At 31.7% G+C, this 144179-nt stretch overlaps 3 protein-coding genes across 4 annotated transcripts; 2 read left to right on the plus strand and 1 right to left on the minus strand.

The window, feature by feature from the left end:
• Nucleotides 1–38344: 38344 nt before the first annotated feature.
• LOC132731630 (UV-stimulated scaffold protein A-like) lies at nt 38345–84246 on the minus strand. Of its 2 annotated transcripts, none has more exons than XM_060717842.1 (14): nt 84012–84242; nt 79472–79598; nt 78806–78981; nt 76719–76873; nt 76295–76415; nt 75149–75669; nt 74648–74789; nt 74003–74080; nt 73478–73685; nt 48656–49012; nt 47869–48058; nt 43616–43718; nt 40752–40911; nt 38345–39056 (listed from the first exon to the last, which is right to left on the minus strand). In XM_060717842.1, the coding sequence occupies exons 2-14, from the start codon at nt 79588–79590 to the stop codon at nt 38960–38962; spliced, it is 2427 nt and encodes an 808-aa protein (XP_060573825.1). In that variant the 5' UTR covers nt 79591–79598; nt 84012–84242; the 3' UTR covers nt 38345–38959. The 2 variants fall into 2 exon arrangements, with proteins under 2 accessions (XP_060573825.1, XP_060573823.1); XM_060717840.1 differs by lacking the exons at nt 38345–39056; nt 40752–40911; nt 43616–43718; nt 47869–48058; nt 48656–49012 and adding exons at nt 59094–59237; nt 60925–61084; nt 61821–61923; nt 64110–64299; nt 64902–65276 and having other exon boundaries at nt 84012–84246.
• A 214-nt stretch (nt 84247–84460) lies between these two features.
• Nucleotides 84461–93091, plus strand: LOC132731631 (BLOC-1-related complex subunit 7-like). Its single transcript, XM_060717843.1, has 5 exons — nt 84461–84650; nt 86925–86987; nt 87598–87641; nt 88089–88109; nt 91625–93091. The coding sequence occupies exons 1-5, from the start codon at nt 84531–84533 to the stop codon at nt 91674–91676; spliced, it is 300 nt and encodes a 99-aa protein (XP_060573826.1). The 5' UTR covers nt 84461–84530; the 3' UTR covers nt 91677–93091.
• A 33463-nt stretch (nt 93092–126554) lies between these two features.
• On the plus strand, nt 126555–131690 carry LOC132731626 (uncharacterized). Its single transcript, XM_060717837.1, has one exon. The coding sequence runs from the start codon at nt 126954–126956 to the stop codon at nt 128472–128474; it is 1521 nt and encodes a 506-aa protein (XP_060573820.1). The 5' UTR covers nt 126555–126953; the 3' UTR covers nt 128475–131690.
• Nucleotides 131691–144179: the final 12489 nt, after the last annotated feature.

Consider the following 144179-nt stretch of genomic DNA (forward strand, 5'->3'; position numbering starts at 1 on the left):
CCCTGAGTACATAGAAATTATTTTACTGATGAACACCAGTTCACTCTATTTGGAAAATTATCATCATTCCTTAACATATGATAAACTTTATGAACATATTCGTTTTCTTGTCAATGAGTATTTTTTATCCAAAATATGATAATATCTTGTACTTTTGAAAGTGATCCGCCACATGTTAACACTATGGTGGCTGATTTGGAACGCTTTTGTGTGTCGTTTTGGCGCTAGCGACAACAGGACAAAGCGCCAAACGGTGCGTTATCGGACTTTCGTCTTGTCATCATGTCGCTAACGATGTACGCCAAACGACGTGTTGTCGTGTGGCGTGTTGCCGCGATGTCACATTGTCACTCAGTTCAAATCGAAGGATTGGCTTTTAAGCCAAGCGACAGCGCGACATTGCGACAACGCGGCGCACGGCAACGCGCTGCTAGGCGTGCTTCGCTAGAAACAGGACGACAAGACGACAGCGCGACAATGGGCCGTTTGGCGTTTTGTCGTGTTGTCGCTAGCGACATTACTAAAAGGCGATAACGATATAGGTTGTGTTGTGTTCCTTTCAAATTATCTCTTGAATATGGTTATATGAAATTTATAATTATGCTTGTGTTATAGAATATATATATTTCTATGACAACAGGCATAATTCTAAATTTCATATAACCATATTCAAGAGATAATTTTAAAGGAACACAACACAACCTATATCGTTATCGCCTTTCCGATATGTATAATGTATAATATAACAATGTATATGTATATGTATAATATAATATATATAATATAATATTGTGTAATATAGATAATATATATAATATTGTGTATTATTATATGATCTAAAAATAGCTGCAATCTCATTGGTCCAAACTGTAGTCAACAGAACTTTTTATAAAATCATATTCACTGGGTGTAGTATCATATTAACTGGCTAAATTGGATTTTCCAAGTCTAAAAATAGATTGAGACTCATATTCAATGACCATACATCGTAGACTGTTAATTACGTGTGTTAATTAAAAAAATAATTGTTGCGTTTTGTTCTTTATGGCATATTTCTCGATTGAAATACTATTACTTTACTGTTATACTTAAAGGCTTAACCGCATTGATGAGTATAAACTTGAATTACTTTTGTATGCGCAGCGTTCGCGTAGTCGTTGCACGCCTAACACGTGCGTCTTTTTTCCCGCGCTTCTACGAGGCAAAATTTGTACATGTATATAAGGATGTACTTTTCGTTATTTTTTTTAATTCTAAGGCCTATTTCATATAATAAAGCAATTATTGACTAGTGAGCCATTGAATATGAAATGTGATATTCACCGGCAGAAAGTCATAATTGACCTCGGCTATCGCCTCGGTCAATATGTCATCTGCCGGTGAATATCACATCATATTCAATGGCTCACTAGTCAATAATTGTATAATATATATAATATGATATTGTGTATTTTGTCAAATAGAAAATTGTTTACGCATATTATAAATGTTGCCATTACATTTGTATCTATAATATAAATATAATAACAGGATTGTATGGTTTTCATTACAAATACAAAGTCTGATACTGCCTACCATGTAGAAATGTCCCATAGACTTTCTTCACTTAATATACGTCATACCTTTTATAAATGTATACACATTTAATTATAAAGCTAAACATTTGTTGAAGTAAATAAAAAAAATTAGCATATGTAAAGCCACGTGACTTCATTCTTTACAACGATTGACCTTTGACACAATGCATTTCCGTTGACGCATAAACTTATTGATTCACTAAAAGGTATTGTTTGTAACTCTTGAAACCGTAAATGGCTTTTGTAACAAGCTATTGTATAAGTGTACATTTTCATTTCATCAAATATGATCAGTTGTTTAACTTTTAAATTGTTCTTTCAGCTATATCAACTATTCATTTTCTGTGTTGAAATAACAATATATATTCTTTTTATATCTTAACAAAACCTGATTAATCTGAATATAAATTTGATAATAACAAATCAATACAACACTTTGAACGATTCCCTTAGAGTTATTTCAGGCATTATTATCACAACGTCTGAATTACATCATATAAAATTTACAACAGTTTCAATATCAAGTTATGCCGGAAAGAGAAATGTGCAATAAACATACGACTCGTCTTGAGGTTGTAGATGGTTTAAGTAATGTTGGATTCTATTTTTCAACAAACAAAACCTTTATTTTAATCATACATTTAAACAAAATTTTGTATTCGAACCATATTACTATTCATATAAAATTTATAACAGTTTCTATGAAATGTGCAATAAACATGCAACTCGTCATGATTGCCTTCTTGAGGTTGTAGATGGTTTAAGTAATGTTGGATTCTATTTTTTCCAGATTGTCATTGCATAAAATGGCTGAGAGTACATCTGTTGAAGAGTACTGATATCAATATTCAATCATTTTATACTTTATTTCCTTGCTCTGGATCAATGTCTTTAAATTATCTTATAGTAAAATAGCTCCAATATTATTGTATGTGGCCGAAATTTGGAGACTTGAAAAACAGGACTCAGTTGAGCGAGTACATTTAAAAGAGTAGTTTTGTGAATTCTTCAATCAAGACATATAACGCACCAATTCTTCGTGACTGTAAACGCCATAGCATCAACTGTCTTACTGCTTAAAGGGCTGTAAGATATTGGTTACGAATACTTGTATCACTTTTGCAAAATTATCGTTTTGTCAAAACATCTTACCAGATGCTTGTATTACTTGATTCTAAAGGTTACAAAAAACGGGGCTTAAAAAGATAAGATTATGTTTTGGATGCCAATTAAAGGTGTTGGTAATAATGGTATTTTTTGTATGTTTACTCTCAAAGCTTAACATGTATGGATCACCAAATCTGGTCAAGTTAGTGTCAGGATTCAAGTTACCTTTATTTTTTATCATACATTTAAACAGAATTTTGTATTCAAACCATATTTAGATGACATAAATAAATATAAATTCAGAAACGCCTGAAATAGCTTTTAGAACATCTTCACGTGAACTGATGATTGAAAAGGGGAAGCATCTGATAGAGAACTCAGAATTTGTATGTATTGTCGAAACATGGTAGAAACGGAGTACCATTTCTTCCTTATTTAAATGAAAAGTTCTAAGTATCACCTTCATTGCATAAATTTGTCATGCAATAATATCGCAGTTGTAAGAAATTTAGCTATGTATATATATATATACTATGCTCTTGAAAACGAAAACATTGTATCAGTATATGTATTTATCAGTAACTTAAACATGACATGATATATTGTTAACGCAAATTTTTGTTTGACTTTAATAGCTATTGAACTTGTTTGTCATTTATATTATGTATTATTTGAATGTATATTCTGTATATGTGTATTGGCTGGTGTTCATATTTCGCAAATAAAAGTAAAAGTATAATCGATATGTTTTGCCTGTATTTTAAGAAAGATTCTATATGTAGGTAATTCCTAAATCGGAAGTGTTTTCCCGCAACAGGTTCGTGGTGCCTCGTTCCGCTCTATGTTAGTGCATGCGAAACGGAAGTCGGATAATACTTCCGGTAGGAATTATCTTCTAAAATAACGTCTACATGTAGAATCTTTTTTTTAAATTACAGGCACATAGGACTTAGTGCCACTCGTGGAGAATAAGACCATTAAAAAGTGTGTTAAATCTAGTTGTTTGCATGTGTGTTCGACTCATTTGATCTCTTTGTTTATGTATTTCCAACGAAATATCTACATGAAAAGTACCGGAATAATTATGATATCTTGAAAAATGACGTTGTGTGGAGGGCTGTTGCTAATGTTGTTATAACTTGTAGCCCGACCCATTTGCACTATATATCTTTTTGTAAATATTTGTTTTTGTATCATTCATGTAACCTTACATGTATTAATGTAAATAATAACGATGATAGTTACAATAAAATATTATTAAAATAAATTTCCAACATGAATATCAGGCTACAATATACATGTCATGACGGTTTTATCTTTTGGTCCTGGCTGATTTCTTATTTTCGGGCCTTATTGCGGTAACTTGCGTATAAATGAGGATCTGTTCATAGTCAATTTTGAAAGAAAATTATATATTGTATTGATTCCATGCGAAAATCCGACGATATTACCACCCGGTTGAAATCTTGAAATCGAGAACGGGCATACCCATAATTTAATTCTCATGTATGATATATTATGTGGGCAATTTATTGAAAATAAATATTGTTTTAACCAATTATTACATTTGTCTGTAGAATGAAATTCAATGTCTATACATTGATCCCTGATATTGATTTAATCTGACAGTTTCATTAATTAGCATACCCTATGCAATAAACCCTAATTACAAAAAATATAAACATTCTATATGATAAATGGCCCATTTCAATCAAACCATGTCTGAATCAGTCTTTCGTTGTTTTTTTCTTCCAATTAATCTTTATTTGAATTAAAAGATGAAATATTAAATATTGAACTAGATGTATTTATATAATCGAACAGTATTTTTTATAATGTTTTCAATGATATTAATATCAATTAATTGAACATTAAGATTGTCTCTTCATGCTTAATGCAATACAATAATCATTAGTATAGTTATATCTTGTTGTAGTTATATTTGTTTATTCCCCTCATATGTCAATGGTTATGTTAACTGATGTTTGATATGTCCTTATTAAGATTTGCAGTCGTGAAAAGAACCAATAGACCCCTTTCAAAATTACTAAAAATAGAATGCTGCATTTCATTACTGACCACAGGTTATATCTGGAGGCAGCAAGCTGTCTGCTAATAGCCTAAGTTCATTGAAATGCTCAAAAATGACCTTATCTTTGGGATTTATTCTTTATACTTTTTTGTCTGTATAGAAATCTATTTCTATTTTTTTTTACTTTAATAACCTATCCATTTCTGCAGACAAAACACTGCTGATCCATTATTATTGGAACATAAAAGCATTGGATAAGCTACAGATACTATCATTCAATGCGCCCACTGATAAGTTATTGAATTAAACTGTATTTATAAAATTCTCTGAGAGTAAATTATAAAAAGGTCATTTTAGTATATAAGTCCCTAAACACTCTTCTCCTATCTTTTTTATATATAAACAATATGTATCTTTATATAAATCATTTGTTTGAACTGTATACTATATGTACATTTTTATACAGACTCGAAAGAAGCCTGAACTTGCCAAACAATGTTGCCCCTTTAAATAAAGTCATCATCTTTATAATCATCATCATTATTATTAGTATTATTATTATTATGTACCAATGTTTCGACATGTACAGCCTGTTCTCACTTACAAGTGTTGGACAGCAAGAGGCAGTATACAAATAACATACGTTACAAGGCTTACCTGATAAAGAAAAAAATTTGGTCAAATCCATGCAACCTTAATTGTCATTGATTTATTTTAAATTATCTTTAATTTATTTTTAACCTGAGGCATAAACTCAGTTTCAAAACTACAATTCAAAACTACCAATATTATTAGAAATATCAGATTACAAAAAAAATGAAAACAACTGACTGGCTTAAATACATATATTTGGGGAACATCTATCCAAATTATACAGATATTCTTTGACTTCTGAAATGCATAACCCAGTCATTTAAAATATTAACACTTCTGCAGAAAAGCCTGTCGTAAAGTAAGCCTTGGTGGAATTCAAATCTGAATGACCTATGGCTAAACTTATGTGAGGCAGAGAGAAAATGGTTAAAATGTAAAAATAGAGCATTACAAATTGAGTATAAGCACCAATATAGATATTTAAGAAAAGATTTTGATAGAAAAGTGCAACGTTGTAAACGATTGTATTGGTATGATACGCAAAATAAATTGTTGAATGAAGTAGACAAAAATGACAACTCATTTTGGAAGAGTATTGGTAAAATTTGAATTAATAATGACCGTAAGAAAGGCATACCAATGCAAGTCGTATTAGATGATGGTAGTATCTCATTTGATGTCAAAACTATTTTGTTAAAATGGAAAGATGATTTTTGCAATCTTTTGAACATTTATAATACTGTTGATGATGAAACAATCCATGTACCAACGGAACATGTATATGTCCAGGGTCCAGGAGCTTGATAATTATATAAGCATAAACGAAATTGTTAAAGTTATTGAAAAAGCTAAGTTAAACAAAGCTTCAGGTATTGATCTTATTCCTGTGGAGGTTTTAAAAAATGACACAGCGGCATTGATTCTGCATAGTCTTTTTAATGTATGTTTTGAAACAGGAAAAGTACCCTCAACTTGGTCGAAAAATATTATTAATCCAATTCCAAAATCTGGGAATAAAGACAAGCGCCAACCTTTGTCTTATAGAGGTATTTCCCTTGCTTGTACTATGTATAAGTTATATACCAGCATTCTTAATGAACGAATTGTTAATTGGACCAGTAATGTTGATACTTTAGTAGAAGAGCAAAATGGATTTCGAAGAAATCGAAGTACTATTGACCATGTTTCTAGTTTAACTAATATCATTGACACGCGCAAGAAATGCAAATTATCCACCTTTTGTGCCTTCATTGATTTTCGAAAAGCATTTGATTCAGTTAATAGAAACGTGCTATGGAAAAAGTTAGAAAATATAGGTATTTCAACAAAAATGTTAAGTGCTGTAAAATCTCTTTATTGCAATGTCACATCTTGTATCAGGGTAAATAGTTTAACAACTGACTGGTTCCCAGTAAATTCCGGAGTAAGACAAGGATGTTCGCTGTCATCTGTATTGTTTAATATCTATGTTAATGACTTAGCTTTGTTACTAAAAAATAGTAACAAAGGCATTGCCATTAATGAAGATATTATTGCAATTCTTCTCTATGCCGATGACATTGTATTGATAGCTGAAAATGAAGAAAACCTTCAATGCATGCTGGATTTATTGTCTAATTGGTGTACTGTAAATGGTATGTCTATAAATGTTGAAAAAAGTAATGTTATTCATTTTAGAAACCCTTCTATTCCAATATCAAATTTCAAATTTACATGTGGTGAGTCTGCGTTAGAAACTGTTAACCAATACATGTATCTAGGTCTATTGTTGAACGAATATTTGGATTACAATATCACTGCTTAACATGTAGCTCAAAGTGCAAGTCGCGCTCTTGGTCTCCTTATAGCAAAATTAAAAAATTCAGGGGGTTTGCATTTTAATGTTTATACGAAATTGTATTATACATGTGTTGTACCTGTTATAACATATGGAGCTTCTATTTGGGGTACAAAATCTTATAGTTGTATTAATAGTATTCATAACAGAGCTATGAGGTATTTCCTAGGCACGGGTAAATACACACCAAATGCTGCTGTATTTGGTGAAACAGGTTGGAATCCAATTATTGTTGAGCAATGGAAAGCAGTGGGTAACCACTTGCACAGAACTCTTTGTCTTAGAGAAAGTAGAATGAATAAGAAAATTTTCAACTGGGCTTTTAACAAAAAGGGAAAAAATTGTAAAAACTGGTGCTATATTGTTGAAAACTTTTTATTGTCATTAGGACTTGATGTTTATCAATATGTTCATTTCCCGTTTAATCGCAAAAGTATGGTTGATGATTTAACTAAAGCTTTGGTTGATGTTCATATCGCTCAGTGGAAAGCGGATATTTCCAGGGAAAACAGTAGCAATGGTTCCGGGAGAAATAAACTTCGTACATACAGGCATTTCAAAAAAGAGTATGTTACAGAGAAATATTGTCGTTTATTAATTCCTGTTTCTAACAGGTCAGCTTTGGCTAAATTCCGTTGCGGAGTTGCACCTATCCGTCTTGAAACTGGTCGATATGAACACTTACCCGAACATGAAAGGATATGTCCACTTTGTCTAAATGGTATTGAAAATGAAATGCATGTAATAATGGAATGTTCTATGTATGACAACTTTAGGAAACCATTGTTAGATTATGCCAACTATACTTGTGACTTATTTACTACAATGTCAAAACATGAAAAGTTTATGTACTTATTTGCCCACCAGGACACTCATATGATAAGATTGCTCGCAAAAACCTGCTGTGAGATTCTTAAATATAGAAACAACTTGATATATAGTAAGAATACTAATTAAATTGTAACACACCACTATTGTTTAACTATACAATAGCACAACTCTAACAAGTTTTTAATGGTTTTATTTGTTAATACAAGTACAATTTAAAGATGTTTATAAGCTAACTGGAAATTATTATTTTTAAAGAAGTAATATCTTGTAATTAGGACTAAATACATCATAAGTACAAAATTTTAACTGTTTCATATGGTTTTAAGTAATTAGTATTTTACAAGCTTCATTTTACAATATATATAAATTATTTTTTACAGGCACTCTGAAAAAAACAAACATTTTTATCCTTTTAGCCACTTTGTACTTGATTTTAGTAGCAAGTAGATTTCTTTTATGTGTGAATGATTGTTTTGTCTCTTATAATTCTTATATAGAATGGCTGTGTACATGTATTATGATATTTTATGTTTGTAATATGTTATATGTACATAGATGAGACACAAATAAACAAATATATATATTCGTATTTAGGAATCTAAGTACATATAATGACATGGTGTTTTCTGTGTTTTGCATATTTGAGCATCCATATATTTGTTTATCCATTATAGTTGTTTTGTTAAAAACATATTTAACGTAGTAGCATAATATTTTGTTCCGCATCATTTTATTCTGTTAATGCACAGTTTTCATGTGTTTTCAAGAAAAGAAATATTTTATGTTGAGAGCCGACCGTGAGATGGAAATATCATAATGTTACCATTTTTGATTTATATGAAAAATAGTTCATTAGAATATTTCATTTTTGATATTTCATTAGTTTTTTTAACTATTTTATTCACCATTAAGTAATATCCTTAACTTTTACATAAAACGAACCCAAAAGCAACCTGCAGACAAAAGCATCAAATAATTCACAAATTTCTGAAACATTTAAGATATATTTTGCTAATAACAACTGCTTAATTTAACAATTAAAGTATGATTATTGTGAAATAACTTCTCTGTGGAGGCTTGTCAGTAAACAGCTTTCTGCCTCCACTAAATAAAACATGAGTGACCTGAAATTGACCTTACATTCTGCAAGGCGTCTATTAGACCATGGTACGAGTTATTAAGGATATATTGAATGACACATTATATTATTTTCCAGAATGAGTACGTTATTTCTTATTACTTTAAAAGATATAAAGTAAACTCATGAGCTGTAGTACGTTTGATAACTGATTTTTCATTTAAAGTAAATTGCTTATGTTTATACTATAAAGATTTATAAAACAATGTCAATCAGGAATAAGATACGTATCAAAATCTTCCTCTTGGAAAAGCGCGCGAAAAGATGCGGTCTTGTATTATCAATTCTCGTTTTCTAGATCACAACTTTATGTAAGAAACAATCTTGACTTTAATTACTAAACAAGAAGTATCTTTAAACAGATACCTGGACGAGGTAAAACTGCTTTTACTTGCATGGTGTCTTTCAGTATGCACAAGTTTTACCGGGCCCGTGGACGTTATTGGTAGTCTCATCATTTTAGAATGTCAATTATATATCGGTAAATTCTTATGTTGAATAAGATTTTCACTAGAGAATTAATGAACATTTTTAAAGCAGTGTAAAATATTTATTGGGACGAACTTCACAGAATGATCTCAAATATCCGAGAAATTTAACTGGAATGTGTGTTTCCGATACTTTTTTAGATTATGTTATAATTTTGACGTGTATACGTTTTGGAAAGATCCTTTTGATTATTATACTTATTTCAGAATGGCCAATGAAATTTCCGGGTTTCAGTTTGCAATTTTAAAATGACCAATGAGAATCCTTTAAATATTCAGTCCTTCGCTGTAAATTTTACAGGAAGCCAAACCGATCTCAGACGGACTTAGTCCGAAAAATTAGGATGTAAAATCATCAAGTCACGCACACTGTCATATTGTATTTTATGCTTTGTAAATCTATAAGCTCAGCTTTCGAACCCAATCTTTTTCAACAATTCATGTCTGTATCGTGTACATTATTGATATTATTTGTAATATATAGTATTGTGAAGTTGTTTGAAACAAACAATGCTTAAACTAAATCGCTAAATTCAATAAAAATTGATAGTGATACAGCTATTTATTGAAACATACAAATGACATCAAAGGGAACATTCGTGTTTTGTACAATAGTCTATGTGTAATGGTCTAAGGTTAATGCTTTAATATTATTAATTTCTTTTAAATTGTATCATCTCATATATATGTTCATTGAATCTTTCTGTACAAGTACATCAAAGAAGACCATAGAGATAATTCAAGATGTGTGAAATTTAGACTCTTCTTATCTAGAACAAACGTGTGTTCTTACTACTGTATTACCCGTGGGTCACATCATATACTTCGTGTGCTTTTGTTAGACCCTCGTCCGTCCGGGACATTTGTGTTTCAGTTTGGAAGATAAAAGATATGTCCGCCAATAAAAAGTAGTGTGAAAGATACATTGTATTTAGTCTCGACTTTTTAAGAATTATATTGAGAGACCACTTCATTAAGAGACCACTTTTGGCAGTCCCTTGAGTGGTCTCGTAATACAATGCCGACTGTATTTTGTAGTTCACGTTATCTTGAGTATTTGCACAAATTGTAATTTCCGCTATAATTGTGGTTATCACACTGACATGCCGATGAAACTCTTAAAAGCCATCAAGACAATGAAGGAATCTGGAATTTGTCTAAATGAAATACAGGAGAAAAATGTAAGGTGGTTTTTTACATACCGTCCATAAAGGCGACAATATAGAAAAATCACATTTAATTGACACGCAAAAACACTCTAAACTTGATTATTTTTTATAATCGTATAGATGGGTGTCAATAAATGATTACGACATATGAAGTTTTGAAGTTCAAAAAAGTAATTGCGTCACTCAAGCGGTATCAAATTGTTTACAGATTGAAAGCCTTAATCTCTTCAAGCTTAATGTGGCCGTGGTTGGCAATTATTAGGTGTATGATTTGTTTTTAAATAGAAATTTTGACAGCAAAATTAAACTACAATTTAAATATTACAATTAGATTAAATTTGATTGATTAAGATATAAATATTATTCTAGAAATGCAAGATGTGCATCACTAATAAAGTACACAGTAAAAAATGCGTATCATATTACATCAACAAAAAAAAACCACAACGATTAATTGAACCATTCAATCATTTCAACATAGCTAGATTGAAATAAGGAAGATTTCTATACACATAATACATTTGTCACCTTGATAACCGGCTTCAGTTATATCTTCTTTAATTAATGTCTTTGTAATCAAATTTTCTATTAAAAAGACAGTTTCCGTTGCGATCGGTCCATCAAGTATGCTTCTATATTCAATAACTGTGAGGGAAATTGTCTGTAAAATCGGCGGTGGTTTTGTAACAAACTGTGAGTACTAGTTTTCATATGAATTATTAATTGGTGTCATTTCCGCTGAACAGGTTTTTGTGACTTTACATTAAATATCCAAAAAGAAAGAGTCTACATATAAATAGACCGTGCTTCATAGAATCGACGTTGTCAGGTTAAACAGGTGAATTTAATAGAAAGCAGTCAATAACATTTTAACTGCTTCAAGAAAACAGCGTCTCTGTTCCAAAAGAATAAGCTAATGTACACAGTCGAACTCAATTAATAAATTGCTTTCATCGGTAGTAAAATTTAAATTATAACAAAAAGAGGTTTAAAGTTTATATTCAATATTAAGTTAATTTAAACAATATCTTAATATTTATAATCTTTTCCTTTCTATAATAAATTACATAAATTTTACGGATTGAGTAGGTAGTTTAAAAGGGTTAAAAAAACAACCATAAAATAAACATTTCCAAGTGTATTCATTTTCATTCTTAAAAATTAGCGACACGTTAACGTAAGTTTATCTCAAAAAGTGATTAATTTACGTTATGCTAAATAAAATATAGCGATTTTAATTAACTAAATCGTAAAAAGGAATTTCACATTCATAGTCAGTCAATCAAACAGTAACGGAATTAATTGTAACAATTGTTTCAATGTCTGTATTGATATAATGAAATGCATTATTAATTGCTGATAACATCACTTCAATATCATTGACCCAAATTACAGTTCAAATCGACTTTTCCTGTAAATAGTACTCAACGTATTGCAACATTGTCCTAATGATTTCTTTGATAAGAGATGGTTTAACAGATATCAGTTAGAATGTATGGAAGTTAATTGTAATAACTTGTCGACTCAAAGCAAACAACAAAGCTATTATTACACAAACATTAGAAAAAAGTATTTCAAACAACCATTGACTGAACTTGCATGCTGACCCGTTAATTGATATGACGGTATTTCTTGTGGAAGGGAATACGTTAATAGAAGAAGAAAAAGTTATTTATTATAGTGACCTGCGATACATACATATAGTTCAAACATATATAAAACAAATACGAAAGAAAAAAATCGCCCGATCTCATGGAGCTATAAGTCACTGTTTAAGGAAAAAGTTTCAACATTAAAAATATATATTAAAATATTACACTTAGTAATCAACAGTTTAAACGAAAGACCCCCTCTCATAACGTGTATTGTAAGCATATTCATAAAAAATCATTCACATTCAGAAATAAAATAGCTTTTTAAACCAGATACTTGACAAAAAAAAATATACAATGAATAAATAAATAAATAAATAAATAAATGATACGTATTCAACTCATGATTTCATTTTGTATTTTAGTCTGCCGAGATCAGTCTAATTCGCAACTAACCGCAAAAAGTTTATTTAATTAATCACATCATTTCCTAGCTATTTGATGACCTTAAATCACAAGAACATGGCAAATAGTGAAGAGAAGTTAACGTCTGCAGATAAACAACCGAATTTAATGAAAAAAGGCACACATTTTTAATTGTCAATTTGACACTGCTTTCTAATTAAGTGCATTAGACTTTACTTCTTTTGTTGATACTATAGATTTCATGCTATAACAAATGATTAAAATGAAGGTTAATCATCCAGATGCGAAGTGCTATGTCAGGAAATGGAATGACGAATTACTGTGTCGAATTGAAATGATATTCGGCTTTTTATAATTCTGCAATACCTTTCCATCTTTGCATTTCATGCAGTATTATTTAAAAACATTTTGTTGTCGTGGGTTCAGATGCGTCAAACACCGATCAAGATGATGACAGAAACAGGCAATTAACACCAGACAATCATATATAGTATGTATCTCGTCACGCTTTAATGTAAAATATTTATAAAGCGTGTCTGATTATTTCTTTTGTTGGAAACGTCATAGAAAGAAGGGAGGCTTGATCAGTTCATGATCAGTTCATGACCGTGACGTTTAGATAGAGAATTCAAAAAATGTATGTATTGTCGAAACATGGTAGAAACGGAGTGCCACTTCCTCCTTATTTTAATGAAAAGTTCTAAGTAGCACCTTCATTGCATAAATTTGTCAGGCAATAATATCGCAGTTGTAAGAAATTTAGCTATGTATATATATATATATATATATATATATATACTATGCTCTTGAAAAACGAAAACATTGTATCAGTATATGTATTTATAAGTAACTTTAACATGACATGGTATATTGTTAACGCAAATTGTTGATTGACTTTAATAGCTATTGAACTTGTTTGTCATATATATTATGTATTGTTTGAATGTATATTCTGTATACCGTATGTGTAATGGCTGGTGGCCATATTTGGCAAATAAAAGTAAACGTATAATCGATATGTTTTGCCTGTATTTTAAGAAAGATTCTACATTTAGGTAATTCCTAAATCGGAAGTGTTTTCCCGCAACAGGTTCGTGGTGCTCCGTTCCGCTCTATGTTAGTGCATGCGAAATTGAAGTCGGATAATACTTCCGGTAGGAATTACTTTCTAAAATACCGTTTACATGTAGAATCTTTCTTAAAATACAGACACATAGGACTTAGTGGCACTCGTGGAGAATAAGAACATGTAAAAGTATGTAAAATCTAGTTGTTTGAATGTGTGTTCGAACTATTTTGGTCTCTTTGTTAATGTATTTCCAACGTAATATCTACATGAAAAGTACCGGAATAATTATGATATCTTGAAAAATGACTTTGTCCAGAGGGCTGTTGCTTATGTTGTTACAACTTGTAGCCCGATCCATTTGCACTTCATATCTGTTTGTGAATATTTGTTTTTTGTATTATTCATGTAACCTTACAGTTATTTATGTAGATGATACCGATAATAGTTACATTAAAATATCATTAAACTAAATTTACAACGTAAATATCAGGCTACAATGTACATGTCATGACGGTTTTATATTTCGATCCTGGCAGATTTCTTATTTTCGGGCTTTACTGCGGTAACTAGCGTGTAAATGAGGATCTGTACATATTCAGTTTTGATAGAAAAATATATATTGTCTTGATTCCATCACAAAAAATCCGACGATATTACCACCCCGTGGAAAATCTTGACACCGAGAACGACATACCCATAATCTTATACTTTGTATGATATATTATGTGGGCAATTTATTGCAAATAAATATTGTTTAAACCAATTATTACATTTGTCTGTAGAATGAAATTTGATGTCTATACATTGATCCCTGATATTGATCTGACAGTTTCATTAATTAGCATATCCCTATGCAATAAGCCCTAATTACAAAAAAATATAAACATTTTATATGATAAATGGCCCATTTCAATCTAACCATGTCTGAATCAGTCATTCATTTTTTGTGCCAATTAATATTTATTTAAATTAAAAGATGAAATATTAAATATTGAACTAGATGTATTGACATAATCGAACAGTTTTTTTTATAATGCTTAATAATGATAATGATAATAATATCAGTTAATTGAACATTAAAGGTGTCTCTTCATGCTTAATGCAATACAATAATCATTAGAATAGTTTTATCTAGTTATAGTTATATTTGTTTATTCCCCTCATATGTCAATGTTTATGTTAACTGATGTTTGATATGTCCTTATTATTAATTGTTGCTCAATTTCTTGACCCAAAACAAAGAGAACTAATACGTAACGTGGGCATTAACTTGAATAAACAAAAAACTGGTCATTATATAAATGAACAATTCCCCATAGAAGTCGAGGAACGCCGACGTAAACTCTATCCAGTAATGCGTGAGTACAGGGATAAAAATCGCAGTAACGAGGATAATAAATGCGTCCTTGTTCGTGACAAACTCTACGTAAATGGTAGATTGTATGATCCAAAGACACATTCATTAATCAACCAGAAGCGATCATCTACTGCTGTTCTCGACTCAAACACTACATCACCTGGACACGTAAACCCCAATATTAACAGTGATGCGAAAAATAATAGATATGCTGACTGGGAAAAATGATCCTAAACATAATTTGCGCAAGCCGTTCCCGAATCGCCAACCAAACATACCCCGAGGACGTGAAAAACAAAAAAGCCCCCATTGACTTCAGTACTTCCCAACCGTTTTGACGCGTTCCATAGAGATCGCTCTGTGTCACTCAACCGAAATAAGCAAAAAAGCTCGATCACCACTAGAAGAAACATACGTGAAACGTGTCAACATAGGTAATACACCCGAAACCAATAACTGTTTATTACAAGGAGCAACAAATCCCGAAACGGATCAAACTATCCCAAAACTCTTGTCACCCCAGACAGGGGCCTCAATCCGTATCACCAATTGAAGTGGATAGTAATGTGTATTCAAATACACCTGGTCACTAGGTCAGGCAGGGAGAGAATTATAACAGTAAAACTTGATGACAAAAATTATTATAAGTGCTCGCCCGAACGGAATTATTGCGGTCAATGTGTAAATTCATACTATATAGACCCAAACACAATTTTTCTCTGTTTTGTCATTGAATGTGTGTGGCTTAGTTCTAAACAAAACACTCCCGAATTTTTATTCATTGATACAAAAGTATGATGTTATCGGGTTTTCAAGAAACAAAAACTGATTTTCTTGACTCGGTCCGATTTGAAAACTTTGATTTGTATTTTAAACATAGGAAGCATGTTGCACGAAGAAAATCGGGTGGGATTTGTGTGGCCTATAAACATAATATTAAACGATATATTTCTTTTGTTGACACAGCCAGTTCAATTGTCCAATGGTTCGTAATTTCTCATAAACTTACTAAAATCGGTGATATATTGTATGGCGTAATATATGTGCCACCAGAAAATTCTATATACACGGTTGAAGACCCGTTTGCAGAATTACAAGCAGAATTAGATACATTATCAAATAAATATGAACATATCTGTTTATTCGGAGACTGGAATTCAAGAATCAAGAATTTACAAGAATTCGTTACTCCAGATTTTGACATTTTTCACGAAAAATGATATGGACATTCTTTACAACGAACTAGATACTGAATCGAATGTATTTCTCGGTACAAATGGTGTTCCTTTCAGGAATAATGAAGACAATTCTATGAACAATTATGGATATAAACTCATTGATTTCTTAAAATTTAATAACATGTACATATTGAATGGAAGAACTAAAGGTGACCAAAAAGGTCGTGTTACTTGCAAAAGTGTTAGCGCTATTGATTTTTTTGTCAGTACAACTAGTATGTTTAAAGTAATTACACATTTAAATGTCCTAGAATTTTGTCCTATGTATTCTGATGCTCATAGTCCTGTTGAAATTATTTTTGAATACGGTGATGTAAATATGCCAAAAAGTAATGAGAGTTTTAACTATAAACCAAAATTATGGGATGAAAATAGAATGCAAACATTTATTTCAAATATCGATGTAGATATTGTAAACAAAATACATGATGACTTAGACACAATTGAAAATAATAATATTTGTACGCAAGAAAATGTAAGCAAAATAGTATCTGATATATGTTCTGTATTCAGTAAAAGTGCTGAAAAAAGTTTTGATACACAAACTGTTAAATTAAATGATACATGTAATAACCCTAAAAAGAACGCAAATTTTAGGCCAAAATGGTTCAACGGTGAATGTAAAACAGCACGGCGTTCTTTTCATCGTGCAAAATATTTGTATAAGTTACGTAAAACGGATATGAATAAGCAAAACTTAAACTCTTCCAGTAAACTGTATAAAAAGTGTTTAAATAGGAATTATAATAAATACAAAAGGTCAAATGTAGAAAAGATAAAAAAGCTCAAAAAGTCTAGTCCAAGAGAGTATTGGAAAATTCTGAACGGTAGTAAAAGTAATGTTGTTTCGGCACAATTAAACGATTTGTATGAATTTTTCAAAAATGTAAGCAGCATTGATGACGCTAATTCTCCTAGTAACGATTTACAATTTGAAGACAATTCCAATAATGAAACCTTAAATAAAGACATCTCAATGCAAGAAATCGAATATGCTGTAAAGGCCCTCAAAAACAATAAAGCTAGTGGTAATGATGACATTTTAAACGAATATTTAAAGTACTCTTTGCCTATTATGAAAAATGTATATCATAAACTATTCAATATAATTTTTAATTATGGTATTATCCCCGAATGTTGGACAGTTGGTGTTATTAACCCAATATTCAAAAATAAAGGTGATGCTACTGAGCCAAGCAATTATCGACCGATAACTATTTTGAGTTGTTTTGGCAAATTATTTACGTCTATTTTAAATATACGTCTTCAGAAATTTTCTGAAGAAAAAGAATTGATAAATAAGTTTCAATGTGGATTTAGAAAGGGATATTCAACTGTAGACAATATGTATGCACTTAAAATGATAATTGATATATTGCAAAATTCTAGAAAAAAATTGTTTTGTGCATTTATAGATTTAAAAAGTGCATTTGATACTATATGTAGAACACATTTGTGGACAAAACTCTGTAGTTATGATATAACTGGAAAATTTCTCAATGTTGTTAAAAGTATTTATAATAATGCTAAAACATGTGTATGTGTAAATGGTAAGAAATCAGATTATTTTTCATGTTCAATTGGTGTAAGACAGGGAGAAAACCTGTCTCCTCTATTGTTTTCATTTTTTCTGAATGATCTACATGAATATTTCGAAACAAACAACCATGTAAATGGGGTAACTTTGAACAATGAAATGATTGGTTTACTCAAATTATTTGTTATTCTCTATGCTGACGATACTGTCATATTATCCGAATCACCTGTTGATTTACAAAATGCCATAAATTTATATCAAACGTATTGTGATAGTTGGAAATTAACAGTTAACACATCAAAAACTAAAGTCATTGTATTTTCGAAAGGAAGACCTGCACAATATATTTTTACTTATAAGAATGAGAATTTAGAAATAGTTGATGAATTTAAATATTTAGGCATAACGTTTAGCAGAAGTGGTTGTTTTGTTAAAGCAAAATCTGAAATAGCTAATCAGGCTACTAAAGCGATGTACTGTCTAATTAAGAAGTCGAAAAATCTGCAGTTACCAATAGATATGCAAATTGATTTATTCGATAAATTAGTAAAGCCAATCTTATTATATGGGTGTGAGTGCTGGGGTTTTGGTAACAATTCCATACTAGAAAAAGTTCAACTGAAATATCTAAAACACATATTGGGTCTGAAATCAAGCACACCCAACTGTATTGTATATGGTGAAACAGGTGTCAAGCCATTACACATTGAGATTAATACAAGAATGATAAGCTTTTGGTCAAAACTTGTTGTACCAATAGATTTTAAACTGACATGTTCTTTGTATAATGTAATGCTTTACAATTTTAGTAACAGTGTCAATGTCAACAGACAATCATTTAAATGGATCTTACATATACGACAAATACTTATAAATTGTGGTTTATTGAACATATGGGATACCCATGAATTTCCAAATCATAAATGGTTAGTTGCTTGTGTTAAACAGAAATTGTCTGATTTATATTTGAATGAGTGGTATTCTATTGTTAGTAATTCTAGTAAATGTAAAAATTACCGATTATTCAAGGAAACGTTCAAATTCGAACCATACTTAGTAAATACACCTCATAACCTGCTTAGATATGTTATTAAATTTCGAACTCGTAATAATAGACTTCCGGTAGAAACAGGAAGCTGGAATAGGACAGAACTTCACCAGCGAAAGTGCACACTTTGTAACTGTCTTGGTAGCATAGGTGATGAATTTCATTATCTATTAGAATGTAAAGAATTTTCTGCACTTAGAAAAAGGCATTTAGATCACCAATATATAAGAAAACCTAATGTTATGTTATTCAAATCTGTTATGAATATAGATACAAAACATTACGATAAGTACAAGCATTTTTGTTTATTTGTTAAGGAAATAATTATTAAATTTGATATTAGTTAAAGTTGCAATCTGATGTACGTCTTAGAATTACTACAAAGATGTGTGCTTTGCTATTAAGATCTGTCGCATATTAAACATTTTTTCAACTAATATTTAAGTAACGGAAGTTTAAGATCATGTTATTTGAGTATATGACTGATCTCTTTGGCAAAGCATATATATTTGTAACATTATTGGTATTTAATTTAAACATATGGAATACTAAATGTCTCTCCCTCGTATGAAAATACGAGATATGTCTATGCATGTCATATATGCCTCTATAGTTTATTATGTAAATATGTTATAGCTCATATTGTCATGTTATTTATGAACTGAGTATGAAATAAACTTGTAAACTTGTATTAAGATCTGCAGTCGTGAAAGGAACCAATTAGACCATGGTACGAGTTATTAAGCATATATTGAATGACACATTATATTATTTAAAAAAAATCAATCATCAGCTGTATCAAGTTTGATAACTGATATTTCATTTATGTTTATACTATAAGATTTTATTAAAACAATGTCAATCAGGAAGGAATAAGATACGTATCAAAAATATTCCTCTTGGCAAAGCGCTAAATGATGCAGTCTTGTATCATCAATTCTTCTTTTCTTTGTTTATTTTTTGTTCTAGATTGCAACTCAATGTAAGAATCAATCTTGGCTTTAAAATAAGGATAAAAATCTACTTTTACTTTACTACTTTTAGTATTAGTACTTTTTTTTAATTTCATTGGTGTTTTAGTATGGAGGATAAAGCATATGTACGCCAAAAATAAGCTGACAATAGTTCATGTTATCTCGAGTATTTGCACAAATTGTAATTTCCTCCATAATTGTGGTAATCACATTTGCAGATAAAACACTAAAGAGACCAACAAGACAATGGAGGAATCTGGAATTTGTCTAAATGAAATACAGGACTTGAATTTTACAATCCATTCATTAAGGCAACAGTATATAAAATCGCATTTAACTGATCCGCAAGGACACTCTTATTTTGATCATTTTGTGTTATCTTGTAAGTGGGTGTCAATAAATGATTATGACATATTATCTTAATACAGTTCAAAAAGCAATTGCGACGGGAATCTGTATCCAATCAACAAATTGGTATGAACGTGTACCTACAGATTAAAAACAAATGGTTTTCCCCACTTTCACACACTATCTTAAAGCTTAATGTTGCTTAATGTGGTCGTGGTTGGCAATTATTAGGTCTAAGACATATTTATTATAGAAATGTTTACATCATAATTAAACTAGAATTTAAAAATTACAATTAGATTAAATTTAATAAATTAAAATATAGATATTGAATAAGAAATGCAGCATGTGCATCGCTAATAAAGTACACAGTAAAAAATTCCTCTTAGTACATTGTGGGCACCAACAAAAATACAACGATTAATTGAACCATTCAATCATTTCAACATAGCTAGATTAAAATAAGGAAGATTTCTATACACATAATACATTTGTCACCTTGATTACCAGCGTCAGTTATATCTTCTTTAATTAATGTCTTTGTAATCAAATTTTCTATACAACAAAAAGACAGTTTCCGTTGCGATCGGTCCATCAAGTATGCTTTCATATTCGATATTCAATAACTGTGAGAGAAATTGTCTGTAAAATCGTGGAGCTTACATGGCGGTGGTTTATGTAACAAACTGTGAGCACTAGGTTTCATATGAATTATTAATTGGTGTCATTTTCGCTTAACAGGTTTATGTGACTTTTCATTAAATATCCAACAGAAAGAGTCTACAAATAAATAGACCGTGGTTTATAGAATCGACGTTGTCAGGTTAAACAGGCGAAATTAATAGACAGCAGTCAATAACATTTTAACAACTTCAAGAAAACAGCGTCGCTTTTATTTTTCATGACAAAACATTCTTACAGCTCCAACAGAATAATTTTATCTTATTAAATGTAATTAATTAATTTCACCGGTAGCAAAATTTAAATTATTGCAAAAAGAGAATCAATGTTTATGTTCAATATTTAGTAAATTTAAACAATATATTAATAACTTTTCCTTTCTGTAATAAATTAAATCAACATAAATTTTACGGATTGAGTAGGTAGTTTAAAAGGGTTAAAAAAAACAACAACTCTAAAATAAACATTTCCAAGAGTATTCATTTTTTACGCCAACATGATTTTATAGGCAACAAGTTTACGTAAGTTTATTAAAGAGTGATTAATTTACGTTCTGCTTAATGATAGATAGCGAAATTAAATTAACTAAATCGTAAAAAGGGAATTTCACATTCATAGTCAATCAATCAAACAGTAACGGAATTAATTGTAACAATTGTTTCAATGTCTATATTGAAATAATGAATTGAATTATTAATTGCTGAATAGTGCTGCTAGATAATATCATTTCAATATCATTAACACAAATTACAGATCAAATCGACTTTTCCTGTAAATACTATTCAACATATTGCAACATTGTTCTAACGATTTCTTTGATAAGAGATGGTTTAACAGATATCAGTTAGAATGTTGGAAGTTAATTGTAATAACTTGTCGACTCAAAGCAAACAAGAAGGCCATTATTACAGAAACATTAGAAAAAAATGGAATACAACCATTGACTGAACTTGCATGCTGACCCCTTAATTGATATGAAGTTTATTCAACATAATATTAGGCTAAAAGCCCATGAGGATAAACATAGCACAAATATAATTATACAAACAACGAACAGTGCAAGCTACCATATATGCCCCAAAGCATAGGCTTGAACAAAATTGGCGTATAGTCCCTAAGTTAAATACTGTGTGCGCCTTTAATAAAAAATGGGTAAAACTAAATCATTGGAATTTTGAATGGGGATAAAAGTTATAAAGCCTGCATTACACAGACAAGCAGCACCAATACTGTAATAGTCACATGTCGAATTTTCTATCACGTGTCTCTCATGGTATTATTTTAGGCACGAGCGATACGATTCCTTATGGTATAGGAACATCTTTACAAAGACACCAACGTTGTATTGCAAGCGGCACCAAATCTGTAAAAACAATTTTTTACTTGACGTTGACACGCTAGTGATGCTGCAATAATATGCAGACATTGTAGAGTATGCGGATATATTATGATATGCTGGTCTTTTGAGTAAAATTCACAGAACCTGGTTTTTTTAAATATATTTTATTGCATTGCATGTATTAAATATCACATTGCTCTGTATTATATTGATTTTAGTTTTTTATTTGATTTTTTTTTCTATATTGTAAAATATGTGACCTAAAATAATATCTCAACATGTTTTTTATAACGATGTACCTACGATGTATGTACAAGTTATCAAATTCTGTTATGTTCTAAAAAATGATCTTTCATGTGTATAACACGGAAACCCTCTGTTTATTTCAAACTTGAGTTATTTAAAAATACAACAACAAAAAACATCTTCGCTGTTTTTTACGAAGCTTTTAAACCGCTCAAACATTTATTCTATAAAATGGGGAAATTAGTCCAAATTTACCTGATGCTATCTCCAGTCAAAGAACAGTAAGTATAAAGCAATGAAATTTTCATTATTTGCATACTATAAATATACCAACAATATACCAACAAAGTTTATAACCTACTTGGTATTAAATACAATCAGTAATTTTTAAGTTTCTGTCATCACTGCAGCAAGCTGTCATCACCCTATCATGCGGATAATACGGTGTGTAGAAAGAAATTAGAAAAATCGAGATATCATGAAAACTATGTCGTTCAAGTCTAGATATCTAAAACCTGAACCTTAGGTATCATCGTCCTTTATCCCCAAATTATTTAGCATATCTGTTATTACTATATAATTATTTACATACATTTGTTATGGAACCGTAATATAAGTTATATTTTCAAAGAAACAAGAGTCGTCAGTAAGACAGAGCGCTCGACTGTTCTCTGTGCTTGATAGTAAAACAAGAGCCCGGACCACCAAGATGAAGATCCCATTTTAAATAAATCACATACATGTATATGAGTCCAGGCAAATCATTTTATACTATGATCCCAAAGACCTGTATAAAGTAAATACCTTCTGTGGTTTTGAATTGAAATTCACCATTTTTAAGTTCACTCATATGATCTCAAACACACATGTAAAGTTTATTTCAAGTTATGATCTCAAACACACATGTAAAGTTTATTTCAAGTTAACATTTAAAGATTGATCTGGGACACAAAACTTGAGCTTTTGGCCTTGGATAGTTATCTTCGATTATGATCACGAAATTTCAATGTACATGTAGTTGGTTTGGTATGAAGTTGTTCCAGAAGTTGCACACAAACCTTTATATAGGGAATTCCCCCAAAGGAATGCAGTTCACCCGTGTTCAGGCTATTGAATAATGACATTCAATTAAAATATGAAAGACGTTTGTTTCAAGTAAATAACATCAGTAGTCAAAAATCATGCTAAAGTTAAAAGCATTTGGCAGTGACATCTGAATATAGATCCTATCATAATTTACAGAATGTGTGTGAAGTTTAAAAAAAAAATATGATGTTGTACAAGACGACACTGATGAGCGGGTTAGTAGGAAAGACCCACTATTCTTTGAAAAGTCGAGCTAAAAAGTAAAGTTACGAATTAAAAAATATGTATATGACAAAGAACTTTAAATAGGCAGAGGTAATTAATCACATTACTTTACTTTTTTCTGCGGGGACCTCATTGGGTGACGAGTGAATAAGGTCATCGACTTTAAATCACTTACCTCTCATCGATGTGGGTTCGAACCCCGTCACGTTAGGGACTTCAGATTATTTCATGCGAAGAGTCTGTTCTGCTAGCATACAGAAGCTCGGTGGTTTTTCTTAGATGCCCACTCGTTGATGTCTTCCACCACCAGTAAAGCTGGTAAGTCATCGTATATAATGTTTACAGTGTCGTATAATCTTTACAGCGTCGGTATTATCTTAAAATCTTTCTGACTATTTTGAAACCAATACAGATACGAAATACTCCATGTCTCACACATTAATTAACATCATATATTGACTGATGGCCACTTGACCTAGTTACAATGATGAAGTACATTTATATATAGTATTTAAACACAATTAATTTAAAACGGAACGGTACAGAAACGATTGGACGTTCTATCAATAAAAATACAATAATAGTGCCAATAAATGTATTGACAATAGCTAGATATATTTCAATGTATACGTGAGGTTTTGTTTGTTTTGTAGAAACCACAAACTAGAAACAAGTGACAGACGGAAATGCCCTAGTAAACCGGTAATAAAACTAAAATGGGCGATCAATATTTCATTAAATTTTTTATGAAGTAAAAATAAAATTAAGATATATTAGAACAAATGACTAGGTATAAAACTAGAACTGACAAGGTAGGCTATAAAAATATCAAAACTATTCATGCTATTTTCATAGAATCGTCTCACACTCATAATTTATCAACATAGCAACAAGAATAATTTAAGATCAAAATGTATATTTTATTGAAGGAAGATAACAAAATGCTATTCCAGTTCAAACCTATATATCATGTGAACATAAACTGAGAAAAAAATATTCCAACATTTTATTAACATGTTTTTGATTTAGCTCGTGGAAATAAAAAAGAGACATTTAAATCTAAGTTAAACAGCAAATTGTTTCTATCCTCTGATAGCCGTCCGGTCAATAGGTAGAACTCGATTCCCGGATAGCGCAGGTCACTTTCGTTGTGATTGATTATGAAATCCTTTCTACGGTCATTCGCACTGTACCTCTCCTCTGGAATGTACAGAAGTTTCAGTTCCTTACGAAAGTGAAGGTAACTAGTAGGTTAACTGCTTGACAGCCTGTCCAAGGAAATTTAATTTGGCTTACAGCCGTGATCTGGAGTGAAAACTACCAACACCACCACTACTCCTTTGATACAATTAATTCGTGTATTTCCATGGAATGAAGCTACTGTTTGACAAATTGTGAACAACGCACAGACGGATAACACACACACTTAAAGCTCACACATACAGTGCTTTATGTAAGCAGGTGTGCTAATTAAATCATCAGAACAACAATTACCTTTGGTTTCATATTTTATTGCAAAATACAATTTTTTCATATGACAACCATGTTAATCAAAATACATTTTCTGTTCCAATAGATCAAATAAAATAACAAATTATACATAATTAAAATGCACATATTTCCTGGAATAAACACATTCTAGACAATAATTTCTAGTCACAATTAAATAAATATTGACACACAAAATATAATGTTGGCAAATCAATATTAAAATATTGAATATTTTCCGTTTTTGAAAATTTAAAATCAAAATGTCAGGACAATTTCTGTCATGATTATATTAAATGCAGTAATAATTATTTTGATGCAAGGTGTGTTGTTAACTATAGGAAATACAATGCATATAATAAAGACCAACACAGAAGACAACAAGATGTGATAAAGGATCATCGTTATAATAAGAGTTAAGACAATGACTTGTGTTTTTGGCAAAAATCAAAAAACTACATAAATGATAATAATAACACCCAGGTCCTACAGGCCTATAAATCACATTGCTCGCAGTGTGTATTGTTTTATACATATGCAGGCAACATATTGAATTTGTATAATTGAAATACTTTATTTTCAAATTGTAATGATAATACATTCTTTCATATTTTAACCATGTAACCCTTTAATAACACTGCTGCAACCAAAATTGGAGCCTTTGCCACCAGTATAGAGCCAGGCCAGGCTGCACATCCTTTTTGAAATTCCTTCAACTTTGAATGGATTGTTTCAAATTAAAATCTTGACAGATCAATTATAGCCATATAACAGGTTAAGGTAAAGTATGATTATGTTATTGTAATAGTAAAAGTACACATTGAACAAAAAAATATTCTGAATATATAAAATTATATGTTGCATAAAGATGTTTTATTCATGGCAAGTTCATTGTGTAAATTGTATTAATAAAAAGACAGGATAATAATAAGAGGTATAAATGTTCAGCAAAGTACCTGAGAATACATGTACAATCTAAGATTATAAAACCCTACAACAGAACAGTTCAGACATATATGTCATATCATTTAAAATGTATAAAGCTATATATCTGTTATCTCATCGTCCATTACCCTACGGTATGTATTCTGTACATGCCGGTATATATTCCGTACATGCCGGTATATATTTCGTACATGCCGTGGGTAACCGACGTTGCTGCTATCTATCAATGTACACAATTATTGTTTGAATTTTGAAAAAGAATAATTGCCAAATAATTGTATAAAAGAAATATGATTGTATATTTGCTTCAGAGAGAATTGTTGCATACTGGAAATAATTGATAAATGGCTGAAACCTTTTTTTGAAATTGCAGAATAATACATTCTTCTTGAACACTTTTTTGTGTTTACAGACAATATTCATGTGTGTCAAACAACAATGAGATTCTATGTTACAACTCTTAAGCACCGACCATAAGATTATATGAAAAAACAACATGATTTTACTGTTTGTAGATTTTATAAATATGTTTCAGTAGATATAGCTTTATACTTTTAATGACAATAAAATTATGTTTTGTTGTTTTCACAAAAATTGAAGAAAATACAATAGCACCTGCCATCTTGCAACTTCATTACACATTAACAAACCAACTAAATAGTTGATTTAAAGACAGACTAGGCATTACATGCTACATATACATATCTCAATTAATGAATATATTAAACATAGATATCTACAAACACAATAAAATCATCATGAAGTATAATAAACAAATATGTATCTAAATAAATAATGCAAAAGCAATAAATTACTAAAAAAAGATACATTTTATCTGGTTATAAGTTGACAACTGACAAGAGATAAATATGGCAGAAATAGAAAACAATATCTGCATAATAACTTAAATTACGGAGCACCCAACATTTTAAACTGCCTTAAATATTTTAATATTTTCATTAAAGTGATTCAATTAAAATCATTAAATTAAGTATAATCAAATATAACTGATAATATCATATCTAATAATTGTATTCAGTTATCTAATTAGCTTATGGCAGGTCAATGCTGTAACTGTAACAGTAACTGAAATAATGAACAGGAAGACTGAGATCTCTTCTTAAAGGTGCATAATGCCTCATACATGATATTCTGTAGAAAAGGAAATGTGTTTATAATGTTGTGGATAATAGATTTAGAACATGTGAAATGTTTCTCACCTGAAGAATATAGCACTGAATGTGAAATAATTTGTGATATAGGTAGCAAAATGTAAACAAGAGGGTCATGATGGCCCTAGATCGCTCACCTGACTTATCAAACTCATCCAAACAATTACCTAGACAAGCATTCTGACCAAGTCTCATGACAGGTGAGTCAAAAATGTGACCACTACAGTGTTAACAAGGATTATCCATATTTGAGCAGTGCGACCTAGTTTTTTACCCAGGTGACACATATTCAAACTTGCCCTAGGAATCATCAAAACAACTTTCAGACCAATTTCCAGGATACGTGGATCAAAACAGTAACAGCTAGAGTGTTAACAAGATTTTTCTATTTTTAGCTCCGGTGACCTAGTTCCACATGCGATTTCGAACTCATCCAAGCAATTACCTAGACAAGCATCCTGACCAAGTTTGATGATAATTGAGTCGAAAATGTGACCACTAGAATGTTAACAAGGTTTTTCCATATTTGGGCGTGTGACCTAGTTTTTCATCCAAGATGACCCATGTTGGAACTTGACTTAGAAATCATCAAAACAAACTTTCAGACAAATTAACAGAATATTTGGATCACAACAGTAGCCACTAGAGTGTTAACAAGATTTTTCGATTTTTAGCTACGGTGACCTACTTTTTCATCCGAGATGACCCATGTTCAATTTATTCCCAGCAATGACCTAGACAAGTTTCCTGACCAAGTTTGATGACAATTGAGTCAAAATTGTTACCACTAGAGTGTTAACAAGGTTTTTCTATTTTTAGCTCCTGTGACCTAGTTTTTCATCCGAGATGACCCATGTTCGAACTCATCCAAGCTATCACCAAGACAAGCATCTTGATCAAGTTTGATGATGATTGATGCAAAAATGTGACCGCTAGAGTGTCAACAAGGTTTTTCTATTTTTAGCTCCGGTGACCTACTTTTTCATCCGAGATGACCCATGTTCGAACTCATCCGAGCTATCACCTAGTCAAGCATCCTGACCAAGTTTGATGATGATTGAGGCAAAATCGTGACCTCTAGAGTGTTAACATGGTTTTTCTATTTTTAGCTCCTGTGACCTCCTTTTTTCATCCGAGATGGCCTATGTTCGAACTCATCCGAGCTATCAACTAGAGAAGCATCCTGACCAAGATTGATGATGATTGATGCAAAAATGTGACCGCTAGAGTGTTAACAAGGTTTTTCTATTTTTAGTTCCGGTGACCTACTTTTTCATCTGAGATGACCCATGTTCGAACTCATCCGAGCTATCACCTAGACAAGCATCTTGACCAAGTTTGATGACGATCGGTCTCACTAAAAAGCGTCCCGAAGGATTTTAGCGTCCCGAAGCGTCCTGAAGCGTCCCGAAGCATTATTGTTAATTTAAACAGCCAGAAGGGTTATATTTATTGTAAATGAGCTGTATTATTATGTACTGAGGTATTTATGGTAGAAAAAAATATTCTTACTTATCATTTTTTCTATTTATATAAAAAAAACCTAACATACCTTCGACTCCAGTTCACTTGCTCAAAAACCACCGTATACCGACAAAGCGTCCGGAAGGTTTAATGTTTATCGAAACCAAAATTATTTTGAAATACTTCGTAATTTTAGTTAATGAAATAGTTATGTAAGTAAAAATAATAAGAAAAATGTTTTCCATACATAAAATTATCTTTATAGCGCCCGAAATCGTACGTCTATCCACGCATAGTTCAAGTTGCTAACTGACTAACATAGCGTCCCGAAACGTATTCATGGTTTTTATTTTTATCTTAGCAAAGATAAATCGTAATTAAGTTCTTTTATGATATGTGTAAGTGACATTAAAAAGGAAATAAACATTTCATCCACAAAATATTATTTTACAGCGCGAAAACTGACGTTTCCCATGTTGCGCTAACAAAGCGTCCCGAAGAATTTAGCGTCCCGAAATGTCATGAAGCGTCCCGAAGCATTATTGTTAATTTAAACAGTCAGAAGGGTTATATTTATTGTAAATAATATATATTATTATGTATTGAGGTATTTATGGTAGAAAAAAAAATCTTACTTATCTTTTTTTTCTATTTATATAAAAAACAAACATACCTTCGACTCCAGTTCACTTGCTCAAAAACCACCGTATACCGACAAAGCGTCCGGAAGGTTTAATGTTTATCGAAACCAAAATTATTTTGAAATACTTCGTAATTTTAGTTAATGAAATAGTTATGTAAGTAAAAATAATAAGAAAAATGTTTTCCATACATAAAATTATCTTTATAGCGCCCGAAATCGTACGTCTATCCACGCATAGTTCAAGTTGCTAACTGACTAACATAGCGTCCCGAAACGTATTCATGGTTTTTATTTTATCTTAGCAAAGATAAATCGTAATTAAGTTCTTTTATGATATGTGTAAGTGACATTAAAAAGGAAATAAACATTTCATCCACAAAATATTATTTTACAGCGCGAAAACTGACGTTTCCCATGTTGCGCTAACAAAGCGTCCCGAAGAATTTAGCGTCCCGAAATGTCATGAAGCGTCCCGAAGCATTATTGTTAATTTAAAAAGTCAGAAGGGTTATATTTATTGTAAATAATATATATTATTATGTATTGAGGTATTTATGGCAGAAAAAAATAATCTTACTTATCTTTTTTTTCTATTTATATAAAAAAACCTAATATACCTTCGACTCCAGTTCACTTGCTCAAAAAACCACCGTATACCGACAAAGCGTCCGGAAGGTTTAATGTTTATCGAAACCAAAATTGTTTTGAAATACTTCGTAATTTTAGTTAATGAAATAGTTATGTAAGTAAAAATAATAAGAAAAATGTTTTCCATACATAAAATTATCTTTATGGCGCCCGAAATCGTACGTCTATCCACGCATGTTTCAAGTTGCAAAACTGACTAACATAGCGTCCCGAAACGTATTCATGGTTTTTTTTTTTATCTAGGCAAAGATAAATCGTTATTAAGTTCTTTACGTTATGTGTAAGTGACATAAAGAAGGAAATAAACATTTCATCCACAAAATATTATTATACAGCGCGAAAACTGACGTTTCCAAATGTTGCGGTTAACAAAGCGTCCCGAAGAAATTTAGCGTCCCGAAATGTCATGAAGCGTCCCGAAGCATTAATTTTAATTTAAACAGTCAGAAGGGTTATATTTATTGTAAATAATGTATATTATTATGTATTGAGGTATTTGTGGTAGAAAAAAAAAATCTTTATTATCATTTTTTTTCTATTTATATAAAAAACTAACATACCTTCGACTCCAGTTCACTTGCTCAAAAACCACCGTATACCGACAAAGCGTCCGGAAGGTTTAATGTTTATCTAAACCAAAATTATTTTGAAATACTTCGTATTTTAGTTAATGAAATAGTAATATAAGTAACAATAGCGAGAAAAAAATGTTTTTCCATACATAAAATTATCTTTATAGCGCCCGAAATCGTACATCTATCCACGCATAGTTCAAGTGAAGTCCCTTTAAATAAGGAAATTCTGACTATCTTCATTATCTTCGGTGTCATGCATTGTATATCACCTTGCTTATCTTCTCCTTGGAAGTAGATGCTAATCTGTTCATCGGGGTGATATCTGATTCTTTAACACATTTTTTTGAATTGCGCAATAGTGCCTTTTTTCCACATTCAGCTTTTTATCGTCGTGTATTTTAATGATTTTTTTATTTAACGATTAGCGTCTGCTTCTTAGCTTTAACGATATAAGCATGCATATAGTATATATAGCAGTAATTACGTAAGTCTCTTTATTCGTTGAATTGTTACTAAAGTCTTTTATAACTCAACATATGAGTGGCAATGTACTTTTTAAATCATGTTATATGTGTTCTATGTATATTGTTGTATATTGTTGGGAAAGTCCATTAAAAGGGTAATTCTGCATATTATCCGAAAACGAAAGTGTCAACAACTAGATAAGAGCCGCGCCATGACAAAACCAACACAAGCAATTATCATAGTATTGCAAGCAATCCATAAGTCCCCTACCGGTAAGAGCCCAAGCAACATTCTGAAGGGCCATTGGCCATTCACTTAGGTTCCTATTTTAAGTAAATTTGTTGAAAAAGTTCTTTAAAAGTGATCACAGTAAACAGTTTTTATGCACAGACAAACGGACTGAAGGACACTCTAAAGTTATTTTTTAAACATCCCTGTTATCAAAATATAACATTTTTAAAATCCTATCATGATTGAAGAAGTTGGAGTAAAAATTACCAATTTCTCAAAAAAAAGTCTAAGTTCAAAAGGGGCATAATTCTGGAAATAGTCTTGCTAGAGTATTGAACACTCACAAATGTTGAGTGACAATAAGAAACATTTATATGAAGTTTGAAGTAGATACATTCAGAAAAAGAAGTTATTAAAAAAACTAGAAATGTGTCATCATGCCACGGATGCCCCCGCATGCAGCCAAAATTTCAAATGTTATAATATTTAGTTCCAAATTTGTTTGCACAAAAAAAAAAAAATATTTTTTTCATTCTAAGTTCAAAACTTTTCAATGTTAACACAAACCATTTTTATACAATGTTCAAGGCACTGAAATTTAATTCAGTCTTAACCTTTTAAAAATAGCATATTGCATATTTGTAGCCAACATAATGGCTATATACATTTCCACAAAAAGTATGAGTGCTGAAACTGAAAGTTCAAAATTTTTTCCAACATTCAGGAAAGATAAGTTTGTCCAAAATCATTGAACCACGACCAAATTCAAACTTAAACTGCTTATTCCTAAGATGTATCTATATTATTTTCAAAGTGAAAGGGACATAACTCTGCCAAAAAATCATCGAACCATGACCAAATTCCAACTTGAACCTGCGCATTCCTTTGACATATCCATATGTCAATTTTTGAGTTGAATATGTAACACTGTTGGGTTGATAATGAACAGAAAACTGTAAAATTTCATATCATTTTCAAAGTGAAAGGGGCATTACTCTGCCAAAAATCATTGAACCATGACCAGATTCAAACTTGGTCTGCGCATTCCAAAAACAGATCCATATGTCAAATTTGAGTTGAATGTGTAATATTGTTGGGGAGATAATAAACGGAAACTGAAAATTTCATATTATTTTTAAAGTGAAAGGGGCATAACTCTGCCAAAAATCATCAAACCATGACCAAACTTGAACTTGACCTGCGCATTCGTTTGACGTATCGATATGTCAAGTTTGAGCTGAATGTGTTGTACGATTGGGGAGTTAATGAACGGAAACTGAAAATTTCATATTATTTTCAAAGTGAAAGGGGCATAACTCTGCCAAAAATCATCCAACCATGACCAAATTTGAACTTGACCTGTATTTTCTCATGACATATCAATATGTCAAGTTTGAGTTGAATATGTTGTACCGTTGGGGAGATAATGAACGGAAACTGAAAATTCCATATTATTTTCAAAGTAAAAGGGGCATAACTCTGCCAAAAATCATCGAACCATGACCAATTTCGAACTTGACCTGTATTTTCTAATGACATATCCATATGTCAAGTTTGAATTGAATGTTTTGTACCGTTTGGGAGATAATGAACGGAAACTGAAAATTTCATATTATTTTCAATGTAAAAGGGGCATAACTCTGCCAAAAATCATCGAACCATGACCAATTTCGAACTTGACCTGTATTTTCTCATGACATATCCATATGTCAAATTTGAGTTCAATATGTGCAACGGTTATTAAGATAATGAACGGAAACTGATGAGGACGGAAGGACGGAATGACGGAATGACGGAATTACGGAATGACGGAACAGGGTAACACTATATGCCCCTGCCATTATATGGCGGGGGCATAACAATGTTTTTTTTCATGAAAATTTTAAGTTCAAGGGAGGTAATTCTGATAAATTTTGTACTAGAGTTGTAAACCTTGTCACATATGATGTGGTTGATGACAAGCAACTTATATTTAAAGTTTGAAGAAAATATCTTAAGAAATAAAGAACTTATAGTGAAAAAACTTAAAAACTAGAATCAGAAATCTTGAAATTCAGTCTATTTGTTGCCATAGCAACCAGAATTTTCAACATAGGAAGATAAAAAAGGATGTGCATAATTTCCATACTGCCATCTACCCATATGTCAAGTTTCATAAACATATTTTCAGTACTCTTTGTGTTATCACTGGATCCAGGTTATGTGTAAAATTTGCCATATTTTCAGTCTATTTGTTGCCATAGCAACCAGAATTTTCAACATAGGAAGAAAAGAAAAAGATGTGCATAATCTACATACTGCCATCTATCCATATATCAAGTTTCATAAAAATATTTTCAGTACTTTTTGCGTTATCGCGGGATCCAGGTTATGTGTAAAATTTGCCATATTTTCAGTCTATTTGTTGCCATAGCAACCAGAATTTTCAACATAGGAAGAAAAGAAAAAGACGTGCATAATCTCCATACTGCCATCTATCCATATATCAAGTTTCATTAAAATATTTTCAGTACTTTTTGCGTTATCGCGGGATCCAGTTTTGTGGACGGACGGACTGACGGACGGACAGACGGACGGACGGACAGACGGACAGACGGACGGAGGGTAAACCTAAAGTCCCCTCCGGTAAACCGGTAGGGGACTAATAATGGGTTTGCGACCAGCATGGATCCAGACCAGCCTGCGCATCCACACACATGCTGTGCGCTATCAGATTCTCTACTTGTTATAGGGTTTGTAAGCGAACAGCATGGATCCTGATCTGACTGCGCGGATGCCCAGGCTGGTCTGGACCCATGCTGGTCGCAAACGCATTACGTTGGTTTTGTCGTGACGCGACTCATATAGTTTAATTCTAACATCGTGATAGCCCAGGTGGTAAATCAACGTCACTGTTACTTTAAATGATTTGAACAAATAGGTTCGAAACCTACGCACGGCTTGTTATTATGATGTTGTTGTTAATGTGTTTCTCCCTTTTTATTTACTGTGTCTTTTGTTTGAATACATTGTCAAATCTATGAATGACATTCCAATAATACATTTCACATCATTCTAGGAATGACATTCTTTATAGTTGTAGATAACTGTTATACACGACTTTCACGTGCAAATTTAAATGTCGAACTATACATACATACGCATGCATGCATACATACGCATGCATGCATCACATCATTCTAGGAATGACATTCTTTATAGTTGTAGATGTTGTTGTCATGTAATGCTTGCATATATATGTATATATGTTAATGTTGTTTATATGCTATAAACATTGTATAATGTTTCAGGCAATAAAATTTGAAATTGGAAAAAAAAATATTTTATATTCTAATGTATATAATTGAACGAATTAACAAGAGACTATCTAAGGAGTAGGTATGCTATTTTTCACACTTACGGCTGTATACAAATCGTGATTGATATATAATTACTTCAGGCACTATTTATGCAGGTAGGTGTTACATTGTGTTAACAGTTTACTTCATTCAAACATTAAAATATGACATTTTCAGCTCAGTTTAGATGTATATAAACTACTAGTTATTGCGTACTGATTACAGTCTGACTTACAATGGCTAAAGTCGTACTATTTGGTGACAGTTATATCAAACGTCTTCACTATCACTGTGCCGAAGATCCACGTGCATTGGTGTTTTAAAGGCGGTCTAAGAACCGACCATATGGACCATGCCCTATATTCTCGTCTGCTGCGCCAAAACGCAGATGTTGTAGTTCTGAATGTAGGCGGTAATGACATAACAGCTACATCATTCCCGAACGAAATCGTCAGTAGAATCCAAATTCTTGTGGATAATTTAAAGGCCTCTGGGGTTAAAAAAGTTTATATTTGTGAAATTTTGACCAGAGGCGAATTTTCTAAAGCACCGGGTTTGACAAAAGAGCGCTTCGGAAATCAAATAAAATACATTAATAAAAGGCTGGCGAAAAAAATCAAAGAATATTTAATTCGATTCAATGATATTAAATACTGTAAGGACTACCACACAGACAAGGTCTATCTTAACACAAACGGGCACAAAAAATTCAGGGCCAGATTACAACGCGTGCTGTGTAAAACAGATACGTGAATGGCTGAAAACTGTCCTTTTAAGGACAACAAAAGGCCCTTTTAAGGGCCACACACATGTCTCGAAAGAAATTACCTCAGTTGTCAATATAAATCAATCGGAATATAACCTTACCAATGAATTTCCGTTTTTCTATCAGTGCATCATACATTAAGTAATGAATATATACAGAAACAGAAGAAATGTATATTTCCTTGTATTAATTCAAAATATCGGTAATTACCTGTTTATAATACTTATTGTAATACTTACCAATACTTACATACTATTTCAGGTATTCACAATTTCACGATTTTGCCCGTGTAATATACACTATTTTTACATATCTACTGTGATATAGAGTCTGAAAAAGTAAAGTTTTAAAAATTATCATACGATTTTGAAATTTTACATTTTCTAGTGTTAAGATATCACAGAAAACAACAAATATGTACTGCTATTATACACAAAAATGTTTAAAAACTAATATATAACTTATTCACAGTTAACGAACGAATGTCCGGATATACAATGCAATAAACTAGGAAAGGCAGTTATCTGGACTCTTCAGTAATGCGTACACAACGGGGGGTGGATGGGGTGCGGTATCCATAGCGATTGCGGTTAATTCCTCTATCGATAGATTACAATCTTTTACTCCGTTTACGGCTTAAAAAAAAATAGAAATACAATAATTAAAATTTAGACAATTAAAACAAATCATAATGATAATAGTCTTGTTAGGTGGGATGTCATGTATATTATTTATTAACTTGACAAAATGATATTAGGATTGCAATGAAATGAACACACTAATCAACACAAGGAACGAGACAATGAATCACAAATCAATAATTATAGATTATAAGAACAGTGCTCGTGCACCTAAATGTATAATTACCTACAGTACATACAAACCGGAAAAATGACACTGCCAGTCCGTGCATTCCATAAAATATTTATAAATACAAACATTAAAATTTTGCTTTTACATACATGTACATAAGTGTTATAGAAATATATTACCTTCTTATGGATAATACATAATATCATGATCGGTACAATTTAGAAAAAACAATGATCTCAATAAGTTACCATTTATTTCAAATACTATCAGGGTTTTTTCAGGACGTTTTGTTAGCACGACATGGCTAACGTGAACCGATTAATATTATCCATAATAACAAATGTTACTTGATAATGATTGTATTCGGCTATATACAATTTATTACAATATCAACTTTTTTTTGGATTACAATAACATCTTCCGGACGCTTCCTAATTTTAGGAATATGAGAGTGTGTCATCAACTGCGCACGTCCATGTCTACTTTAATCTTCTGGATATCAAATAATATTTGATAGAGAAGAACTGTCTTCCTGAATAATATCATCTAGAAAAAAAACAATATTTAAATGGATAGTGATTTCTTTTAATTATATCGATGTTTAAAGTGAAACTGCTTTGGGACGCTAAATTTGTTCGGGACGCTTTGTTAGCGCAACATGGGAAACGTCAGTTTTTGTGCTGTATAATGATATTTTGTGGATGAAAAGTTTATTTCCTTCTTTATGTCACTTACACATAACATAAAAGAACTTAATTACGATTTATCTTTGCTTAGATAAAAAAATACCATGAAGACGTTTGGGACGCTATGTTAGTCAGTTAGCAACTTGAACTATGCGTGGATAGATGTACGGTTTCGGGCGTTATAAAGATAATATAATTTTATGTATGGAAAACATTTTTCTCGCTATTGTTACTTACATTACTATTTCGTTAACTAAAATTACGAAGTAATTCAAAATAATTTTGGTTTCGATAAACATTAAACCTTCCGGACGCTTTGTCGGTATACGGTGGTTTTTGAGCAAGTGAACTGGAGTCGAAGGTATGTTTGTTTTTTATATAAATAGAAAAAAATGATAAGTAAGATTATTTTTTTTCTACCATAAATACCTCAATACATAATAATATACATTATTTAAAATAAATATAACCATTCTGACTGTTTAAATTAACAATAATGCTTCGGGACGCTTCATGACATTTCGGGACGCTAAATTCTTCGGGACGCTTTGTTAGCGCAACATGGGAAACGTCAGTTTTCGCGCTGTAAAATAATATTTTGTGGATGAAATGTTTATTTCCTTTTTAATGTCACTTACACATATCATAAAAGAACTTAATTACGATTTATCTTTGCTTAGATAAAAATAAAAACCATGAATACGTTTCGGGACGCTATGTTAGTCAGTTAGCAACTTGAACTATGCGTGGATAGACGTACGATTTCGGGCGCTATAAAGATAATTTTATGTATGGAAAACATTTTTCTTATTATTTTTACTTACATAACTATTTCATTAACTAAAATTACGAAGTATTTCAAAATAATTTTGGTTTCGATAAACATTAAACCTTCCGGACGCTTTGTCGGTATACGGTGGTTTTTGAGCAAGTGAACTGGAGTCGAAGGTATGTTAGTTTTTTTTTATATAAATAGAAAAAATGATAAGTAAGATTATTTTTTTCTACCACAAATACCTCAATACATAATAATACAGCCCATTTACAATAAATATAACCCTTCTGGCTGTTTAAATTAACAATAATGCTTCGGGACGCTTCAGGACGCTTCGGGACGCTAAAATCCTTCGGGACGCTTTTTAGTGAGTCGATTGATGCAAAAATGTGACCGCTAGAGTGTTAACAAGGTTTTTCTATTTTTAGCTCCGGTGGCCTACTTTTTCATCCGAGATGACCCATGTTTGAACTCATCCGAGCTATCACCTAGACAAACATCCTGACCAAGTTTGATGATGATTGAGGCAAAAATGTGACCTCTAGAGTGTTAACAATGTTTTTCTATTTTTAGCTCTTGTGACCTAGTTTCTCATCCAAGATGACCCATGTTCGAACTCATCCGAGCTATCAACTAGATAAGCATCCTGACCAAGTTTGATGATGATTGAGGCAAAAATGCGACCGCTAGAGTGTTAACAACTAAATGTGAACGGACGACGGACAATCATCGATCCTAAAAGCTCACCCTGAGCATGCTCAGGTGAGCTAACAAAGTTATATTTTGACTTCAATACCAATTACTAAATCACTAATTGCCAAAAAAGCAAAATATACCCATAAGAAATTTTAGAAAGTGTAACAGGTCACTAAATATAAAAAGCTCATGAAAAATATAAATGACAGCATTTCTTATGTTTAATGGGCTTTTAAATGGTAAGGTTTGAAAGTTGCTAAATAAACTTCCAAGTGTTTGTCTTGACGCAGCCAAAGACAGAATTATAGATAAACATTACTTTAAGCTATAGTTGAACTGATGTGAGAATTTATTTGACAGTTTCTTCAATGTTTCAGCATCCAGAGCCTTGTTAACTTTCCTTAATGTCGATCTGAAATGTAAACAAAACATTAAAATATAATATCTATCTTTAAATAACAACATTACAAAACTTATTACAAATATTGTGGTAAATATCCTTTTTGTACCTTTGTTTATAATATTATAGAGAATATTCAAGTTTTTTCTATAAATACAGCTTTATTTTCATTGAATGGTATGAATATAAATATTTCACTAGTGGCAGTAGTCACATGTAAAATATGATAATTTTTATAACACAAAATGAAAATAAATCCTGTATTTATAGAAAAAAACTGAATTGTCTATTTATTATATACATTTTTCTCTTTTTTGACATTACAATTTAAAAGACTCCCCATTATTGGCTGAATATAGAAGAAAGTAGTCTGGCAAGACACCAGTGAAAATACCATACTATGTGGAAAATATGTTTCACTGAAGTGAAAAATAAATTTTTACAGTGAAAATATGGAAAATGAATATATGCATTCTATTTCATGAATATTTCTCAATGTTTCATATATAAGTATCTAATATATTGCATATTTTCTCACTTCAATGTGTGATATATAGTCTATTTAAGAAAAACGATTTTTCTTTTCATTTTATGCCTTACAAGTATAATAACAGCAAATTATGACTGTTTTCAATAAAGCATTTGGACAAGACAAAGGTAAAGAAGATTATGTCAGACATTCAACAGTTAGATGAATACTGTGTAAACAAAAATAATTCAAGTTTGTAATCATTATTGCCCTGTAATTTTAAAGATATAATGATATTTGAATTGAGAAATTTGCCATTCAGAATGAATGAAATGCAACAATTAACTTTTATGTAAATTTACAAATTTATGGAATCATACATATTAAAATGTATGCCAAAAATAGTCCGACATTGTGGGTGAACTAGATTTTATCATAGCTGCAGATAAAACCCACTATTTCATTTGTTAGCATAAAATAAAAATCAATACCTCTTTGTTATTGTGACACAAAAATATTAAAAATTCATATTAATATTTCTCTTGCAAGTAAAAAATATGAAATTCATTTGAAAAATTAATATTCTTCTTTACTTTCAAACTCAAGTAACTTTAAAGCTGCATGCCTCCAGATGAGCCAAAATACTTCAAGAAAATTAAACCTGAGAAAAATGTTCTACAATTTTAAGAAAAGTAAGAAGATTTAAGTTCCAAATAAGTATTTACATGTTATGTGTGATTAAAGACAAATTATGCAGTATCTATGACCATATTTCTACTGCGTTACTAGTAAGGACTATTTTTGCTTATTTTGACCTTCTTTTTGGTAATTTACAATGCATGACTTGGAAGTGCTGTTTGCAATATATAAATTAAGTTTTTTGGTTATTTCACATTCAATATTTTACTTTTAAATACATTTTTAAAACTTACAGGAAAATCAGCATAAAATCTGAAGGCATGCTGCTTTAAGATAACAATCAGGGTGTAATATGCCATAAAACGTTAATAAATACACATAGCCTGGCGGTGGCTGTAGAATCTACCCATGTGACCAATGCACACCAAGATCAACAGGTACATCAATACTTGTCTGATCATTGTATGTACTGTTTGAATTACAGTCAGTACTTATTTTTTTTAAAAACTTCCCTAAAAACTGATAAAATGTTTTGTTCATCCATTATGAAAGAAGAACAAGTTCATTTAAGATATTTAGTGTGGTTAAACTTAACAAACCTGTTAAAAATCTTTGCTTCTAATCTACTTCTGCAGTTGTTTTTAGACTCATTTATTTCTGTCAAGTTTGGATATTTTTTCTTCTTAGCCTTTCCTTTACCTTTGCCCTTTGACCTTGATAACGTACTTTCACCTTCAGACGAGTTCCCAGTAGTTTCATCTTTTAAATACATGTATAATGTATGAATCATACAATAGTTTACAAATAGAAATTAGCTCTTAAATGTTTTTCTCATATCCACAAACGTGAAAGCGTCTAACATCTTTTTGTGATTTCAATTATCAAACGTGATTATTTTGTGCAGGCTTTGTAATCAGATCAAAAAAATATTATAATAAAGCAGAAACTTGATTTGTATACCTACAAGTATATAACACAATTGTAAAATACAGACATATTGTATACTCTAATACATTAAAGAAATAATGTCATGTGATAACAAAACAAGAGCCACCGCCGGGCGGGGGCAACGCTCGACTTTTTACTTTTTCTAAACGCAAACATAGAAAGGTTTGAACATATATTGATGTTTCCTTTTTATAAATTTAGTTGGTCTGTCTTGTCACATTAGTTTTGTTTATATATTTTGTATATATATGAATAGAAACATTAAGCATATTTCTAAAAATAGCAACAGTACGCAATTTCTAAAAATAGCAACAATGACGCAATTTCTAAAAATAGCAACAATGACGCAATTTCTAAAAATAGAAAAAATGACGCAATTTCTAAATATAGAAAAAAATGACGCAATTTCTAAAAATAGAAACAATGACGCAATTTCTAAAAATAGAAAAAAAATGACGCAATTTCAAAAAATAGAAACAATGACGCAATTTGTAAAAAAAGAAAAAAATGACGCAATTTCTAAAAATAGAAAAAAAATGACACAATTTCTAAAAATAGAAAAAAATGACGCAATTTCTAAAAAAAAATGACGGAATTTCTAAAAATAGCACAAAAATGACGGAATTTCTAAAAATAGAAAAATATGACGCAATTTCTAAAAATAGAAAAACATGACGCAATTTCTAAAAATAGAAAAAAATGACGCAATTTCTAAAAATAGAAAAACATGACGCAATTTCTAAAAATAGAAAAAAATGACGCAATTTCTAAAAATAGAAAAAAAATGACGCAATTTCTAAAAATAGAAACAATGACGCAATTTCTAAAAATAGAAACAATGACGCAATTTCTAAAAATAGCACAAAAATGACGAAATTTCTAAAAATAGAAAAAAATGACGCAATTTCTAAAAATAGAAACAATGACGCAATTTCTAAAAATAGAAAAAAAAATGACGCAAATTCTAAAAATAGCAACAATGACGCAATTTCTAAAAATAGAAAAAATGACGCAATTTCTAAAAATAGAAAAACATGACGCAATTATATACATGTATATATATGTATATATATATATATATATATATATATATATATATATTTCATATATATATATATATTTGATATATATATATATATTTTGATATATATATATATATATATGTATATATATATACATGCATATATATATATATATATATATAGATATACCTGCATATATGTATATATATACACACACACATTTATATATATATTTATATGTAATACATATACTATACATACACACACACCGATAAATGCACAATCTGAGAAAATTCAGTAATATAACCTTCAAGGTCAAGGTCATTAAAGAGCCCAAGCAAATTTGGGTTTGATAAACAACAAGGTCTGGTCCTTAAGAATGTTCTGTTATAATATGAAGTTTATCCCTTCAAAAATAGCAAAGTTACTGTCAGTTACTGCCAAAACAATGAAAATTTCAATAATTTGACCTTCAAAGGCAATGTCATTAATGAGTGAAGGTCAAGGTCTTTCGGTATATTTTTAACAGTTATCTTTGAAGATTATTATGTTCAAGTTTGAAGACAATCCATTCAAAAATAACAAAGTTACAGCCAATAATAGCCAAAAAAATGAAAATTTCAATAATTTGACCTTCAAAGTCAAGGTCATTGATGAGTGAATGTCAAGGTCTGACTGGTTATTTTTAAGGGATATCCTTGAAGATTATTATGTTCAAGTTTGAAAAAAATCCATTCAAAAATAACAAAGTAACAGCCAATAACAGCATGAACAAGCAAAAATTGGACTTTTAACCTTGAAGGTCAAGGTCATTTATGGATGAAGGTCAAGGTTAGTGTGGTCTACTGAAAGGTCTTGTCCCAAGGGTTGTTGTGGCCAAGTATGAAGACAATACACCAAGAAATAAAAAAGTTATTATCCAGGTACAAGTTTTCGGACGGCAACGGCAACGGCAACGGAGACGGCAACGGCAACGGCAACGCCGACCTGACTATAACAATACCTCTACTTTTTTTTTCAAAAAAAAAAAAAGTCGAGCTAAAAATGGTCATGAATTTGTGACTTTATACCAACATTTAGCTGTCATATAATTTTTTTATGGGAAAAATTGGAAGAAAAATTCAGCATTTCATGTTGGTGCCATAAATATAGCATTAGTTTTTACAGTGTATTAGAAGCTGCAAGGTTAGTAACTTACTGAAACACTCTAGAGTTCATTCTTGAAACTAAGCAGTACTTAGCATAGAGTGTAAATTTTCTTGCTCAAGGAAACAATGACATGCCCTGCTTGGGTTTGAACCTACACTGCCAGTAATCCTCAGGAAACAGTCTGATGTGCTAACCAGTCGGCCACACCACCATGTCATTGCATTGATAATCTCACTAGTTAACATTAAACTTAGAGCAGATAAATTCCTTTTATACATGTAGCAGACTAATGATTAATGAAAATAATTATTAACTTTTATTTTTATATAATAATAATAATATACCTAGATCTGTTTTCATTTTACCACTCAACATGTGTTCAACATCGTCTGGGTTAGAAGGAACACCTTCCTTATCTCTGCCAATTATCTTACCATGAAAAGGGCACTGGAATATAATAAATCTATTATAAAACATAAAATGGGCAAATATAAAATATTGTATTATAAAACCATTTGACATTTCATACCAATATTAACATGACCGCAAAACTGCAGTAACTAGAGGATGCTTTTGTAAAAAAGCGCATGTCTCCCCCACTGCTGAGAATAACTGTGAATGGAAACAGGAATGGAAATGGAGATAAGATAATGTAAATACCCGGTAGTCACTTCAATGAAGGCTGTCTATGGATGGTTTCTATTGTTAAGGTTGTATGAGAAGATGCTTCCTAAACTGTTTGTTTTTAACCAGGTATTCAATTTTGAAAATCCTGGTTATTCAATCAGCGTATGGCAGGCGGGGTAGGTCAAAAGGAACTCTAGTTATCATCCGGAAATGAGAAATTGACCAACGGTCACTGTGACCTTGACCTTTGACCTACTGACCCCAAAAACAATAGGGATCATCTGCTCTATAAGACCAATCATCCTATGAAGTTTGAGGGCTGTAGGTCAAAAGGAACTCTAGTTATCATCCGGAAACGAGAAATTGACCAACGGTCACTGTGACCTTGACCTTTGAACTACTGACCCCAAAAACAATAGGGATCATCTGCTCAATAAGACCAATCATCCTATGAAGTTTGAGGTCTGTAGGTCTAAAGGAACTCTAGTTATCATCCGGAAACGAGAAATTGACCAACGGTCAGTGTGACCTTGACCTTTGACCTACTGACCCCAAAAACAATAGGGATCATCAGCTCTATAAGACCAATCATCCTATGAAGTTTGAGGGCTGTAGGTCAAAAGGAACTCTAGTTATCGTCCGGAAACGAGAAATTGACCAACGGTCACTGTGACCTTGACCTTTGAACTACTGACCCCAAAAACAATAGGGATCATCTGCTCAATAAGACCAATCATCCTATGAAGTTTGAGGTCTGTAGGTCTAAAGGAACTCTAGTTATCATCCGGAAACGAGAAATTGACCAACGGTCAGTGTGACCTTGACCTTTGACCTACTGACCCCAAAAACAATAGGGATCATCAGCTCTATAAGACCAATCATCCTATGAAGTTTGAGGGCTGTAGGTCAAAAGGAACTCTAGTTATCGTCCGGAAACGAAGAATGGACGGACGGACTGACGGACGGACGGACTGACGGACGGACAGGGCAAAAACAATATGTCTCCCCCCGAGGTGGGGGAGACATAATAAAGAAGTGCTTACAGCAGTTTTGAAATCAACCCCTTGATTTATTGATATTAACAATTTATAATTACCATGAGATTAGTTTTTGTTGGACACTGTGAATAATGTATTATGATTGATTATGACAAGCTTACTTTAAATCTTCATCTTGATTTCCCCAATATTTATAATGGACATTATGACAAGCTTACTTTAAATCTTCATCTTGTTTCCCCCAATATTTATAATGGACATTATGACAAGCTTACTTTAAATCTTCATCTTGATTCCCCCAATATTTATAATGGACATTATGACAAGCTTACTTTAAATCTTCATCTTGATTCCCCCAATATTTATAATGGACATTATGACAAGCTTACTTTAAATCTTCATCTTGATTCCCCCAATATTTATAATGGACATTATGACAAGCTTACTTTAAAACCTTCATCTTGATTTCCCCAATATTTATAATGGACATTATGACAAGCTTACTTTAAATCTTCATCTTGTTTCCCCCAATATTTATAATGGACATTATGACAAGCTTACTTTTAAATCTTCATCTTGTTTCCCCCAATATTTATAATGGACATTATGACAAGCTTACTTTAAATCTTCATCTTGATTCCCCCAATATTTATAATGGACATTATGACAAGCTTACTTTAAAACCTTCATCTTGATTTCCCCAATATTTATAATGGACATTATGACAAGCTTACTTTAAAACCTTCATCTTGATTTCCCCAATATTTATAATGGACATTATGACAAGCTTACTTTAAATCTTCATCTTGATTTCCCCAATATTTATAATGGACATTATGACAAGCTTACTTTAAATCTTCATCTTGATTTCCCCAATATTTATAATGGACATTATGACAAGCTTACTTTAAATCTTCATCTTGATTTCCCCAATATTTATAATGGACATTATGACAAGCTTACTTTAAATCTTCATCTTGATTCCCCAATATTTATAATGGACATTATGACAAGCTTACTTTAAATCTTCATCTTGATTTCCCCAATATTTATAATGGACAGCTCCATATACTGAAGCTGGGTAAGTCCTTTGAAGAAATAAAGCAGGGTCAGGGTTAAAGCGATGGTACATGTTAATTTGTTTCTGTAAAACTGACAACTGCACACAGGATAACTAATACCTCATGACAACAGCTTCAGAAGTTAAAGTAGCCTTCTGTTTTTTTCTAAAGATTAAATATGTTATTTTTAGATAAATCATTTCTTCAAAAGAATTAAGGTGGAAAATGAAATTTGCCGACCATAAAATACATAAACAATATTAAAGGAAACCCCGCTCTTCCTGTAATCTACCAGTCTCCTCTCTATATTTGAATTAGTAAAGTAGGTGATTTGTTTCCGGAATAGCTCTAGGGGCCCTGATTTGAAGAAGGCTTAACAGTGACATTTTGCACTTTTTCAAAAAAAAAAAATTACTGAAATACTAAGTTTGAAACAACACAGAATTGTTTTTTTCCCTATAGAAAACAAAAGCTGAAGGCTTTAAACTCATTAAAGATACATACATTTTTGTATATTTAATTTCATGCCGACTAGAATGTTTTGAATTTTAATCCCAAGGCCCTCTCTATGGCATGCATTTTTTATTTTTTTTATTTTCCACTGATATCACATTATATTGTACTGTAATTATACCTGATACAAATTCTGTTGATTTATTTCTTTTTCTCATTTGTTGAAATATCTGTTGTTTTTTAAATTGATATGACATCCTATTATCTAACAATTGTATCTGCTTTGATAAATTTCATAACCTTAATAAAACTGATCTTTAAAACATGAATAAATCAAGAGACTATAAATACTTTATAAAGGCTATTTACAAAACCCATCTATCTCAATGTAACAGAATTTTTGCTTTGTTCTCACCAGTGACAGAAACCATTGGTTTTATATAACATATCTAAATATGGATGCTTCTATTGTCCTGTTAAACTGGTTAAACAGTGTAATCATGAAAACTATGCAAAATTTTGTATAAATATGCAGCAGATTATAAATAAACATAACTGAGACCTTGACAACTTGTGTGAAGTGTTTATTTCACATATACAGTACAAAAATTACAAAGTTATAATAATGTCTGACAATTATTGTTTATGTCGCTGTTTCCTACAGGCTTTTTTGTGACAATTTTTGGGAAAAAGGCCTTGTCCATTTTTTGCCCAGTTTGGGAAATTTTGCTTTGTAATACTGCTTAATTGGGAAAAATATTTGGTACTTTTTGAAACTTCCTTCATACTTTTTTGGCATAGTATATTGAATTGTACAAAATTGTTTATTCCAACCAATGCAAATATCAATACAAAACATTAAAATTTGACAATTGAAATGTGTTGAAACATCTGTCTGATACCATACAATGTAACTGGAATGAACTCAAACAAATTCATTAGTTTTGATATCAAATATTTCAGTTCAATTAGGATTTTTTTGAAGAGATTGTGGAAATAATAAGCATATTTGCCATTATGAATCAGTCTGGTAATCTAACCCGTGGTGACAGTCATAAATTACCTTTTAACTTACATGATTTTTTTATGTTTAAACTTACACAGATTTTACAGTTATACTTTCGCAGGTTTTTACCATTAAACTTTCACAGGTTAGTATATTACCATTAAAGTAACAAAGGCTTTACCATTAAATTTACACAGTGTCTACAATTAAACTTTCACAGTATTTTACCATTAAACTTACACAGAACAACCAACGTTCTGTAAGCTAGCTGGATAACTTCCTTACATGAAATAATCCAAAGTCCCTGGTGGGACTCATGCCTACAGCAATGAGGTGCAAGTGGTCTAAAGTCAACAACCTTAACCACTTGGCCACAGACACCCCAATAGTCAAACAAAAGTCTGTATATTCTACAGAAGGAATATGTATTGTATATGACATAATAAACCTACTTTTACTCTATCCATTCTTTCACATAATTTTCCATCTGACATTGGTGCACGGCATTTCCACTTCACAGGCTCAAACTGTCCAACATACGTGAAAGACCGTCGTGTTAATGATGCCACTTCCTCCGAGCCGCCAGCTTCCTGATCATCTACATCTCGCTCTGCCACCCAAAATCTGCTAGCTCCTTCATACCTGACACAAACAATATAAATTTAATATTCTAATTCAAATATTGTAATCCTTTAACACTTACAATTACATGTAGCTGTAATAAAAGGTTGTCTTTTCCTAAACAAGTCTGAATGATAATTTGTGGTTGAAATTATATTTCGTCCAATAATATTGATTCATTTATTTAATTCTGTGGTACATTTAGTTAACTCGTCATTTAACACTATCCCCTTTATTTCAGTGTATCATTCTGTCACTACATAAATAGTCAAAACATAATTTCAACCACTAAAGTAGGTTAGTGTTTGTTAAGTTAGCATAATTTCCATTTAATATGTTACCAGGATGTGCCATACCAGACAGATTTAATTTCATTAATGCTATCAAACACTAACCTGTAATAAATGTACAGACAAAACACATTTTACTCCCCATTTAATTTCTTGTGACTTGTGCATTGATATTATTGTTATAATGATGATGTTGCTATATTAAGTTTCATTTCAGGAATATTGCACATACCACAAGATAGACCTATATAAACTGCTGAACAAATGCCACTTTAAAATGGGTATGCATCACCTATGTTGTAAGTATTTATCAAATTATGCTGCATACCTATTTTTGGCTGGTGCTTTGATTTCATCAGGATTTTCCCAGTGTTCCAAGTCCACCCCAAAATTTATAAATGGAGCTTTCTCAAGCAGACTGCTCTTTCTGTCCTTGCCATCATCTGTAGAATTGTCTCCATTGTCTGAATCCAATTTGTTGTTAGACTGTGTCTCTATTTGTGAACAAGTTGCACTTGACTGTGTCTCTGATTTTTCTGTTTTCTGTGAACTTCCTTTAGCAGACTGTGTCTCAATTCTTGGTTTATGTACTGAGGTATGACTGGTTGATGACTGCTTGATGTTGTGTTTGACCTGCCTGTCAGATTGATGAAGAAATGGTAGAGAAGCATCGTCCATCAAGCACCTGTTCATAATAGAAATGCAAACTGTTTAGATAACCGTCTCAACACCTTCCTAATAGTAGCTATAAAAAGAGAAAAGCAGGCATCAATTTTATCAGATGAGGCTGATATGGACTGGAAAGTTAAAACTTGCTGGATAAAAATGCAAGATGTTTCTAACTGACATTTGTCATTAACTCATTGACAAGTTTCTAGTTAAAATAATGAAGACAGTCATCTAGATAATCTTGTTAGTAATGTTTATCATTATATGACATAACACTGATGATGTCATACACAAGACAAATTGTATCATTTCAGTACTGTATAGTAAATATTTGTTATCTAATTTATTTGTAATTGAATACAATATAAATAATATCAATGAACAATTTGTTTTATTTTAAAATTAAGAAGATTGCCAGATTATGAGGTAAACTTTAAAACATAAAATGGCTAATGTCTGATGAACTTAACTTAGATCTACATGATAATGGCAACAAGCATAAAACACAACTGCATGTTCTTTCATTGTTAATAACAAATCTCATAAGGTTAGAATTTGCTACGTCTACACAGATCTAAGTTGATTTTGTTATAGTTGTGGCCACTTTTGATTAATGGCCTTGTTTCTACCTCAGTATAATTGTGTAAATATTTCAATTTTTAACTGTTCGCAAAATGACAACATCATGTCAAAAAGCAAAGAAAATCAATTATTGTAATATCACTTTTATAAAGACAATGATTATATAAATTTGATAAATACATAGATAGAGGATATTGAATGTGTGTAGATTTAATACTAAATTTATTGAACAAGTTGAATAAAATCATATTATGTGAGCGTCTAGCAAGCAATATATTGTTTATTCAACGAGAGTTACAAAACATAAAGCAACATTAGGGGTCAAAACCACCTCACATGCTGGAGCTAAGAGATATGTAGGCTCCAGTAATTCAAACCCATTTAGTCGCCTCTTACGATCATTTAGGGATAAACAGTGGCTGCAATTCTGATACCTAAACCCTTAATTAAAAGCATTACCCTTCAGACACAAGGGGGACATCATTCCAGATATTGTTTTATTCTTTATTCAATTATAAACAAATGTACATGTATACATAGACATGTATATATATTTAACCATTTTAAAATCTATCTTTTTTATTCATTTTAATGTAAGCCTTTCACCATATCAAAATATTTACCACCTGCAATCTTAATGATTTGTTATTACAAATAAATTAAACAATAAAACTTCATTAGTCATCCCGGACGCCTATACCCAGCAGGTCCTGTTAACATATGAATTCAATTTTCTACATTTTTACCTTTAAACATGTTCTAATCATTAAACTCTGTAGATAATTAATATCTCCAATAATATAATACAGAATAGAGTTTCTGCTCCATTATAAATTCAAAAGATCAATTCTGGCTTAATTTTTTTTTTCAGTGAGGACATAAAGTATAATTAATCATGAATTATAGATTCTATAATAATTATTACTAAAATGATTTAAGCATTATTATATCCTAGTCATATATAAAATAATCATAACTACTCTAGCAACACCATACATTTATTTACTTTTATATCACACCAACACTGTAAAGGTCAATACAGCGCCTTTTAATTTATACAGGTGAAGAAAGACCTCAAGTGTCCCTCCGTGCATTATTTCAGACATATCAATATTGGTATGTACCAGGGATTTTTCATTTCAATTTTAAAAAAAACCTGTGGCTTTCTGAAGGGGAAAATATAGCATGATAAATCAGAAAAGGGGAAAAACCTGAAACTGAGACCGGAATTACCCACACATTGTATAAAGTTTTCAATTTCCATTCAATTTGACATGTATGGTACATAGCAGAGGCTGTCAATAGCGACAACTTTCTTTCTTTTAGTCAAATAAATTCAACAACTGCTGTTAAGTCCTGGTCCTGGTAAAGAATGTGCACAGGGCATTTCAGGGGAAAATATAGTATTTTTAAGGGAAAATATTTACATATTTTGGGCATAAGGAAACTTTTTTTATTCGACTGTAAATATATAGGTACATAAGTTAAAGCACTCAAACATTCCTTCACCTTGCCATATAGCTTCAACACACACAAAATTTAAAATCTTTCTAGGGATCTGAAGCAACAGCAATTAGTGACATATGATTTTAGGTCAGCAACTTTGATGACATAACCACACAACACTATACAAAATGTTGTAATGGTAATATTGAGCTGACATGAAGTACGTTCTATAATTCTCTGAATAACAACAAGAAAGCCATATTTGAGAGATAATATGTTTAGCAATGTTGGAGAAAATGCTGATTAAATTGGACAAATATTGTGGAATATTTTACTAACAAAAGTCATTAAAATTAATTATTTTACTATTACAAGATAAATCATTCTCTAGATTGTTTTATTATCACAAGAGTGAAACTACATATGAGCATGACAAAACCAACATTATGCGTTTGCGACCAGCCTGGATCCAGACCAGCCTGCGCATGAGCGGGTTAGTAGGAAAGACCCACTATTCTTTGAAAAGTCGAGCTAAAAAGTAAAGTTACGAATTAAAAAATATGTGTATGATAAAGAACTTTAAATAGGCAGAGGTAATTAATTCTAATTTCTACGGGGGCCTCATTGGCCGACGAGTGAATAAGGTCATCGACTTTAAATCACTTACCTCTCATCGATGTGGGTTCAAACCCCGTCACGTTAGGGACTTCAGATTATTTCATGCAAAGAGTCTGTTCTGCTAGCATACAGAAGCTCGGTGGTTTAACTTAGATGCCCACTCGTTGATGTCTTCCACTACCAGTAAAGCTGGAAAGTCATCGTATAATATTTACAGCGTCGTATAATATTTACAGCGTCGTATAATCTTTACAGTGTCGTATAATCTTTACAGTGTCGTATAATCTTTACAGCGTCGTATAATATTTACAGTGTCGTATAATCTTTACAGTGTCGTATAATCTTTACAGCTTCGTATAATATTAACAGCGTCGTATAATCTTTACAGCGTCGTATAATTTTTACAGAGTCGTATAATCTTTACAGCGTCGTATAATCTTTACAGCATCGTATAATATTTACAGTGTCGTATAATCTTTACAGCGTCGTATAATCTTTACAGCGTCGTATAATCTTTACAGCCTCGTATAACATTTACAGCGTCGTATAACATTTACAGCGTCGTATAATATTTACAGTGTCGTATAACATTTACAGCATCGTATAACATTTACAGCGTCGTATAATATTTACAGTGTCGTATAATCTTTACAGTGTCATATTATCTTTACAGTGTCGTATTATCTTTACAGCGTCGTATAATCTTTACAGTGTCGTATTATCTTTACAGCGTCGTATAATCTTTACAGCGTCGTATAATATTTACAGCGTCGTATAATCTTTACAGCGTCGTATAATCTTTACAGCGTCGTATAATCTTTACAGCGTCGTATAATCTTTACAGTGTCGTATAATCTTTACGTCGTATAATCTTTACAGCGTCGTATAATCTTTACAGCGTCGTATAATCTTTACAGCGTCGTATAATCTTTACAGTGTCGTATAATATTTACAGTGTCATATAATATTTACAGAGTCGTATAATATTTACTCGTATACTATTTACAGCGTCGTATAATATTTACAGCGTCGTATAATATTTACAGCGTCATATAATATTTAGTGTCGGTATTATCTTAAAATCTTTCTGAAATTCTGACTATTTTGAAACCAATACAGATACGAAATACTCCATGTCTCACACATTAATTAACATCATATATTGACTGATGGCCACTTGACCTAGTTACAGTGATGAAGTACATTTATATATAGCATTTAAACACAATTAATTTAAAACGGAATGGTACAGAAACGATTGGACATTCTATCAGTAAAAATACAATAATAGTGCCAATAAATGTATTGACAATAGCTAGATATATTTCAATGTATACGTGAGGTTTTGTTTGTTTTGTAGACACCACAAACTAGAAACAAGTGAACAGACGGAAATGCCCTAGTAAACCGGTAATAAAACTAAAATGGGCGATCAATATTTCATTACATTTTTTATGAAGTAAAAATAAAATTAAGATATATTAGAACAAATGATAGGCTATAAAAATATCAAAACTTGTCGTGCTATTTTCATAGAATCCTGTCACATTCATAATTTATCAACATAGCAACAAGAATAATTTAAGATCAAAATGTATATTTTATTGAAGGAAGATAACAAAATGCTATTCCAGTTCAAACCTATATATCATGTGAACATAAACTGAGAAAAAAATATTCCAACATTTTATTAACATGTTTTTGATTTAGCTCGTGGAAATAAAAAAGAGACATTTAAATTTAAGTTAAAACAGCAAATTGTTTCTATCCTCTGATAGCTGTCCGGTCAATAGGTAGAACTCGATTCCCGGATAGCGCAGGTCACTTTCGTTGTGATTGATTATGAAATCCTTTCTACGGTCATTCGCACTGTACCTCTGCTCTGGAATGTACAGAAGTTTCAGTTCCTTACGAAAGTGAAGGTAACTAATAGGTTAACTGCTTGACAGCCTGTCCAAGGAAATTCAATTTGGCTTACAGCCGTGATCTGGAGTGAAAACTGCCAACACCACCACTACTCTTCTGATACAATTAATTCGTGTATTTCCATGGAATGAAGCTACTGTTTGACAAATTGTGAACAACGCACAGACAGATAACACACTTAAAGCTCACACATACAGTGCTTTATGTAAGCAGGAGTGCTAATTAAATCATCAGAACAACAATTACCTTTGGTTTCATATTTTATTGCAAAATACAATTTTTTCATATGACAACCATGTTAATCAAAATACATTTTCTGTTCCAATAGATCAAATAAAATAACAAATTATACATAATTAAAATGCACATATTTCCTGGAATAAACACATTCTAGACAATAATTTCTAGTCACAATTAAATAAATATTGACACACAAAATATAATGTTGGCAAATCAATATTAAAAATATTGAATATTTTCCGTTTTTTGAAAAATTTAAAATCAAAATGTCAGGACAATTTCTGTCATGATTATATTAAATGCAGTAATAATTATTTTGATGCAAGGTGTGTTGTTAACTATAGGAAATACAATACACATAATAAAGACCAACACAGAAGACAACAAGATGTGATAAAGGATCATCGTTATGATAAGAGTTAAGATAATCATTTATAGCAGTGGCTTGTGTTTTTGGCAAAAATCACAAATCTTTATACATAATAATAACAAGCAATTATCATAGTATTGCAAGCAATCCATAAGTCCCCTACCGGAAAGAGCCCAAGCAACATTCTGAAGGGCCATTGGCCATTCACTTATGTTCCTATTTTAAGTAAATTTGTTGAAAAAGTTCTTTAAAAGTGATCACAGGAAAAAGTTTTTATGTACAGAGAGACAGACTGAAAGACACTCTAAAGTTATTTTTTAAACATCCCTGTTATCAAAATATAACATTTTTAAAATCCTATCATGATTGAAAAGAAGTTGGAGTAAAAATTACCAATTTCTCAAAAAAAAAATCTAAGTTCAAAAGGGGCATAATTCTGGAAATAGTCTTGCTAGAGTATTGAACACTCACAAATGTTGAGTGATAATAAGAAACATTTATATGAAGTTTGAAGTAGATACATTCAGAAAAAGAAGTTATTTAAAAAAAAACAATGTTTTTTCATGAAAATTTTAAGTTCAAGGGAGGTAATTCTGATAAATTTTGTGCTAGAGTTGTAAACCTTGTCACATATGATGTGGTTGATTACAAGCAACTTATATTTAAAGTTTGAAGAAAATACCTTAAGAAAAAAAGAACTTATAGTGAAAAAACATAAAAACTAGAATCAGAAATCTTGAAATTCAGTCTATTTGTTGCCATAGCAACCAGAATTTTCAACATAGGAAGATAAGAAAAGGATGTGCATAATTTCCATACTGCCATATACCCATATGTCAAGTTTCATAAACATATTTTCAGTACTTTTTGTGTTATCACTGGATCCAGGTTATGTGTAAAATTTGCCATATTTTCAGTCTATTTGTTGCCATAGCAACCAGAATTTTCCACATAGGAAGAAAAGAAAAAGACGTGCATAATCTCCATACTGCCATCTATCCATATATCAAGTTTCATAAAAATATTTTCAGTACTTTTTGCGTTATTGCGGGATCCAGGTTATGTGTAAAATTTGCCCTATTTTTCAGTCTATTTGTTGCCATAGCAACCAGAATTTTCAACATAGGAAGAAAAGAAAAAGACGTGCATAATCTCCATACTGCCATCTATCCATATATCAAAGTTTCATTAAAATATTTTCAGTACTTTTTGTGTTATCGCGGGATCCAGTTTTGTGGACGGACGGACTGACGGACGGACAGACGGACGGACTGACGGACGGACGGACGGACAGACGGACAGACGGACGGAGGGTAAACCTAAAGTCCCCTCCGGTAAACCGGTAGGGGACTAATTACACACAGGTCCTACAGGCCTATAAATCACATTGCTCGCAGTGTGTATTGTTTTATACATATGCAGGCAACATATTGAATTTGTATAATTGAAATACTTTATTTTCAAATTGTAATGATAATACATTCTTTCATATTTTAACCATGTAACCCTTTAATAACACTGCTGCAACCAAAATTGGAGCCTTTGCCACCAGTATAGAGCCAGGCCAGGCTGCACATCCTTTTTGAAATTCCTTCAACTTTGAATGGATTGTTTCAAATTAAAATCTTGACAGGTCAATTATAGCCATATAACAGGTTAAGGTAAAGTATGATTATGTTATTGTAATAGTAAAAGTACACATTGAACAAAAAATTGTTCTGAATATATAAAATTATATGTTGCATAAAAGATGTTTTATTCATGGCAAGTTCATTGTGTAAATTGTATTAATAAAATGACAGGATAATAAATAAGAGGTATAAATGTTCAGCAAAGTACCTGAGAATACATGTACAATCTAAGATTATATAAACCCTACAACAGAACAGTTCAGACATATATGTCATATCATTTAAAATGTATAAAGCTATATATCTGTTATCTCATCGTCCCTACGGTATGTATTCTGTACATGCCGGTATATATTCCGTACATGCCGGTTATTTCGTACATGCCGTGGGTAACCGAAGATGCTGCTATCTACACAATGTACACAATTATTGTTTGAATTTGAAAAAGAATAATTGCAAATAAATGTATAAAAGAAATATGATTGTATATTTGCTTCAGAGAGAATTGTTGCATACTGGAAATAATTGATAAATGGCTGAAACCTTTTTTTTTGAAATTGCAGAATAATACATTCTTCTTGAACACTTTTTTTGTGTTTACAGACAATATTCATGTGTGTCAAACAACAATGAGATTCTATGTTACAACTCTTAAGCACCGACCATAAGATTATATGAAAAAACAACATGATTTTACTGTTTGTAGATTTTTATAAATATGTTTCAGTAGATATAGCTTTATACTTTTAATGACAATAAAATTATGTTTTGTTGTTTTCACAAAAATTGAAGAAAATACAATAGCACCTGCCATCTTGCAACTTCATTACACATTAACAAACCAACTAAATAGTTGATTTAAAGACAGACTAGGCATTACATGCTACATATACATATCTCAATTAATGAATCTATATAAACATAAATATCTACAAACACAATAAAATCATCATGAAGTATAATAAACAAATATGTATCTAAATAAATAATGCAAAAGCAATAAATTACTAAAAAAAGATACATTTTATCTGGTTATAAGTTGACAACTGACAAGAGATAAATATGGCAGAAATAGAAAACAATATCTGCATAATAACTTAAATTACGGAGCACCCAACATTTTAAACTGCCTTAAATATTTTAATATTTTCATTAAAGTGATTCAATTAAAATCATTAAATTAAGTATAATCAAATATAACTGATAATATCATATCTAATAATTGTATTCAGTTATCTAAATTAGCTTATGCAGGTCAATGCTGTAACTGTGACAGTAACTGAAATAATGAACAGGAAGACTGAGATCTCTTCTTAAAGGTGCATAATGCCTCATACATGATATTCTGTAGAAAAGGAAATGTGTTTATAATGTTGTGGATAATAGATTTAGAACATGTGAAATGTTTTCTCACCTGAAGAATATAGCACTGAATGTGAAATAATTTGTGATATAGGTAGGGTCATGATGGCCCTAGATCGCTCACCTGACTTATCAAACTCATCCAAACAATTACCTAGACAAGCATTCTGACCAAAGTCTCATGACAAGGTGAGTCAAAAATGTGACCACTACAGTGTTAACAAGGATTATCCATATTTGAGCAGTGCGACCTAGTTTTTACCCCAGGTGACACATATTCAAACTTGCCCTAGGAATCATTCAAAACAATTTCAGACCAATTTCCAGGATACGTGGATCAAAACAGTAACAGCTAGAGTGTAACAAGATTTTTCTATTTTTAGCTCCGGTGACCTAGTTCCACATGCGATTTCGAACTCATCCAAGCAATTACCTAGACAAGCATCCTGACCAAGTTTGATGATAATTGAGTCGAAAATGTGACCACTAGAATGTTAACAAGGTTTTTCCATATTTGGGCGTGTGACCTAGTTTTTCATCCAAGATGACCCATGTTGGAACTTGACTTAGAAATCATCAAAACAAACTTTCAGACAAATTAACAGAATATTTGGATCACAACAGTAGCCACTAGAGTGTTAACAAGATTTTTCTATTTTTAGCTACGGTGACCTACTTTTTCATCCGAGATGACCCATGTTCAATTTATTCCAGCAATGACCTAGACAAGTTTCCTGACCAAGTTTGATGACAATTGAGTCAAAATTGTTACCACTAGAGTGTTAACAAGGTTTTTCTATTTTTAGCTCCTGTGACCTAGTTTTTCATCCGAGATGACCCATGTTCGAACTCATCCAAGCTATCACCAAGACAAGCATCTTGATCAAGTTTGATGACGATTGATGCAAAAATGTGACCGCTAGAGTGTCAACAAGGTTTTTCTATTTTTAGCTCCGGTGACCTACTTTTTCATCCGAGATGACCCATGTTCGAACTCATCCGAGCTATCACCTAGTCAAGCATCCTGACCAAGTTTGATGATGATTGAGGCAAAATCGTGACCTCTAGAGTGTTAACATGGTTTTTCTATTTTTAGCTCCTGTGACCTACTTTTTCATCCGAGATGGCCTATGTTCGAACTCATCCGAGCTATCAACTAGAGAAGCATCCTGACCAAGATTGATGATGATTGATGCAAAAATGTGACCGCTAGAGTGTTAACAAGGTTTTTCTATTTTTAGCTCCGGTGACCTACTTTTTCATCTGAGATGACCCATGTTCGAACTCATCCGAGCTATCACCTAGACAAGCATCTTGACCAAGTTTGATGACGATTGATGCAAAAATGTGACCGCTAGAGTGTTAACAAGGTTTTTCTATTTTTAGCTCCGGTGGCCTACTTTTTCATCCGAGATGACCCATGTTTGAACTCATCCGAGCTATCACCTAGACAAACATCCTGACCAAGTTTGATGATGATTGAGGCAAAAATGTGACCTCTAGAGTGTTAACAATGTTTTTCTATTTTTAGCTCCGGTGACCTAGTTTCTCATCCAAGATGACCCATGTTCGAACTCATCCGAGCTATCAACTAGATAAGCATCCTGACCAAGTTTGATGATGATTGAGGCAAAAATGCGACCGCTAGAGTGTTAACAACTAAATGTGAACGGACGACGGACAATCATCGATCCAAAAAGCTCACCCTGAGCATGCTCAGGTGAGCTAACAAAGTTACATTTTGACTTCAATACCAATTACTAAATCACTAATTGCCAAAAAAGCAAAATATACCCATAAGAAATTTTAGAAAGTGTAACAGGTCACTAAATATAAAAAGCTCATGAAAAATATAAATGACAGCATTTTTTATGTTTTATGGGCTTTTAAATGGTAAGGTTTGAAAGTTGCTAAATAAACTTCCAAGTGTTTGTCTTGACGCAGCCAAAGACAAAATTATAGATAAACATTACTTTAAGCTATAGTTGAACTGATGTGAGAATTTATTTGACAGTTTCTTCAATGTTTCAGCATCCAGAGCCTTGTTAACTTTCCTTAATGTCGATCTGAAATGTAAACAAAACATTAAAATATAATATCTATCTTTAAATAACAACATTACAAAACTTATTACAAATATTGTGGTAAATATCCTTTTTGTACCTTTGTTTATAATATTATAGAGAAATATTCAAGTTTTTTCTATAAATACAGCTTTATTTTCATTGAATGGTATGAATATAAATATTTCACTAGTGGCAGTAGTCACATGTAAAATATGATAATTTTTATAACACAAAATGAAAATAAATCCTGTATTTATAGAAAAAAACTGAATTGTCTATTTATTATATACATTTTTCTCTTTTTTGACATTACAATTTAAAAGACTCCCCATTATTGGCTGAATATAGAAGAAAGTAGTCTGGCAAGACACCAGTGAAAATACCATACTATGTGGAAAATATGTTTCACTGAAGTGAAAAATAAATTTTTACAGTGAAAATATGGAAAATGAATATATGCATTCTATTTCATGAATATTTCTCAATGTTTCATATATAAGTATCTAATATATTGCATATTTTCTCACTTCAATGTGTGATATATAGTCTATTTAAGAAAAACGATTTTTCTTTTCATTTTATGCCTTACAAGTATAATAACAGCAAATTATGACTGTTTTCAATAAAGCATTTGGACAAGACAAAGGTAAAGAAGATTATGTCAGACATTCAACAGTTAGATGAATACTGTGTAAACAAAAATAATTCAAGTTTGTAATCATTATTGCCCTGTAATTTTAAAGATATAATGATATTTGAATTGAGAAATTTGCCATTCAGAATGAATGAAATGCAACAATTAACTTTTATGTAAATTTACAAATTTATGGAATCATACATATTAAAATGTATGCCAAAAATAGTCCGACATTGTGGGTGAACTAGATTTTATCATAGCTGCAGATAAAACCCACTATTTCATTTGTTAGCATAAAATAAAAATCAATACCTCTTTGTTATTGTGACACAAAAATATTAAAAATTCATATAAATATTTCACTTGCAAGTAAAAAATATGAAATTCATTTGAAAAATTAATATTCTTCTTTACTTTCAAACTCAAGTAACTTTAAAGCTGCATGCCTCCAGATGAGCCAAAATACTTCAAGAAAATAAAACCTGAGAAAAATGTTCTACGATTTTAAGAAAAGTAAGAAGATTTAAGTTCCAAATAAGTATTTACATGTTATGTGTGATTAAAGACAAATTATGCAGTATCTATGACCATATTTCTACTGCGTTACTAGTAAGGACTATTTTTGCTTATTTTGACCTTCTTTTGGTAATTTACAATGCATGACTTGGAAGTGCTGTTTGCAATATATAAATTAAGTTTTTTGGTTATTTCACATTCAATATTTTTACTTTTAAATACATTTTTAAAACTTACAGGAAAATCAGCATAAAATCTGAAGGCATGCTGCTTTAAGATAACAATCAGGGTGTAATATGCCATAAAACGTTAATAAATACACATAGCCTGGCGGTGGCTGTAGAATCTACCCATGTGACCAATGCACACCAAGATCAACAGGTACATCAATACTTGTCTGATCATTGTATGAATGACAGTCAGTACTTACTTTTTTTAAAAACTTCCCTAAAAACTGATAAAATGTTTTGTTCATCCATTATGAAAGAAGAACAAGTTCATTTAAGATATTTAGTGTGGTTAAACTTAACAAACCTGTTAAAAATCTTTGCTTCTAATCTACTTCTGCAGTTGTTTTTAGACTCATTTATTTCTGTCAAGTTTGGATATTTTTTCTTCTTAGCCTTTCCTTTACCTTTGCCCTTTGACCTTGATAACGTACTTTCACCTTCAGACGAGTTCCCAGTAGTTTCATCTTTTAAATACATGTATAATGTATGAATCATACAATAGTTTACAAATAGAAATTAGCTCTTAAATGTTTTTCTCATATTCACAAACTTGAAAGCGTCTTACATCTTTTTGTGATTTCAATTATCAAACGTGATTATTTTGTGCAGGCTTTGTAATCAGATCAAAAAAATATTATAATAAAGCAGACTCTTGATTTGTATACCTACAAGTATATAACACAATTGTAAAATACAGACATATTGTATACTATAATACATTAAAGAAATAATGTCATGTGATAACAAAAAAATGGCCATGAATTTGTGACTTTATACCAACATTTAGCTGTCATATAATTTTTTTATGGGAAAAATTGGAAGAAAAATTCAGCATTTCATGTTGGTGCCATAAAAATAGCATTAGTTTTTACGGTGTATTAGAAGCTGCAAGGTTAGTAACTTACTGAAATACTCTAGAGTTCATTCTTGAAACTAAGCAGTACTTAGCATAGAGTGTCAATTTTCTTGCTCAAGGAAACAATGACATGCCCTGCTTGGGTTTGAACCTACACTGCCAGTAATCCTCAGGAAACAGTCTGATGTGCTAACCAGTCGGCCACACCACCACGTCATTGCATTGATAATCTCACTAGTTAACATTAAACTTAGAGCAGATAAATTCCTTTTATACATGTAGCAGACTAATGATTAATGAAAAGAATTATTAACTTTTATTTTTATATAATAATAATAATATACCTAGATCTGTTTTCATTTTACCACTCAACATGTGTTCAACATCGTCTGGGTTAGAAGGAACACCTCCCTTATCTCTGCCAATTATCTTACCATGAAAAGGGCACTGGAATATAATAAATCTATTATAAAACATAAAATGGGCAAATATAAAATATTGTTTTATAAAACCATTTGACATTTCATACCAATATTAACATATCGAGGGTTGACCGCAAAACTACAGTAACTTATATGAAATAAAGAAGGGCTTACAACAGTTTTGAAATCAACCCTTGATTTATTGATATAAACAATTTATAATTAACATGATATTAGTTTTTGTTTGACACTGTGAATAATGTATTATGAATATGATCAGCCTATGCTTACCAACTTTAAATCTTCATGATGATTTCCCCAATATTTATAATGGACAGCTCCATATACTGAAGCTGGGAAAGTATATTTAAGATTGTAGCAGGTTAAGGGTTAAAGTGATGGTACATGTTATGGTTTTTTCAAAATTGACTATTGCATAAAGGATAACTAATACGTCATGACAAAAAATCCAGAAGTTAAAGTGACCTTCAGCTTTTCTATAGATTAGATATGTTATTTTTAGATACATCATTTCATCAAAAGAATTAAGGTGGAAAATGAAATTTGCCAACAATAAAATACATAAACAATATTAAAGGAAACCCCTTGCTACCTGTAATCTACTAGTCTCCTCTCTATATTTGAATTAGTAAAGTAGGTGATTTGTTTCCTGATGTTTTGTTTTTAGTAACAAACTTCACTGATGCATCACAAAATTTTAATAGCTCTCGGGGCCTGATTTGAAGAAGGCTTAACAGTGACATTTTGCACTTTTTCAAAAAAAAATTACTGAAATACTAAGTTTGAAACAACACAGAATTGTTTTTTTTCCCTATAGAAAACAAAAGCTGAAGGCTTTAAACTCATTAAAGATACATACATTTTTGTATATTTAATTTCATGCCGACTAGAATGTTTTGAATTTTAATCCCAAGGCCCTCTCTATGGCATGCATTTTTTATTTTTTTTATTTTCCACTGATATCACATTATATTGTACTGTAATTATACCTGATACAAATTCTGTTGATTAATTTCTCATTTGTTGAAATATATCTGTTGTTTTTTAAATTGATATCACATCCTATTATCTAACAATTGTATCTGCTTTGATAAATTTCATAACCTTAATAAAACTGATCTTTAAAACATGAATAAATCAAGAGACTATAAATACTTCATAAGGCTATTTACAAAACCCATCTATCTCAATGTAACAGAATTTTTGCTTTGTTCTCACCAGTGACAGAAACCATTGGTTTTATATAACATATCTAAATATGGATGCCTCTATTGTCCTGTTAAACTGGTTAAACAGTGTAATCATGAAAACTATGCAAAATTTTGTATAAATATGCAAGAAGATTATAAATAAACATAACTGAGACCTTGACAACTTGTGTAAAGTGTTTATTTCACATATACAGTACAAAATTACAAAGTTAAAATAATCTCTAACAATTATTGTTTATGTCGCTGTTTCCTACAGGCTTTTTTCTAACAATTTTGGGGAAAAATGCCTTGTCCATTTTTTTGCCCAGTTTGGGAAATTTTGCTTTGTAATACTGCTTAATTGGGAAAAATATTGTTTATTCCAACCAATGCAAAAATCATTCAAAGCATAGAAAATTAAAATTTGACAAATGAAATGTGTGGAAACATCTGTCTGATACCATACAATGTAACTGGAATGAACTCAAGCAAATTCGTTAGTTTTGATATCAAACATTTCAGTTCAATTGGGATTTTTTAAAGAGATTGTGGAAATAATAAGCATCAGTCTGGTAATCTAACTCATGGTGACAGTCATAAATTACCTTTTAACTTACATGATTTTTTTATGTTTAAACTTACACAGATTTTACAGTTATACTTTGGCAGGTTTTTACCATTAAACTTTCACAGGTTAGTATATTACCATTAAAGTAACAAAGGCTTTACCATTAAATTTACACAGTGTCTACAATTAAACTTTCACAGTATTTTACCATTAAACTTACACTAAACAACCAACGTTCTGTAAGCTAGCTGGATAACTTCCTCACATGAAATAATCCAAAGTCCCTGGTGGGACTCATGCCTACAGCAATGAGGTGCAAGTGGTCTAAAGTCAACAACCTTAACCACTTGGCCACAGACACCCCAATAGTCAAACAAAAGACTGTATATTCTACGGAAGGAATATGTATTGTATATGACATAATAAACCTACTTTTACTCTATCCATTCTTTCACATAATTTTCCATCTGACATTGGTGCACGACATTTCCACTTCACAGGTTCAAACTGTCCAACATAAGTGAAAGACCGTCGTGTTAATGACGCCACTTCCTCCGAGCCGCCAGCTTCTTGATCATCTACATCTCGCTCTGCCACCCAAAATCTGCTAGCTCCTTCAAACCTGACACAAACAATACAAATTTAATATTCTAATTCAAATATTGTAATCCTTTAACACTTACAATTACATGTAGCTGTAATAAAAGGTTGTCTTTTCCTAAACAAGTCTGAATGATAATTTGTGGTTGAAATTATATTTCGTTCAATAATATTGATTTATTTATTTAATTCTGTGGTACATTTAGTTAACTTGTCATTTAACACTATCCCCTTTATTTCAGTGTATCATTCTGTCACTACATAAATAGTCAAAACATAATTTCAACCACTAAAGTAGGTTGGTGTTTGTTAAGTTAGCATAATTTCCATTTAATCTGTTACCAGGATGTGCCATACCAGACAAATTTAATTTCATTAATGCAGACTATCAAACAGTAACCTGTAATAAATGTATAGACAAAACACATTTTACTCCCCATTTAATTTCTTGTGACTTGTGCATTGATATTATTGTTATAATGATGATGTTGCTATATTAAGTTTCATTTCAGGAATATTGCACATACCACAAGATAGACCTATATAAACTGCTGTAACAAATGCCACTTTAAAATGGGTATGCATCACCTATGTTATAAGTCTTTATCAAATTATGCTGCATACCTATTTTTGGCTGGTGCTTTGATTTCATCAGGATTTTCCCAGTGTTCCAAGTCCACCCCAAAATTTATAAATGGAGCTTTCTCAAGCAGACTGCTCTTTCTGTCCTTGCCATCATCTGTAGAATTGTCTCCATTGTCTGAATCCAATTTGTTGTTAGACTGTGTCTCTATTTGTGACAAAGTTGAAGATTGTGAACAAGCAGCATTTGACTGTGTCTCTGATTTTTCTGTTTTCTGTGAACTGCCTTTAGCAGACTGTGTCTCAATTCTTGGTTTATGTACTGAGGTATGACTGGTTGATGACTGCTTGATGTTGTGTTTCTTTTGTGTGTCTGACTGATGAAGAAATGGTAGTGAAGCATCGTCCATCAAGCACCTGTTCATAATAGAAATGCAAACTGTTTAGATAACCGTCTCAACACCTTCCTAACTGACTATATGTGCTAGAAGCTATAAAAAGAGAATAGCAGGCATCAATTTTATCAGATGAAGCTGATATGGACTGGAAAGTTAAAACTTGCTGGATAAAAATGCAAGATGTTTCTAACTGACATTTGTCATTAACTCATTGACAAGTTTGTAGTTAAAATAATGAAGACAGTCATCTAGATAATCTTGTTAGTAATGTTTATCATTATATGACATAACACACTGATGATGTCATACACAAGACAAATTGTATCATTTCAGTACTGTATAGTAAATATTTGTTATCTAATTTATTTGTAATTGAATACAATATAAATAATATCAATGAACAATTTGTTTTATTTTAAAATTAAGAAGATTGCCAGATTATGAGGTAAACTTTAAAACATAAAATGGTTAATGTCTGATGAACTTAACTTAGATCTACATGATAATGGCAACAAGCATAAAACACAACTGCATGTTCTTTCATTGTTAATAACAAATCTCATAAGGTTAGAAATTGCTACATCTACATTTTGAGGTTGATTTTGTTATAGTTGTGGCCACTGTTGATTAATGGCCTTGTTTCTACCTCAGTATAATTGTGTAAATCAATATTTTAATTTGTAACTGTTCGCAAAATGACAACATCGTGTCAAAAAGCAAAGACAATCAATTATTGTAATATCACTTTTATAAAGACAATGATTATATAAATTTGATAAATACATAGATAGAGGATATTGAATGTGTGTAGATTTAATACTAAATTTATTGAACAAGTTGAATAAAATCATATTATGTGAGCGTCTAGCAAGCAATATATTGTTTATTCAACGAGAGTTACAAAACATAAAGCAACATTAGGGGTCAAAACCACCTGACATGCTGGAGCTAAGAGATATGTAGGCTCCAGTAATTCAAACCCATTTAGTCGCCTCTTACGATCATTTAGGGATAAACAGTGGCTGCAATTCTGATACATCAACCCTTAAAGGCATTACCCTTCAGCCACAAGGGGGACATCATTCCAGATATTGTTTTATTCTTTATTCATTTTTAAACAAATGTACATGTATACATAGACATGTATATATATTTGACTATTTTAAAATCTATCTTTTTTTATTCATTTTAATGTATTAGCCTTACACCATATCAATATATTTACCACCTGCAATCTTAATGATTTGTTATTACAAATAAATTAAACAATAAAACTTCATTAATCATCCCGGACACCTACACCCAGCAGGTCCTGTTAACATATGAATTCAATTTTCTACATTTTTACCTTTAAACATGTTCTAATCATTAAACTCTGTAGATAATTAATATCTCCAATAATATAATACAGAACAGAGTTTCTGCTCCATTATAAATTCAAAAGATCAATTCTGGCTTAATTTTTTTTTTCAGTGAGGACATAAAGTATAATTAATCATGAATTATAGATTCTATAATAATTATTACTAAAATGATTTAAGCATTATTATATCCTAGTCATATATAAAATAATCATAACTACACTAGCAACATCATACATTTATTTACTTTTATATCACACCAACACTGTAAAGGTCAATACAGCGTTTTTTAATTTATACAGGTGAAGAAACACCTCAAGTGACCCTCCGTGCATTATTTCAGACATATCAATATTGGTATGTATCAGGGATTTTTCTCTTCAATTTTAAAAACAACCTGTGGCTTTCTGAAGGGGAAAATATAGCATGATAAATCAGAAAAACCTGAAACTGAGACCGGAATTACCCACACATTGTATAAAGTTTTCAATTTCCATTCAATTGTATGGTACATAGCAGAGGCTGTCAATAGCGACAACTTTCTTTCTTTCAGTCAAATAAATTCAACAGCAGCTGCTGTTAAGTCCTGGTCCTGGTGAAGAATGTGCACAGGGCATTTCAATTTTTAAGGGAAAATATTTACATATTTTGGGCATAAGGAAACAGCCTTTATTCGACTGTAAATATAAAGGTACATAAGTTAAAGCACTCAAACATTCCTTCACCTCGCCATATAGCTTCAACACACACAAAATTTAAAATCTTTCTAGGGATCTGAAGCAACAGCAATTAGTGACATATGATTTTAGGTCAGCAACTTTGATGACATAACCACACAACACCATACAAAATGTTGTAATGGTAACATTAAGCTGACATGAAGTATGTTCTATAATTCTCTGAATAACAACAAGAAAGCCATATTTGAGAGATAATATGTTTAGCAATGTTGGGGAAAATGCTGATTAAATAGGACAAATATTGTGGAATATTTTACTAACAAAAGGCATTTAAATTTATTATTTTATAATTACAAGATAAATGATTCCCTAGATTGTTTTATTATCACAAGAGTAAAACTACATATATCTTACTTTATTTTATATTCTATATTCTATCTGTTATGCTGTTACATCCTTTGATCATTGACATAATTGGTAATGTAATTTATCAGGCAAGAATTTAAATTGGCTCATCATGCATTTTGTACAGAAAAATTTATTACATGGTAATAACAAATAACCTCTATTACAAGTTGGCTGGGTAATTGATCTCAACATTAGAGAGATCATCCTATATGGGACTTTATTTCTATAAAGAACATCAGTAAAGGTAAATATGCTGTGAATAAATAAAATTAAACAACACTCAAGAGTACTCATTAATGTTGTACTCCTTTAAAGGCTCATAATGCCAAGGCTCATTATGTCATAGAAATGCTTTTATTTTCATTTCTAAAAAGCTTTTGTATTTTTTATAGATTTTTTATGGTTTTTAAAAACTTACTCATTGAACAATTACCTGAAACGTCTTTTTGACTTTTTCTTCTGTAAGACTATCTTTTTAACAATTACATTGTAGGACATATTTAGCGATTTTGTATGGAAGTTAAAATGAGCCGTGTCATGACAAAACCAACATAATGGGTTTGCGACCAGCATGGATCCAGAACAGCCTGCGCATCCGCGCAGTCTGATCAGGATCCATGCTGTTCGCTGTCAGTTTCTCCACTTGTAATAGATTTGATAAGCGAACAGCATGGATCCTGATCAGACTGCGCGGATGCGCAGGCTGGTCTGGATCCATGCTGGTCGCAAACCCATTATTTTGGTTTTGTCATGACACGACTCAAATACTACTTTGTTTACATTTTGCTACTTTGATGACAAATAATTTTACTTTTAGCACTACTATCTTCAAACAAGCAACTAACATGTTCCTTTACACAGTTAAAAAACTATAACAGTTATTATCTTTTTTCAATTTTAAACTTTTACAGTGCTTCTTTATTTCTATATGAATTCAATCCTAGAGAAATCCTGTTGTTTTTTATGGGATTTATAGGTCAAAGTTCATGGTAACTGTGACACAGAGATTGAAAACTATTTCCCCTACAAAAACTAGTTTTATTTTATGCTTAATAATCTCTTATTAACTAGGCTACAGTTGTTTTTGTATTTGGAATAAGAGAATGAAGGTAAATGTGCCACTGTTGTCACACAGGTGTCAGCTGTCAGACGGACAGCTCCTTCCAGCACTATAGTGTATTGTAATAACTGTAGTTAATGGTTTACAAAAATTTGTTATATCATCCAACTATACAGGCAGACTTCTATTTTATCAACAAACTTGTGTCTGCTTGTTCAGGTAAGAATTTTTATATATTTTCATTTTTTAATGTTGTAGTATTAAAAACTGTGTACTTATTTTATCTATCAGTCTTCTGTTAAATTTATGTACTAACTGAAAATAACAGAAAATAACTTTCTAAAATTATTGACTTATATAAATGTAAATTATGTTGTATTTACATTCAGTTTCATTTGTTAATATACAGTAGTTGTTACTAGGCTTGTTAAATTCATTTTCAATATGTATTCATAGTTTAATACTTTAATAGCTTGAAATCATACAATATATTCCCCGGTATTTATATTGTCTTGAATAACTTATGCTACTCTTGTTTAATGATTTTATCATAAAATGATCAAAATAAAAGACTTCTATTTTATCAACAAACTAGAGGTGAAACCCAGCCAAATACAAAGCTAATACAACACAAAGATCCTCTGTGAAACAGACAACACAAATAGAAATAAAATAAGTTGTAACAATAATAAAATTAAAGGTTCCCCCCTTTAAGAAGTTTTATCTTGCCGCAAAAGAAAATCATTCATCATAAATATACAACATTTGAGGGGAAAAAAATTTCTTTTATAAATAAAACTCAGTTCTGTTGACAATGTTAACAATTTACCTGTTGCAAAGAAAATTGATTGTCCTTTGTCATCAGTATAGATTCAGGTCTGTCACTGTATTTATCTGAGAAGTCTGACCTAAGGCTGTATACTGTGGTAATAGTTCAACTATAATATTTTCATTATAAAATCACTTAAATTTTTATTTGACTGTTTCAGATGAAATACATGTAGTTGTAATCTGGAATATGACATTCATCAACCTTATCACCTAATCATTAGGGATGTTATAAATGTCAGATTTTATAAATGAGGAATTTTATAAATGAGGGACTTTATTAATGATTTATTCAGTAATATTGTGTGTTGATCCGTGGAATTTTATAACTGTTATAAACTGTAACATGAGACTCTCATTATATCTTTTCTCCTATAATATCATACAACATCATGACGGTTACACGCATGATGTAAAAAATATTAAAATTTTCCATAAATAAGTAATTTTAATACAGTTATGAAATTTTCATTCCTCTGGGTATATAATTTTAATTTCATCATATTAAGCGGACACAAACAAACATACTTTCAAAGTCAATTAGTTTAATAAATGTTATTCCACTGAGAGTTAAACTTAACTCATAAAGGTAACATAATTATATTTACCAATTGTCCCCACTAGTCAGTCACGGTGCTAGCAATCTAATGGGAACTTGCAGTATCTTGTAAAATACTTTGTAATGGTACACAATTTCAATTTGGACACTTACCCCATAGACACTAACATATTTAATATTCACATACTCACAAGTAAAATGTTCTTTATTAAATTGTCATTTTGTGTAAAAAAAAACCCACAGAAAATGGGCTTAAAAACAGTGGACATGTATTTCTAGTTAATTATTAAATCATTTTTAAATGTGAACATCTATTGCTTGGGAACAAAGAATGTTTGTGCATCATTGAACCTGTCACTGATTATTGACTAAGTCAAAACGCATGTAGTACATTATATAATGTATTACTGGAATTGTTTTATGAAAACATTCAGCAGTTAAAATGCTTTATATCTTCAGATCTATATATGTCACAAGTGTATGATAAATTAATCTGAATGTCAGTTTGTATTCTAGTTACAGTTTCAGCATCTGAGTTTATTTTAAAACTAACTGCCAGAAAAAATATCAATACAGCCACTTGATTGGTTTACTAGCACTAAGGTGACTTGCACTAAAAAATGTCTCTCCTGAGAATTGCTTGGTTCACTTCTCACATACTCGCATAAGATATTGATCTCATTAAAACACTTTTGTGTCAGTTTCAATCATTTATGACTTGTTTCATGTCTAAACAGACATACCCTGCTTTGAATTTGAAACTGTCAATAATTAATGAAAGGTATTTTAACATAAAAATTCTACAAAGAAGCACTATAGTCTATGATTGGTCCAGACATGCACTGAGATCATTATAGCTGCAGGCAATTAGAGGGTTCACAGTTCAGGTTAAACACCTCCTCTTACATTTTCCAGCAATCTTTAAAGGGACTCCACTGAGGTTTTTTGAACTGACAGAACTGGAAATATTTTTTTCAGGATTTGTTTTATCATTTAATAACTTTTGTGCAAATTTTCAGATCATTCCCTCTCCCAATTTTTCTAGAATCATCATTTTTATTGCTCAAAATAACACAATAAAACAAAAATCATTGTCACTCAAATAGAGCTAAGAATCACACAAAAATCGATTTTCAATTCAATTCTGATCATATTTCTTTATTATCTTTTGCAGATTTTGCTTCACTTGATCCATGTAATAATTTCAAAAGTCTTTAGGCTTTTTGACCTCAATGGAGCTCCTTTAAGTAGACAAAAGTTACCTGCCCATCTTGTTTGTTCAAGAAGGCATATCACTAGCCCAGATATTTATCTGTGGTGTTTGTATGTTGTAAAATAAATAATGTATAAACTACAATGACTCATCATAATTGAATGTGATAGGATGTGAACAATACATTCTTAAAGACAGATATATTTCCTGGATATGATATTGAATTTATTAACCTCTGAAAGGCCTTGACCTTGGAGGTAAAACTTGCCTCTTGCATTATGCACATTTTAAAAATTTAATGCATTATGTCATGGTGGTGATTTTTTGATCTTAGTTAATCTTAAATCTTCAAAAAAAATTAAAAAAAATAAATTAATGAACTAGATATTGTATCTCTGTGTGACATTTGGAATGCCGGTACTAACCTGGATGTTGTGCCCTGTTATGTCATAAAAGTCATCATTCAAGCAAAGTACTTTCAAACCTTATCAATATACAGTACCTTATGGAATGGACGTGAAATGTGAACTCTTTTTTTATATATATTTTTATATATTACCTCAAGTGGAACCTTGAACATAGGGCAGTTACCAAGCACATTTATTCATGATGGTGATCATTTGTACCAAGTTACTTTTAAATTTTTTGCAGCAGTTTATGGAGAGTAAATATAATATAGTTTCAAAATGTAAAGTTTAAGATGACTTTTGAAATGTAAATTATATATCTTATATCTGAATCAGTGACTTTTGTAAATAACATTATGCCTTATTGAACATTTATATCATTATCTCCTAAATGAATGACCATAATATAGAACCTCTAATTATCTTACGTCGGTATTAAAATAATTTTCAAACAAAGAAACTTCCTGGCTGCAGTATTTCACATAATATTTTCAATGAAAACTGAAAATTATTAATTGAATAACCAAAAATACAATGGTTACTAATTAACTTTGTTAAAAAGGAAACAATACAATTCTCATTAAAAAATATATATACATGTATATTTTAAAGAACTGAACAAAGATTTCAGTACCAAATTAACTACTTTTTATAAGGAGTGGTCTTTACAAAATACATGTACAGTGTGGTACAGGACTCTCTTTTCTTTGGCTGCAAGCACTAACAGAAATATGATTTTCAGAACAGAAAGGTCATTAATCCCTAATCACTGTTAAAAATTGTAAATATCCTAGATATCAATGAGGCAACATCGTACACAGTCATGAAAACCTTATTCTAATAGAATTCCCAGGATATATTCAGATTAAAGGGAGATAAACAAATCATTAGATATTAACAAGTTCATAATTAACTATCTGACTTGAGCATACTTCTTGATTTAAAATGTAATAGTGTTTATTTAACCTAAAGCATGAAATTAAAAAATTTTAAATCAGAATTTCTTTTTTCATGTTTTTAAAGCATATAAAAAGCTGTATTAAATGAAAAATTTGTATAAAATATATAAACATTAAAAATATGGTGTTTCCTTCATCTTACGGTCTATTTTCATAAAAGTTATAACAAAGTTTATTATACCTCAATATATCCTTCAATGTAAAATCCCATAGGCCTATTATGTGTTCTGATTGAATATCACCCTCCTAGGATATATTCACCGGGAAATATTTCTTATATCACCCTGGGGCACATAACTCATGCATAACACTTTCTCATACTTTTTCGGTATAATAAGATAAATAACATGTGGCTGTCAAGGTGATAGAGGATATTGCCAACCCTTGAACTGGCATGTTTTCCCTCGGCTGTGCCTCACGGTGATATACCAGTTCTTGGGTTGACAATATCCTCTATTACCTCGACAGCAACATGTTATTTATATAATATCTCTGTAATCTAATATGCATATTTTATGAAAGCAGAATAAAAGCTTAATGGTACAAAATATTATGCATTTTAAAGGTGGATTTTAACCAATTAGCAATGATTTTGTGAGAGCACAATTAACTGTATAAGAAACATACAAAGATATTTCTTTCATACTGGTATTTTGTCATTATTCTTTCCCAAATTCAAACAATTACTTTGTAAACTACAGGCGGCAGATATATAGCTTTATACACTGTTATTTCAATAGATTACCTGGATTTTGAAGAAACATCTCGGCTTTTCAGTACTGCAGAATCTAAATCATCATCTTCTAATAATTTCTGTGATTCTAATATATCCCTTGCCATCTGTTGAACATTCTTTATTCCAAGTTTCTTCTTGCCTGATTTAGATTCTATTTTAGGTTTTTTAGGTGCTCTCTTCTTCTTAGGTTTTGAAGCTTTACTACTTGATGCCATGGCTTAAATTAAACACGGATATAATGTAACTAATTTGTATTATTAGAACAACAATAAAAAACATTTTCTAATTAGGGCTACATGTAATTAATCCAAATCTAGCATTCATAGAAATAATATTTTTAGGGATTAAATACAATTATATAAAAAAATTATAATAATATATATAATATATATATTATAATTTATAAGGATAAAACACAATTAATAAAATTACATGAAATTTTACAATATACAATGTACTAATATTAACAATCACAAAAGAAACTGTGACCATGTTACTTAAAATATTTGCTAGAATTGTTAAAAAGTAACTAACCTGCTTCCATTTGTACATGTTCTGGAATATCTTCCTCATATCCTTCTTTCTCCGGAACATCTTCAAAATCATCCTCATCTTCAAACAATCACAAAACATTCATAATAGTACACCCTTATGCCATAGATCACCCAGTTTACTTGCCTATTTAGAGACTGGTCTATTTCAATACACCATGCTTTATATACCAAAATGTGCATATCCAACTGCGGAATAAATTTTTTTTCCAAACAAAAATGTGGTCCAAGATGACATTCCATATTGATGACAAAGTTTTAACTACATTTGCTTCTTATAAAATATTCAGACATATTTTATGTTAGTATATCTATCACAAGTTCATGCAAATTCTTTCTGCTGTCTGATCATAGTCTACACTGTTCTTAGCCCAACAAATTGTGCGCTTTAGGGCTTTTTTATATAGACCATGTGGCCCTTCGTAAAGACAGACATCTATGAAATATCAGATTATAAAATCGGTCGGTCTTGTCGTCGAAATATTGAGACTACACTGTTCTGTATTCACTTAGTTGTGTTTAATAATTTTCCCTAAAAATGATGAATGGTTCAGTCAAGACTGAAAGACAGACAAATCCATTTAAGACAATTAGTGAAGTAAGGGTTAACGAGTTATGATTATATTACCTGAGTCACTATCAGCATCCCTGTTTCGTTTAGATCTTGCTATTTCAAGTTCTACACATTTCTTCACAGAATCTTCCAGTTTTGATTTCACTTCCATTAACTGTTTCACCTTCTCCTCTTTTCCAGAATTCTCTGTCATAACCTAAATTTTTAAAAGGTATGAATAGCAAGAAAACATGCAAATTATGTATTAATTAAAAGAAATGGTAGTCTAAAATTATGGTTAAGAAAAAGTAGACTTAAATTCTAAGATTAAATACTGAGCTTTACAATTTACAAGAAAACACAGAAGATCCTGTTTTGTAACTTGAAAAAAAATTAAACCTATCTTCATGTAGTTAATGGGAATATTTCACTCCATGGCCATTTTTTACAACAAAATACTGATGTGTATTGGTTTCAAGAAAATCCTATAAACTTGTATCAAAACACTACAAACTATTGAAAAATATGCATTTTCTTTCAAACATTCCATTTAAATTTTCATGTTAATCAGATTACCTGAATCCATCTTTTTACAGCAGGTAAGTATTTAGTTTTGATGAGTGTATATTGATCCCTCACACCTTGAATCAGGTCCCTGTTATCTTCTGTCTCCTTTAGACTCCGCCCACTCTCACCCAACTCTACAGTCAGGGCAAATTTTCTGTCAAAAAGACCATGCTCCTGTGTAAATGCACTATTTACATCAGTATCAACCTCTTCAAAATCATCATTATCATCTTCACTATCATTGTTTTCCTGAGAGATATCAGTCCCTGAAATATTGTGCGTGTTATTTTTCACATTTTCAATGCCCATGTCTTTATCTGTGAGGTGTATGCTGACAGAAATATCATCATTGTTTGTGATCGTTTCCTCTGATGATGTTACAGTTGATGTCACTGATGAGGTAGAATGGGATAACATACTGGTTCCCCCTGTGTCTTTCAGAGGTATGAAGAAATCATCTGGACCTGGCATAAGGAGCTGGAGACCATTTTCCACTTCAGTCAGACACAGCTGTATCTCAAGCTCTGATTCTGAAAAAGTGACATCATGGAATGACATCATGGTGTGACATTATGGTGTGACACTATGGTGTGACATCATGGTATGTCATTATGGTGTGACAAAACCTGTCTTACTGAGTACAATATAGTTCTTGTGTAAAGAAAATAACATTTAGAATTGTTACCGTCAATTAGTAGGGAAAGAGCAAAGATAAGAAATCCCCATTTTCTGATATTAGTGACATTGAATTACCAGTGTTTTTCCAAATTTTTTTCCAAGGTATTTGCGGGGATATTAGCTTTCAAGGATGTCAGATTTATGTAAATTATTCAACTCTTGAATGAACCACATTTTTTATTATTTTCATGGTAAATCCTTGCATTTCTATTACTTGTCAATTTTGCGTATCAAAACAGAAAACACAAGTGGATCATTGAAGGTATTGTTCTTATAAATAAATTACCATCTTTATTTTCCTAACAGTTTTACAGAAATGGAAGACAGAAGGAAAATGGTAATACATTTTAAAACTCCTTACAAATCTTCTGAGTAACTGAGTGCTTGGTAGGAGGAATGAACAAGTATTAAAGAGTAGTCCAGTATTGATATTGGTTCTTATTGCAATCACTTATAAAAAAAGAAAAGTAAACACACCTGCATACTCTGTACTAACTTTGTCCACCTTTTCTTTTCTACATTCTTCTAGTTTTCTCTCTGTTTCTTCTTTCTGTCTTCTCTCTAAGTCAAGTGTTGCCTGGATACCATCAAAGTCAATCTGTTTATCAAACAATACACAATGTATCATCAGTCATTTACATATACACACAATATACATCACAACTGCAGTATAATTTTCTCCCAAAGTCACACAGCAATAAACTATGCCTTAGAAAAGCAACACCTCATAGCAGTTACCATAATTATTGTCTCCAGTGAGTGCTCCTTACAGAGGATGTAAATCATTTCAAATCCAGATAAAAGGTGTACCCATCTGGTTGGCCATTACCTGTCTTGTAGTGAACGTGTAAAATTATGATTCACTTGGACTTCAAACAAACAAGTCAACTTTAGAACATACCTTTTTAATGGACTTGAGAAATTCAAAACCAAGCATGAGCTTTCTGTAAGCATGTCCAAATTTTTCTACCCACAGTAGTATACTTCTGTTAACACTGTTCTTCATATTCTCAGCTACAGCTTTTGGTGCAGGCAGAGGTTTCTTCTTCTCTGTACCTTCAATAAAACATGCAACACTTTACTACAGGTGAGACTTAGTTCTCTGTGTATTGTCTCTGGCATGGGCAGGTTACTGAATGTAGTTTTAAGAATTGAACATGAAATGTTTATAAATATTTACAAACAATTTCATTGCAGAGTCAAGAAATGACAACTGTTGGATATATTAAAACATTTCACTGAACTTCTATTCCCTTGAACTTCCTTAAAGCCATATATCAGTAACCCATTACTTACATACAAATTTATCAAAACATGAAATCAAGATAAGAAATGGAGTGGAAAACAACACATCCAAACATTGATAATGTTACTTATCATTGTTATTTTATCTAAACTACCTTGTTTTTTGGTATTTAAAATACCTTTATCAGGTTTCTCACACAAAATCAACAAGAGCTGTCTGTAAGACATCAGGCTCGACTATTCTCAGTGCTTGACAGTAATAAAAGGGGCATAACTACGTCAAAAGGCAAATCAGAGTAATCAGACCTGTGCCCATCATATTGATAATCACAAAGGATAAGTGTTTAAAATTTCAACCCATTCTCTTGAAACCTTTCAGTTGTTTTGGAGATACCAACTTGCACATAAAAACATAACCAAAGTATGATGGTGATGCCAATGCTGAAACCAATGCTACAAAAATCTCCCTAGTCTTTGATTAGTCATGTTAAAAACATGTATTATGTTAAAAAACACTTTTCATTGTGTCAATTATGGTTAAAAGCCTTCTTAAGTCATAATGAAATAGTCATAAAGATATTGTAAAGAAGGCAATTAACCAATCAATTATAATGATAACAAGCAATTATCATAGTATTGCAAGCAATCCATAAGTCCCCTACCGGTAAGAACCCCATCAACATTCTGAAGGGCCATTGGCCATTCACTTATGTTTCAATTTTTCTCTATTTTAAGTAAACTTGTTGGAAAAGTTCTTTAAAAGTGATCACAGGAAACAGTTTTTATGAACAGACAGACAGACGGACTGAAGGACACTCTAAAGTTAATATTTGAAACATCCCTGTTACCAAAATATAACATTTTAAAAGCAGGAGGAGATAACTCTTGAATTAAAGATGCAATTTCATAAAAATTTTCAGCTCTTTTTGACTAATCACAAATATTGTTATATTTGCCATGTTTTAAGCCTATTTGTTGCCAAGGCAACTGATATTTTTTCAAAATAGGAAGAACAGATAAGACATGCATAATCTCAACACTGCTATCTACCCATATGTCAAGTTTCATAAAAATATTTCCAGTACTTTTTGAGATATCACTGGATTCAGTTTATGTGTAAAATTTGCCATATTTTCAGTCTATGTGTTGCCATAGCAACCAGAATTTTCAACATAGGAAGAAAAGAAAAAGACGTGCATAATCTCAACACTGCCATCTACCCATATGTCAAGTTTCATAAAAATATTTCCAGGACTTTTTGCTTTATCACTGGATCCAGTTTATGTGTAAAATTTGCCATATTTTCAGCCTATTTGTTGCCATAGCAACCAGAATTTTCAACATAGGAAGAAAAGAAAAAGACGTGCATAATTCCAAGACTGCCATCTACCCATATGTCAAGTTTCATAAAAAAATTTCCAGTACTTTTTGCGTTATCACTGGATCCAGTTAATGTGTAAAATTTGCCATATTTTTAGCCTATTTGTTGCCATAGCAACCAGAATTTTCAACATAGGAAGAAAAGAAAAAGATGTGCATAATCTCCATACTGCCATCTATCCATATACCAAGTTTCATAAAAATATTTTCAGTACTTTTCAAGTTATCGCGGGATCCAGTTTTGTGGACGGACGGACTGACGGACTGACAGACAGACCGACGGACGGACGGACAGACGGACGGACAGACGGACGGAGGGTAAACCTAAAGTCCCCTCCGGTAAACCGGTAGGGGACTAATTACCAGCTGCAAGTTCCAAGAATGTATCAAAATCAGCGAGAAGTAACTCCCGGAACATGTGTGATCTAGTAAATAGCTCATCTATCATCTGGTATGCTGAGAACCGAACTTCTGCATGCTTTACTGATAACTGTTTCATCAGAAGTTCAAACGCATGGTGAACATAGCTGTCTGAAATTCTTAATTTAGAATACTATATATTAAATATTGATCATTAAGCAGATAATAGCAAGAAGTAAATCATAGGACATTACTTAGACCCCAATCACCAACATGTCCTTGGCAGAAAAATCTGAATGTAGTAGTATCAGATACTAGTAAATTGTTATTATTAAAGCTACTGATCTGTATTAACTCTTATCCTGATGCAATCAGAAGTGACCTGTCTTTGTCACCAGTATACACAATGTAGAGCCTAGCTATCCCGCAAATCTGTTCCCACTCTATACTGCTAGTAATTCAATCTTTGTATCTTCTAATCTTTGTATTTTAACATTGAAATCTGTTAACTCAGGCACTGGCAGATCCTAATGGGCTAGTATATTTTGACAGGTCTCGCATAAAAGACTGTAATCATTATAATTATGATAAAATTGTCAGTGTAAGTGTCAAACTACCTGTGTTTATAAATTACTTTACATCTGTATTTAAAATTTGTATGTCATTTACCTGCAAAATTTTTTGAATTTCTTCATAATTTCTGGATTTAATGTAGGTTTTCCTGACGTTGTCAACAGCTCTACAAGACTTTCCATCTGCTTACAAATCTTCTCATCAAGTTCTGACATTATGAAGCCTTAAAGATATACAATGTATACAAATAAACATCATAATATATATTAGTCATTGCGTAAATGAAAATGCAGACATTGTTATCATGTTCTTAAAAATTTAAAAGGTTGGATATATACAGTATATGAATAATGTATTTGTGTAACATATAAAACATAAACATCCTGAAGATAATTATTTTTAAGCTGCACCTATGTTGATGTCTTCAACTTGTAAAATGATTTTCCTGCTTATATAACAGACTCCGATAAAAGGCCTCTTCCCAATTGAAATTTTCTTTAAAATCATGCAGTTTTCCCAAAAATCTTAACTTAAAGTCTGCTTTTTTACTTCCCAAATTAGCAATTTTAGCGATATTTTCCCCCCAAAATCAAGTGGCTAAGGCCTCTTCCCAATGAAAGGAGAAAAATCACTGTCAAATGTATCTCTTCATTTATGTCAGATTCTGACAACCTAACAACATGTATTTTGAATAATCTTTTTAGATTTTGAAATTATATGCCATAGTTTCCCAGACATCTGGGATTGTCAAGAAAACATGTCAACCAGGCATATACATACATAAGTACTACTTTGAATTTGTACTTGTAGTCAAGCTGTACCTATGAGTTCTGAGTAATGAATTTGATGCAGTACTTGAGTAGTAGTACTGAAGTACTTGTGAGATTTAATTTATAATGGTCACAACAGTACAAGTAACAATTCTGAACTAGAAAACTGTGTGCACATCATGTACTATGATACATGTATTAATATTATGCTATAACATAAGTAATAAAATTATATATAATTATGGCATCACTATATACATTCAGAAAGAGTCTTTCAAATAGAATGGTCTTGATTGTGTTAGCAGAAAATGATAAAAATACTTGAAATTACCCAAAATTGACTTTTTTCATGTTAACCTTTTACCTCATACCGACATGTTTTGACGTTTTTTTGACACCCACCACCCCCCCACCTTTTGAATTTTTTTTGTGAAAAATGGCTGTTTTCATTAAACAGGCTCCTGTTACATGTTCAAATTGCTATGAAACTATAAAAAATGTTTCAATACTGATCAAACTTGGCACACATGTTGACTGGACCATTGCCTTTGTAACAGCAAGCTCAGTCTTAAATTTCCTGTTGCCATGGCAATGAGGGGGCATCTCAAAATTGCCAAGTCACTATTTAATGCCAGTGTTCAATCTAGAGCGCGACATTAACCCCCTGAAAAGTCTGCCCGCGCAAAACAAATTCAACTGTGGACCCGACGGGCGCTCTCACATAGAAAATGCCCTTGATGGCATTTAAATGCTTTCTTAAACCTGATAAAGTACATAATAGGTTTCTTGTGAATTATATTAAAAAATAATGAATTAAAAACTGAAGTTTGGATAGGAAAAACAAAAGAGCATGCGCAATCGGTAACCCTGTTAAAAACCTCAATCGCTAGGCTCTCTCTGTCTTCAAATTGCCACCAGGGTCTGTAAATATATGCAGAATTATTCCTCGTACAGTTACTATTACTTACTTCGGTCAGGGTTTTTATAAACATAACAAATCGCTTCAGTTAAATCAACATGTGCGTGTAAATTACTGTAATTATAGTTTTATAACGGTCAAAACAAATAAATATCCAGAAAAATCTATATAAGACACAGTGTGCGTTAATTATAGGGAAGTGTGCAATTTAAAATTACGAACACGCATTTGAAACCAATTAAAAAAAAAATGGAGCTAAAACAACAGAATTTGGGTTTCGGGTTTTTCTGCCAAATTTAGTAAAATTAATTTTTTTTTTTGGGCTTTTGGGGTGGTCAGCCCTAAAAAAGTGCATCTGAAAATTTAACAAAAAAGTAAAATTTTTAAGCGTGACATTTAGAACTGTGGGCCTTTAAAAGACCAAAAATTTCCGGGGAAAGGCAATTTTTAATTGTTCCCTTTGCACCTGTTGAACCAACCCTTTTTTCTGTGGGTATTTGAGAAGGGGAAAATTTTATTTTTTTTATAGTGACTAGTAAGTTTATTTCTTAATTTTTACTGCCCTTTTGTAAATTTAAATTTTTGGTTTTTATTAAAAAGACTAAATATTGTTTTAAATAAAAAAGGGAAAAATTTCTGGCCCAATTTGCAAAATACAATTTTCCTTTATATCAACCCACTGAATCAGATTAAAAAACTGAACATTATTATCAAATATCCCTCGCAACATTTAAATTAAGATTCATTTAGATAGTTATTTTCTTTGAACATTGTGTCTTTGTTTCTTTACCAATCAGTTCCTGAAAATGAGCTCTCATCATCGCTAACAGAACTCTCAAAAAAGACCTAGATAATATCCATATTTTCTAGTAGAGTTGATTTTTATTGACAATTTTTGTTGATATACAGTCTGTGTATCAGCTGTGGAACAAAAAGTTGAAAGGTATAATACCTTTTTTGAATTTTAAATTATGTTCATTTTAAGTGTGGTCCACCTTTTTCTCAAATGGCCCCCTTTTGAAAAGTTTATGGGTCCAAAGGGCCCTCTGGGAAGTCATTCTAGATTGAACACTGTTTTGCGTTGATTTTTTTCATCAAACTGATTTCAGTGTTTCCCCAAGATCGAGGTAGAATAAATTAAAACATATGTATTTCTCTGTAAACCTTACTGTATGTTTGTGTAACGCTTACCACCACTTTCTGTATGCTTGGTATTTTTGTATATTTGTAAAACGTATATCTAAATAGTTATATTAAGAGATCAATAGATAATGAATTATCATGTGGAAAGTCTGAGCGGGCCGCAGTCCCCACAAGGGCAGTAACGCTCTTAGACAACATGTATGACCATATAAATCAAATTTGAATCACATTAAAATCAAGAAAAAATATATATATAACGAGTAGGAGAAAAATCCTTAGTTAGATAGGATCCACTATTTTGAAATCCTTTAGAGCAAATTATAGATATCAAGGCGCTTTTGAGCATCTACATAATTCAGACTATTTCTTGAAGACTCATCTGACTCATGCCAAATAAACTTCCGGTGAAAGAATGATGTTCAAAATCAGAAAATAAACATACATTTCATTGATAAGAACTATTGTAACCATGATAAACATAAAAAGTACTTTTTCATATTCTTTTTTGATAAATCAACACATTAAAAAATGTAAAAACAACTGTGATTAGAGATTAACCAAAATGGCAGACAGTACACCAAAAGCCGACGCAGTGGTCCCCTTTAATTTGATACACAGAGCGTAGCCTATCAAATCACTGTGAGGCATTCCAAGATTTTCAGAAATATTCGGAGCACTCCAATGATAGGTTGAACACCACCAATTTATTTTTTTCTGTTTACGGTACACAATACATGCATTTACTTTATATCTACGAAGCGCAAAAAAGATCTGGTTTACATGTACTGCTTGAATCATAAATCATAAGACCTTTTAGCGCCATAGGTAGGACATAATTTCATATTAATAAAGGTTAAAATAGATAATAATTTGGTTTGGGGCTGAAAAAACCTGTTTGCTCAATAATAACTTTCAGCTAAATGGCTTAGTAGTGAGCTCGACGAGCTGGCCCGAAGGGCCTGCTCGTAAAGCGAGCTTTACGGTAACGCGAGTACCTGCTAAGTGATGGTTTTGAAAACTTTCGTCCAAAGTACCAAATTGGACACATCGCAACCTTTCGAATTTAAAGATAACGATAAAAACTGAGGAATTCTGACTGAAAACGGATGTGTAGACTGGTCACCCCGCGCACGTCTATGGGAACCATAATTGGACAGGGAACCAGAATAACGGAAGCTGTGTAAAAAATGAAAATCGAAGGCGCCATTTTGTTTGAAATCTGATAAAAAAAACAATTTTTTGTCGAATTTTGTTGTGAAAACTATCTAGAATGAAAGAAAATGGTCTAACTAAGAAAATGAATCCGAACACCAATATCTTTTATTCAGTCGTTAACGCTGTACAGACGTTTAAAGTATTGTTTACGTGACGTCACAATGTAGCGCCAAACAGCACGTGCAAAACAAACAAATCAAGTACGCTATTTTAATGTCGCAAACGTTTTAAGTTTACATTTATTTCACTTTAAATAATCTTTATTTCGCTTGAAAAATTATAGAGTGAAATAAAATAAACAAAGTTTTATCAACGTTTTCAAAACTCGTTATTCATTTCACGACAGGGGCGGAGCCATATTTAACACAGTATGTGTGACGTCACACGCACTTGTTACTGCATTTGAAATAAAAATGAGCGATTATTTCATACTATTTCACATCAAAAGTACATCGAGCTCGCTTTGAGGCTTTGCCTTTTTCATATTAAATTGTAAAAAACTGACTTAAACAGGTACAGAATAAATCTTGCAATTAATCATGCAAAGTTCAATCAATTTGAAGGCAAAACGTCTTGTGCATTAAATTACCTCAGGTGTGAAAATCTGCTGACTACAACAAGAGTTTGTGCTGTATCCGACAACTATGACACTTCAATAAAATCAAATATCAAAGGACCTATAAATTTATGGATCATTATAAATATCCTGGAAAGGACAAAATCTACTTCTCTTGTAACATTGTATGAATTTTAAGATAATTCATTCAGCATAATCATTAAAATTGCAAAAATCTGATTGCACAACAAAATTAAAAACAAAATCCGGTGCTGCGTAAAATTTTATTATTGTGAAAATATTTTCAAAACTTGATTCCATCTTGAATCAAATTTATTAAACTAGACTGAAGAATCGGCAAAATCTTTTTCCTCATTGCTCGAATTGTCTAACAAAAGAAAACGATTCTCGCTTCTACAGTATTGAATGATAATCAAATTTAGATTGAAAAAAAAGAAAAAGAAAAGTAGTTGAAAAGAACGACGAACTTTACAACTGCAAGGAATTTACAACAATCAAGCATACCATAAACTGATTAAGAAACCCTCAAAAATGAGTGCAGCAACTTGGAATCAAGAGACTAAAACAAAGTTAAACGAAAAAGTTACAGCAAATATAAACGATCTAGGATCACTAATAAGACATGTCATAAGAGCTTCAAAAAGTACTGAGGTAAGTTAAAAAAAAAAGAAGACAACGATTCGCCCCCTAGTCAAGTCAACACGTCCTTGTCCGCTCGTACCGTTTTCAGCTCTTTCCCTTTTTTGGCTGAGTCTTCACTAATGTTCTTTTATTTAAAAAAATGTAATAATAATTTGAAAATCGACAAAGCCTATGAACGGGGAAGTCGGTTAAACAAAAAATGTTTTATTTTCCCGTTAAGTTTCATGCACCCTTTCGTTTTCACTCGGAACAATTGGTGATTATTTTTAATTCGAAAAGTTGAGATTGTCTGTTATCAGAATACCTTGCCTATTATCATTGAGTTACTTTGAAAATGGAGTTGCTCAACTAGAACTGACACTGAAAATTTCATTGATAGATATTGAATTTTTTAAATGTTTTTTTTATTTGCTTTCCTTTTAGATATACATGTGTAGTCTATAGCCGGGCAAGCAAAAGCCTGGGACTTCCCCGTTTAAAAAAAGGCAAAGCCTCGGAGCTAGCTCTATTGAGGTTTACCGTAAAATAATATAAAATAATCGTTCATTTACATTTTCAGTTTTAAAACTGTCATTCGGTATTTTTTACACTGCTTCCGTTTATTCTGGTTCCCTGTCCCATTATGGTTCCTAAAAAAGTATTCGCATCTGTTTTCAATCAGAATTCCTCGACCTTTATTGTTATCTTGAAATTTAAAAAGTTGCTATGTGTCAATTTCAGTACTTCCGGTCAATATTTCAAAACCATCATTATCTAGCAGGTACTTGCTTTACCATAAAGCTCGCCAGTTCTTTGAGCTCGCTTTAAACTATCAGAAAGTTTATCTTGTATCAATTAATATGCCTAGTGAGTGGTTAACTAGAAATTTCCTAAAATTGACGCATGTACCTCAACAGTGTACATGACTATGACTGAGATCAAAGGTGCTAGTTGCATTGATTTGACCTAAAATATGTTTTAATCTTTTAATTCATGTAATATAATATCAATATATTAAAACAATTTAAAATATAATTTTTTTTTTGATCTTTGTAAAATTGTTATATTGTTATAGACAAGGTATGCAACAATCGGGTACGAAAATTATGGGAATGTCCAGTCTCGGTGTCAAAATTTTCCAACATGTATTGTTAGATTTTTGCATTGAATCAATGCAACATATATTTTTCTATCAAAATTTACTATGAACAGATCCTTATTTACATACAAATTACCGCAGTAAAGCCCAAGAGTAAGAAATTACCCTGCTCCGAAAGATGAGACCGTCATGACATGTCATTTGTAGCCTGGTATTTACGCTTGAAATACATCAACAAAGAGATCAAATGAGTCAAACACATATGCAAACAATGGGATTTTACATACTTTTTAATGGTTTTATGCTCCATAACTCGCACTTAGTCCTATGGGCCTGTGTTTAAAGAAATATTCTACATGTAGATGATATTTTTAGAAGGTTATTCCTACTGGAAGTATTCTCCAGCTACTGTTTCACATATATTGACATAGAGCAGAACGGGGAATCACGCACATGTTGCGGGAGAATACGTCCGATTTAGGAATTACCTTCTACATGTAGAATCTTTCTTAAAATGCGACTAGCACCTTTGACTGAGATAAATAATTTGACTTCCATGCTTTATACATCTTGGTAACTGTAAAGTTTCATAGTTTTGACTTTCAAAATTGCATCGTTATTTGCCCCACAGTATTAAAACCCACACAACAGAGATATTCTGTCTGTTTTTGTTCTGTTAGACATAAATGTACAGTGAGAAACACAAGTTTTTTGATTAATCATAATTGGATTATCACACCTTTTTGTGTTTATCCATACAACAATTCTGTCTCATTGGATTATCACACATTTCCTACACTTTATCCATAATCATTTTAAAGTAAGTTCTTTAAGATATTTAGGAGCTCACATGTATACATTTTTCTAAAATACAAATAGGAAAATGACATATGAGGGAGATGAACATACTGATGAATGCAAAGAGGAACACACATTTACACAATTAAAGCTATGCATAAATTATTTACAATTTTTGATGGTTGATTATGAATTTGCTATTAGTGGAAGGGCTTGTTCATTGTTACTGTACTAAATCATTACTTGGAAGTTTGGGAAGATTTTTTTTGCACTTCATTTATTATGTTTATTTTTTAATATATCTAAAATCCTGATGTCAATGTTTAACTGAAAGTGGTCAATGCATGTAACATTATTCCTGTTTCTTGAGTGTTACACTTCTTGTATTGTTTATTTTTTGGTTTCAGTTGTTGTCACAGGCTGCCAAGAATTTTGCATCACAGGAGTCGGCAATACAGAGTTCTACAGAGGTATATATAATATACATATATACATGTACATACATTATTAATTAACAATTTTTAAGTTCATTCTAAGTTTCACTTTAAGTTTCGAACCACTTGCCCAAGTTGCCCCTCACCGCTGTGTGTTTGATTTCTGATAGGGACTTTCGATTCTTTTATATGAGGAAGCTATCTTGTTATCTGACAGAAGGTTTGTTGCTCTGTGCAAGTGCCTGCTTGTGTGTGAGATAAATGGACAACACCTGATTTGTTTTCCGCCAGTTAACCTGGAAAGTTACCATGCGACCTTAATAGCCCAACAAAAAAAAAACAACAGATTCTTAACATCTTAGTAAAGTTTATTCAGCTTTGATTTTCTTGAAATATTTTGGCTCAACTGGAGACATGCAGTCAGGTCAGACTGTATAAAAGTGCAGGCTGATCTGGCTCTATAATGTTGGCAAATACAAGTGATTTCAGCAGGTTATGAGTTAAGGGATTTTTTTGTTAGTATTTTAACATGACTGATCATTGTTTCCTGATTTTCGCTTGTTGATATACATCGTATGGTTATTATAGATAAAATGCTTATATTTAAGTAACAATAATTAATTAAAGAATTATTTTCTTGTTTCAGTCTTTAAGAAAAATGAATCTTATCCGATCTCAGTTTGAATATCAGTAAGTATTTTTTTTTTATTTAATGAATATTATAAATGTTCTTATAATACAGCATTTAAACATATAGTCGTTAGTGCCTAAACATGGGTTAGGTTGTCTTATCATGATTTCCTAGAGCAAAAAGTGCATTAATCTGTTGTCAATTTCCCATTCAAACAACTCTGGTACTACTGGACAAAATTGAATGAAACTTGCTTGTAATTATTTTGTACAGAGAGTTTTAATAAAGTTGTTCCAATTTGTGTGTTTTATAATATATCATGATGACCAGAGCTAACAATTTACTTTAAGAATTAACTCTTGAAAATTTCTTCCCACAAACTACAAGGCCCAGAAATTAGATATTTTGAATGCAGCATTGCCTGTATTTGACATCCGCCAAGTTTTGTTTTGTTATAAACACTTGTGAAATAGATACATTATAGCTATATTTTTCTTTCTTTTCAGACAATCAGCTATAGAAAGAAGGTAAGATTGCAGGTTTTTTTTCCAGGATTTTGGGAACATGACCCATACACATGGAATTGGAAATTTCAGCCATGTTTTGTTAAAATTTGGGAAAAAATGCATGACTTTGATTTTGCAGTGATTAAATGAATGCAAAGAATCACTGTCCAGGATGGCATCTTTAAACATTTAAACACCATAACAGTGAAGAAGCCCTTATTTTCAAAGATTTTAGAATTTGTTATTCATTATTCGCTCGACTATTCGATAAGAATAAGTAGAGCTATTGCAGTCACCCGAGCGTCGGCGTCCGCGTCGGCGTCGGCGTAACCACTTATGTTAAAGTTTTTGTAATAGTTCAAATATTTTCAAAGTCCATAGACATATGGCTTTGAAACTTTGCACACTTGTTCACCATCATGACCCCAACCTGTAGACAGGAGGAGGTAACTCTATCAAGCATTTTGACAGAATTATGCCCCTTTTTCGACTTAGAATTTACGTTAAAGTTTTTGTAATAGTTCAAATATTTTTCAAAGTCCATTGACATATATGGCTTTGAAACTTTGCACACTTGTTCACCATCATGACCCCAACCTGTAGACAGGAGGAGGTAACTCTATCAAGCATTTTGACAGAATTATGCCCCTTTTTCGACTTAGAATTTACGTTAAAGTTTTTGTAATAGTTCAAATATTTTCAAAGTCCATTGACATATGGCTTTGAAACTTTGCACACTTGTTCACCATCATGACCCCAACCTGTAAACAGGAGGAGGTAACTGTATCAAGCATTTTTTTTACTATCAAGCACTAAGAATAGTCGAGCGTTGCTGTCCTACTGACAGCTCTTGTTTTTAAATTGTAACTTGCCATTGGGAATTTTTTCCTGTGAATTGGGAAAATAATATTCTATTTTCATTTGGGAATATGACCGAATATCGGCTATAAAATAAGCCAAAAAGAATCCCTGTGATTGGGATATATTTTCCAAATTGATAAGAAAACCATCAATAAATTTGAGATTGTATTGATTTTGAATGCACCCAAAATATTTTCACACATATGTTTTGACCTGGTCATCTGCCCAACTACCAAATATACATACATACAATGTTAGGGGCTATCTAACTGTTAATTTAACAAAAGTGAACAACAGAGTTCATTCTTTAACAATTGAATAAGTGGCCAATATGCCTTTATTAAACAAAAGAAAGAAATTTCCCCTCATTCCATTTAGATTATCTGTCTGTCTGCTTGCAATTTTTAGCTCGACTATTCGATAAGAATAAGTAGAGCTATTGCAGTCACCCGAGCGTCGGCGTCGGCGTAACCACTTATGTTAAAGTTTTTGTAATAGTTCAAATATTTTCAAAGTCCATAGACATATGGCTTTGAAACTTTGCACACTTGTTCACCATCATGACCCCAACCTGTAGACAGGAGGAGGTAACTCTATCAAGCATTTTGACAGAATTATGCCCCTTTTTCGACTTAGAATTTACGTTAAAGTTTTTGTAATAGTTTAAATATTTTCAAAGTCCATTGACATATGGCTTTGAAACTTTGCACACTTGTTCACCATCATGACCCCAACCTGTAGACAAGAGGAGGAAACTCTATCAAGCATTTTGACAGAATTATGCCCCTTTTTCGACTTAGAATTTACGTTAAAGTTTTTGTAATAGTTCAAATATTAAAGTCCATTGACATATGGCTTTGAAACTTTGCACACTTGTTCAACATCATGACCCCAACCTGTAAACAGGAGGAGGTAACTCTATCAAGCATTTTGACAGAATTATGCCCCTTTTTCGACTTAGAATTTACGTTAAAGTTTTTGTAATAGTTCAAATATTTTCAAAGTCCATTGACATATGGCTTTGAAACTTTGCACACTTGTTCACCATCATGACCCCAACCTGTAAACAGGAGGAGGTAGCTGTATCAAGCATTTTTTTTACTATCAAGCACTAAGAATAGTCGAGCGTTGCTGTCCTACCGACAGCTCTTGTTGTGTTTGCTCTGTATCTCTTATATATTCAGAATAAAAGGTGGTTCTAGCTCATACGCATACTTAGGCAAATTTAAAACAACAAGAAATATATGTAACAATTTTAATATATTGTGTGCATTAAAAACACAGGTATTCAACATACTTATTTATTTTTGTTACGGGAGGGCTTTTGTCCGCCTTGTTAATTTCACGGGAGGGCTTTTGTCCGCCCAGTCATTTTCATGGGAGGGCTTTTGTCCGCCCTGTTATTTTCAAGGGAGGGCTTTTGTCCGCCTTGTCATTTTTTGACGGGAGGGCTTTTGTCCGAGAGGGCTTTTGTCCGTTTCCAAATTGAAACTACTTGGCAGAAACATTAAGTTACCATAATGAGATGATATTCAGAGTGCAGGTTTGGGCTTTCACACATTCATTATATATGAATTTCAAAATATTGTGATCAGAATTCATGTTTTGGACAGATGGAGGGAAAAAGAGAATATTTGAAATAAATATCAATAGTGTGGGACAAAGATTTAAGGTTGCTGAGATCAAATTTGGCCTCCATCCTATCTTTTTTGTTGTTGTACAAATCATTGTAGTATTTTGGATTTTTCATATAGACATATAGGCAGAATTAAACTGTTGAACAGAATTTCTTTAAACTTGGCATGTTGTTAGAATATGATGACAGAAATATTAGAAGCGGAACAAATTTGGGTGTCATCCATCACACTTTTGAGTTATTTGCCCTTGAATCAGAATTATTAACTTATTTAATTTCATTTCAAGGGCGGATAACTAATACATATGGCTGCAAAGTATTTTTTATACTTCTTGATTCTGTTTTTCTCTTTGTTGTTGATAACAAAACATAATAACATACAATTCCATGAAATTTTGCACACTGACTCATACTGAAGTAAGCTACATGACAATAAAAATTATCTGCCCTCGAATTAAGCAAAAAAAATCAGGGTCAGATAACTAAAAAATGAGTAAGGTGATACCTATTTTGTTCTGCTCTTAATGTTTCTGTTACTATATTCTAACAACATGCTATGTTTAAAGAAATTCTGTTCAACAGTTTTAATTTTGTCCTAATGTCCATATGAAAACCCTTGAAAACGTCTTTGTGCTGAATTTCAATCCAAAGGGAAGTAACAAAAAAAAAAAATATTTGTAAACATAGCAATTTGATAAATTTTTTTGTCTGCTTTTGAAGTACCTACATATTATTTAATTTTACCAATGAAATATGGTGCAATATCAGTCAAATAAAAAACTAATGCAAAAAATTTTTATTTGCCTGAGTGTCACTTTTGCCTTTACCAATCTGTCCAGTTCAAACCAAGATAAGCTGCCACATCTGTGCTGTCTGATCATTGTTTGCTCCGTTTCCAGTTCAAATAGAAATTATTTTTTTTACAAATCCCTAAAAATGATGAATGGTTATGTCTAGATTGAAAGATGGGCAAGTCCATTTTAGACAATTAGTGTAGTAAGGGTTAACACAGCCAAACATATTATTTCTTCATTTTCAGTATGTCAAGCATAGATGAAATTCAAGACCAGTTGAAAACCATTCAGCGGTGACTTAAGCTGCCTGTGACCATATAATAGGGTATTGTGCAATAGACAAATAACTCCTTACCATATATGTAACACATTCTTCTCAACAACTAGATAACGTGTATACGATATATGACATATAATATGTTGAAAAATCAAGACTACAAAATTGCAGATAGTACAATCAATGTTATCAATTAGTTCACACAAGTCAGAAAAATATGTTGTGCATCATTGATACCTGACAGATAGTGACTAATATATATATAATTATGCCTTGTAGCTCTTTGTACTTCTACTATGTTCAATAATTTAAACAAAATTATATATATATGGTACTCATATAGTGTTTATATACATGTTAGCATATGAAGTAGTTTGTACACCATTGTCTTTTAAAAATGATGACCAGGATGTATTGGCATATCCATTTTAGCTCAGCTGAGTCTAAAGTACTCAGAAATGAGCCTTTTGTGATCGCATGATTTCTGTTGTGTACCTTAGTGTTGTGTAGCATGCATAAGTTTGTCTGTGAACAAATCAGTTTATGTAATGCCAGCTAATAATTTCAACTTGTCAAGGTCTCTACCATTTTTGTCTCACAGTCTGTGGTAAGACCTTGTTTAATTGTCAAAAAACTTGTACCGGTATGTAGATCGTCAATCTTGTCTAACAAATTTAGTATTACACGTTCTAACAGTTGCTGTATTTAAAATTACCTCTCTTCAAATCTGCCCCTCTAAATATGCTACTCATGTTGGTAGTCTTTCAGTTTTTTAAGACTTCACCTTAATGTCTTCAAATACTTTAAATTCTGCCCATGATTTTAATACCAAAGAATAACAGAAAGAATTACCAGTCAGAAGCATAATTTATTCTTAAAAAGCAAAAAAATGAAATTGTAAAATTTACAATAAAATATTACAAAAAGTTACAGTACATGTACCAAAGAACACATTCCTAAATAAAGTAATACTCTTGCCTGGTCCTTGTGTTGATAAATAATAAAATATTAAATGCTTTTATATTTCCCAACAAATGTCCAAAATACTCATAGTTATTATAAATGTAATTATTATAATGATCCCACAAATTGTTAATAGTCAATTGATTATTTATAACGCTTCCATGACATTTCGTCGAAAGACATTTTGTCAGGTGTGACAAATGGTCGAATCCTACATTTGATAAAATTGGACAACTTGTATAATTTGACCATTGGTCAAATTTATTTTATGTCGAAAAGTGACAGAAATTTGTAAATTTTGTCGAAAAATAAATGAAAGAAAAAAAGTAGACAGGTAAAATTAATGACATTGTTTATGTTAATAGCTGTTCTTGATTATGAAAAAGAACTATTTTGTGAGTTAATCAGGTTATCAATGATGTGTATGTCATAACATGAGTAAGTTCACGAGTAAATGCACTGCTTTCTTGAATTTTCAGTTTTGTTGTTTGGTTTATGTTTTCCTCTGTAATCAACACTAGTAAAACAATCATTTTGTTTTTGTTTATTGCTTAATGCATATTTAATGAGAGCTGGTTTCCTACACACTAGTTTCTCATTAATTGTTTTTTACAAACACAAACAGGCTCTTTTCCATTCCTGTTGTGCTTTTATAGTGCTGACTTATAGACTCTTTGCCTGTTTCACTTCCTGATACATTGCAAATTTTCTTTGTACATTTAAAGCTGCATGCCTCAAGATGAGCCAAAATGTTTTAAGAAAACTAACTTAAGAAAAATATACTGAGATTTTTAGGAAAGAAAAAACATTCAAGTACATATTATATTGGTTTAATGACAGATTTTTCAGTATTTGATAAAAAGATTTGTACTGCTTGACTTACACAGTAAGGGCTATATTTACATATTCTGACCTACTTTTGGTAATTTTCATAGATTTTTAGTGCCGTGGCAATGTTAAAATTACTTCCTTTGTTTGCTTTAAGGTATTTTACTTTTAATACATTTTCAAAATTTTCAGGATAATTAGCATAAACCTGGAGGCATGCTGCTTTGAACCTCAACTTTCTTCAATTTGTTTAGCTTCCGGAACAATTTTTAATGAATTTCAACTTAAGGAAGTATGTATTTTTTTCTAACATGATGAATAAAAATCTTGACCTTTGGAGGTTTCCCTGAGGGAACTAAGCTATAATCAGGCATCATTCCTTCTTTATTCAGGTTGTTTGATAAAATATTCTCTTAGATAAGTTGAGTTATTGATACAGATGTAGTTTTGACATCCACTTCCTTTGCGGGGATGATAGCTTCACTGTCATGGGGCTATTCACTAAATGTCTGCAAGGACTGGCATCAGTACCAGAATGTTTGAACCTGTTGCAGTTCATACCATCAATAGCATGGCAGTACTGGCCAGTTGGATGAAATGCTTCAATTAAAGCAGCACGTAAATAAGTGACTTGTTCATATGAAGGAGGCTGTTGTTTCATAACTTTCTGACCATAATCATCCACAGTTCTTCTTATCGATCCTTTCATACCTATTTTTAAGTCCTGGAAAACTGTAGCCTTAACTTTACTCCCCTTTGGGTCTGACCATTGACAAAGTGTGTCGGTACATGAAGGACCTTCTAATGCACCTGTGGCTTGTAATTCACAAATTTTAAACAGTACTGCCCCAATATGGTCTGATCTCTCACTCTTCCCAACAGTACAAGTACAAAATCCGCCATATGGTTCCCCCAAACACTTGTCAATAACAACATACACCAGTTTAATTTCATCTTGATTTGTTGATTTGGATGGATTACACTGAGCTTTAATGATTGTTAAGTTGTCATACATCAGCATTTATCAAGTACTTTTTCACTATAGACTCTTTAATGACTGGTAAGTATGAAATGTCTTTCTTCCAGCTGTTTAGCTGACACATGTATGCTGGAGTAATGTTATGTAACTCCTCTCTTTGAGTAGAACTTTTTACACCATTTACTGACTGCAAATGTCCTGTTGTTGAAATTCCCAAAACATGATACAGGAGTATAATGCACGCCTTCTTAGGGAGCTTAACATCCACATTGTTTTCTGTACATAGTTTCTTAAGTTGTTCAATTTTCAAGTTTGCAACACTGTTTAGTCTCTGAGGTTTTCTTTACCAACTAAGGATTTTATACCCTGAAAAATAAAGAATAAATAAATTGTAACCTTTATTTGATAAGATAGTATGTGATTTTAACATTAATCCTTTAAATATGTAAAATGCTCATCTTTAAGTAAAATATTTCTATTGCAGAAATCTGTTAAAATTTAGAATAATCTTACTTTGTATGTCTTGTTTGGAATAAGAAAATGCACAGAGTGTTTGGGAAACTCCATTCCCTACTACAGGTCCAGTAAAGTGTGTCATCTCTTTTTAATGGCTCCTTGTATTAACACTGTATTTACGCTAACAAGGGGGTCATTACAACAGAAAAAAATGGATATGTAATGTTCATGTACTTCTTTCATTTATATATAACATATTTTCAGTTGTCATGTCCTGGAATGCTGTAGAAATATACTTACAGGTTTGTTTATAATCCCATGCTTTGTCATGACTCCAGGGCCGCTATGACCAGCAAATTCATCTAAACGAAAAAATGCAACATATTGTTAAGTAATTAATCAGTGTTTGCACTGTTTTTAATGTTACACCATGAAACACTTTACAGCATGTTCGAGTACAAAATTAGATAGCTTACTAAAGACTTTAATAGGTCTACATGAAAATGTAGATGAATTTTTCCAAAGGGCCCTAATACAAACAATTATTAAAGAGAATTGCTAAATGTTGTCTGTGCCAAAAAATTTAAGGTGTAAATCTTTTTCATATATAACCTTTACGCGAACATCTGCCCCAGATTGTGGCAAATATTGACTTTGGAGCTTAGTTTTAGCAACATCTGTAGACGTCTACTGGTCAATGTTCCATGATGGATTTCTACGTCTTTTATGTCTTTTCCGGTAATTTCTTTTTCATAAAGATCCAAAAACTGATCCATTCTTTCCATTTTTAGCTCGACTATACGAAGTATATGGAGAGCTGTTCTACTCGCCCCGGCGGTGGCGTCCGCGTCCAGATTTCAGATTAAAGTTTTGGTGCAGTAAAGTATTTTTCACTATAACTTTCTCATTTCTTAAGGTATCAACTTCAAACTTCAAATATATGTTCCTTATCCTCAACCACATCTGACAAGGTTCATAACTCTAGCGCCAATATTTTCAGATGTATCTCCCCTTGAACTTAGAATTTTCGTTAAAAAATACTATTGTTTACGGTTACTTCTTTATTTCTTAAGGGATCAACTTCATACTTCAAATATATGTATCTTATCATCATCCACATCTTATGTGACAAGGTTCATAACTCTAGCACCAATATTTTCAGATTAATCTCCCCATAAACTTTAACTAGAAACATGTCATTTTTTACTACGACTTTTTTAGTTTTAAAGGTATCTACCTCACACTTCAAATACTTATTCCTTATCATCAATTACATTTTATGTGACAATGTTCATAACTCTTGAAGCAATATTAACAGATTTATCTCTCTTTGAACTTAGGATTTTCTTTACGAAATATTATAACTTCTTTTCTTTTTAAGGTATCTACTTCAAACTTCAAATATATATTTCTTATCATTACACACATGTTGTGTGACAAGGTTCATAACTCTAGCGAGACTCTTTCTAGAATTATTCCCCTTGATCTTGGAATTTATGTTAACAATGTTATTTTTTACTAAAAATTAAAACATAATTATACATAATTGATTTTTCTTTCATAGTTTTGTCTTCCTTACTGCGTCCAGTATTTTATTAGTCGAGCTTCGCTGTCTCCTGTGACAGCTCTTGTTGGCTTTGTGTTGATCCTGGATTTCCGTTTTAAAAATTATTGTACTGTTCATTAAACATATCTTTGACTTCACTGCCACCATTTTTTTACCGTTTTTATTTCATTTTTTACCTTTTGCCATTTTTTTAATGTCATTGCTATTCTCATTATTTACCTCTTTCTGTTCTGCAAAGCTATCTACTGTAGCGAAGCCTTATTACCAAAGGTGTTGTCAAAAGACAATTAGAAAGGTTACCTATGGACTTGGATGCAATCTATTGTAAAGCATTAGCGCATCATGAAACTGCCTATTCGATCAATATTATCAATCAAGTTGATGAGAAAATTGCTTTTTTACAGATTATTTATGTCCTACAGATATTTTTATGAAGTTCATCCGACAGCAAAAGGTAGTCAATGTTTCTAAATTGAATTAAATGGGATTAAATGAATGTTCATGTAATCCATCAATACCAAACCCAAGACGAACTCCACTTCAAACAGAAGCTATAAAGTTGTGGAAATGAGAACAAAGACAAAACTCTGTATTCAATATAGCAGAACCCCAATAGAAGTATTCAGCATCATTATTATAAGGGATTTCAGTTCTCTCTTTTATTATTGGTGAAAATAAGAACAATGAATAATTGTGTAATAGTTTAATTATGTGTCATTGCTGGTATATATGTTCAAGTGCTCTCACTAAGATCTCATTAACATTATAATTAGATCCGATTAACATTGTCATCTTCAGACATTTTTATACAAGAGCAGCACATTTTTTGTTAGCTCTTCCTCGTCAGCGTCATCATTTTGGAATTAAATTAAAGTTATTGAAAGAGCTCCTTGCAAATTGTTAATCTGTGTTTAATTACTCTGATGACTCTTTCCACGTGTATTTGCACATTTCTGATTTTTCTCTACATGTTGGGCAGGCAACTGATTTTCCCCTCTGTAAATGTGTATATGATCAACTATACGCTACAAGCTGTATTTGTTTTCATATAAGCTAAAGAATAATTTTGTTGTACTAACCAATAATTGCTTCAACAATTTGTTGGTTGAGTGGATTGTACATGGACACCTCAGATTCAGTAAGACTGATCTGCTGGAGCTGTTCTTTTGTGAAAAGACGGTCAGCAAATATCTTGCTTATCTTTTTCTGTCTTTTGGAGGCTGTGGACTGGCCGTAGCCTTATTTAACTATGGTACATGTACCAAAAATTCAAATAAGTTTAATCATTGTTTTACAATGAAATACATGCCAATCACAAATATATCCAAGTTTGTCTGTTGCATACAAATGCTACAATTTTTGCTTGCCAACAAATTTTTGCACGGAATGTACTTCTTCTGTTATGTCCTCATTTTTGACACCAAACTTATCCTTCAGTATCCCCAACATGGCATTGTCCAATCGCACATCAAACTGACATTTATTTGGTGTCTTTGAATTCAAGGCTTTGCCCGACACACTATGGCTAAGAATGTACTTCTTACTGTAAACATTTTATCATACAGTTTGTCAACGTGCGAAATAGAGTGCTGGTAAATATGTTGAAGTGCTCTCACAAAGATGCAATTATCATTATAATTAGATCTGCTTAACATTGTCAACTTCAGTCATTTGCATCGTAGCCTATCCGTACATCTATGTCCACTAGAGCAGCACAGTTCTTACAAGCTCTTCCTCGTTAGCCTCATCATTTTGTGATTTAATTAAAGTTACTGAAAGAGTTCCTTGCAAATTGTTAACCTGTTGACTCTTTCCACATGTATTCGCATATGACTGATTTCCTCTACATGTTGGGCAGACATCTGCTTCCTTCCCTCTGTAAATGTGGATATGAGCAACTCTTTGCTACAAGCTGAAACACAGTCATCTCGCAGAGTAAATCCCCTATCTGCCAAAATTTAGGCGTTCGGTAGTGATATCTGTAACTAATAAAATCAGACCTTCGTGTTATTTCCATGTCAGAAACTACCACCCCAGCACAAGAAATAATTGAGTCAGCACCATTTTGGTGCACAAAATAAAAATATCACAGTTCTTTGGGTTTTTTTTATAATTAGAATAACACTTAAGTGCCCGTGACTGTAGGTTTCTTGGTCTAACAATGAATATTGTTCAAAACAATCGATTTTCGAAGTAAGCCTAGGGAACTTTACTTTAAATGATGCACATAAAGTCAACAAAATAATTTCTCTGTCTTGCTAAAAAACATTCATAATTGTTCGACTTTTTCGCACAACAAAACATGCATGTGACTATGTCAAGTTTCCTTTTCAATAGCAAAGATCAAAAAGTGTATAACGTTATACTTTTGAATTCAAAGAGAAGATGACTTTTGAATAACGATGCCAATTATAAACCTTGTCATACATGATGTGATTGATGACAAGTGGCAAATTATTTAATTTTATTGTTAACACCATTATCTTTGGAAAAAAAAAACCCACACCTTTCAATAAATTCTTAATCAAAAGTAAAGATTAAAATAAGACATCATAAAACTGAAACTCAGTATGGAGATGTATACACTTTTCCTGTGAGGAAGCACTTTAAAGGTTGACCTTGCATTTGTTTTTCATATTAGCTTAAGAATAATTCTATTGTACTTACCAATAATTGCTTCAACAATTTGTTGGTTGAGTGGATTGTACATGGACACCTCAGATTCAGTAAGACTGCTCTGCTGGAGCTGTTCTTTGTGAAAAAGACAGTCAGCAAATATCTTGCTTATCTTTTTCTGTCTTTTCCTCCCTGTGGACTGGCCGTTGCCTTATTCAGTGATGTGTACTGTTGGTCTTTGTGTACATACAAACCAGTTGCAGAAAATGATTCCTCCATTTGTGAAATTATAGATAACATTATTTTAATTGCAGTTTATTTTAAAAAAATAAATCTAGAAGATTAAATGTTTTTGAAATGCTAGTTGCGTAAATATGCAACACACTTTGGTAGTCTTTCTAGTTTTTAAGTTTTCATTCACCAGGATATTGTTCTCATCTTTAACTGACCCAATGAAGATATGATTATGAACAACCAACCTAATAAAGATGTATGAACAATCTTGATAAAAGTTATCATAAACATTGACACAATATATCTAATATAATTTCCTATCTTAAAGTTACATTTAATAAATTTTATAAAAAAAAAAACAGAAATAGCGTCATTTCATTAATTAATTGGGTTTCACATCAGCTCCAGATCTTATTTGGTGTCCAGACAACCAAAATGAGTTTTATAAGCATAGAATCTGCAACCTCATTGTAGCGAAATCGGAAGTACAATTTCTGTTTGCATGAAAACTCCGCCTTTGGATCATCCGTACATCAATATTAAATAAACAAACATGACTATAAGCAGCAGTCCAAATTTAACGGTATATTTCCGCATTGTAACGGATGTTTGCATACAAATTTAATCTTTTTTATGGTATGATTTTTAGCTCGACTATACGAAGTATATGGAGAGCTGTCCTACTCGCCCCGGCGTCGGCGTCCGCGTCCGCGTCCATATTTCAGATTAAAGTTTTGGTGCAGTAAAATATTTTTCACTATAACTTTGTCATTTCTTAAGGTATCAACTTCAAACTTCAAATATATGTTCCTTATCATCATCCCCATCTTATGTGACAAGGTTCATAACTCTAGCACCAATATTATCAGATTTATCTCCCCTTGAACTTAGAATTTTCCTTAAAAAACAATATTTTTTACTGTAACTTATTTATTTCTAAAGGTATCAACTTCATTCTTCAAATATATGTACCTTATCATCATCCATATCTTATGTGACAAGGTTCATAACTCTAGCACCAATATTGCAAGAATTATCTCCCCATCAACTTAGATTTTTTTTACTAGAAAAATGTTATTTTTTACTATAACTATTTTAGTTTTAAAGGTATCTACCTCAAACTTCAAATACTTATTTCTTATCATCAATTACATTTTATGTGACAATGTTCATAACTCTTGAATCAATATTTACAGATTAATCTCTCTTTGAACTTAGGATTTTCTTTAAGAAATATTATAACTTATTTACTTTTTAAGGTATCTACTTCAAACTTCAAATATATATTTCTTATCATAACACACATGTTGTGTGACAAGGTTCATAACTCTAGCGTGACTATTTCTAGAATTATTTCCCCTTGATCTTGGAATTTATGTTAACAAATGTTATTTTTTTACTATAACTTAATACATTATTATACATAATTGATTTTTCTTTCATAGTTTTGTCCTCCTTACTGCGTCCAGTATTTTATTAGTCGAGCTTGGCTGTCTCCTGTGACAGCTTTTGTTTTCTGAATGCCAGGCCTAGTGCACCGTGAAGCTTAAATCGTTAAAGTGTGTTTGCACAAGAAAATCTCATATTTGCGTTGTCTGTATAGCAACTTTAACACTGTGACATAGAGCATACACGAGCTGATTTTAGTCTTCATTTGCATGTTAAGCTCAATGGCATGTTTTACTTGTGTCTTTGCAGCCTTTTTTTACATTCGTTGCTTAAACTTTGACTGAATTACACTGGTTACACAAAGTTAACTTTCACGATAAAATGGAATAGAAAAAATTGAATCAAGCTGCTATATAAATGATTAATATACATGTATATCATTTGAGAATTATTTTAGTATATACATGTAGTCCTGAAATCTTGCTGTTATCTTTAATATATTTAGTAACTGTATCAGACTCCAGTGATCACAAGTTTAAGTAAAACTTTCAAAGACTAATCACTGTAGTTTACTTTTTCACATTGTCATGTTGAATAGAAGAGTTAAACAGCATTTTGTAATTTGTAAATGAGGTACTAGTAATAATGTCAGTGTCAATTGTGGATTTTCTGGATATATGAACTTCTTCATCTGTTTGGTTTTCTAGACGTTCTTTTTTCCCACCATGTCCTGATCACTTACCACATGACGCTTTTTCCTGCCTTTGATTTTCACCTCGGTGACTGTTGCTCTCTTTTTTCATCACTACATTCTAGAGTAAATTTGAAAACTTGTTTTAAAGAAGTTTATTCTATATTAAAAAATATGTAGTATATCGTCAACTTCGTGCGAAAATGTCGTAATTCAAAAATCGTTTTCAGGAAGAGTAAAAACTTAATAACCTTTTTAAAAACTGCTGTAACAAGGTACAATTCGGCAAAAAAGCTTGTTAAAGCAATGTCATGATTATGAAATATTATAAATTACTTTGATGTGCGTGTTTTTACAACAAATCGATATACGACATTTGTTTAGAAACGTTTTGCACAATTCATCAGTGATTCTGAGATACGCCAAATACGACATTTTCGAAAAGGTTATAATTGATGCATTCCATCGAGTTACGTCATTTTTTCATATTGAAAGTTCTTAATTCTTGTTATTAAATCGACCATTTCCATGTTTTTGTATCATTTATTGTTTCAGAATAATGATATTAAAATAAAAAGGTGACAAGACAATGAAAATTTTATTTTGACATTTCTTATGTCGTCACTCAGTTAAGAAAAATCTTGAACCTGAACATATAACCTCTGTGCAATGATACTTCTTAACTAAGCCATAAAAAGGAGACATTATAACACATCTTTTTATGTTTTTAGTTCCAAAACAGAACAAGTAATCAAGAGATAATTACCTTTTGCGAGGTAACTATAACATAAAATGAAGAATGTTAATAAAAACAGTAACTTTTAAGTAGCCAACACATATAAACTTTAAACTTTTGAATGTCAGTATAACAAGCGCACTTAACACTATATTAATACATGCATTGAAGGCTATCATGGTTTTGTATCCATGATACGGAATCATGTTCCTTCTTCACGCTTTAAAACTTAAAACATTTCAAGACAAAAGAAATTTTAAACGAAAAGCTATAAAGTATGACTGTTAACACTGTAAATATTAAAGCCTCTCTTCCCTGGCATAATAAAGTCAAAATGTAACTTAAAGCTTTTATTAATCGCCACATGGAGTCATTTCACTTAAACGTATCAATAAATTGTACAGGTAAAATGTTATAATATAATTATTGTTATAGTAACAACATTAATGCAATTTGTAATATTATCACGCTAATGCAGTACTTAAATGATAATTGTATAAAACGTTTTTAAAGTGTACGCAATATACAGTAATAAACACCAAAAATTGTAATTTGCAACATAATTACGCATATGTAATACGTTTTACCTCTTAGAAAAAGTGCGCATGCGTGAGCAAATGGTGGAAATTTTAAATCAGTGTAATAGAAAATGGAAAATTAATATATTTACAAGTTATTTAGTGATCAAAATAAGTTTTTGATATATTTTTTGGTGAAGGGAATGTTTAATATTGGGACCATATGACCAGAAAGCGAAAAAAGTCTAAAACTTCGCCTGGAGAAGAAAAACATCAAACACCAGTGAAAAGGCGGGAACGTAAACAAAGGCAAAACATGGACAAGGAAAATGGACAAAATATACAAAAGCTAAGTACTGACTCATCGTTTAAACAAACACAACCTTATCCCCCCCCCCCCCAATCACAGTTATTATCATCGAACTTTGGATACACGTACCCCCCTCCAATGAATATTGGTGCAAGCCCTACCCAATTATGGGACAAATGGATGCATGTAACTCATCTAATGTTCATTTAACCGCCTCGCCAGGCACAAACGTTATGGCAATGATAATGAAACGGTTGGATAGTATGGACAATAAACTTTCCAGGTTAGATACAATTCAATGTAGTGTTGACAGTATAAACATGCGTATCAAAACAATGGAATTAAATGTCAATAAAGTACAGGCTTTAGAGCGTAGCCGCGACTTCGATAGTCAAACTTTGTTGGAAATGAATAAGCATCACAAAGATAGTTTGCCAATAAAAGGTCGAAAATTGAACTAGAACATAAAAGCATAGAAATCGCATTATTTAAAGTCAGAAATACAAGATTTAAAATGTCGTAGTATGTGGGACATTTTATTGTTACACAAAATCAAAGAAGAAAAAGATGAAAAGTTAAAATCCTACAATTTATTGAAGAAAAACTTAAAATATAAAATGCATCTAGTGATATCCGACTTCAGAGAGTACATCGCATTGGGCAATATAGTGCCGGAAAAACACGACGGATTGTCGCTAAATTCACGGACTTCCCTGATCGTGAGCGGGTGCGACGAGCTGCTAAGGAGCTGAAGGGATCTATCTATGGCATATCAGAACAGTATCCTAAAGAAATAGTAGATCAGCTCCGTAAGTTAATCCCTATCATGTTACAGGCCCGCCTGGACGGAAAGGAAGCATACCTTAAGATGGACAAACTTTACATTAACAATCAGCTTTATAGAGAATCATTCTAGGAACCAAGTGGGAATGTTTTAAAATGTATATCGTGGAACGTAGAAGGACTTACTGTGGGAAAAAAACAATGCAAGGATTTTTTAGACATATTATGTAAAATGATATTATCTGTCTAAGTAATTTCGTATCTCAAATTAAACATTCTCACATCACATAAACCATTATTTTGTAATTATATATATTCATGTCATGTGTCATTTATGTATTATATGTTGTATTTGTATATTTAATATGGTGATGAGCTTTTTATGCTTAAACCAAGTAATAAAGTTTCTGTTCTGTTCTGTTCTTAATGTCAATTTCTTGAAATGTTATTTTCATCATGGTTATTTTTATGTAACATGTGAAAGATTGTCATAAAAGCCATGATAATCTTTTGGTATTACGGACTTCAGCTGCATCAAGCGAAGGTATTTTGTATTCTTGGTTGGAAGGCTACTATTATAAAGATTTCCTACAAGTTCCGTGACAGAAACATCAAGCGTACGTGATCTAATACTTCTAGGGTGAAGTACGTGCCATCATATTTTAACTTGAACTGAATTTTGCCTTCAGGCAAGTACTTCAGTATGCGTATGTCAGTCACCGTTGCTGATCCAACTCCAGAGCCTGGTCGAATTGATGGATAATAATTTTGTTCATCGAAAAAGAATGATTCACATAATCTTGTAAGGCGTATTGTGCATGCAGCTTCCATGTTTTCTACATACATTTGTGGTACGTAAATGGATTGTTTTTTTGTTGTTTTTTAGCTCACCTGTCACAAAGTGACACGGTGAGCTTTTGTGATCGCTTTTCGTCCGGCGTCCGTCCGTCGTCTGTCCGTCCGTAAACTTTAACTTTAAATGACATCTCATAAACCTCTTAGCCAATTTCATCCAAACTTCACAGGAATGTTTCTTTGGTGGTCACCTTTAAAAATTGTTCAAAGAATTTAATTCCATGCAGAACTCTGGTTGCCATGGCAACCGAAAGAAAAAACTTTAAATATCTTCTTTTAAAAAATCTAAAGAGCTAGAGCTTAGATATTTGGCATGAAACATCTTCTAGTAAGTTTCTACCAAGTTTGTTCAAATAAAAGCCCTGGGGTCAAAATTGGCCCCGCCCCAGGGGGTCATTGATTTTCCCTATATACATATAGTAAAAACTTAAAAAATCTTCTTTTAAAGAACCCATAGAGCTACAGCTAAGATATTTAGCATGAAACATCATCTAGTAAGTATCTACCAAGTTTGTTCAAATAAAAGCCCTGGTGTCAAAATTGGCCCCGCCCCGGGGGTCATTGATTTTCCCTATATGCATATAGTAAAAACTTAAAAAATCTTCTTTTAAAGAACCCATAGAGCTAGAGCTAAGATATTTAGCAGGAAACATCTTCTAATAAGTGTCTACCAAGTTTGTTCAAATAAAAGCCCTGGGGTCAAAATTGGCCCCGCCCCAGGGGGTCATTGATTTTCCCTATATGCATATAGTAAAAACTTAAAAAATCTTCTTTTAAAGAACCCAAAGAGCTAGAGCTAAGATATTTAGCATGAAACATGTGCTAATGGGTGTCTACAAAGTTTGTTCAAATAAAAGCCCTGGGTTCAAAATTGGCCCCGCCCCGGGGGTCATTGATTTTCCTTATATGTGTATAGCAGCAAAAAAATTAAAAAATCTTCTTTGAAAAAACCCAAATAGCTAGAGTTTAGATATTAAGCATGAAACATCTTCTAGTGAGTGTCTACCAAGTTTGTTCAAATAAAAGCCCTGGGGTCAAAATTGGCCCCGCCCTGGGGGTCATTGATTTTCCTTATATGTGTATGGCAAAAACTTAAAAATCTTCTTTGAAAAAAACCAAAAAGCTTGAGTTTAGTTATTAAGCATGAAACACCTTCTAGTATGTGTCTACAAAGTTGGTTCAAATAACAGCCCTGGGGCTTAAACTGCCCCCGCCCCAGAGGTGTCATTGTTTTTAACTATATGTGTATAGTATAAACTTAAAAAAATCTTCTTTTAAAAAACCCAATGAGCTAGAGGTTAGATTGCAGGAAACATTTTTTTGTGGGTGTCTACCAAGTTTGTTAAAATAAAAGCCCTTGGGTTAAAATTGGCCCTGCCAAAGGGGGGGGGGTGAGGTCATTGTTTTTCATTATATGTGTGTAGTAAAAACTTAACATCGTGAAACATCTTCTAATGAAGGTCTTCCAAGTTTGTTCAAATAAAAGCCCTGGGGTTTAAACTAGCCCCGCTCCGGGGGCCTAAATGCAGGTGAGCGACCTCAGGGCCATCATGGCCCTCTTGTTTCATTTTACGATTAATACAGGAGTGAACTTTGTCACATTCCATTTGAGTATGTCCTCTTTCAATGTACATTTGATATACCGTAATATTTTTCCAAAGCAACAATGCGTTTGCTATTGCGGTATTGCGGTTTTGATAGGTTCACCCATCGCTGTATATTCCAGTAGTTATTCTTTAACATTTGCTATGTCGATATTATCAAGATAATCAATAACACATGTAGCAAAGATGTTTGCATTTAATTCTCCCTCGCCTTCATACCAAAAATAATTCTTAGCGTCATGGTTATCTAAATTATAAAAAGTAAAGTTGTGACACGAAAGCTTCATTTTTGTGTCGCCTCTACTGAGTAGTGGCGACATACAGGGATCGCTTCTCCGTCGTCTGTCTGTCCGTCTGTCACAAAACTTGTCCGGACTACTCCTCATAAACTACTGGTGCAATTTCATCCAAACTTTACAGGAATGATCAGTACCAAGTCCAGTTATGCACTGTCTGTCGTCTGTCACAAAACTTGTCCCAACATGAAATTGGCCATCATGAGGCGACACATGTGATTACTGATCACTGATCGCTCTTGTGTAATATAAACAACTAGCTTATAATCTAGGGCAAAGCAACAAACTCCATGTAAATCCATGCACAACACTTTAACACTTGGATCATTTGTAGCCCTTTCCTTATCTGAAGATTTGCTCTTTCTAGCTTCATCTTTCAGCTAAATATGATGTTGATAGTCTCCCTTGTAAATGTTTCCTGCTTTGTGCTCGCAACACTTATCACATTGAACATTAAAAAAAGACCTGTTTTATGATATGGTGGTTTTTCTTTGCTTGTCATTACACTTTTTTATTCACGATATACATGATTTTTACTATCAAACAACGGTTCTAAGTATTTTTTTTGACGATGCTCTTCAGTAATGTAATTCAACCTTTGGTATTTGTTGCGGGAAATCTCTGGTCGATTCTTCACGATTTTTGAACTCTCCATTAACATTTTGAATTTTGTTTCTCCTACTGTATGGTAGTCGTTCAACCAGTTGTATATCATTTTTCATCTATACCCCATGTGGTTGTAAACATACTTTTATAAACAGGAACCTTTTCATTTGAATTAGTCAAATAGTATCTATAAGAAAAGTTTACTACTACGTCAGTTTTTTCAACATTGTTTACATAAAGCTTTTTTTCTCCAAGTCATTTTTACGGATAAAGGGGGAGTTTAGAAAATTTCTAAAATCAACACAACTAGCGCTCAATTTAACACACAAGAAGAAATTTTTTTATTTGTGTGTTTTAGCCATACTTATCAATCATAATGCATCCGCAAACAGATTGTTTATTGTAAATAAAATACAACTTAAATGTACTTACATTAATGATAATTCCAAATAAGATTAAAAAACACCTCGAAAATTATGCACGGTTGTTTATATCGAGATACGATTTTTTTTGACGGAAAGATGCGTCAATCAATAAAAAATTGCTTAATCTTCACATGGTTATAACTTTAATACTAGTATCTCATTGGGTAGGTGGTTAGAAGTTTTGGCACAGAAAGCGGGCGTTCATCATCACTGTAAGAATTTGAATTTGCATTTCCGCGCCAAAACCAAGTTACGACTATTTCGCACTGAGCCGACGATATATTATTTGGTAAGATATGTGATAACTTGGTCATTAAATTGCTGCACACACCCCTTTACGGTGGCAATGACCTAGTGACTAGTAATGAGTAGTAGATAACCCCTATTGATTTTTGGTCACTAGGTCAAAAATCCGTCACAGCAACCTGACCACATGATTATGTGGCTGCCGATAGGGGGCATGCATGTTTGACAAACAGATATTGTTCCATTTGGCTTATCTTTCCAGTCAAGCACAATTTCTGTGTTACCACTTTTGACAAGAATCACAAAATATCCATGTCTTTCCTTCTGGTTTATCACACACTTTACACATTCCTTTGATTCCTTATCCATTTCTCCAACCTCCACAGACTGTGCTGTTACTTGAATGTCTTCAGTTTCAGATGTTGCAAGAGCAAGGTCAAAACGAGAAGTACTAGGTGCTGGTTCTGCAATTGTCACAGGTCTACTTTGATCGGCAGCCCCAGTATGTGTGCTTGGTGTGGAATGCATATCGTGAACTATTTCTTCTTTGACAGACTGTAAAGCATTAGGGTTTGGCTGAGAGATATGCTCTGAAATTGTTTTTTTTTACCTTAAGGTATCACATTCATGAGCTGACTTTTAAGCTTAAGTGACAGAAATTCACTATTACTCAGAAGCAAACCTCTTATCAGTGAATGGGACATTTCTTTCCTATAAAAAACTGATTTCATAACTGTTTCCTTTTTCTTGTTTCCTATGCTTCATTGTCTTTCCAACTTTTTAGGACTGTAACATGTCCTTTCTTAACTGTGAAAACATAACATGCAGAAATATTTTGCAAATTTCCTAGGATATTCCTGTTTCAGTAATTGTTCACCAATTAACACGTCAGTAGAACAACAATTACTGAATGAAGTCTCCAGTTTGTTATCACTCTGAATCTTAGTGATAATATTGAAACACATTTTCCCCGAATTTGTTAAGAGTTTCCTTAATAAGGAGCTTCAACGTCTTCTCACACAAGTTGCAAAAGAATGAGTACAAACTGTCAGTCATGTGTGTTAGTCCTCTTCCAACATTTTGCTTTCGTATTACATCTTGCAATGATTGAATATCATGTGTGCTATATTTCAAGAAATCCTCTTCCTCACGAACACTTTGCAGAAGTTCAACAGCAACTAGGCACTTCTCATACTCTTCTTTTTTTCAAATTATACATTGTAGATCCCTTAACCTTAATCTGGATGTATCTGATAAAGAACTCTGTTGCTGTTCTACACTTGATAAGTACTTAGATGTTTTCTGCTTTAACACATGTTCTTTTACATTATATAAGTTGCTGATATTGAAAGTTTTATGTGTGCTCTCTTTGCTTTAACCGGTAGTGTCAACCAAGATCACCGCCCTCAGTTTAAAGTCATCATCTATTTGGTGTTTGTAAGTCTTCTATGTAAATTGTGTGGGTTACAGGTACATACTGTTAATCAATTTCCAAAATAGTCTCACCAAAAACAAAATTATCTCAACTGCACAGAACTCTCTCAGCTTCAAAGGGTTTATAGTGTCACAATTTATTCACTTAAACTATCACTGGTGTAATGGGGTCATCATGCTTTAGACTCTGTATCATTAGGTCCAAAGTAAATTAAAGTTAATTCCAAGTTAAAATCATCTGGAAGTATGGTCAGTGTTCCTTGTTATCCAGACCCCTTGTTACATAACTGTTTGTTCTTATTTAAAACTAAATAGAACACTAACTCAAAATTTAAACTTTCTACATAATTTATTTTCACATCTTATAGATAAAATGGCAGCTAGTTGTTGTTAGCTTGTAAGTTATAACTTAATTCTCGAACTGCCGCTCTCGGCTTTTTACCTGACCATATATTTAACCATCACGTGACTTAACATTATATCATGTGGTACTCAGCATGCAAGAATAATGAAAGTTACACATGATCAGCAGTGCAACAACGTAGATGAATGTATATTGGTCTTGGTAATGTTACATTCACGCCTTACAAAAAGAAATTTACTACGGTTAAATTTCTCGAGCAATTCGCTCTGAACAATAACAAAGTGATATCCCAATAGCGCTAAAGCAAGGGGCAGGTCGTGAAGTGGTTGAACACTTGGTGCAAGCGAGAAAATTGGTTGCAAACTTGACAAAATGGCTATCGACTTAAGTGTATCTGAACAAAAGAAAAAAAACAGTTTTTAAACCTGTCAAGGAAATTTATTTTGACATGTCATATAATTCTTAGTAGAGTGTCCAAGTTCTGATCGTTACCAGAATTCTGCCATAAACAGTTGTATGATGGCCGCACCACCCAACATTTAAAAAAAATTGGAGACAAGGAAAATTGCTACAAATTACATTTGTGGGAGGTGGTGGTGGTAGTTTTCACTCCAGATGACGGCAGTAAGCCATGTTGAATTTACCAGATCACAGTTCAGCCACCGCATTTGTGGGATAGTTGATTTAAAATATTTATTTTAAGTTTAAGATTAACCCTACATTAGATTGAAATAAAACAGTGCATTAATGTAATATTTTATTAAGTGTCTCAACATATAGTTGTAAAATTACAAATGTGAAATGAACAAAATGCTTGCAGGTAGTCTCATTCTTCTTCTCTATCGTCTTTATTATAGGTTATGTAGCTTGTGATCCAGGTGACAATGATTTCTGATGCCAAATTGACTTTGATATCAGCTGACCTACTTTTGATATTATTGATATCATTTGATCTACTTTCTTGCTATTTGACATGACAATTTGACCAAGTATGTATTTGTTTCACCTATGTCCATAACTTTCAAGCAATTTTAAACATTTTCTTGTTGACGCCATCTGGATCCAAGGGATGGAACCCATAAATTTCAAGGAAATTTCTGTTGGAACTTCAGTTACAACTTGTCTATCTCTTCAACTGGCTCAAATCTAGTGTCTTTTGTTGAAGAATCCTGTATTTGGCCATTGAACACTTTGGTGCACAAGTTGTGTATCTTTTTTCCCCATTTATTTCATATTTCAAAAACATATAAATACAATCATTCACATTTACAAACAATATTTGTAACTAAATATAAAACATAATTATCCATCTCATTTAAAAACACATTCATTAACCAAACATTTAATTATTACAATCAAGAAGCAGACATCACAGACTCAAAAGCAAATAACCTAACGAACAAAAAAAAATTATAATACAAGTTGTGTATCTTTTAACACTTGTCTAGTTTGACCTTTGGCACTTTTGTCCCCCAAAGAAGAAGTATAATACTTCCGGTGCAGTATGTAACTTCTTTTCACCGTACCATGTCTGCACAAAGTGTTTTTCGTCAGTAAAGGAGATAACTTTGCATCATCGACTTGAATTTTCCCATACCTTTTCACTTTCAAGGAAGCAAGTTTTTGTTTAGCATTGCAGTGTGTGCATTTTACTATAGAAGCACCTGTTTCACCCATGTCAATTATTTTATAGCAGTGCAAACATTTCCTTGTGGACACCATCTGGACCATTGGGATGGAATCCACAAATTTTGAGGAATTTTCTGTTGAAACTTCTGTTACAATATTTTCTATTTCTTCAACAGGCTCAATCCTTGTGTCTTTTGTTGTAGTGGCCTGTATTTGTCCATTGAAAACTGTGGTGTACAAGTTGTGTGTTTTGTAACACTTGTTCAGTTGTGTAACATGCACTGAGCGAATGTCTCATCAGATTTTTCCAAATATCTTATTGTCTACAAACGTTTTATTAATATATATATAATTTTCTTCGAGCTACCTTGCCACTATGGTTTTTTAGAAATGATCCGTAAATGATTTCACAAATATATTAATTATATTTGAAATTAAGAGTATAAATGAATATTTTTTATAAAATAACTACTAAAAATTTTCTGTCAGACTTCTTCAATTAACTATAAAATATTCTTAAGCTATACATTATCTATCAGTTCCTTTTGTCTATATCACATTATTAGATATCACAATAACAGTAAACAATATATATCTTTAAGCAATCCAATCCAGTTTCCACTTAACTAACTGCTTAACTATTCCCTCTCTAATGAAATAATTTCATTCGAAAACATGGGAAGGAAGTTCATAGCAAGTTATATCAACAAAGTTACAAAAATAAAATATTAATTTACTTTTAAAGTCTCCATCAACCATGGATCTGTCTCCTCTACTGCTTCCTTTCCTTATTCTGTCAAATTTTCAAACACCTCTTCATATACTGTGGCGCAGAATTGTCTCACTATAACAGGTACATCTGGTAATATCTTTCTCAGTTTTTCCCCACTTTCATAGGTAGCAACTTGGTATGAACTGGATATATGCTTCCAAAACCTATGTGGCACATGCTGGGAAATAGGACCAATAAATAAATCTGAAACTAAAAGCAGGTTTGCATTCTTTTAGTAACACACAAGGTTGTAAGTCTATCTGACAATAAACTTATAATACATCATTACATGTAGTTTTAATGGGTTTAGGGGGACTGGCCTTTCCTCTACAAGTATTCGCAAATAGTCGGATATTACTCGCTGTTGGATGCTAGGGCAATATCCGTAAGCAAATATACTTGTTCTTACTTTATTTGTAGCAAACAATTAAATTGTTATCGTAAACAATCAGGCAAAAATTATTAATATAATTTTAACAACATTCGCTTTCAAAACACCAAACTGACATGTTTGCAGTGAAGCTGCCGCAATCTTGGGTATAGTTTAAACCACGACCGATTCCGTTCACACCGACTATGGTATGGGTAGAATGCTGCCAGAACACAGTTCCTACGCTCTTGATTTGAGTTCTCCCAGTTCTAACAGGCGGAATTTCCAATCAAGCACACTCAAATAGTTGGCATTATCCTAATAACAGTATGCAAAAGTTATGCCCCTTTTTTGCTTAGAATTTTTATCAAATTGCCTTTAAGTAGAATGATTGTAAAAAGTGTGTAAGATTTCTACATGAATCTTGTATTACTTATTTGTTATAGCAAGACATGTTGCATTATTGCGAAAGCTATATTTTTGGAATTTGCCTTTTTTTCATGGTCATGAATGACTATTTGTTGTTTAGCTGGACGCGTTGAAATATCGTTCTCCACCATAAATGTTGAGAATGTCAACAGACAAGTCGTTGACAACTAGTGTATCTAACTGGTAATTATAGCTGCCTCTTCAGAGCAAAACATGTAATTCACCATCAATTGTCTAACTGGGTAACTCCATCTGCCTGCATAGCATGTTGAGATGTTTTCTGAATTGGAGTGCCAATGTAATTTTCAAATGAAGCTTTGACCATATTTGTTTCTGCTCCTGTTTACAGAGAGGACACTCCTTTTGTTTTTTTAAAAGACTTTGTTCTTGACTAAGCACCCTTAGAAATCGAATGGGATCTAAAACTAGATCTGATGACCTTAGCCTCATTGTTGAAATGAATCTACTCTAGAAGACTGGCTTCAGGTATAACTTCACCATCATCAGTAAATTCACGAAGAGGATTTGCACTTGATTTAACTCCCCAGGTTACTTCTTCCACTAAAAATGGAGCAAATTTTGATCAAGTGAGAGAGTATACTGAAGATTCTGCCGCCATGCCTCAAACGAAGTAATAGTCTCATTTGGAGTAAGTTGCCACTGTTTAGGTGCACAGGTGACCATTTTTATTGAAGAAAGATCATGTTATTGACGTTCAACTGTTCTAGAATATCGAAGGTTATTCGACAACCATTTATGCCGATTTGTTGTTCTCCAGGACTGATAAAAGTTTCTTTCCGGACAAATTTTGGTGCACATCTACGCCGTTTAATTTTATTCTTTTCCAATCTGACATAAATCCAAATAACACCACACTTATGCCAACTGTATGTTATCCCCCGTACTTCACTCTAATTAAAACCTTTTATAAAACTGTGAATCGGACTGTGGGCAATATTTACTATGCCATGAAATTGTTATTCCCATATCTGCACCACGAAAGCTTTCGCCACAAGACCAGATACAAAATGTAGTGAGATCTTGGATGCGGCTAGATACACAGTAATGTTTAACGGCTAAGATATTGTAATACTATATGAAATTATTGAAAATCATGTATTCAAAAAGTATAGTTAAGTATATAATGAAAACAAACTAAATGATTAAAAATGTTCCAGATATGTTTTAACAGATAAAAAACTGTTCATGAAGAAATTAATTTTACTTTTTACATATATGTCTTTCTACATGATCTGTAGTAGTGATCAGAATCGTGATTATTATCCGAGCAATAAGCCTATAATTTTAAAATTAGGCTTCGTCAGAATTGAGATTTGAATGGATTCTGAAAAATTACCTTGACAGGGATAACCCTTAGAGAAAAGAGTAAGAAAAAAGATATGCTGTATATATACAAATGTATTCAAATATATATATGGAGAGAGTTTCATAAACGCATCAATGTGTCATTGTTAAAGAGAGTCGAGGTTTATTACAGTGAACATCCAATCTTTATTTCACTATATTATATTACAGTAATAAAATCGGAAATAAATTAAATAGTTTAAATCAGAAAACGAATTTGGAACTGAAGCAGAACATATAAAAACATCCAGTTACTCTAGTGGTTCATATAGCTTTCTCACAGTTCTATTTGAAGAAAACAGAATGTTTCAAAACCGGCAATACCTTCCGAATCATGAAAAAAGGATTAAGTACTACAGTTCTGTCGGTACATCAGAACATCCATATTATTTTCATTATGGGAGGAAAAATTCCAGCCACAAAAGTTGAACTATTGGAAAAAGATTAGTTTTATCCAACGTGGATAAAGTGTTCGGAAACAGAAGAATTCCCTTACACTAAAATGTTAAACTTCTGTATAAAATAAATGAATATTTATAAGGGTTACAGAGTAACTCAAGATTTGCTTAAAAATTAATGATTATTATAATAATACTATTTACTTTTATCAGTTTAAACATGTCTGAATCAGTTTAAAGGAACCTTTTCTTACCTCCATCATCTCTATCAAGACTTCCTCAAACTTACAATACTGTGAAGCGGGTATAGTAACACCAACCTTCGTTGGTACTCGGTTAGCTTGTATTGTTGCATATTTCCTAATGTCTACGTGCTTAGAACTTCCACATGTGTGGACTTTCACATACACATCATTAGCCAATTCATAGGTCTTTTCAAAGTCTATACTCGCATCACTATATCTGAAATATAACCAAACTGAAGGATAACATTTACATATCTGTATATGATAATTAATTTAAAAAAATATGCAAAAAAAATAAAATCTGAAGTTGAAAATTTGCATTACCACAAAATATTATCTATGATTATTACACTATATAAATAATAGTGTAAACAAAACAACAGTCATCTTACTGTGCTTATAAGTGCTAATAAAATTAACAATGAAATTTTACTTACTTGTTAATTATTTCTCCTACAACCCCACTTATGTCCAGCAACTTCTGGATTGTCTGTTTTCTCTAGCCAATTTTATTAGTCTTAGTTGCTCGCTGCCTCGTTATTACTATGAAATCAATCCCCAAAAAGTTACCCCTTTCTATTTTAATCCATATATCTTCAATTTGCACGCTGCTCATTATAAAGTTTCTTTCCATCCTATTTTTAAGAAAACGTGTCATTTTGTGTGTGTTTTATTACATTATTAGTAAGTACTAGCTTTTCTGTTAATATACCTTATAATTTTAAAATTAGGCTTCATCAGAATTGAGATTTGAATGGGTTCTGGAAAATTGCCTTGACAGGGATAACCCTTAGAGAAGAGATTAAGAAAAAAGATATGTTGTATATATATATTCAAATATATATATGGAGAGAGTTTCATAAACGCATCAATGTGTCATTGTTAAAGAGAGTCGATGTTAATTACAGTGAACATCCAATCTTTAATTCACTATATTATATTCCAGTAATAAAATCGGAAATAAATGAAAAAGAGTTTAAATCAGAAAACGAATTTGGAATGAAGCAGAACATATAAAAACATCCAGTTACTCTAGTGGTTCATATAGCTTCCTCACAGTTCTATTTGAAGAAAACATAATGTTTCAAAACCGGCAATACCTTTTGAATCATGAAAAATGGATTAAGTACTACAGCTCTGTCGGTGCATCAGAACATCCATATTATTTTCATTATGGGAGGAAAAATTCCAGCCACAAAAGTTGAACTATTGGAAAAAGGTTAGTTTTATCCAACGTAGATAAAGTGTTCGGAAACAGAAGAATTCCCTAACACTAAAATGTTAAACTTCTGTATAAAATAAATGAATATTTATAAGGGTTAAGGGTTACAGAGTAACTCAAGATTTGCTTAAAAATTAATGATTATTATAATAATACTATTTACTTTTATCAGTTTAAACATGTCTGAATCAGTTTAAAGGAACCTTTTCTTACCTCCATCATCCCTATCAAGACTTTCTCAAACTTACAATACTGTGAAGCGGGTATAGTAACACCAACCTTCGTTGGTACTCGGTTAGCTTGTATTGTTGCATATTTCCTAATGTCTACGTGCTTAGAACTTCCACATGTGTGGACTTTCACATACACATCATTAGCCAATTCATAGGTCTTTTCAAAGTCTATACTCGCATCACTATATCTGAAATATAACCAAACTGAAGGATAACATTTACATATCTGTATATGATAATTAATTTAAAAAAAATATGCAAAAAAAATAAAATCTGAAGTTGATAATTTGCATTACCACAAAATATTATCTATGATTATAACACTATATAAATAATAGTGTAAACAAAACAACAGTCATCTTACTGTGCTTATAAGTGCTTATAAAATTAACAATGAAATTTTACTTACTTGTTAATTATTTCTCCTACAACCCCACTTATGTCCAGCAACTTCTGGATTGTCTGTTTTCTCTAGCCAATTTTATTAGTCTTAGTTGATCGCTGCCTCGTTATTACTATGAAATCAATCCCCAAAAAGTTACCCCTTTCTATTTGAATCCATATATCTTCAATTTGCACGCTGCTCATTATAAAGTTTCTTTCCATCCTATTTTTAAGAAAACATGTCATTTTGTGTGTTGTATTACATTGTTAGTAAGTACTAGCTATTCTGTTAATATACCTTATAACATTTGTTTATTAATATTATTATTCCTTTTCATGACCCGGTACATTACAACATTTACAAACACAAATAAGTTTATGGGAATTTAGCATCTCTCTGCTTGTTCCATTTGAATGCTTTGACGGTACGAGAATATCTTCAAAATCAAAAACAGCAAACCACGGATATAATGTCTTAAATCGCGTTCAACAAATATTCCCCATTCTTCTTATTTATCATTTTTATGCCACCGCAGCATCTGCGATGCGGTGGCATATAGCGATTCACCTGTGTGTGTGTGCGTGTGTGTGTGTGTGTGTTTGTTTGTTTGTGTGTGTTATATAGATTATATAGTGAACTTAAAAAATCTTCTTGTGAAAAACCACTAGTCCAATTTCAACCAAACTTGGCAGGATTGATCCTTGGGTGAAGGGGTTCCAAAGTTGTTCAAAGAATTTCATTCCATGCAGAAATCTGGTTGCCATGGCAACCAAAAGGAATTAAAAGAATAAATTTAAAAAATCTTCTTGTAAAGACCCAAAAGGCCTAGAGCTTAGATATTTTGCATAAGGCATTGTCTGGTAGACCTCTACCAAGATTGTTCAAATTACAGCCCTGGGGTCAAAATCGGCCCCGCCCCGGGGGTCATTGATTTTCACTATATGTACATATAGTAAAAACTTAAAATACCTTCTTGTAAAGACTGAAAAGGTCTAGAGCTTAGATATTTTGCATAAGGCATTGTCTGGTAGACCTCTACCAAGATTGTTCAAATTATAGCCCATTGGGTCAAAATTGGCCCGGCCCGGGGGTCATTGATTTTCACTATATGTACATATAGTAAAAACTTAAAATACCTTCTTGTAAAGACCCAAAAGGCCTAGAGCTTAGATATTTTGCATAAGGCATTGTATGGTAGACCTCTACCAAGATTGTTCAAATTATAGCCCTAGGGTCAAAATTGCCCCTGCCCCGGGGGTCATTGACTTTCACTATATGTACATATAGTAAAAACTTAAAATACCTTCTTGTAAAGACCCAAAAGGCCTAGAGCTTAGATATTTTGCATAAGGCATTGTCTGGTAGACCCTTACCAAGATTGTTCAAATTATAGCCCTGGGGTCAAAATCGGCCCCGCCCCGAGTGTCATTGATTTTCACTATATGTAAATATAGTAAAAACTTAAAATACCTTCTTAATTGTAAAGACCCAAAAGGCCTAGAGCTTAGATATTTTGCATAAGGCATTGTCTGGTAGACCCTTACCAAGATTGTTCAAATTATAGCCCTGGGGTCAAATTCGGCCCGCCCGGGGGGTCATTGGTTTTCCTTTTATGTATATAGTAAAAACTTATAGTAAAAACTTTTAAAAATTTCTTCTAGCAATTGGCAAATGCTAGAGGTTAGATATTTTGCATGAAACATTGTGAAGTGAACTTCTAGCAAGATTGTTGTTGAATTATAGCCCTGCCAGTATCAAAATTGCCCCCGCCCCAGGGGTCATTGATTTTAAATATATATATAGTAAAAAATCTTATTGTCTGAAGGTACAAGGCTTAGAGCTTTAATATTTGTTAAATGATATCATCTATAGGAACTCTACCAAAGTTGTTCAAATTTTGCCTCTATAGTGTCAAAATCTAGTGTCAAAATTAGGTTTTCCTTATATGTATAAAGTAAAAACTTAAAAAATCATCTTCTTTAAATTTACAAAGACTAGAGTTAAGATATTTTGCATGAAACATCATATGTAGTGAACCTCTAGCAAGATTGTACAAATTATAGCCCTGGGGTCAAAATTGGCCCCACCCCCTGGGGTCATTGATTTTCACTATGTACACATAGTGAAAAAAATAAAAATATTTTTGTCTGAAGGAACAAGGGATAGAGCTTTGATGTTTGCTATATAATATCATCTATAGGTCCTCTACTAAAGTTGTTCTAATTTTTTCCCTGGTGTCAAAATTGACCCTGCCGGGGGCAGTGATTCTCATTATGTACACATAGTAAAAACAGAAAATAAACAAATGTTTTCTGAATGGGAGAAAGCTACAGCTTAGATATTTGACTTGAAATGTTGTTTGGTGGACCTGTATCAAGATTGTTTTGAATTAAGCCCTTGGGTCCAAAATTTTGCCTCGCCCAAGTTGACAGTGACCTACTTTCTTGTCCTTTGATGTACAGCAATGAAATTTTGACCATGTGCACAGTTTTAGTTGTAAAATTGAACTTTGATATCAGGTGACCTAGATTTTGTTGATGTGACCTACTTTCTTGTCCTTTGATGTACAGCTATGAAATTTGAACCCTGTGCACAGATTAAGATGTAAAGTGAACTTTGATTTCAGCTGACCTAGATTTTGACAAAGTGTCTTACTGTGTTGTCCTTTTGATGTAGTCATGAAATTTAGGCTGTGTGAAATATGACCTTCACCACCAAATTCACTAGACTCGAGTGCATTGATATATTCCTACTCTGATCTTTTATTGAGTTAACATTTAATTTAACCACTTATCTGATAATAAGAGTAAGATAGGTCAGGGATCTATGCTTTATGACAATCTTCAAAATTGTAAAGAAACAAAAAAAATCTGTTCCTACACTACTATTTAGTGTTGTATTATTGCGGTGGCATAGCATTTTTCTCAAATGCAATCTTGTTTTATTTTTATTTTTGAACGTTTTTAATTCTCGCCTGGAAATTTTAATTTTGTAGAATTTTCACAAGATTTCATATGTCTGTTTAGTCGAAACACATTAGGAAACATTGCGTCACACAGATTATATCGAATTTTGGAGGAGTATCTTTTAAAATTAAGGATATAAATTCAAATATATAGTTTTATCTCATAGTCTGTTTAAAGATTTATAAATGATATCAACGCTTCTGTCTTTATGCAGAGAGTAGATGTTTATGTTCACCTGAAAACATTTTTCAATGTGAAATATATTTGTTAAGGTTACTTAACTGGAATGCATTTTTGTTCATTTCTTGCACACAGAATCCATTGCGTATAGAAGTCTTTTGCAAGCTTTCCGAATTTTCGTTCATTTCTTATTTCATGGAAAGCTAAGCATCTCGAGTTCATCTTCGAACGGTTTTTCACTTCAAGGACAACAATAAAGCGACTTTATGCAATCACTCTTCCTTATAAAATTAGGAAGTTTTTTACTGTGACCTAATGGAAACGAAGTAAACAATATTACACAACATAAATGGTTTCCAAGAACTGTCTGGTCTTTGAAGCTTCATATAATTTACAATGTCCATTTCTGATAACTTCTCCATATATCTGTCTACATCATTTAAACTTGATATCAAAAAAGGGTCTTTTAAAATGTGATCATTTGAATAGGGAGTATAATAACGAAAGTTTCCACTGCCACTATGACGTAATATTATTCCGAAACTTAAATTTATTTTAAAAGAAAATTGAGAGTTTCTATATATCTCTTCAATATGCTCTTGTAAGTATGTCATAGATGGAGAATTTGAAATTGGACAGTTATATTTTGTCATTGTTGTCAAGTCAGTTTCTTGTTTTTTTAATAAGATGTTGATGTTGGAGATAAGCTTTTCGTAGTTCAGTATTTACACTAACATTTTCATTTTGCCAGGGTGCAAATTCTTCATCCCCCATGGAGGAGATTGAATAGAACTAGACTGTCTCTCTACATGTCTGTCCATCCGATGATACAGCAGGAGTCCGACATGTAAACTGACATTTTCTACAGCAAAGTTTTTTTTCTTTTATCTTCAGTACAATTATTCCCAAGTCTATCATGAGTGAATGATATATCTCTCTTCGAAGTTGAAGGGGTGCTATCGTAATTCGATGCTTCTCTCGTGTTGTCCATGTGTTGAGGGTGAACTTTATCTTCCCCACCCATATGATTCCCCTTTTCTTTGCACACATATTTTTCATGCCTGTATCTATTGCGATAGTCTGAAAATATTTCCCACAAGTACTACATCTCGTTCTTTTACTTTCTAGTTGGTTGTTTTTACATTTTACCTCACGTCGTTTGAACCATCTTCAATTTAAGCAGATACTCAAATTCGTCTAATACGATTACAAAATCAATGTTTCTTTCTTCATCTTTCATGTAACTGTTGATGTATTCCACATTTTAACCTAAAAAGATCATTATACAACGTCTTAATATCGACTCTGCAATCTTTGCAACACATATATTGACTAAAAGTTAATAGTTTGCCATCGTTTAAACATCAAGACGAAGTTTGATTTATCCGGGTCGTCAAATATTTATGTAGTATAATCCAGCTCTAGTCCGATATTATTGAACAATATGTATCATGTAGGATCAATATATGTTTTGAACAGTGTTTCTCGGGTGAGCGCTATCTGGCCTTTTTGGGCTTTTTTATTTATTTAGAATATTTACCTTTTTTTAATAAGTGTTAAAAGTATTCACTTTATATTTGTTGAGCATCGAGGACAGGCAAGTCTGCCTAGCACTTTTGCAGAATTGTGCCCCTTTTGTGTTGTTTTTATTTGACTATCAGTACTTAGCTGTCCACGACATGGTCTTCTTTATAATTGTGAATATTTTTTATGGAAATAAGTCGTGTCGATATCCTAAATTTTATGTTTTTTATAATAGTGTTTTAAAATGTATAATTCAATATATCTGCTGCATGCATTGTACATAAAAAGCATTGTTGTTGTTTTTTTCTATTTGACATTCTATGATAATTTTTGTCAGGAATCTACCTTTATAGATATAATAGAAATATGTCAAAAGTTATAGCTTTGTACTCTGTTTATTTTTTTTTCCATTGTCACTCAATTACCGTATATTAAAGTTTATCAGTTATATGTTGTTCTTTTTCACCATACCTAGCCCTTTCAGTGACATGAACATATGTGAACCAACATACTTGAATGTACGGATAAAATACTTATAATATTAAAGAGTAAAAATCTTGATTCATCCGGCCAATGTCGTTTCCCTATTATTATTTTTTTTAACTTTATGAACTATGAAAAGACATTTATTTTGTTGCTAAAGTATAACATGTCGTGCTTGTTCTATGACTGACTTTGATGGGACAGACGGGACAAACTTAGTATCACTGCCATACAGCAGAAAATAACAACTCGGAACAATATTTACAAAGATAAACAAATTATTATTATTTGAAATAATAAATAATGTCATTATTGACGTATCAATATCGTTCATAGTTAAAAGTTAAAAAGTTTCGTTTTCCTATCCTTTACATACATTCACAATGACGTGGATACTAATTATGTTAATACTTTTTCCAAGAGCAAATAATGAAAGTTTTAACTAGCATAGGATTTTCCTAAACTAGTTACTGACAAAAAAATTATCTGGCAAGTGTTATCGGGCAGTTCTAATAGTTGTATGATAAATATTTGATTTTGCTTGCGGTATAGGAGTAAGCTTATTAAGTAATTAAGGTCAGGCCAAGATAGTTCATAAATCTGTGTAAACAGGCTGTCTACACTTTATACTGTATATACTTTTAATACAAAAAAAGGATGTTTTCTAACGTCTTTGATGAGAAAATTATACGCGACATATATGACGATCTTATCCTTTGTTTCATTTATTTAATTATTTATTTTTATTTTTGAAATTCCCGTGGGGAAACCCAAGTATAATATAGGTTATCTTCTAGATTTGTTTAGCATGACACTTGTTTGTTTGATTGTATTATTAGTGTTTAATAAAATATCAAAGTTCTACATTTGTGAACATGTTACATGAATTTTCTCTGAAAATATTATGATTATTAAAGACAAATATTTACTTTTGTGTGAGTAGTTATTTTCCCCATACAAAATTTCTAATCATATTAAAATCACATCACGATTTATTTTAAATGTGAACTTGACACGGAACAGATCTAACAGGATATGTTGTATCTTGATTATTATCAAGTTTTATGACGAATAATTTCAGATTAACAGTTACTTTCTTGAAGTGATAAGCGTGTTAAATACTCTAAAACCTTTATTTAAATGTTATAAAGCTCATATTTGTCCTTTTTAAAGAATGAAAAAAAAATTTATGAAGCATAATGTGCTTTTAATTATATTTAATCTTCAACTGACTAAATGTCTTAAATGGGCTTGTCCAGTTTCCATTTTTGAAACTGTCTATTATCCAGCTAAGGTTGGCCAGGATGAAAATTAAAAGTTAGTCGTCCAACAGGATAGAACCTGGTTATACTTGGTGACCTTGCTCTATACAGGTGGTAAAGAATGATCAAGGGTAAGGCTTATTGAAGATATTTTAACAACAGCTTTAAAAAAATGATGCATATGAAATTTGTTTATGACTGACTGGAAATCACAATATATTAAAAAGTACTTTGAACATTGTATGTGTATGACCTTCTTGTCTTTTTATGATATACCGCTATAAAGAATGAGTTTTGTAATTGATTCTGTAAGATTTTCGCTTGGTCTGATTGCTTACCAGTCATAATGTTTTTGTGCCCTTGCGAGTATGCATCATAGTGTATTGCTATAATACCTCACGCAAACCATTTTAGCGATTTAAATGTTAACTTATGAGAAGGGGTACACATTACCATTAATATTGGAAAGTCGTTTCTGTGGTAACAAATTAATATGCTTTTAGCATGTTTTACTATTAAGTGAAATCAATGTTGTTTACATCAAAATCTTTATGTAGGCCTGTATGGAACGCCTTTACTGTCTTGTCTCATTATGCCTTATAATATAATTTTCCAATACTTAATAGATAATATAATGTTAAACAACTCTTGTGTTTGTATCTTATATTTATTAAACATTGTACAGACTTTGAAATTCAAATTCTTACATCCATCACCTGACAAGTTACAAACACATACACATGTTTGTTTATCTAACGTGTAAGCATTCATATTACTAAATCTCGTCCAGTTTGCTAGCACAGCCTTCCAGCAAAAATGTATTATAGGCTTCCATCCAATATCGCAGCTTTTTAAGTATATCTTCCAACATTCATGAAAGTACCGCTCCCGCTCTATTCTGAACAGCATCAGTACAAGACACTGTATCACAGCCCTAAACAGAGTACAATGTATGTGTATATGATTACTAGCATGAAAATAGTTTCGTACATTGTTTTATATGCTTCATAAAGGACGCCTCCGAAAGCTTTAGGTTTAACAGTTAACATTCCTAATACTCTATGAGCAACCTGAGCAACAGTTTTAGCTGTAATAGAATAATCAAGATGTTCCGCCAATACAAGACCAAGATATTTGTTCTGTGTAACATAATTTTAAATTGTACCTTCTTACAGGATTGATATATTTTGACCAACAATATCAACCCGTTTTGCCCGTTGCTTTCAGTTTCAAGTCTTGGTCATAAATATAATATAATATATAAATACACAGGTTAAAATGTACCGATGACAAGGAGCAACCCTGTTTTAGTCCGATTGTCACATGAAACCAATCAATGTTGAAGTTATTTAATTTGAGAAAATATAGTACATTTTGATAAATTGTCTGAACAGCATTTATCGTTTGACCAATAAACTAAATCTTGATAGTTTAGTGTATAATTGAGTCAAAGACCTTTTTCAAATATATAAAGGAGCAGAAAGAGGACAAAATATGTTTCTTTCTAGTATCAATAATACTGGTTAAAGATGGAGTATCATCTACAGTATTTCGACCTGGTCTAAACCCATTTTGACCCTCAAAAATTATATCTTACGGTAGCTGAAATGATATTATAGGGAAAGCACATATATAATGTAACTTAAACCTGATACAATATAATAGAGTACATGTATAGGTAAATAATAGAGAAATAAAAGCTGACAATAATATAAAGAATGTAATGATGTAATTTATAGCTGGCATTTCTTTCGAGAATCGAACATAACATTATGGAGCAATTATAATTTGTATAAAAAAAACTTTAAAAGATAGAGATTTATACCCTTTAAATAATTTAAATGTCTATGACAAAATAGTATACTTGTATAGAAGAACAGATACATATTGTTTTTTACAGAAGCAGAAACAATCGACTATTAAACGATGGTAGTCAGTTGTCACTTTTAAAGGAACTCCACTACAGTCCAAAAGCCTAAAAACATAAAATTTGAATTTCGTACACAGATCAACTTGGGCACTCTAAATAGGAAGATATACAAAAGAAAATTAAGAATTATGCTCAGATTGAAAATGAAAATCGTATTTTTGTCCTTTTTTTAGTCCATTTTGGGTCATTGTTTACAATAAGAATAATTATTCTTGAAAACATATGATCTGAAATTTTGCACACAATTTACTAACCTTGACCTACATCAAATGGAGCATCCATCTCAAAAACAATTCCAGTCCCGTCATGTCTAAAAATCTGAACGGAGTCCCTTTAAGAAGCTATCTTGAGAAAAGGTGACACCCAGTTACTTTGCATTACTTAAAAATAATATAAATCTCATAGTAAGCATTTATTAAAATACCGTTAATTATACACGATGACAACATTACTTTTTCTCAGTTTTTCCTTAAGACGATTATGATTATATCACTTTTAGTACGCATAATGTCCTAAAACGATGTACATTATATAGACAGTTAAATTGTTCTGTAGCAGAAATACCGATTGTTTCCATATTTCATTTTATATAAATTGCATTTTAGAACCTCTAAAAATTGCATCGAAATACTTGATCACCTATATAAATCGTCGGAAATAATATCTTTAGTATTAAATAAGAATTTCATCAAGTACGCTTGCTAAATCCATATGCAATATAAAAACAAAGGACGGGATATTATATTTAGAGTAATTGTAGCCAAATACCCAATCGTCGTGAACAACAGATAACAATAAGAGACAGTGTTGTCTCATAAGCTCAGACTAAAGTGGGTAAACGCTTCTTCCTGTGCCGACACAAAATGAAACGGTACAAGTTGAAAGAATAAATGTTCTGTACTATTACTAGTATATCCATCATGCAGTGATCAGAAGTAACACGAGTTTATCATACACTGTATTATTAGAGTCGCAATAAATGATACAGTGCTTCCGTTTGTCCACTGTGGTAGATATTGACCAGTTTTATAATTATTTCGTTCTTTGTTTTAACTCAATAATAACATTAGTTTATACAAATAGTTCGATTGTGTTGGAAGCTATAAGTTATTGAAACACTTTCGAATCCGTTACTGGAACCAACCAGTACTAGGCAATAGATGTAAAGTTTCTTGCTAAAGGAAACAACGTCTAGCCCCTAATAGGGTTTGAATCTATGCGGTCAGCAATCCTTAGATTATTAGTCATTCGGCCACACCGCCACAAATAATTACATTGAACAATGATTATAGGTAAACATTATTATCACGATTCTAATTTTGACAAGTTAAGCTGGAAATTAATGTACACGTTTTATTTTCCAGTTTAATAAAATATGTTTAAAAATAATGTTAACAAAATATTTGCAAACAGTGACAGACCGGATATTGAATAGAACCAATATCCTTGTAAATGTCGCATGAAACAAACATGTTGTTTAACCAGAAATACCCAATCGTGGCTTATCTTTAAGAGATAGCAAAACAATATTATATAGCGATTTTTCTCAACAGATTTTTCATTGAATAGGAAGCTATTGCTATAACCATTTGTCATAAATTGAATAGTTACGGCACGGAACGGAATGTCTGCGTATTGACAAGTTTAACACAGCAAACTATCCTTCAACGTGGACGCTTTTAACAGATTCTCAAGGGAAAGTCATAGTGTTATTTTAAACGAAAGCTACTTTTTAAAACGCAAAATAGTTGTTAGATTAAATCAAATTAAATTATTGAACAAATATCTTGAAGATGGAATTTATAATAGTTAAAACTAATATTGATTTCACGTTTATTTGAATCTAAATACTAATATAAGATTTAAACTAAAATAAAATTTGACAACTTTATTGAAACGCCATGCACCGACAGCGGTAAAGATTCGTTATCGGTTATTGAAATTTTCTCAGAACAATAAGTGAATGATTTGTAAATAGCATACGGTATTCCACAATCAAATACCATGGAAAACAATACCATATATATCGTAGAGGAACTAAACAGGAATCTTACCATGGTGGTGTTACCTGTAACTATTTTTATCGGCATTGAAGCATTCATTGGACTTTTCGGGAATATTTTGATATTATTGATTTATACTAAGAGATATGAGCGGAGTAACTTCCGGTACTTTGTTTTATCAATGGCGGTTATTGACCTTACGAGCTGTTTGACCACACTTCCGGGTGAAATATTTTCACAAATGAATTGGTACACGTATAAATATGATTGGATTTGCAGAGTAAAGTCGTACATCAATGTGCAAACAGCATGGGGCTCGGCGTCTATACTACTCCTGCTAGCTTTTGACAGATACCGGAAGATATGCAAACCTCTAGCATGGCAAATACAACCATCCTTTGCTTTGAAGTTGTGTATATGTTCAATTATATTAGCTTCTATGGTGGCTATACCTATATCGATACTTTGGGGAAAACAGACATATATTTATCAACATAATGGGTTGAATTTAACTGTTTCAATATGCGAGAAATCAGGGGAATATGCAAATGATATTTACCCGTTTGTGTACATTTGTTGTGTCTACATTTTACCGGTTGGTCTTATCTTGTTTGTCGTCTGCTCTTTGAACATAATAACTGCCCGGAAGTTGTTTGGTAAGAAAAGTTTAAGTCTCGCTTTACCCGTGACGAATGGTATATCTTCTGTGTATACGTCAGATGCTTCTCTCACCACTGTAGCAACAGATACAGACATCGAATCTGTCAATACGGAACCGTTGACGATAACGCGTCATCTAGAGAATGGTGAAGAAAACGGAACGCATAATTTAACCAATCTTGAAGAAAATAATTCATCTCCTGATTGTGAAGCTGGAAAGGAAGACGCTAATGATTATGAAGACCGCCGGTCTGAATCAAAGACAAATGTACACACCAGGGTTTCGTTCATATCAAATCGCAACAAACGTGGTGGCTCTTGCAGTGGACAGTCTTCTAACCGAGATATAGATTTTCATTTCGACATTGATATCAGAAGTCATTTTGTAAAAGATGATGTTAAAAAGGACAGAAATACAGCAGAAGTAAGTACCCGACCGATTAAGGTTCATGACAATTCATTCTCTAACATTAACAAACATGTTGATCATCGGCGGCAAAAATCAGGTCACCATAGAGTATCTGACTTCCGGCGGAAACAGAAAACAGTAATAATGCTAGTTCTGACAATTGTGTTCGTCATCACGATGCTGCTGTACGTCATTCTCATCAGCTTTGTGGCGGGAACAGAGGGTATTCTTAAAACGCTGTCTAATCCACAGAAGGTAGTCTTCTTCTTTTTCTGGAGGCTATACTTTATTAATACGGTTATAAACCCCATCCTATATGGAATTCTAGATCCGAGGTTTCGTACAGGTATGAGAGCTATCTTTAAAGGAAAACAAATACCAAATAGAAACGATTCAAAGAACCACTCTCAATCGTCGAGTAAACGGAAGAAATTAGTTTTTACACTCGGATAAAAACTTTTATAACAGTAATTAGAATAATAGTTAACAAGACAGGAACTGTTTTGAACTTTATGACATCATAACTTTATTAAATTTGTAAAAGTAAAGTGTCAGAGGAGTTTTAAACAATAAAATATCCATGATGACGTCAGCGGTCCAACAAAAAAAAAACAGACGTACCATCTTACAACATTACAAAACATACATTATACAATTTGACTGCTAAAAAATTACAGAAATTTGCTTGTTTAAGCAATATGATTTCATTCTCAATAGAAGTGAAGTCTTATAATGTATAAAGTTTGACTTAACGCGTGAAATAGCGCATAGTATTCGGGCCTCATAGCATTGCAATAATCTCCCAGTTGAATGGAGGGGGTTACCTAGCACCACCATAGTTCTTTAAGAGGTCATTACGTAACTTTCCAGCTTACTGTCAGATGCCCTTCCGAGTAGAATCGCTGACAAAAGCTAACTGGATCTGAGGACATTTGAGTTGGGGAGGAAGTTTGTGAGATGAACAACCACATCAAGTTCAAAAAGCTTTGTCATGTGAATGAAACTTATATAGATATATATATTTTTTTTTTTTTCTAAATCATTCATAATGAAATTATTTGCTTTATGTTATTCATAAACTAGTTAGCTGACCAACTAGTTTATATTGAGTACAAGTTTATCGGTTATAACAACCGTGCAATACAAGACATGTTAGGTTATTTACACAAACCCCATTAAAGGTCTCAAAACACCTCAAATGTGGTAATATCTCACAATTTTATTAAGAATGTGTACAAATATAGATAAACGTCAGAAAAGCAAATATTTATATTTGAGCAAATAAGAAAACAAAAGATTTTTTTTAAATAGATTCATTACTATAAATAGCAAATGTTTGTTTTTTTTAGACATGGATTAAACCGTGTGTTTTGTTTAATTATGATTTTCTTGATAATCAGGGTGAAATAGATCAAAGTGTTATTTTAAATAAACTTAATAGATAGACGCAACTGCGTCGTTGAATTAAACTTTCTCATTTTAAGTCTTTCTCTTTTTTAGTTATACCGCCAGCCCGGAAATGTTCTATGAAAACTCTTCACTCATGAAAAAAGAACTTTAAAACAGAAAAACTTCAGAAGATAAATGGTACACGTGTTGAATTTATGGTCTCAAGAACTATACATCAAATCTAAGCAAATGAAGTATTTAAATAAACCCACTTCACATTAGTGTCGGTCAAATAAATAAGAGGGAAATCTAAAATGGAATATATATATAAATTCATAAAAAAAATCCTAGTGGAGTTAAGAAACGCAAAACTGTTATACATTTTAATACTACAAGTGTACAACGTTTACTCTGGTCAAAACCAAATTCCAACTCTAAACTGAGCTTTCAGACCACTTTATATCATGACACCTAGCCACATAAAATGTCAACATCATAAATATATATATTAATTCATCATAATTGATATACATGCACGCGTTTGGAGTTATATAACATAACATAATATTTATTCAGCATTAAATGTTACAACATTTACAGCCATTTCAATATATAATATAATACAAACATAATATAAGGGTAAGTACATGGTTAACAGAGAATTATACAAATGATTTATACAAATTAATCTTAAATTATTATTTTTAGCAGAGTGAACATAATTGATTTTTTAAAGTATTTCCTTAACAATATGTCTCATCATTATTATCATTTATCTGTTGTGTTATTTCTATAGTAAACTATATTACAAAGAATACTTTTCTCTTGTTACGCGCAAGTTTTGTGTTCATTGAATACATATTTATGTATATATGTAGAACTGTTATTAATCATTAATGACATATTTTAACCACCCAGTGCAATTTGCATCTATATTGTCAAATCATTGTCATGTTTGAAGTCCACATTACAAATAAATGAATATGGTAAAATTGTGCTCGTCATTCCTTTGATTTTATATAAAATACATGTATGTCTGACTATTTAACCTTTAGATTGAGCAATGCAACACAATCGATATAAACATTTCAAATTTGTAGTAATTAACATGAAATGCACTATCAATGAAATTCAAAGAAAGGTTATAAAACTACATGTATATATCTTGATTTTCAGTTACAAAAAATCACACACAAAAATATTTTAATATAAATAAGATTTTATGAACACATAAAATAATTTATGTCGTTGGCCCCCTTTTTTCTTTTGATTACAAATTTTTCCTATTACTGAATTGTTACGATCAACATCAGCTCTTTCCCTGATCTGGACAATACATAAATATCATACTCACAATTATAGGATTTTGTATTTATAAAGCCTACTTTTTGTAGTAATGATTGGTCATATGAATTTGACATATTAAAACCTTTTAAAGCAGAATTTGAGATAATGTATCAATACAAGAAGATAAAAGTAAAATAATTTGACAAAATATTTAAATACTCAAAAGATAAGTATTTTTGTTGATGTTGTTGTATGTACAAACTCTTTTAAATTATATTTATGGAAAACTTGTCTGTAGAAAGAACAAGTTTGAATTTCAGAAGATTTGTAAGTGTAATAAAATACTGGCTAAAAATTATACAACTTGAAGATGTAAAATATGTAAAAATAGTTTATGACTTACTGTATATGATCTAACAAAAACACGGGTTAGAAGTACTAGAGATTTATTACAGTCGATTGGTTTGAATTATGTATGGTTATCTCAAGGTGTAGGTAATGTAGTTTAGTAAAACCAAGAGTAAATCATGTTTTTTTGTCCAAATTGGTTTTAAGAATTAAATGACTCAACTAGAGCTCGTTCTTATGTATTGTTAGCAGATTTTTAGATTTCAATACTACTTAATTTTAGAAGTGCACTTCCCAGGCTTAGAGTTTCGTTACACAGAGACTTGAGATTGAAACTGACAGGTGGAATTAACCTAGTGTTGCACCTTTTGATGATAGGAAATGTAAAAATTGTTTTATTTTAGAAGATGCATCTTAAAAGTTTGTACCATACGATGTAACATTGTTAATTATATATATTTATTTTTGTTTTATGTTTTACATCCTTATTGATAGGGTATTAAGTATTAATTTACTAGTAATATCACGTGTGATAGTAGATTCTATTATAAGATAACGTTTTCTTATTACTAAAAATACTGTGTAACTTAATGAAATATGTTTTATAAAGTACTAACATGTTTATATGCTATTTTTTATACGTACTGTGTACGTCTTTTAAAATAACTTCTTGAAACTCTTGTTTATGTATACGTAGATCTCAAATGGAATTTGTTAAATTGTATCATTGTAATATATGTATAATCTTTGTGAATACAATGTAAAAGAAAAAGATATTTGCGTAGTTGTTGATCATGTTTTACACCAATTCATGTCATAAAGTTTAGAACAAACAATTAACTTTGGTGTATCGGCTATAAATGAGTTTTATGACACCGTTTTATTTATATAGTATAGCCGTGATTGGCAGAAATATGATTAGCGCTTTCCACAAAATTAAATCTCAAAACTGAATATACATAAAGTAATGAAAGTGGTTAGTAATGATAGCATAAACAGCTCACTATCAGTAAACATGGCAACTTTTTGAGCAATTTCGATATTACTTTAGTGAATAATTATACTGTCATTTTAATCCTTACGAATCATGTTCATTTTATTTGCTTGTTGACATTGATGATGAAATGCTAAAAAATTGTTGACAAAAATGCTTAAACGGTTTAAAGCGTATTCACTTTATTTGTATATTTGGTTAAAAAATCAAACACACGCTCGCTATTGATTGTCCTAATTAAGATCAAATTTTTATTCTAAGAAATTTTATTAAGATCTATTCTCAAGCGCGTCGCATATGCATTGTTAAGAGTCTAAACATCACGCATTATAGCACTATTAAGTTATTAACATATTTTTTCTTCGTTTATTTAGAATGACTGATTAAAACATTCATGAAGTTTCGAAAAATTGAGTTTTACAGTTGTTCATCATGTTAATAATAAATGATTCTATGTTGTGTGCACATTAATAGGAGGTTGGTTAAGGTGCAGCACCATAACATTTATTTCATGTCCATATGGTTAATATCTCATTTTCCTGTTAGAATGTTTGCTTTCCGTTTAAAGGTATTACTTTAGTGCGTTTTTATTTGTCCGATATTATTGATATAATTATTGTTGACATTATGGGCGATAAACTTGAGTCACCCCAGCTCTTTGATATAAATCTGTTGGTAAATGGAATTGTGTAAAGAGTCATAGCGCACATACAATACGTAAAACGAGTGGGTTTTATGTTTTTCCTTTACACTAAACAAAATATATCTTTCGCTGTCAACCTATACAGCGATTGTTATAAACGGTATAAATAAAACTGCATAACATGTATACTGCCCTGTAGTTATATAAAAAGCAGAGTTTTTACACGGTACAGATGTTTGGTACAGATAAATGGTACATAAACAAGGTACAGATGCATGATTGTGCAAATAAATAGTACAGATGCGTTGTACAGATACATCGTACAAATACGTAGTACAAATACATGGCACAGATGCATGGTACTGATTTGAGGTACATATACATGTTACATATTACGGACTCGGCCCGGTGAATTTTCGTATTATTTGTTCTATGTTAAATCAGTCACATTTGAGGTTTAATTCTGGATTCCACTGTTCTTGATGAATTATATACTGTCTTCAACTTTAAACATTAACACTATCTAAGTCCAATAAGGCCCAAAATATAATAGGTTAGCCATCTACTTTTTTCAGAAGTCTTCATTCTGTTGTAACACTGTTTAAATTCACCACTTTAAAAACTCCTGACGGCTGGCCGGTAGTACATCTTTCATCCTTCCCCCAAAAATGAGTTCCTGGAGAATACACATAAAACAATTTTTAAAGTCATCATATAACACACAAAAACTACACACATGCAATAAATACACTTTAATTATGACCAATCTAACTAGAGATGACTTAAATTAGGCCACTCCAAATTTTTAAAGAACTACTTTCTAGACTACAATGGGTTGGGTCTAATTCCGGAACGGGTTGAGACCTTACATGTACATGATATAGATGCGTGGTTCAGATATATGGTACATATACATGGTATAGATGCAGGGAACGGATTTCAGATTTGTATTTTTTTTCTCAGTGCCGATATACCCACTCCGGCGGCTGATAATGTGTCGATCGGGCCTCCCCGTGCTAACAAAAGCTCTGATTCGGGCCTTATATATATTTTTCAATGAACATGAGAACATTTTAACACGGGTGATAAAAAATGTTTATGGTTATAAAATAAAGCACTTATTTCTGCCATCTAACTGTCTAATCTTAAAGTTTAAAAATACATATCGCAATATGTTAAAAGAAAGGTTTACAAATGTAATGTCTTTCGAATATCGAATTGGTACAGGTAAAATCTTGTATGGTATTTATGTTTATAGATTAACAAAACTTTTATTTCATTCAATTAAATTCAAAACGCTTTTGTTTAAATAATTAGTTATAATAGACCAAAATTCATATTTTTTTAAATTTGTCTTCAAATTAGAAGGGGTAAAATGAATTAACCCTTCGGGGGAATTTTTTTTCTTGTCATTATAAAAAAAAAAGTTTGTTTTTTTTGGCTTTTTTATTTTTTAATAAGGGGTGAGAAAAACTTAGCCCAGATTTACGGGTTTTTCCCCAGTAAATAAAAGAAACTTATGGAAAAGATTTGTGGCAAAATAAAAGAATCGAGTAAATTTATTTTACGGGAAAGGAAAAACCGAATGTTTGTATGAAGAACATTTAAAGAGGCTTTAAATTCCCGGGAAAAAAGTTTTAACTAAATGAAGGAAAATATGGATTTTTTTTCGGTTACGAGAAGTTTTGAAAAGGAAAATTTAAAATTACGTGCACAAAAAAGGGGCAATCAGCTTTAAAAAAAAGGGGAAAAAACACAAAATGTGTAAAAATAAAGGGAAAAATATTCAAAAAAATAACAAAAAGCAAAAAAAGGGGGAAATATTTTTTTTCTTAAAAATTCCCTTTTTCTACGAATACTGAGTATATAAATAACAATATTTGTGGGTAAAGAAAAAACCATCCGGGGAAAAATCTTTTAGAGGGAACAGGGTAAATATTTTAAAGGGAATTTATTTTTCGTTCTACAACCCCATTTTATTTATTTTTTTTTACCAAAAAAAAATACTTCTCTAAATTTAAAACAAATTAACTTAAAAAAAAAACCAAAAGTAACAAAAATAAATCCTTACCAAATTTTTAAGTGTTTTTTTTCTATTAGAAATTCTTTTTTTTATTCTTTAACAAGGGGATGATTACAATCATAACATACAAAAAAGGGTTTTATTAAGAAAAAAAAAAACAAACCATTTACAGGTTTAAATCGTGAATTGATACCTGTTTCAAGAAAATTCTTGCATAGTTTTTGCAAAATAACGAGTTTCCATGTTTCCGCTTATTGTACTTTACTGATTAATTGTTAAAAAACCTTTTTTACTTAAAATCGTCGCATTTCCAGGAACAATTTTTACAGAAATTACCCTTAAAAGGATGCTTTTTGCTATTAAAAAAAGATTTTTATACGCGAAAAGCAACCCGGGGTCGAACAACAAATTTTATGGGTCATATACCCCAGGAAAAATTGTTCCTTGGGGTTTTTAACGTAAAAAAATAAAAATGAATCGAGGAAAAAAAGGGGATTTTATTTCATTTTATTTAAAAATAGACACTGCAGATTTAAACGAAAAAAAAAACGTACCTTTGTAAAACAAAATTTTAGCAGTGACACCGATTAAAAAAAAATAACTCCCAGGCCTATAAATTGTACAAAAAAGGGAGGGGTAAAATAAAAAAGAAACTAAATTTGAAATGATGATATATTACCCCCGGGGATAAATTTTTTTATGAAAATTTTGACTTACCTTTTTTAGTTAATGTTTTTTGTATTTATTTTAGATGTTAAGTCCCCGGGGTTTTTTGACATTCATGGAAGTTTTTAAAATTTAAAATTAATTTTATTTAAGTTTATTATTTAATTATTCAAAAACATACCCAATATATCATACCCATATATATCATTTTAATAATTATTTTCATAATCAATCTTATTATATAAATATATTTTTAATATTAAAAATTTATCTATTTATTACATAATATTATACTATACATAAAATTTTATAACTATAATATAATAGTACATATAAGATTATTTTATATTTATTTTGTTTTTGTATTATTTATATTTCCCCAAATATCCGGTATATTCCTCCGGGGACTTATCTATTTTTTTAATGTAAACATTTTAATATGTCAATTTATGTTGAAATACAGGGGGCAATTTGGATTTTTATTGGTTCCCAACGAACGTTTTGTTTTTGAATTCTGCTGAATAGTTTTTTTGTAATCATAATGATATTTAAATATTTGGATTGATTTCTTTCTTTATGTGAAGGAGATCGGGGAAAAAATTAATTTTTTTTGCTAAATTTAAATGGCAATGTTTGAAACCTTTGAATACAATTAATGTAAGCCCCCCCTAATAATTTTAAAAATACTATTCTATCGGAATTTCCTTTCATTTGAAGGAAATAGGAAATTGATAAAAAAAGAAAAAATTGGTAAAGGAAGAAAAGGAAGACATTGAAAATACCAAAGAATTGACAAAAAATGAAAAGAAGAAAAGAAAAAAAGAAAAAAGCCCCCAAGTTGTTTTGGTTTCATTTCAATTTGGGGTTTGCCAAAAGGAAGGAGAAACGACGCGAAAAGAAAAGGAAGGCTATAGCTAGCCGCGCCCCACGCCCAACGCAGGTAAGTACTTAGAATTACACAAAACACTTTCACTCGTTGACAGAAAAATATATGAATATGTTTCCTGTTTTTTAAGTTTATTATCGTCATACTTTTATTTAAAGAAAAAAACATGAAATATTCGACTGTGTATTGAGAAGACACGAATTTAAAGTATTTAATAACATAATTCATTGGCAATACTATTTATTTTTAGTTCAATATAGAGCATAGAAAAGCACGTTGGCGGGGAGTCTTTTGTCATAGAGGTAGACTGCAAACCAATTACAAATGAAGCCGATATTGCCGCCAATTAAGAAAGCTGACGGACCTGTAAGTATAAACCTCATTTTGAATACAACATACTTCATTTGCTTCCGACTGAAAATATTTCTGACGTATAGTTGAAAATTATATACATATATTAATAAGATATGTTATGTAACTGCATTTTTCGCTATATAGTCAGTATATCAAACTGTTAAAATTTACCCTATAAACGATTCGTGGCTTCGTCCAGACTGAGATTCATTTAAGATACGTAATTAGCATATTAAGAGTTAAAGACATTTCAGATTTGCCCTTTGATCTCACCTTAAAGATTATATATTTAATCTACAGCGTAAAAAGTTATATTTAATCCAATGTATATATCTGGCAAACATTGCTATGTAAGCAACGGCTAAAAACTAACTATGCCGAGTATTGACGAATATACGATAAATTTGTGTATTGCTTAAAAATTTCTATAAATTCGCAAGACAAACAGAATAACTATATGGAATAGCCAATAGGCTATGATTTCAAACTGTGGCCTTTTATGTTTAGTTTTTATATTATTACTACAAATATATACAATTTAGACAAAATTGTGAATTTTCAAAAGGAAAGTTTGAGTTTGACTTTAATGTTTGTTACATCTTAACAGATACGACTAGCTTGTGAGGCTCGGCAAGAGAAAGCCGAGGCCAAAAGAAATGAGGAGCTTTCCAAAAAGAAGGTACTGGCAAGAGAGCACCAGAGAAAAAAGTAAGTTCACTTATATTGTCTAACAACCATTTTATATTCCTTATTCCTTGTGTATATAGAAGAAGAAGGATAATTTTATTGAACAAAAGGCAAATGCCTGTGATACATAACATAAGGTTGTTTTTTACAAAATATCAGTGGCGGTCCAATTCTATATAAATCATCATAAATGTATGTAACAGCAAAAAAATAATATCAATAATCACTGCATGCAATAGAAATATGAAATTTTTATCAAGTATGTTAAGTACTATCACGAAAATAGTAAATATCATACTTTATAACAAAAAAAAGAAACAAAAAAGAAACTTTCTCCAAGTTTGAATGTAGATATGTTAGTACAGTTTTTCAATCCTTTTGAAGCTCGATTTTTACGTTGAATAAACATATCGGGCTTTTATACGGGGATTAGCTGACCGATTTTGCAAACAAAACGAGTTTTACAAGCTACTACATGTATATAAGTGTGTACATCTAAGTGATACCCTTGAACAACTGGCACACATACTTTGCGAAAGTTTCTTTTTTGGTTCAGTATACATTTTATAAATAATAACACAATATAACTTTTTTTAAAAGAATGTACACCTAAATTTAAAACAAGAATTATTTCGCACGCACGCTTAGTCATTGTATATTTTCGATGTGTTTTGAAATTCGTATTATTTACATTACACAAAATATGTATAGCATTAAGTCACACCAGATATAATTCTATTATTTACATATTTACATTACTTCAGATATATGATTTACAGCACACAAGATATATAAAAGTTACCTAACACCAAATACTATATCATTCATATTACACCAGATACTATATTATTTACATCACACCAGTTATTATACCATTTACATCACATCAGAAACTTTATAATTAACATCACATCAGGAACAATATCATTTACGTCACACAAGATACTGTATCAGTTACACCACACCAGATAATTTATATCATTTACATCACACCCAGATACTAGCTATGTCATTTACATCACAACACATACTATATCATTCACATCACACCAGATACTATATCATTTACATCAAACCAGATATTTTACATCACACCAGATACTATATAATTTACATCACACCAGATACTGTAATCATTTACATCAGACCAGATATTATATCATTTACATCACATCAGATACTATATCATTTACATCACATCAGATACTATATAATTTACATTATATCAGATACTATATCATTTACATCACACCAGATACTATATCATTTACATCACACCAGATACTATATCATTTACATTACACCGCATACTATATTATATACATCACACCATTTACATTAGACCAGATACTATATCATTTACATTACACCAGATACTATATTATAATATAAACATCCAACAGATATTTTATCATCTTCATTTCACCAGATACTATATCATTTACATGACACCAGATATTATATCATTTACATCACATCAGATACTATATCATTTACATTACACCAGAATTTATTATAATATATACATCCAACCAGATACTATATCATCTTCATTACAAACCAGATTACTACATCGATTTACATGACACCAGATATTATATATTTACATCACATCAGATACTATATCATTTACATTACAACCAGATTTTTATTATTAATATATACATCCAACCAGATACTATATCATCTTCATTACACCAGATACTATATCATTTACATGACACCAGATACTATATTATTTACATCACATCAGATACTATATTATTTACATCATACCAGATACATATATTATTTACATCACATCAGATACTATATTATTTACATTACACCAGATACTATATCATATACATGTACATCACACTAGATATTATATCATTTACATATAACCAGATACTATATTATATACATCACGCCATAGGCCTACACTATATCATTTACATCACACCAGATACTATATTATTTACATCATAACAGATACTATATAATTTACATCACACCAGATACTATATCATTTACATCACACCAGATACTATATCATTCACATCACACCAGATACTATATCATTTACATAACACCAGATACTATATCATTTACATCACACAAGTTACTGTATCAATAACATCACAACAGAAATATATAATTTTCATTACTCAAAAACGGGATTGATCAAAATACAATTGACACATTTTTTATTGATAATTTTTATAGGACTGAATGCAAGCAAACGAAAGGACGAGTCCGAACACCGGTTTTCACAAGAAAGAGTTCGACTCACTATCAGATATAGACAAGGCAGACGCCGAAAGGAATAGGAGTCGCATGTCGTCTCAAAGAGCCAGTATTAAAGCCGGATGTCAACCAGAGCAAGAAGCTCACTGGCTGTTTCCTCCTCCTCAGAGTCTGTCGACGAGGGCAATAAGAACGCCCTCAAGGTCGGCAGCTCTCACTAAATTTTAGGCCGGCCGACACTCCCTATTAAATAGTAGGTCCCATACATTTTGCTATTGTCACGTGATAGAAAGTTTTCTTCAAAAAAGACTATACAAAAATTAAACAATTTAATCTCCTTTTCCCAGCTCATTTTTTTCATTTTTATAACGTAAAACTTTTTTTTTTCATTTAATTATCACATTTTTTATAATTGTTTTCAGCCTTTACTTTTTTGTGATACTTCTATACGAATTTCAAATCATATTGTTTGTAACATATGTCTATTGCCAATTTCTTCATTACCATTTTTTTAGTTTGTTTTAACTTCCTTCATTTTCAAAATCCTGCTTTGGAAAACAATACAATATACAACAAGTTAATATCATTTCGCGCGTAGTCTTGATGAATTTTAAAATGTCGAAATTCTGTGAAATTTCAACACAATAGTACTATTTTTAGCACTATTTTCATAAACAATACAATTTCGGTATATTATTTTATCTAAATGAGAAAACTTTACAAAGTTTACATTAACCTTCCTCAATTGAAAACATAAAGTATTTGTTTTAAAATCTTTATAACAACCTGACCGTGATGAATATCATCTGCCTTGAACAAAAAAATACATAAAACAACAAAATCAAGTATCAAATCTACACTTTGGCCTTGATTGATCAACTTCAAGTATGATGATACTTACCAAAATACATAAAACCACAAAAAGCAAGTATCAAATCTACACTTTGACCTTGATTTATCAACGTCAAGTATGATGATACTTACCAAAAAAATGTCATCTCATTTTATCATCCAATCATTCATGTATTCATCAAAAACTCCAAGAAACAAGGCATTGGTCTTTTACTTACAGTTTAAGAAAACTCTAAACCTTTAAAGAATTTAAAGATACATGTACATTAATTTTCTTATCATCCGTACGTGTACATTGCAATCATTGATTTGTAACATTTCTAAGTTTCTTTTATTTTCCTTTTTAAAATCTGGATAGTAAAAAGACGCACCTAAATCATTCAGTATATTTTTGGACATTCTCATCTTAGCAACAAGGAAATATATATTTTGGTAACACTGTACATACTATCTTAAATGGTTTTTTTTATACAAATAGTTTTACATATCTTTTGATAATTCATCATAATTATGTTAAAGAAATGATTTTGTTTTCATTTATATTAACAGTTAAAAACAATTTATGGCTATAAATATTTTTGATATTCCTAGTTTTATTATTTAATGACTATTCACGTGACATTGCTCTGATATTTCAAGGCATAAAGTCCCTTTGGCCTGCTGTTATAGGGATGTTGTCGGCTGTGGTTTTTGGCATTTCGGCATTTTGTTTTCAAAACATACAAAATCTATCTCCCTCTCAACATTGCACATTTGATATTAAGACTTAAAATAGGTATACCAATAAAATAAATACATCTACTGTTTACTTTACACGTTCTCCTAATACATGCATATATAAATAAAACAATTTTGAATCACAAGCATACTGAACTTGTTGTTGTTGTTTAACTACCATTTTTCTCGGGGGTACAAATCATCGCAACAAGTAAACGATATATCTTGATCAAAGAGGCTTTTGTCAATATTGTAGACGTACACTGTATATCAGGATACAATTCTTAGTGAGTTGATATTATTGGATTTAAACATTTACCAATTTAGTAGTTCTAAAGACATATTATGCCTTAGAAACAAAAAGTTATTTACTTCTTTAGAAATATGAATTTTATAACATTTAAATATTAGTTTTAGAGCATGTAAGATGCTTGTAACATGAAATAGAGATGAATGTGAAATAATTTGTCATAAACCTAGCGGATTGTAAACAAAGAAGAATTGCATTTGGAGCACGTCTTCCTGTATGACAGTGAACACGTGGTTGAGCACCGTTGTTTTGCCTGTCTTTTATATCAAAGACCACCAAAAAGGTTTCAAGGCACACTTTTTCTCCATCAAAAAATATTCATAACGGGAGCGTTTGCGATCTTCTTTACATCTTATAAATGTCAGAGCTTATCTTTTTAAGAGTGTCCATTATAAGCATTTCCTTCTCTTTTTTTGTCATTTCCCTTAGATTAAGAATATTTGCTTCGATCTGAGGAAAGGATAAGTAACTGAAGCAGTTTTTTGAACATTTTCAGCCACTGTCATAAATAAGTTTCAAATTATCAATGTTGCTCTGCGGATCATAACTATTTTGGTTAATGTCAGCATTACATTAACAGGATCGAAAACAAGACTAGCTGTAAAATATCTTTTGAGACTCAATGGATATATCTGGTGTCTCTATAACTTCATTTTCACTTTCATTTCGAATGGCTACTGAATAACACGTGTCTGCCTGATGTGATAAACCGAAACTTGACAGAAGATCATCCAGCTCCTGTAAAAAAGATATAGAAATAGCTATTAAATCTCATTAAGTAATATTAATAAGAAGTTATCTTTAGAAAAAAATGTAAGAAGAAAAAAACATGAGAGTCGCGAGAATCGAACCCATGACTAACGGGTTAACAGTCCGCGACTCTAACCACTCGGCTACGCATTTATATACATTTAGAGTGTAAAATAAATTACCAATATTTTGATATGGCAAAAGTTTATCAATACAGTTTCTGTTCTGCAACTTTTCTTCTTTTAAGGGACGGGGTGCGAGGTGACGGGAAAGAAAAAGTTATAATAGCTTTAAACTAATGAAAACATTACAATTCTATCTTTTTCATTAAGTTTAAGGCCTTTTTAAGAATATTTTTTTAAAACGAGAATAGCTCATACTTGTCGGTTTGATTAATTGCAGATTATTTGTACGCCTACGGAATTATAGCCTGTAGCCGTTGCCAAATTAGTTAAAGTTAATGTTAATAACATAAGGCGCCACTGTTAACGATCATATGCTTGATGACACGTCACATGTTGAATATTCCCGAAAAATGAATGTTACTTTCTATCTTTGTCCAAACGAAAACAAGTTGTATTATGTAGATATTTATTCCTAAACACTTTATGAAAGTATCCTACATGTAAAAACAAGATAAAACTAAAATATTACCTCGAAAGTGTCCATATTTGTTGTGTTTACTGTCATGTGTAAAATATATGGCCCTGTCCTCTTTAGAACTACGTCATCGCCAACTGTGACGTCATATTTCTCAGCATAATTAATTATACGATAACGGCTGTTTATATGCTTGGCGCGGCTCATTAGTATTCTGACTTCCATAAAAAAATAATAAATAAATATTTCTGTACTCATCGCCAAAAAGCAACAGATGAAAAAGGTGGTTCAGATAATTGAGGAAGGAATAACCTTTTGGAAATAATGAAAGTAGACCTCTATACCAAAAATAAAAAAAAGAATTTTTTAAGGAATAAGAAAAGAAGATTCTGAGGCATAGGGGGCCTAATGGGCCTTTAAAACTGACGTTTAAAAATTACAAAAGTTAGGCAGTAAACAAAAAGTTGCATATAATTCCGTTTAAGCGCAAATCTGTTGTGGTCCGAGCTCCGCTAATGTTTAATTTACATATTTTGTAGTTGTCTGAATTGTGTCCATTAGTATAATATCAAGTCTATTCAAAATAATTAAATTGGCCAGGTCCGATGGGATACAATAATGTTTCCATTCTAGAACTTTTCGTAAGTTTCAACTTTCACAACAGAAACCAAACGTTAGAAATCGTCGACAAATACTACATTATCATGCAAATCTGACAAGAAATATATAGAAAGGGGAGCTGATTCACTATCTGTTACATTTTTCCTCGCACGCGAGTCTGTGCTCGGGAGCTAGTTAATTTAAGTAAACAGTGCGATTACAAGCAAAGCAATGCTGAACAGATAGTGAATCAGTTCAGCATTGCTTTGCTTGTAATCGCAGTGTTTACTTAAATTAACTAGCTCCCGAGCACAGACTCGCGTGCGAGGAAAAATGTAAATTATAAGAATAGAGAGTTTGAGCAACAAAACGTAGTAAGGCCTATACACTTTAAGCTCGTAAATACAGATTTAATTTTCCGTCTCACAATTTAATTAACAAAATGTTCAGAAATACCGGCAGTGATTTGATATTATTGAGAATAAGTTTCAATTGGAGCCACCAATAAGGGACAATAAGTTTCTTTTATGTAGACCCGAAGAATATTACACATTTTTTGTAGCCTAGTTTTACAGAATTTGAAGTCATGAATAAGGAGATAATATGTAGGGAAATCATTTCTGAGTAATACAGTATATAAAAATAGTTTAAAACATAAGATCAAATAGAAGGTTATATGAGCCGCGTCATGACAAAGCAAACATAATTGGTTTGCGACCAGCATGGATCCAGACCAGCCTGCGCATCCGCGCAGTCTGATCAGGATCCATGCTATTCGCTATCAGTTTCTCTACTTGTAATAGGGTTGGTAAGCGAACAGCAT

Source organism: Ruditapes philippinarum, unplaced genomic scaffold (assembly GCF_026571515.1).
Source record: "Ruditapes philippinarum isolate M1 unplaced genomic scaffold, ASM2657151v2 ctg198_1_1_1_1, whole genome shotgun sequence".
NCBI lineage: Eukaryota > Metazoa > Mollusca > Bivalvia > Venerida > Veneridae > Ruditapes > Ruditapes philippinarum.

What these genes read in the sequence shown, in the direction of transcription:
- LOC132731626 (XM_060717837.1), top strand. Translation starts at nt 126,954, where the DNA reads ATGGAAAACAATACCATATATATCGTAGAGGAACTAAACAGGAATCTT.
- LOC132731631 (XM_060717843.1), top strand. Translation starts at nt 84,531, where the DNA reads ATGAGTGCAGCAACTTGGAATCAAGAGACTAAAACAAAGTTAAACGAA. An exon ending in GAGCTTCAAAAAGTACTGAG is followed by an intron (nt 84,651 to 86,924) that starts GTAAGTTAAAAA and finishes TTTTGGTTTCAG; the next exon opens with TTGTTGTCACAGGCTGCCAA. An exon ending in CAATCAGCTATAGAAAGAAG is followed by an intron (nt 88,110 to 91,624) that starts GTAAGATTGCAG and finishes CTTCATTTTCAG; the next exon opens with TATGTCAAGCATAGATGAAA.
- LOC132731630 (XM_060717840.1), bottom strand. Translation starts at nt 79,590, where the DNA reads ATGTCAGAACTTGATGAGAAGATTTGTAAGCAGATGGAAAGTCTTGTA. An exon ending in TTCTCAAGTCCATTAAAAAG is followed by an intron (nt 76,416 to 76,718) that starts GTATGTTCTAAA and finishes TTTGATAAACAG; the next exon opens with ATTGACTTTGATGGTATCCA. An exon ending in AGTTAGTACAGAGTATGCAG is followed by an intron (nt 75,670 to 76,294) that starts GTGTGTTTACTT and finishes TCACTTTTTCAG; the next exon opens with AATCAGAGCTTGAGATACAG.